At 42.1% G+C, this 142263-nt stretch overlaps 7 protein-coding genes and 1 non-coding gene across 14 annotated transcripts in view; 4 read left to right on the top strand and 4 right to left on the bottom strand.

Annotated features, from left to right (window-relative positions):
- Positions 1-376: 376 nt before the first annotated feature.
- Positions 377-53749, top strand: ATP2A2 (ATPase sarcoplasmic/endoplasmic reticulum Ca2+ transporting 2). Of its 2 annotated transcripts, XM_053669836.1 has the most exons (21): positions 380-1060; positions 1774-1791; positions 1875-1957; positions 13790-13894; positions 17879-18017; positions 33609-33689; positions 34727-34812; positions 35976-36440; positions 40160-40248; positions 40725-40827; positions 41598-41729; positions 43859-43981; positions 44081-44299; positions 44940-45275; positions 45508-45728; positions 46112-46314; positions 47724-47809; positions 48092-48225; positions 48879-48996; positions 49085-49205; positions 52933-53749. In XM_053669836.1, the coding sequence occupies exons 1-21, from the start codon at positions 943-945 to the stop codon at positions 52944-52946; spliced, it is 2994 nt and encodes a 997-aa protein (XP_053525811.1). In that variant the 5' UTR covers positions 380-942; the 3' UTR covers positions 52947-53749. The 2 variants fall into 2 exon arrangements, with proteins under 2 accessions (XP_037000550.1, XP_053525811.1); XM_037144655.2 differs by lacking the exon at positions 52933-53749 and having other exon boundaries at positions 377-1060; positions 49085-49879.
- A 658-nt stretch (positions 53750-54407) lies between these two features.
- On the bottom strand, positions 54408-85031 carry ANAPC7 (anaphase promoting complex subunit 7). Of its 4 annotated transcripts, XM_037144685.2 has the most exons (12): positions 84827-84913; positions 82605-82629; positions 81061-81247; positions 80213-80332; positions 76235-76346; positions 75774-75927; positions 74692-74834; positions 72873-72990; positions 71420-71616; positions 68682-68906; positions 67895-68045; positions 64706-66187 (listed from the first exon to the last, which is right to left on the bottom strand). In XM_037144685.2, the coding sequence occupies exons 3-12, from the start codon at positions 81145-81147 to the stop codon at positions 65998-66000; spliced, it is 1497 nt and encodes a 498-aa protein (XP_037000580.1). In that variant the 5' UTR covers positions 81148-81247; positions 82605-82629; positions 84827-84913; the 3' UTR covers positions 64706-65997. The 4 variants fall into 4 exon arrangements, with proteins under 4 accessions (XP_037000579.2, XP_037000580.1, XP_037000563.2 ...); XM_037144684.2 differs by lacking the exons at positions 64706-66187; positions 82605-82629 and adding an exon at positions 54408-54478 and having other exon boundaries at positions 84827-84966; XM_037144668.2 differs by lacking the exon at positions 82605-82629 and having other exon boundaries at positions 84827-85031.
- A 13592-nt stretch (positions 85032-98623) lies between these two features.
- Positions 98624-110217, bottom strand: ARPC3 (actin related protein 2/3 complex subunit 3). The gene is made up of 7 exons (XM_037144698.2): positions 110109-110217; positions 107984-108083; positions 103052-103128; positions 101005-101073; positions 99845-99971; positions 99424-99518; positions 98624-98934 (listed from the first exon to the last, which is right to left on the bottom strand). Exons 1-7 carry the CDS (start codon positions 110112-110114, stop codon positions 98872-98874), a joined length of 537 nt encoding a protein of 178 aa, XP_037000593.1. The 5' UTR covers positions 110115-110217; the 3' UTR covers positions 98624-98871.
- A 1103-nt stretch (positions 110218-111320) lies between these two features.
- GPN3 (GPN-loop GTPase 3) lies at positions 111321-120069 on the bottom strand. Of its 2 annotated transcripts, XM_037144709.2 has the most exons (8): positions 119820-120068; positions 117769-117877; positions 115524-115691; positions 114267-114391; positions 113406-113521; positions 113160-113256; positions 112527-112655; positions 111321-111925 (listed from the first exon to the last, which is right to left on the bottom strand). In XM_037144709.2, the coding sequence occupies exons 1-8, from the start codon at positions 119865-119867 to the stop codon at positions 111863-111865; spliced, it is 855 nt and encodes a 284-aa protein (XP_037000604.1). In that variant the 5' UTR covers positions 119868-120068; the 3' UTR covers positions 111321-111862. The 2 variants fall into 2 exon arrangements, with proteins under 2 accessions (XP_037000604.1, XP_053525748.1); XM_053669773.1 differs by lacking the exon at positions 117769-117877 and having other exon boundaries at positions 119820-120069.
- Positions 120070-120089: 20 nt separating this feature from the next.
- Positions 120090-128638, top strand: FAM216A (family with sequence similarity 216 member A). Of its 2 annotated transcripts, none has more exons than XM_037144718.2 (7): positions 120090-120726; positions 122247-122287; positions 124318-124439; positions 126152-126281; positions 126363-126540; positions 127066-127148; positions 128289-128638. In XM_037144718.2, the coding sequence occupies exons 1-7, from the start codon at positions 120635-120637 to the stop codon at positions 128402-128404; spliced, it is 762 nt and encodes a 253-aa protein (XP_037000613.2). In that variant the 5' UTR covers positions 120090-120634; the 3' UTR covers positions 128405-128638. The 2 variants fall into 2 exon arrangements, with proteins under 2 accessions (XP_037000613.2, XP_037000619.2); XM_037144724.2 differs by having other exon boundaries at positions 122247-122281.
- An 865-nt stretch (positions 128639-129503) lies between these two features.
- Positions 129504-137843, bottom strand: VPS29 (VPS29 retromer complex component). Its single transcript, XM_037144742.2, has 4 exons — positions 137761-137843; positions 132720-132911; positions 130232-130467; positions 129504-130001 (listed from the first exon to the last, which is right to left on the bottom strand). The coding sequence occupies exons 1-4, from the start codon at positions 137761-137763 to the stop codon at positions 129884-129886; spliced, it is 549 nt and encodes a 182-aa protein (XP_037000637.1). The 5' UTR covers positions 137764-137843; the 3' UTR covers positions 129504-129883.
- On the top strand, positions 134567-134697 carry LOC119048921 (small nucleolar RNA SNORA51). The gene has a single exon (XR_005082414.2). It is a non-coding gene; the product is annotated as a small nucleolar RNA SNORA51 (small nucleolar RNA).
- Positions 137844-138283: 440 nt separating the features above from the next.
- The window catches only part of RAD9B (RAD9 checkpoint clamp component B), a 20927-nt gene continuing 16947 nt past the window's right edge, over positions 138284-142263 (top strand). Inside the window, 5 exon segments of the mRNA XM_037144267.2 lie at positions 138284-138325; positions 138328-138385; positions 139870-139940; positions 141019-141168; positions 141379-141493. Of these exon segments, the coding sequence (XP_037000162.2) occupies positions 138284-138325; positions 138328-138385; positions 139870-139940; positions 141019-141168; positions 141379-141493 (436 nt within the window).

Consider the following 142263-nt stretch of genomic DNA (forward strand, 5'->3'; position numbering starts at 1 on the left):
GCCCGAGGCCGACCTTGAAGGGCAGGCAGGGCCCTTGGGGCAGCGAGCGCAGACAGCCCACTGTGAGCCCTCCACCACCCAGGATTCTAGTTCTTTGGGTAGGTGAAGCATAGAAAGCAGTACTGGCAGGGAGCGGACAGGACCGAAGCTCGCTCCGCACAGCGTACAGGACTAGCACCGGACCGGGCGGCCTGGATCCGGGTTCTGGGGGGCGGTGCGCGGAAGGGGGTGGGGCCTGCGTGGCAGCGTGGGCGCGAGCGCGCTGGCGGGAGGGAGCGGGGAGGAGGGGGCGGGGCCGCGCCTCCCGCGCCGCGCTGGGCGCTCTCGGCCAATGAGCTGCGTCCACATGCCGCGGCGGCGGCGAGAGGGGAGGTAGCGGCGGATAAATGCTATTAGAGCAGCCGCCGCGGAGCCGTCCCCGACGCCACCTCCTTGTCCTCCGCCGCAGTTTCCTCCGCCGCTGTCGGGGGTGCGGAGCTGAGGGAACAGGACGAGCGCACTGCGCACCACCCCGTCGGCTAGCTGCCCTCAGGGTTCCGCCAGGCGCCCCCTCCTCCAATCCGGGCGGGGCCGCGAATTACCTTAGGAGAGCGGGGAGGGGGCTAGGGGGCCGCGGCCTGTGGTGAGGACCAGCTGTTGAGGGCGAAGGAGGCCCTCTCTTCTGAGGAGGAGAGGGAAGGTCGCGAGCCCCCCGCCCCACCGCTCAGCTGAGCCAGGGGAGGGCACCGCGCCGAGGGCCAGGCAGCGAGAGGGGCGGTTGCCTTGAGGGAGGGGGCGCGGGGTGATTCAGCACCCCGCGAGGCGGAAGCGGCCGGAGAAGGAGGGGACGACGCCAGTCCGCGCCTGGGCTCCCGGGGTGGCACGAGCCCGCGGTCCGAGTGCGAGGCGGAGGCGAGGAGGCCGCGGGGACGGGGAGGCGAGGCCGGCCGGGCCCCCGCAGCCATGGAGAACGCGCACACAAAGACGGTGGAGGAGGTGCTGGGTCATTTCGGTGTCAACGAGAGTACGGGGCTGAGCCTGGAGCAGGTCAAGAAGCTCAAGGAGAGATGGGGCTCCAACGGTAGGTGGCCGGGGCTGCAGGGACCCCGCGCGGCGGGGCGCGGGCCCGAGAGCCAAGGAAGATGGCTGACCGGGCCCCACCTCGTGGGTCTCGGCTCCGCGCCCGCCGAGGGCCGCGGGCGGCTGGTTGAACCCCCGCGCCGGCCTCGAGGGAGAGGGGCTGCAGGTGCGGGGGCCGGGGCTGCACCTCCTGTCGACCTCCTCGCGGCTCGAGCCCTTGACCTTCCACGCACGCAGCCGGATCCACGGCTAGTCACCAGCAGCAGCCGGCCCGGCGGAGGGAGGGACGAGTCTCCTGCAGCTGGGTTGAGCCCTTCGAGACATTTTCTCTTCCCCAGCCGGTTTATGAGGCGTCGTAGTAATTGAGACCGCCTCTGACCGTTCTTGTACTACTGACAGCCACACATCTGGCAGAAGTGATGACATAGCTGAAATGACTCGTTGTTTCAGGATCCCTGTTTAGGTGGCGAGGAGATTTTACGCTTTGGGGTAGACCTAAGACCATTGGTTATAGCAAGTATTGCATATTTTCCTAGGGTACCATTTTAGTGTGGTTTTCAATAAAAATGGTTGCATGTATATATGTCTTCGTACGTCTTTCAAAGACAGTGATCATTTTTAGCAATTCCTCTTAGATAGTGCTAACATGTGATTGTTTTTTTCTTCCCCCTCTTCCTCTTGACATGCTGTCTGGCGAATTTCTACATTCTACAGAGTTACCTGCTGAAGAAGGTAAGGTTAAAATGCCCCCCCCCCGCCTTTGTGGGTTGATGTTAAGATGACATTTACAACGAATACGTTGTTGTTTCTAACAGGAAAAACCTTGCTGGAACTTGTGATTGAGCAGTTTGAAGACTTACTAGTTAGAATTTTATTGCTGGCAGCATGCATATCTTTTGTAAGTATAAAGCAATTCATTTTCTCTCTAAAAAAAAAAACGGGAATATTCCATAGATGAAAAACCAAGGAATAAATGAAGTCTGTTGGGTGAGAAGATCATATTTGGAGATTTAATCAGTGTCTCCATGAATTTTTTGAAATCCAGGTATTTTTAAATTACAGACAAAGCACTTGAAGCTGTTCGTGAACAGAAAATAAACGGATGCCTGACATGTACAGTGCGGTTAGAAATTATTCTCTAATGTGGCAAGGTCTTACAGGTTCTTGTGCTTTATCAGGTTTTAATCTCAAAAAGTTCTTTATTGGAAGATCTTTTCTCTTTGGGGTTCTTCTATTGTGTAAAATCATACTGAGATGATGTTGGGCTCTTTGTATAGTCTGTAAATAGAACTCAGAAAAGGAATATTCCAGTTGCTCTCCTGTCCTCGTAATGGCAAGGTGACAGTTGTTTCTGACAGTGACAAGAATGATGACGGTAGTGATGGCACCAATGTTGACCAAATTTGGTCACTGACCTTTAGGGTGGCATATTTATCTAATTTGGACCCTTGTCTTGAGTGACTCCTAGGTAGAGAGAACAAGGTTCAGTACAGTTGGTTCTAGATCTCTAAAAGAAAAAAAAACCCATCATATTTTTTCTTGTTCCGTATGTATGTGCTTACCCGCTTGAGTCCTGTATGGTTGCTAAGGAACTGGTGAAATGCAAAGAACTTGAGCAGAAGAAAGGGGGTGGGGGTTGGTGAAGATATTGCTAGGTTACTAACATTTTTTTCTATTCAATATTAATTTTTATTGCATTTTTTTTCTTGGGCAGCAAACTTGGTAGTTTTCCTAAAAATGGTCACGAATAGGACACAGATGTTCCTAAGCCTAAAAGCACGAGATGCTTTTTTTTTAACGTGTTTTATGCTTATAAAAAACTGCGATGGTGAGTAAATTCACCCAGTGCTGTACTCTCTTTAGTCTTCACAAAATTGACAAAGCTTCAGGGTTTCGCTTTTGTATGTTTGTATGTACGTGAGCCCCAGGGATTTACCTTAGTCTTTAAGACAGCCATACCACAGAGGGTCATTTTGAGAACTAAAAGAAAGTAGTGAACATTAATTTAGGTGAAGGGAAAAGTGGAATGAGGTGAACTTTTTTTTTTTTTTTTGGAGTAAATCTGTTCACACATTCTGCCATGGTTCTTTAATATATCACACCAGGTTAGCCAAGTGACGTGTAGCCATTAATCAGTCCTCTTTTCAATGGTTTTCATTGAAGAAAATTGAATGCTGAATCAAACTATTCAACATCCTGAATTAAATCATCCCTATCTCTTAGATGCCTGCTTAATTAATTTAACCCTTCAATCCCCACTGTCCCCCCAGTAAATAGCTACTGCTTTAACCAGTTAGGACGATAGGATAAAGGAGTAAATTTGTTTGGGTAACTAATTTCAGTATATTGGCATGGGCCAAAAGGTTATCTATTTGTGCCAGGGTAATATTTGTATTTAAGTTGGCTACCTAATTTTCAATAGTCTCAGCTTTGATAGTTATAATACTGGGGTTCAGTAAGGTCATCAGGGACCTCTTAGAAGTCAGTCAACTGGTGTTAACAAGCCAGAGGTAAAATACATTCTTCTTGAGTTTTTCTGCGTATGTAACTCAAGACACTGTTGTAACGTCAGTGGCATTATTTCCAGTAAACAAGCTGTTGACTATTTGGGTCATATAGTAGCTCTTGAGGGATCAGTTTGAGTGACTGTATTAACATTTTGAAAGTTGTTTTTGCTTTTTTTTTAAAGATTTTATTTATTTATCTTTAGAGGGGAAGAGAAGGAGAGAAATACCAATGTATGGTTGCCTCTTGTGGGTCCCCTGCTGGGAACTGGCCTTCGACCCAGGCATGTGCCCTGACTGGGAATCGAACCACAACCCTTTGGTTTGCAGGCCCGCGCTCAATCCACTGAGATACACCCTGTGGTTTGCAGGCCCGCGCTCAATCCACTGAGATACACCAGCCAGGGTGTATTAACATTTTGAAGTAATGATGCGTGTGATTTTTACCTTGAAGTAAGTTGTTTATAGTTCCTAGGCATTTTCAAGTGGGTTTTAAAATAAAGAATTTTGTTGTAAGGTAGCGTGTTGGGTTTTTACAGCGTTATAGAGCTGTTTTGAAATTGAAATTTAAGTTACCTTTGGGTAACTACTTGGCATTATTGCTCAAGAAATTAACTATGCTACATTTTTATTTTATGGGTTGCTATGCAAAAAAAAAGTGTTTAGGAAGTATTGTTACTTAATTTACTTTGATTTGTTTGATTGAGAAATTGCAGATATAAAACCTGTTTATTAATTTTCTTCACATGCAGTTGGCACTACTGCTACATCCTACTTGACCTTTCCCTTATTTCTTTATCTTTCAAAAGAGCACTGAGTGTTGTGGTGGTCAGTTTATTCCTATTTAATAGGAAAAACTGGTGGATTATTCATGTCCTTTTGGAGACGTGAACAGGTAGTTCTATATCTATGATAATCATTAGGTTTTCCTCAAGTTAAAAAGAAATACTAAGCTTTAGTGATTTATTTTAAATATCAAACTAGGTAGTAAACTGTTAACCATAGTTAATATTTTGCTGTGGCAGAAAGTAGGAAACTTAATGTTTTACACTTGTGACCTGTAGGGATAATTTAATTAACTTCTAATATTCATCAAAATGGTTTACTTTAAAGGTCACCTGGGTTGGAAGAGGTGAGCTATATATCTCCCATTGCATCTGAAATAACATTAGAAATTCCTTAATTTTAACATTTAGGACCTTCTATCCTTTCATTTTGTCTTTCTCTTATTTTTTGTCACGAACTCTTTGCCATTCATAGAACACATATGGTTGCTTATCTGGAATTCTCCTCCTCTCCTCTCTTTCACTGTTTCATTAGGTATTGGGTTGTCCAAAAAGTCCTTTTAATTTTTTCCGTAAAATTCTTCATTCTTTATTTTCACTAATAATTTTATTCACTTGGATACTTTGAGTATGTCAGCAGTCTCCTGACATATTGGCCTTTAGTGGGTAGAGGCCAGGGGTGCCCCTAAACATCTTCCAATGCGTAAAACAGCTGCATAGCAAAGGATTATTTGGTCATCGTGTCAGTAGTACCAAAAAACTTTGCAGATCATTTTTGATGAGTTTGATCAGTGACAGCACCTTCTCCCTGCGCTGCACAAATCTTGTTTTACTTTTTTTGAAATAATAAAGCATAATATGCCAAAAGTGTTATGTATCTTATTCCATTTTCAATATTAAAATGGTTGCACAGAAATTCTCAAATTTGGGTGTTTTTTTTTTATTGCACACTGGTATGACAGCTGTCACAATTCAATCTCACAAAATTGTTATTAAGTTGAAGATAGCTAAGCACTACTTACAGCTGTTGTACAGAAAGAACTAAATGAGCGTTTTTGCCAATCCAATATTTTTTTTAATACTTTTGGTACATGGCACAGACACCAGGGGAAGAGTATAAAACGAAATAGGAGAAGACTCCTACCTGGAACTGACATTCCAGTAGACACATAGTAAGTAAAACATGCCATTATAACAGTCTGTTGGATGCGATAGTGCTGTGAAGAGAAACGAAGTGAGGAGATAAATTTTCAAGTGGGGTGGTCAGGAGATGCCTCTAAGAAGGTGACACTTGAGAAGAGATGAGAAGGAAGTGAGCAGGAGGGCCACACATGCCGCCTGTGTCTGAATCATAAAGTCCTCTACCGTAACAATTTGCATTAAGTTTTTCTACCGTCCACCTCCATTTCCCCACCTCAGCTAGTTCGATCGACACTGAAATGTTAACAGAACTTTCTTAAACCACGGCATTTCTCAACTTTTTACTTACTTCTGAATAATTGTCTTTTCTTACTACTGGACTTTTTAGAGGGGTTCTTAATTGCTTTCAGAGCCTAGATTATTACCTTTTTTTTTTTAAGATTTTATTTATTGACCCTTAGAGGGGAAGGGAAGGGGAGAGGGAGAGAAATATCAACGTGTGGTTGCCTCTCGTGCGTCCCCTGCTGGGAACTGGCCTCAACCTAGGCAGGTGCCCTGACTGGGAATTGAACCGTGATCCTTTGGTTCACAGGCCCACGCTCAATCCACTGAGCTGCACCAGTCAGGGCAGATTATTACTTTTGATAAAACAAATACATATTTGGATGAGTTTGTGTTGGAAGCATTTTCAAAATATTTAAGGTCAGTAATTTTTGGTTTTCTCAGAACAATATATTTAAGAAGTGTTTGATATTTTATGTAGTGATTTGAAATTTTTTTCTGTGTTTTCTTTTAATTATTTTTTAAAAAGAGAGAAAACAGGCAGTTTACTGATTGGTTTAACTAACTTATTTAGAGCATTGCCTTAAAATGTTGTTTGAAAGGTGAAAGTATTGCCCTGGCTGGTGTGGCTCAGTGGATTGAGTGCTGGCCTATGGACCACGGGGTTGCTGGTTCAGTTCCTGGTTGGGGCACATATCTGGGTTGTGGTCCAGGTCCCTGAGTGGGGGTGTGTGGGAGGCAACCAGTTGATGTTTATCTTCCTTTCTTCCTCCTTTTCTCTCTCCAAAGGTAACTAAATGAAATCTTAAAAAAAAAGAAGAAAAAGAAAAAGTATGTGTAGTTGTTTGCCTTTTTCAAAAGATTATTGTCTCCAAATATTGAGGAGTGTTTTCACATAAGGTTTGTGTTGGCATCAGAAGAAAATGTTGTAGTCTGATTTATACTTTTTTCATTTTAAATTTTATTTGAATTTTTCTTAAACATTAGGACCTTCTATAATTAAAGTAGATTTGGTGAATACTCATACAGCAAATTCCTTCTTAAGTACATACTTATTTTTGGTGCTCAATACATTAAAGGGATTTTCCTTAGGAATGAAAAAAAAAAAAAACCTAGCTTTTACATGTTTGAGAAGACCTGAACAGTGGGGGTTTTTTGTTTTGTTTTTAATTTTTGAATTCTGAGAGTTGAATGAACTCAAAGAGTCTGGATGCTTTGCCAAAATAAATGATAAAGATTTATTCAAGGGTCTTAGGGTTTGAAAAGTGGAAATACAAGTAGACAATATTGAGAGTATTCTGAAGAAGAAAGAAAAGCTAAGAGTTCTTAGAGTAAAAAGGACATTCTTGAGAAGATTCAGTCCTGCCTTCTCAGCCTCTGCATTGGCATGACACGGTGATCCCCTGGGAGACAGGTGGTGTAGATAGTGGGTGTCGGACAACTCAGATACGCAAACGCCCTCCTTTCCTTAGTGGGTGATCAGGACTATCTGGAGGTTTGGTGTACATCCAGGCTTTGACAAAGGCCTGGAAAGTTAAAAAGTTAAAGTTCCTAGGCTAGTTAAAACAAGAATAAAACTCTTTCCTTATGCCTCAAGTTACTTGAGTGAGTTTAACAGTTTGATTATAGTGACTTCGTTTTATTTCTTTACCCTCTTCCTCATGGGCATAGTCTAGAAGTCTAGGAAGCTCATCAGAACAGGCGCAACTAAACAGCTTCATTGAGCTAAGAAGCAAGTTCTTAGGCACTTGTTTTTTAAACTAACAGTATTTTCAACACCAATAATGATAGTTAACATTTATTGTACCCTTATCAAAGCTTTAGATAATTAATTTTACTTACTCCCCCATGAACTCCTAAGGGAAGGTTTTACTACTATTTCCAGAACCGTAGAACCATCTCAAAATGGTCCCGATCCTGTTTTAAGATAGCTTTTTAGAGACAACAGTCAAAAACTGCGTAATTCATATTTTTTTACAAAAGGTTGTATTTATTTTTAGAGAGGGGAAGGGAGGGAGAGAAACATCGATGTGTGAGAGAAACATCTGTTGGTTGCCTCTTACATTCCCCCAACTGGGAACCTGGCCCATAACCCAAGCATGTGCCATGTCTGGGATTCAAACCTGTGACCTCTCAGTTCTCAGGCCGGTGCTCAATCCACTGAGCTACACCAGCTAGGGCCATATTTTTTTTATGGCTGGAAGAATTTTTGTTTTTTACCCCAGTAAATTGCCATAGCATTTATTTATAATACTTTTCTTCATTCTTGTGAAGTGTTTAATTTTTACTTTCTGTTCAAAAATTTTTTGATGTAAATTTCATTTATTGAACAAGTGAGAGTCCCCAAAGGCATGAGTGTACGAGGAGGAATGCAGACCCATGCCCTCTATCTCAAAAATGTGCTCATGATCTCTCATTTTCTTTTAATGGTCTCATTAAGAGCCCAGCATGTTACCCAACATGAAAGATAACTGATTCACAGTACCACAACTGTCTCCCAGCTTACACCAGCATGTGATTTTTTTTTAAATTTTTTTTATTGATTATGCTGTTACAGTTGTTCTATTCCCCCCTTCATCTTCATTCCCCTCCACCCTACCCCCTCCACCATTAACCCCCCTTTAGTTTATGACCATGTGTCTCAAGTCCTTTAGATTCTATATTTCCCATGCTATTCTTGTTCCCCCATCTATTTTCTATCTACTGTCTATGCTACTTATTTTCTGTACCTTCTCCCCCCATCTCCTCCTCCCACTCCCCTGTTGCTAATCCTCCTTGAGATCTTCATTTCTATGTCTCCACTCCTGATCTAGCTGTCCTCTTAGTTTGCTTTTGTTTTAGGTGTGGTTGTTAATAACTGAGTTTGTTGTCCTTTCACTGTTTCATGTTTCTTTAACTTCTTTTTCTTAGATAAATCCCTTTAACATTTCATATAATAAGGGCTTGGTGATAATGAACTCCTTGAATTTGATCTTATCTGAGAAGCACCTTATCTGTCCTTCCATTCTAAATGAAAGTTTTGCTGGATAGAGTAATCTTGGTTGTAGGTCTTTGGATTTCATGACTTGGAATATTTCTTTCCAGCCCCTTCTTGCCTGTAAGGTCTCTTTTGAGAAATCTGCTGACAGTCTGATGGGGACTCCTTTGTAGGTGACTGTCCCCTTAGCTCTTGCTGCTTCTAGGATTCTCTCCTTCATTTTAATCTTGGCTAATGTAATGATGATGTGCCTTGGTGTGTTCCTTCTTGGGTCCAACTTCTTTGGTACTCTCTGAGCTTCCTGGATTTCCTGGAAGTCTATTTCCTTTGCCAGATTGGGGAAATTCTCCTTTATTTGTTCAAATAAGTTTTCCACTGGTGGCTGTGCCTTTCCCCCTTCTGGTACCCCTATAATTCGGATGTTGGAGCATTTAAAGATGTCCTGGAGGTTCCTAAGACTCTCCTCATTTCTTTGAATTCTTGCTTCCTGACTCTTTTCTGTTTGGCCATTATTTGCTTTCTTCTGGTCCACTCCATTGATTTGAGTCCCAGTTTCCTTTTCATCGCTATTGGTGTCCTGTGCAATTCCATTCATTTCAGTTAGTTTCGCCTTCATATATTTGTCTAATTTGTGGCTATAATCAACCAGTTCTGTGAGGATCCTGATGACCAGTGTTTTAAACTGTGCGTCTGAGAGTTTTGCTATTTCTTCATCGCTTAGATCTATAGGCTCTGGGGCTTTGAGATCTTCTTGCGCCATTTTTGGTCTGTTCTGGCCCTTTAAGTGTGAGAAGCTGTGCCTTGGACTCCCAGGTCGCTGGGTTGTGACGCTGTATGTGGGGGCGTGGTCAGAGCAGGGAAATGGCGGCGCCCTCTACTGCCGCTTGCCACGGGAACCACCGGCCCGGTCCAACCGCCCACTCCCTCGCCTGTCCGCTTGTGCACAAATGGGCGACCACAGTCAACACACAGCACCGCTTCCCCGCTGTCTCCTTCGCGGTCGCTCGCCTGGTGGCTCGCTCGGTCGCTCACTAGGTCCAACCCTGTGCCTGGATTCCGTGCGTCTGGATTCCGCGCCTGAGTCCGTCTGACCAAGTCCTCCTGTGCAACCCCTCACCAGCCGCTGGTTTCGCCCCTTACCGGTCAGGCTGAAGAATTTGTTGTTAACGGACTTCCGAAAAGTTCAATTTTTCGTGTTCTGGCTGTGTTTTCTGTTGCTAATATTTAGTTGTCTCTAAACTTGGTTGTGTGAGAAGGCACGGCACATCCACCTATGCCTCCATCTTGGGGGAAGTCAGCATGTGATTTTTTTTTAACCTTGGATTAAAACTTACCTGTTCAACTCAGCCCTCCAGCATCTTTCTGCTCTCCTGTTAGAAGTTACTGTGCTATACAGAGATCAGTCTCATAGGTAACAGTTAGAAGACTTCATATCTTACCCTATTTAAACAGTTTAAACCATAGTTGAAACATTCATTAGCAAGTAGTTACTTTGAGTAGATTGGCAGGTTTGAAACGTTGAGCCTGCTGGATAATGTAAGCCCCAGAAGACATATAATGTTACTACTGTGTTTAAACAGCACAAAGCAAAAGGGAATGAACTCTTATGCCTAAAATTATACTGCAGTAGTCTTTTCTTCCACTTTCCTTTGATGCCGTTGATGTAGTTGTCTTTTTTGCTCTCAATGTGTAAGTTCATATACTGCCACTTAGAGTCATATATCTTAGAGGTTGTGTGAGGTTTTGTTTCATTCATTCATGCATCTAATTCAGTAAATATATAGTAAGCATCAACTGTGTATAAGATATCTTCTAGGTCCTGGGGGATACAACAGTGAACAAAAGGCAGTACAAACATCTTTTATGTTTAACTTACTCTCAGTAAAGATTTTTTTAAACATTTCCCCTTCCCCCTTCCCCTTGTATGAATACATCTTGTGTAACTTCTGGTAACCCATAATGAGAACTGGCTGTACTATTATGCTAATAAGGCATCTTGTATTTTGCTAATACTGTGTCACTCATCCAGTTTCACTCTCCTTTTCTCTGCCTTCTTCCTCATCTTACGGATCTTTCATTTGTCAGCACCACCTTCCCACTCCCACGAGAGGTTTTCTTTTTGGTACAGCACAGCCGGGAAGCACTGCACAATGTGCTTTGAACATGATTGACTGGACTGCTGCTTACCTTTTAATGAAAAGTGGTTGGTCTTCATTTTGGGCTGTAGCATTTAATTCTTAGGGTTATTTGTGGTTTCAAAATAGACATTTTTAAAAGTATTCAGGAAATTGTTGGTTGTCAATTTTTAATGGGTTCAGCACCATTCTTCTACCCTAAGGGATTTGCCCACTAGTTTCTTACCAGCACAAATTAGTATATCTGTAGAACTTTTAATAACTCTGAATGCCTGTGTTTTTACACAAACATTTAAAGCCATGCAGTGGACAGAAAGGCTGGTGCATTGTCAGATGAGGATTACGATATTGAAAATCCACCTGTGCGAGGGAACTACACATTTCTTGCAGAGCGGAGGTTTCCTCTGACAGTTCTGTCACTTCTTGCCTTCGTCGCTTCCTTCGCTCCAGCTGTTGGCAGATACTGCTCTAAGTTGGTTCCTCAGGTCTAGCTGCCAAAAAGGAAATTCATATCCGCTTTAACAAGGTGCGAGGCTTATCTTACAGTTGCTAATGCTTCACTGACCTTTTGGAAAGGTCCTAGTTACTCTTCAAGTCTAGCAGTGTTTCTCCCCCAAGAGCTAATTAAGTTTCTCATCTCTGATGTGCTGTCCTTGGCAAATATTTGGAAGGCCAGTATCAAAGCACCTGTGATCTTGCATCTATCAAAACTTAAAACTTTCTAAAGAGGTTTTCATTTTGGCATTAGGCCTGGTTTTAACACCAGGAATGCCCTGTTGAAAGCTTGAAGCAACATTTATATTCGTTCTGGTTTTCTGCCTGCCCTGGCTCACTAGCTGTCAGTGGTGATTGGCATCTATCAGGATCTGGTCCTGGTGTCTCCTGTTTTTTTTTTTTCCTGTGTATATTGATATTTTTTGTTAATTCATTGTTACCCTCTTTTACTTGGCAGAATTCATGTTGAGCTTTGCCTTAGCCATCTTTCTGCTTGTTTGCTGTTTGTGTAAAATCTCACTTTATAGCTCTGGCCAGGTGGTTCATTTGGTTAAAGCATCATCCTGATACCCCAAGGTTGAAGCAACCAATGAATACATAAGTAAGTGGAACAATAAATCCACGTCTCTTCTCTTTCCCTCCCTTCCCGTCTTTTTCTAAAAGTCAATTAAAAAATAAGGAAATGACCTGGCTGGTGTAGCTCAGTGGATTGAGCACGGGCCTGCGAAGCAGACAATCACGGTTCGATTCCCAGTCAGGGCACATTCCTGGGTTGCAGGCCAGTTCCCTGCAGGCCAATTCCCAGCAGGGGACGCACGAAAAGCAACCATACATGGATGTTTCTCTCCCTCTTTCCTTCCCTTTCCCTCTAAAAGATAAATAAATAAAATCTTAAAAAAAAAATAAGGAAATGTTTCCTGGTATATTTAAGAAGCTCACTGTATAATATTATACTAAGTACATAATCAGATGGCTTCTTTATTGCCCTAAATGATATCTGACAATATTAAAAGTATCAAAAATGGTGCTTTTATTGTTCACTAAATAGACCTTTTAAACAAAAGGTTTTATTGTGAAATACGCAAACATTTTAAAGCAATGTTAAAAAACAAAGGTAAATCTTAGCTTCTAGACTGAATCATTAGATATGTTTAACATCCTTTCTGGATTGGCAATTTTCTACAGAAATTGGTTAAAATTTTAACCTTATTTTAAGATTCATTGTGTTGGATTCTCTGTTAGGGTTGCTCAGTAATGAAGTACACCGTGGCTCTCTTGCAGCTTTTAAATCTCAATGAAGTGACGGTTGTGTGATCTAGAAGTTAATTCTCTGCTCATTTTTCTTGGGGCTATATTTTGTGTCCAGTTATACCATCTTAGACTGACATTATTTCTGAAATGTTGTGCTGCTAAGCTAGACGTCATTTGGACGGTGACCTTCAAAATACATTTCTGATAATGGGACAACCTTGCAGTAATTCTGAGACAGCCTTCAGTAATACCAATGAAAAGAAGTGAGGCATTAACAGTTAGTGATCAAGTTATTTTTATTACGAATTTATGCCGCAAGATATTATTTGGTATGACTGTTACCCAGATCAACAAAGTTGTTGGTGATTACAGGTTAAGTTTTATTTCTTCTGAGTATATACATATGAAATGAATAGTATTTACTTCCTTATAAATATTTCACTTGGATCTTTTTTTAAAAGATTTTATTTATCTTTAGAGGGAAAGGGAAGGAGAGAGGGAGAGAAATATCAATGTATGGTTGCCTCTTGTGTGTCCCCCGCTGGGAACTGGCCTGCAACCCAGGTATGTGCCCTGACTGGGAATTGAACCACGATCTTTTGGTTCACAGGCCCACACTCAATCCACCGAGCTACACCAGCCAGGGCTATTTGGATCTTTTAAAAAGATTTTACTTATTTACCTTTAGAGAGAGGGGAAGGGAGGAAGAAAGAGAGGAAGAGAAACATTAATGCTTGAGAGACACATCTGTCGGTCGCCTCTCACACACCCCTAACTGGGGACCTGGCCCACAACCGAGGCATGTGCTCTGACCCGGAATAAACCTGTGACCTTTTACTTCTCAGGCCCTCAGGATAGCGCTCAATTCGGTGCGCCACACCACCCAGGGCAGATTTTAAAATAGAGTTGTTACATAAGTAAATAAGTTTGTTCTTAAGGATATTTTTAAGAAGTTGTATAGTTTCTATTCTCAAGAAATATTTTGAACAAAACATAAGCTGGTCATTTATGTCATTGTATTATGCCACTATTTGTTTCCGGGGATGGTAAGAAAAGACACTTTGTGTGCCGTAATTCCTTTAGAGCCAGCCACTTTTGTTATAAAGTGGCACTAAGCCTAAAAACACATTACAGTTCTAACACGTGCCATTTCTCTTTTAGGTTTTGGCTTGGTTTGAAGAAGGCGAAGAGACAATTACAGCCTTTGTGGAGCCCTTTGTAATTTTACTTATATTAGTAGCCAATGCAATTGTGGGTGTATGGCAGGTAAGCAAATAATCCTGCATTGCTAAGTTTTAGTAATTTATGTGACTTAAACTGTGTTCATCTTTCTGTTGTCTGTTTTCCTGATGTCTTGACTAAAATACCTCTGGAACTTCTAGAATATGCATGTATTTTATGCATTAGTACAGCTCTCTCCTGCACACATACTTTTTGCTCATGGTTGCATGGAGTTAAGGGCAATGGATGAGACAAGCTACTTAAGAAAAACCAGAAAATTAAGAACCAGTATCTGTCTTTTTTATTTTTAAACAGAGGGGAAGGGAGGGAGAAAGAGAGGAAGAGAAACATCAATGTGTGGTTGCTTCTCACACGCCCCCTACTGTGGACCTGGCCTGCAACCCAGGCATGTGCCCTGACTGGGAATTGAACCCAGAACCCTTTGGTTCGCAGGCCTGCACTCAATCCACTGAGGCACACCAGCCACGGCCAGTATCTTTCTCTATATTTGCTTGTGGTTTCTTGTGAAAAACTTAATAAACTCAATGTCATTTTTATTCTCTTTGGATTTTTTTAAAATTAGGCAGTTAGCTAAAACTAAATTAAAAAATTTTATAAAAACAATATAAAAATTATTTAAATCTTAAATCATTTTCATAACAAAGTCCTAGCTCTTTTCCTTCAGTTATCCAACTCTTTCTTACTTCACAGAATGAAAACTAATTTTACTTCAGAAACAAAATGGGGTTTCTTCCTGTTCCCCAACCCTCCCAACTCACATAATTGTTCTTCTGCACATACCTAGTTTGAGGATTTTAACTTTCTTAGGACTGTTTGTTGATTTGTTCGATTTTTAAAAATTACATGTATTGTAGCCCTGGCTGGTATAGCTCAGTGACTTGAGCGCAGGCCTGTGAACTAAAGTATCGCTGGTTTGATTCCCAGTCAGGACACATGCCTGGGTTGCAGGCCAGGTCCCCAGTGTGGGGTGTGCTAGAGGCAACCACACACTGATGTTTCACTCTCTCTCTTCCTCCCTTCCCCATCTCTCTAAAATAAATAAGATCTTTAGAAAAATTACATGTATTTTTAACAGACTAACGCTAACACTTCAAATTCATTTTAAGCATTGATCTTTTAGGTTTTGGGTGGATACAGTCATTTTCTTGAGGACTAAGTAAAATAGAGTGCATCTGTTATTAAAGTGTAAACTTCTGATCTTACTAATAAACATGCTGATCTTTATGTGATGGGCTCATGTGGAAAGATGATGGCCTACATAGAAAATTTTAATTTTTCTAAATTCCTTATTTTTTTAATTGTTTATGTTTAAGTTTAAATGATCCTCTTATAAATAATCTAGGGAAAAGAAACACTACACAGCATTAATTGCCTTTCTCAAGCTAATTATATGTATTTTTTATTAAATAATTTATTCTAGTTATGTGGTAGATATTTCATGCACGTTCCCAGTTCATCTTCACAGTGATCTTATAAGGCAGATGATACTCCCATTTGACAGAGGTGACATTGAAGCTCATAGTGATTAAGGGACTTACCAAAGGCCTTACACATAGCACATAGGGTATCTGAAATTTGGATCCAGACCCAGGCTGAAAGGAAATCCAAAGTAAAACTTCACATCACTTTTTGCAGAACTTTTATATTTGTCTTAGTTAAGAAAAAGAATTAACATTTTTAGGTCTTAATTTCATTTACACAGAGTACACAGTGGTATGGGCAATACCGGAGGGTTATTGCATTCTGGAAGTAAGGAAAGTTACAATCCTAGTGTAAAGTAGTATTGGGAGGTCGGGGTAGGCACATATTTCTGCCCAGTGACATTAAGGAAGGCTTCTTAATGGAGGTGACACGCATTTGAAAACTATTGAGAAATAGTTTGGGTGGAGAGGGATTGGTATAAGCAGAAGGTACAAAGTGTGTTTGAGGAGTGACACTTAGATCAGTTTAGGTTTGAGCGGAAGAAGTGGGATTTGTAAAGTTCTAGAACAGAGAAGGTCTTCTAAGTTATCCTTCTATTTGTAGTAAGTTAGGTATATTTTCATTTCCTCAAATTGAACTGTTTTTGGTGGAACCTCTGTAAATCTATGATCGTAAGTTTCCCTTTCCGACCCCCTACACTCTAAATATTTCTTTTGATAATTTGAGTTGAGGCGAAGATTTTCTGAGTGATTTTTAATTGGCATCTTTGTTCTTGGTGTCTGAGATAATATATCTTTAAGTTTATTCTTCTAAGTTAAAATGTATCTGTGCTAGTTTTTAGTAGGAGCAAAACACAGTGCTCCTGGAATGTCTCCTTAACTTTGAGTGGTCCAGTTAAACTCTACCTGGCATGACCTTGATGGGGGGGGGGCAAAGGAAATAACTTCCACAACTCATAAATTTAGAGGGGAAATTTTTTTGTGGAAATACTAGTTTTGAATTTGATTTAACAAATTCTGACTGTAATCGAATTCTGAGCGTGGTGCTGTTTCTTTTATAATATGAGTAACATTTGAACTTAATCTGAAGGATCTTTTAGCACTGAGTAATCAATTAGGGTTAAGTATTCTAATGTCTGTTAATTATAAAGCAATAAGATATACTCATCCTTTAAGCAGATCCGGTATGGGATTGAAATAATGACTTTTCAAAATTTAAGGCTTCTTAACTTTTTCAGAGGCATACATAAAATGTGAGGCATGTATGCCGTTAGCCTTCAGTGTTGTGTCATCTAAATTCTTAGGTTTAAGGATTTTTCACAGTAGACCATAATTCTTACAGCAGGCTGTAGAAAATAAGATTGCATATGATTGAGAGCAAATTCTGTCCAAGTAAAGGTTAAATCGAAAAGCTTTAGATCAGAGGCCAAAATGTGAGAGAAATGAAAAGAATCCTTTGTCCATTGAGCTGCCTCACTTGGGCATGCACATTGTAGACGTGATCCTTAACCTCCAGGTGCTTATTCTTTCAAAGGAGGGAAGACAAATTTGACATACGAGGTTTTCTTTCTCTCCCTTCCTTTCTTCCCTCCCTCTCTTCCACTTTCCTGGAGCTTTTTTTCCCAACACGACTCATTTTGATTCTACATCTTTCATCTTGAAATTAGGAAAGAAAACCTGTGCGACTATAAGTCTTGATATGTTCATGTATAATAGTATGGGAAATACGGTGTATGACTGGCAGTACTTTGATGGGATCCAGCTGTTTATTGGGCTTTACTACTGGAGAGATTTCTTAAATTTGTGAGATGCAACACTTTTCTTAGATAATTTATCATTATTTTAAAAACATTTTATTTACTTATTTTTAGAGAGGGGATAAGGGAGGGAGAACGAGAGGGAGTGAAATGTCAGTGTGTGGTTCCCCACTGGGGACCTGGCCCACAGCCCAGGCATGTGCCCTGACTGGGAATCGAACTGGCAACCCTTTGATTCACAGCCCGCACTTAACCCACTGAGCTAAACCAGCCAGGACATGATTTTCTTAATTCATAATTCATGGCACTTACTTTGTGCCAAAACACAATCCAAGAATTTTGTATATATAGTTTGTAAATCCTTACAACCCTTAAGGTAGGTACTGTGAGTGTACTGATTTGGTAGGCAAGTAAACCTGTGTGTTATGTAGATTATCCACAGTCATGTAGCTGTTAAGTGGAGAAGTCTAGATCAAACTTAGGCTGTCAAACTACAGACTGTCACCTTTCCTGTGAGACAGGTATTTAAATGGTGTAGGTGTGTGTCTGGATGTGAGGCCCATGCTCTGATGTGCTTAGGCATGGTAGACGCATTTTCCCCATTATGGTTTTAATTCCCTTATCCTTCTTAGGGGGCTTATTTTTAATATAAACTCATAAGGGCCTAGTATTTGTTACCTTAAAATGTGAATTGTTTACTACAACTGTTGTTAATGTAGTACTTCTCCTGTGTCTTTTTAGATTAGAACTCTCTAAAATTTGATTTCTTAAGCTGGAAAGCAGTGATGGGCATGTGTCACTACTTTTACCCTCTGTTTCCTCTTTTACAGGAAAGAAATGCTGAAAATGCAATCGAAGCCCTTAAGGAGTACGAGCCTGAAATGGGCAAAGTGTACCGGCAGGACAGGAAGAGCGTACAGCGGATCAAAGCTAAAGACATCGTTCCTGGGGATATTGTAGAAGTTGCTGGTGAGCTTGTTGTTTTTATTTCATTCTAGATTGTGTGTCTGAATGCGTTCTTTTTCTCAAAGCTCATTATTAATAAGTGTTTAAAATTATGTACTGGTTTTCCTGGCTGATGTAGCTCAGTGGATTGAGCGCGGGACTGTGAACCAGACAATCGCAGTTCAATTCCCAGTCAGGGCACATGTCTGGTTTGCAGGCTGGTTCCCTGCAGGTCAGTTCCCAGCAGGGGACCCACGAAAGGCAACCATACATTGATATTTCTCTCCCTCTCTCCTTCCCTTCCCCTCTAAAAATAAAATAAATAAATAAATCTTTAAAAAAAATTATGTACCGGTTTTAGTGCCATCCAAACAAATCAGGTCTTCTATAAAATTTCAATGTTTTGGTACCTCCCTTTATGTTATTGATATATTTTTTAAAAAGATGTTTTTCAAGAATTTGTGCTTATCACTTTATAAATAAATAAATAAATAAATAAATAAATAAATAAATAAATAAATAAATAAAAAGAGGAGGGGGAGAGAGACAAACATCAGTTGGCTGCCTCTTGTGTGCCTCCAGCCAGGGACCCAGCCGAAACCCAGGCAGGTGTCCTGACTGGGGAATTGAACCAGTGACCTTTGCAGTTCACAGGCGGACCTTTGCAGTTCACTGAGCCATACCAGCCAGGGCTGTTTATTAGTTTTGGTACATTATAGCACACTATCGCTTATGAGATAATGATCTTAATTTGACAATTAGTTGTAGTGCAATTAGTTAGAATACTAATTAGTGGCTACCTAGTTTTTTATTTGGGTTCTTGGCTTCATTGTTAAGTCATACTTGAAACTATCTAACTAAGTTGATAGTTAAGGGTAATTTCATGACTCCAAGAGCTCTGATTGAAAATATTTCTACATTATACTGAGCCGAGGCTCTGTGGGCGGGCTTCACAGAATTCGTGAATCTACTGCAAGGCCAGAGCTTTCCGCAGATTGCAAAGGGGTCCTTTTCCTCATGGGGCTAGATCAGTACCATGTTTTCAGGGAGCCCAGAATACCCCTGGAACCAATCAGAACAGTCCAGTCTTCTGGTAGGAGAGTCATGACATTGGACTATTTAAATCATTATGATTTTTCCCACCTTTCTGAGCTCTGCATGCTTGTTACTTGGTTTCTTTTTTGTGAATTGTCTCAGTAATGCTTTTACACTGATTTGTGGGGAAGGTGTGCTTTGTCTTTATTGTCTTGTTTTAATAGGAGTTCAATGAGCTATATCTGTTGGTCTGTGCTGTGCAGTTTTGGCCTCTGAAAGGAAATCACCTTGTCATAGATAGTCTGTCATCCGTAATTTTTGTCATTCTTATTCCAGCAAAAAAATAGTGTTGCCTGTGTACCAGCATGTTGACTACTTAGGGCTGGAGAGTGTGTGTTAATGTAGCTTAGTAGTGTTAACAGAAGAACAACTTAGAATGGAATGTTTTGGTCATTGGTTTTAAAATTATATTTTGACATAATTACAGACCTTAAAGTTTCAGGAATAGTAAGAGTTACCTTTATAGCCTTTACTCAGATTCTCTAAATGTTAATATCTTATCATGTGTACATTATCATTTCAGTCTTACACGTATTTTTGTATGAACTATCTGAGAATTAGTTGCAGGCCCATTGCCCTTTTACTCCTAAATACTTGAGTGTTTTATTTTATAAAATCCAAGGGCATTCTCTTAACATGACTCCAGTACAATTAATTAAAATCAGGAAATTGACAAACACTCTTATCTAATATACAGTACTTACTCAGATTTTACCATTTGTTACAATGGATGTGAGTTGAGGAATTGTGGCATTAGTGTAGAAAACGGGTCAGAATGAGGAAGGCTGGAGGTGAGCTATTTTAATAGTGTGGGCAAGAAATAACAAACACAGTGGCACTAAGTAATGAGGGGGCCCTGTCTGGTGTAGCTCAGTGGGTTGAGTGTCGGCCTGTGAACCGTAAGGCTCCTGGTTGGATTCCCAATCAGGGCACCTGCCTGGGTTCCAGGCCAGGTCCCCAGTTGTGAGGGTGTGTGCAAGAGGCAACTGATTGATGCATCTCTGGCACATCAATGTTTCTCTCTTTTTTTTCTTACTTCTTTCCCCTCCCTCTGAAAATAAATAAAAATTTTTTAAAAGAATAATGAGGGGAAGATTTTGAGTTTATGAATAGTGGTTCTTAGGCAGGGGGGCATATCAGAATCATCAGGGATACTCTTTAAAAAGTTTTTACCAGTCTCAACCCAAAATATTAACTCTCAGTGTCTCTCTCTTGGCTTGGAATTGTAATTAGGTATAGGTTGAAAAGTGAGCCTCGGATTTAGATTCAAAGCAACAGATTTTGATAACTGAATGGATATGGGGGTAGAATGTAGACTCAAAGATACTGGGAGGATTTCTAGTTAGATGACTTGGGGGGGTGGTGCTAGTAACAAAGGAAGGGAAACATTGGCGGAAAATAGCTTGTCTTTTGCTATTTATTTATTTTAAAGATTTTATTTATTTGCTTTTAGAGAGAGGGGAGGAGAGGGAGAGAAACATCAATCGGTTGATTCTCGCACACTCTCAACTAGGGATCTGGCCCACAACCCAGACATGTGCCCTGACCAGGAATCAAACCGGCAGTCTTTCGGTTCGCAGGATGATGCCCCACTGGGCTACACCCATGAGGGTTATGATCTTGCTGAGCATGTAACAGCTCTCTGAAACTTGAAGTTAGAAGGATGGGGTAGGTTCAGATAATGTGAACATGCTTATTGCACAAACTGCTCTTCAGACCAGATGATCCAAAGTCCATGTGCATGCACTCACTGAAAGCTCAACTTAGTGTACAGATGTCGTAATAAACTCACGAGTGTTTTGCCATCCACCACTCTGTTCACATTTTACTGTTGAGGAAGCTGCAGTTAATTTGCTAAAGAATATACAGTAGACTTAGTAAATGTATACATAGCATGTGTATCAGTCATATTTCATGTTGTTAGAAGTCCCAAGTCACCATTTTTTTTTAGATTTTTTATTTATCTTTAGAGGGGAAGGAAAGGAGAGAGGGAGAGAAACATCAATGTATGGTTGCCTTTTGTGCGTCCCCTGCTGGGAACTGGCCTGCAGGGAACCAGGGAACCAGCCTGCAACCCAGGCATGTGCCCTGACTGGGAATCAAACCGCGATTGTTTGGTTCGCAGGCCCACGCTCAATCCACTGAGCTACACCAGCCAGGGCTACCATTTTTTTAAACAGATATTTCACTGGCTATAACATTCATTCTTTTGAAGTATACAGTTAAGTAGCTTTTAGTATTTTCAAAGTTGTGCAGTCATCATTACTGATTTCAGAACATTTTCATCCCTGAGAAAAGGAACCCCATGCCCACTAGTAGTCACTACCTCGTGCTCCTTCCCCAAGTCCCTTGGCAAGTGATTCCATTTATATGCAAGGTAAGCCACAGTTTACCTTGTTTTTATGGATTTACCTATTCCAGGCATTGCATATAAATGGAATCATGCAATATACAGCCTTCTAAGACTGGCTTTTTCCACTTAGTTTATTGTTTTCAGGGTTCATCCATGCTGTAGCATGCATCACATACAGTGATTTCATTCATGTGTATAATACATTCTGTTCCTTTTTATGGCTGAAGAGTATCCTGTTAGTTTGATGTGCCACATTTTCTTTACCCACTCATCAGTTCACAGACACCTGAGTTATTTCCCCATTATGGCTATTGTGAATAATGATGTTACTATAAACATTTATGTACATGTGTTTGTGCGAACATATGCTTTTACTCTCTTGGGTATATATCTAAGCATGGAATTGTGGGGCATTTAGCTCAATCATTCAGTTCTGTGAAACTATAGAAATGAATTTCAGTTCTAAATGTAGATCTAAATTATTTGTCAGTCAATGTCTTAACTGTCTATGTAGCCTGAGGGGATAAATGGCATGAATTGTGCTTTTAGACATGGTAACTTTTATAGTTTTATTTAAGTTAAGAAGTTAAATGTGTGTTCTCTAATGAATTGAAAAATCGGAGAATATGGTGAACTCTTGAAGATGAAAGGAAGTATGGAGCTGCTATTTTGATAGTTCCAGAAAGAGACCTTTTTGTGGTGATTTTTGGATGTAAGGATCATCTCCTAACTTTAGGTAACAAAGTTCTTCTCATGAGCTTTTGGAAGACATCTGTTAAGATGCTTCTGCTGAGCTTTCTGAAGGCTGGACTGGACTGGGCGGTGTTGTGAGTGGGAGATGTAGGGAGTTAAAGCAGTTAAATTGTAGATGTTGTTATACCAGCTAATGGTCTTTCCAAGGACACATTGTGTAAGCATGCATAGCAAATGATTAGGTAAACCTTAGAAGTATCTAGAATATTGGAGCCAAATAAAATTGATTTGACAAGTAAAAATATAAAGTTACCCATATTTCCATCTTCCGAAGCCACACTAATTTTAATTTATTAAAATTTTTTAAAATTAATTTTAGACAGGAACGGGGGGAAGAGGAGAGAGACATCAGTTTGTTGTTCCTCTTATTTATGATTCTTGCATGTGCTCTGACATAGGGTTGAACCCATAACCTTAGCATAGCAGGACAGCTCTCCAACCAACAGCGTTACCTGGCTAAACTAATTTTGTATTAGTGCCAGGAAAATATTTCTCTGAGTGAATGAAATTCACTCATAGCAGTAAAATTAGGTGTAATTTTTTTTGAGAAGTGGCTATCAGTGTTTTAAGCTTACTGTATTACCTGCTAATATTATCAAAGTAAACTAAGTTTATGATATCATAAAAGTCTTAAATTTAGAATTTTGGAGGTTTCAGCATATGCCTCAGGGACAGGGGTTATTTATTGACTTCTCAAGGCCACTGTTTTCAGGATTGTTTCAAACAGACTTCATGTATCTTGGTAACCCAGAGTTGACGAGTAATATCCTCAGATGACTCTGTCCTGTTGTATACTCTGGAGCGAATTGTATTTTAGGATTATGTAAGGGATAGAAATGGCACAATCTTAACATAAAATTGAAATTGCTTTAGCTTCTAAAGAAATAGATTTTATATTTCATAAAATGAAAACTAAACATTCAGCAACAGTGCCAGCAATTTCAGAATTTATTCAGTTAAAAAAAAGACATTCTATTTAAGGCAAGAAAAATTTTGCTTTTACTAGTCAACTTGCAATAATGAAATTTAGTAGCATTTATAAAGTGCTGTCCCCAAGCAGTTGAGGAAAAAGACAAAAGCTGTAAAATAGAAAGATGATTAATTCCTATAAGAACCTGAATTATTATCCTAATTCTGCACAGTAATGGACAAACTGAACTAACCTCTACTGAATTAAGTAATTGGAGCTTTCTGGCTGTAAATAATGTTTGATTCAGATTCTGTGGCCATATCATTTGTGGATTTCCTTTGCCTTTAGAAAAAAGGATTGGAGCATCCCGACTATACATTCAGCAGACACTCAATCCAAACCTGCCAGTCTCCCTAACACAAATATGGGGGAAGTCATTTCTCTTCTGTAGAGCAGAGGGAAAGGCAAACTGGGTTTGGGGGGTTTTAGTTTTTTTGTTTTTGTTTTTTGGCATAGGGCTGCAAGCAGTCTCTGTAGAAAAATCTTTTTTGTTTAAACAAGCCTTTAAAAATGTAAAAATCACTCTTAGCTAAAAGGCTGTTTTTGAAACAAACAAAAACAGGTCTTCAGATTTGGCCAGCTACTGTATTTTTTCGGACTATGAGACACATCCCTTGCGGGGGGGGGCGGCGCCCCAAATTTGGGAGGAAGTGGGTACGTCTTATAGTCCAAATGTAGCTTACCTGGCTTGCTGTGGGCCGGGGGGGGCAGTGGTGGGGTGGGGTCACAGCTTATTAAATATTTTACATTTTTCGCTTCAAAAATTTTTTTCCTATTTTCCTCCTCTAAAACCTAGGTGTGTCTTATGATCCTAAAAAGACGGTATTTAGAGCACTGTTTCTTTAACTTCATGTTCATGCACATTTTGTTCAAGTGCAGATTTTGATTTGTAAGTCTGGAGTGGGGCCTGAATATTCTGCATTTCTACCAAGCTCCCAGGTGGACCACATTTTGAGAAGCCACGTTTTAGAACAGTAGTTCTCAATTATTTCTAGATCACAGTTCCTTTGAGAATTAACGAAATCTATAGACGCTCTCCCAGGACACTCATTCAGAGTCTTCTCTGAAGTTTTAGGGGTTTCACTGCCTTTCTCCCCAGGATTCTACCTATTGATTTTTTAAAATAAAGTATACTATATGATCCCAACAATTCCACTTTTGAAAGAAACAGAAATCATTATCCTGAAGAGACGTGTCCCTTGCAGCATTATTTACAGTAGGCTGGACATGATAACCTCCTAAGAGTCTGCCGGGAAGTGAATGGGTGAAATACATGGGGTGTGTGTGTGTGGGGGGTGTGTGTGTACAGGGTGGGGCAAATGTAGATTTACAGTTGGGAGTACCCAAAACAGTTTATTCTTGTATTATAATTTATTATTGTATTATTTTCCATATGGACAACTGTAGGCCTATTTTTGCCCCACCTTGTATATAATGGAATATTATTCAGCCATAGAAAAAAGGGAAACCCTGCCATTTGCGACTACATGGATAGGCCTTGAGGGTATTTTGCCAAGTAAAATAAGTCAGACAGAGAAAGGAAAAGACTGTGACTGATCTTATATGTAGAATCTTAAAAAACCCCAGACCCATACAAACAGGTCAGACTGGTGGTTGCCAGGAGCAGGGGGGGTTAGAGGAAGGTGGTTAAAAGGTACAAAATTCCTCCCCGGCTGGTGTAGCTCAGTGGATTGAGTGCGGGCCTGCGAACCAAAAGATCACAGCTCGATTCCCAGCCAGGGCACATGCCTGGGTTGCAGGCCAGTTCCCAGCAGGGGATGCATGGGAGGCAACCATACATTGATATTTCTCTCCCTCTCTCCTTCCCTTCCCCTCTAAAGATAAATAAATAAAATCTTCAAAAAAAAGTACAAAATTCCAATGATAGGTATATTCTAGGAGTATAATGTACAGCATGATGACTATAGTTAGCAACATTATATTGTATATTCGAAAGGTGCTAAGGGTAGATCTTGAAAGTTCTTACCACAGGGGAAGAAATTGTAACTATGTGAGGTGATGGGTATTAATTGATTGCAGTATATAGTAAGTGCTCCGTGTCATCAGTAGGTTCTTGGACATCTCTACTTTGAGCAAATCGTCTGTAAGAAAATCAGTTTTACCATAGGCTTATTGATACAAGCAAGAGTTAAGTTCTGCAGCATATTTCTGTTTATAGAAACATCAAACTTTTAAGACAAGACCCAAAATACTTCTAATATGACACATTGAAATAAATGTGAACCATGCATACATGTGAGAAAGATTAATAAAAGTGGGTTATTTTCCCACCCACTCATTCCCGTTTAGGATCACAGGGTGGCTGGAACCTATTCTAGCAGCTCAGGGTGACGGGGGTCGGGGGGACCACTTTTCGGAGGCCCTTCCATCACAGGACACACTGATACCCACATCCTCTCAAACTGGGACAGTTTAGCCACACCAGTTCACCTAGTGCGCACACCTTCAGGTTGGGGGGGGGGCGGGAGTACTTGGAAGAAATCACTGCAGACCATCGGAGACTGTGCAGAGTCCACACAGTGGCCCCCGCCAGCAGTCGATTTTGTTTTTGATGTTATTCGAGGACCAGCTGTAATCATTTTGTAATGTATACATATATCAAATTATTATTTTGTATCCCTTAAACTTACACAATGTTATGTGTTGATTTTATATCTCAATAAAACTGGGAAGTGAAGTGTAGTTACTGTATTTTTTGGACCCATAATATGCACTTAGGTTTTAGAGGAAAATTGGAAAAAATTTTTGAAGCAGAAAATGTGGTAAAATACTTAATAACATAAATAACATAATATTCACCAATGTAAATGTAAACAGAACTCAGCAGCAGCATTAACAACCATTATTCCTCCCAAATGGCTGGGATGGGGGGGTGTCTTATAGTCTGAAAAATATGGTAAATAGTGTAACTGAGTATTGTTTGGGTAAGCAATTTACATAGTGTTGCTGGAGGAACATTGTTAAAGTAAATAGTATTTACCATTTCGAAAATGATACACATTGACTAGAGAAGCAGAAGCAAAGACGTAATCGCCAAATGAGATGGTGAACAGGTTTGTTCTCTTTTGCCCCCTCCCCCATATTTTTCACAGTGAGAAGGATGAGAGAACAGGGCTCATTAGAGATGTAGATGACAGAGAAATTATTATTCTAGTTGTTTCTGGAAGTTTATATCTGTTTTACAAACAGATGTAAATTCTTAATCTTTTATTTTAATTGTTGTTCAAGTACAGTTTTCTGCCTTTTACCCCATCCCAGCCTATCCCCCATTTCTCCCCCCTCCTTGTTATTGTGCATGTGTCCTTTATCCTTGTTCCTGCTAAATTCTTAATCTTAAGAACTTGTATATAAGCAGAAGAGCTGATGGTCGGAAACAGAGATCAGTGTGGATAGACTAGAATAAGAGTCTGAGACCTTCATTCAGCACCGTCAGGGTAGCTAAGACATTAAGAACCACGAGAAATGAGGAACTCGGGAAGGTCCCCCTGACCATGACACCATGATGGACCAGTTGATCTTGAAGCCTGACCTGAATTTCATGCCAGTGCTGTTTCCTAATTTCTTGTAATCTCCTCCTCTCCACTCCCCATGACTCAGTGGTAGTCACAGTACCAGTAAGTGCCAATCTTTTCATTCTTGCCACTGATTAAGATTTTGGAAAAATTAGAAGAAACCATGTGGTATATATATGGAACACATTCCCTAGGTATTATATAAAATCACCAAGATCCCCAGATTTGATAAGGTAAAAAATGTAAAGCAACTTTTACTTTGAAGATAACAAAAGAATTTTGAAAAATAAAGTGTTTGGTATTTACTGTTGCTCAGAAAAATACAATATTGAAAATCCAGGGGATGGGGGGAGAAAAAAAGGAAATATGGGGAAATGATACGGATACGAATTTAGTGGAAGTATACATTCATAGGGAAATTCTGCTCCTATGAATCTAGTCCAGAAATAATCTTCAGTGCACAAAGGTGTACACCATACAGCATTATGATAGCAAAAATCAGAACACGCGGGTGGCCATGGCAATGGTAACTGACAGATTAGTCTGTCAGGCTAGAAGAACACTGACCTTGATCAAGCAAGTTTGTTTTCTGTGTCTGGTCATTGTCTTGTGTAAACTGGGAAGGAAGGTCATCAGATTTTTAGAGTTAGGAAGATTAAGAGTGACCTGTAAGCCCACAGCAGTGCTTGGTACACAGTTCTCCAAATTTTAGTGGGTGTTATTACTATGCAGCCATTAAAAAAGAATGAGACAGGTATGTATATACTAATGTAAAAAAAATTGTGCATTCTATTAATTTAAACTCTTTACATTAGTATATACCGTGGCTACTATTTTAATGATGTTTTAATAAGTGTTATCCATAGAGAAAAGTCTAAAAGATAAATACTGTTAACAGTTTGATGTTTGTTTCTTTATTGCATGAGGGGAGTGATAGATGGGTTTTCACTTTGTAAAAGCATGCTTTATTTTGTAATAAAGACATGGCATTGCTGGGTATGCTCTATGTTGTATACTCAACAGCCTTGCTTAGTCATAGGTTGTTTCTACAGCATTGAATAAGGAGTTATTTTACACCTTAAGTAACTGGAAACTTGCCTGCTTGGGACCAGCTGTGCCATTTTTAGTCATTTTTATTATAAAATATCCCATATAGGGAGCTAATATATACTTGTCTGTTTTATACATTAGTTTTTCTCTTCGGAGCCACATAGAAGTCTGATTCTTGTTCCTATAATGGCTTGTTTGGTAGTCGCGGGTAAATTCATTATGCTTTATTTCAAAGTTAGTCTCAGCTCTTTTAGTTTCTCATGTAATTGTTTTCAAACCCTTTACTATTGTGATGGCTTTCTTTGGTGCCCAGACTTGAATGCACTTACATAAATGGAATCTGGTTGATATTCTAGGCACTTTCCTTCCGCTCCTACAGTCTAAGGATCCTTCTTTAGCAACCTGAATTGCCCTACCGGCTAAAATCTGAGTCTTCTCGTGCCCACTCTTTCTCCCTACATCGCTGCTTTTCTACAAGCATATATGTATTTTTGTTTTTAGTCTAAATATAGAATTTTAAGGGTTTCTTTTTTTAAAGGTTTATTTTATTTTTAGAGGGGGGGAGGGAGAAATAGAGGGAGAGAAACATCAGTGTATGGTTGCGTCTTGTGTGCCCTTACTGGGGACCTGGCCTGCAGCCCAGGCATGTGCCCTGACTGGGAATTGAACCAGCAACCCTTTGGTTTGCCAGTAGGTGCTCAATCCACTGAGCCACACCAGGCAGGACCATTGACAAATATTTTATTTGGCAGCCACTGTGTGCCAGCACAGTGCTGGGGGCCCGGGGATCAGTGGTGATGGAATGACAGCCTTCATGGAGCTTTTGGTCTACTGCGGAAGACGCACCAAACACGCAGTGTGGTGAGCGTTCAGAAAGGAAAGGACAGCTCTCGTTGAGGCCACATCGCAGGGGTTACCAACCTAACCTGGAAGTTCATGGAGCCCTTTGCTATTTGGGGGAGAAGAGGGTTTGTGAACACTCAGAACTCTGAGGGACTGAAGACCACTGTGGCTGATGCTTAGAGGGGAGGGAAGAGTGAGTGGTGAGAAGTAAGCAGCAGTGGGTCATGGAGGGTGTTAGGAACTGTGGTTAAGATACTGTTTAGCCAGGCACGGTGGCATGTGCCTGTAGTCGCAGCTACTGGGCAGTGGGGTGACTGAGCCCAGGAGTTCTGTGCCGATGGGTGCCCACACTAAGTTGGGCGTCGTGTTGTGACCTCCCAGGAGCGGGGCACCACCAGGTTCCCCCAGAAGGAGGTGAACTGGCCCAGTTCAGAAACAGAGTAAGTCAAGATACTAAACTTCATCTCAAGTCTAATAAGAAGAAGCTATTGAAAGATTTTAAACAAGTTCTAACTGGTGTGGCTCAGTGGGTTGGGCATCTTCCCGTAAACCAAAAGGTTGTCGGTTCAATTCCAGGTCAGGGCACATGCCAGGTTCCCAGTTGGGGGTGCAAGAGAGGCAACTGAACGATGTTGGCCCTCATACTCGACATTTCTTTGTTTCTCTCCCTCCTTTCCCCTCTCTAAAAATAAATAAAATCTTAAAAGGAGGAAATATTTTAAATAGGAGAATGGTGCCACGTTGCATTTTTTAAAAGATGAATCTTACATGGGTAGTATCCTCATAACCCCCACAAAAAAAACTAGATTGGGAACAAACTTAATACAGTATGGCAACTTGTCATGTTCCTTCCCTGCTTATGCTGAGGCCTGGAAATAGATTTAAGTAGGCAACTAGGGTTTCTCAAGTGAAGAATTTCATTCATTCTGTCTACAAAATTTATGACTGGAAACAGTGAAAATGGTTGAGTCATAGTTATATGTTTAAGTAATGTAGGGTAATTAGTTCTATTATGGCTTGCTTTTCCTGGGAGCCATTTAAACTAAAAAACAATAGTGGTATTTAGAAGACAATTTCTAATCTTACATATAGGTGGTTTTTTCCCCCCCCAGAAAAGATTTGAATAGCTTTGGTGGAATTTGCCCAGAAAATTAGAATTTTTTTTACAGACCTTGTTTATAACAAGGCCTTTTCTAATGATTTTAACCAGCATTATTTATTTATTTACATAGTTGTAAACAATGTTTAAGTATTGTGGCTTAAAAACACTCCTTTCTAGATTTTAAGGTGAAGAAAGCTTGTGTTCAGTTCTAAAATATGGCAAAGTAATAATTTCCTTTAACTTTTACTTGCATTCCTGGTAACCTGGCATAAAGTATATGTCGACGATTTTGTACAGAGTGGAAAAATCTCTATTGCAATAGCAGGTTGGAGATCTAAGGACTTAGGACCCAAGAGCTGAAGTTGAAGTGTCAAATATTAAACAAGTGGAAGATAGTTTATAAGACTTTATTCCTTTATTATACTGCTGAACCCAAGAGACAGGAGAAAAGTTTTGGAGGAAAAAATTGCCGAACCTCTCCTTGGCAGGAGTGGGAATTTTCCACTACCACTTGCCCTGGGGGCACCGACAGGCTCATCAGGGAAACAGCACTGGGTGTAGTCACTGCCTGCTCCTCACGCACAGAACCCTCCCTCCGTCTGAAACTCACAGGGGCCTGCGGACAGAGAGGAACTGTCCTAGTTTGAAAAGGATTCATTGACGCCTTACTTAGATGGATTGTTTACTTCCTTAGATAACCTGTTTCCTAATGGATTCAAACCTAAACCGACTCTTACAGAAACCTTGAAGCAGAGTCACACAGCAAGTTAAAGGAAGTTTTCCGTTAATTGAGGTTTCTTAGGCAAGAGTCCTTTTACCTCTCAACGTTAGTTTCTTGTCTAAAATGACATAGACTGGTCAAGATGATGTGAGGGTCTTTCTAAAATATGACAGGTTTTTATGACCATTTTGGATTTGTGCTTCGTTGGTACCTTTCCACAGAGAGATCGGTTTCTAACAGAATGAGAAATGTAAATAAAAACCATAAGGTAGTACCTTTTCCAAGTGTCGGGAGATTTTGGGTCTGGTCCTAGAGCTGGAGTACTTGGCACATGAAAAAAGCGAAGAGTAAAGGTGGTTCTGAACAAGTCTGTCACGGGATCTATGACCACAGTTATGCTCGGTTTGATTTGTTGTATTAATTTTTATTGTGTTTGGAAAACTTTTTAAAATGTGGATTCTTGGACTTCACCACGAAATGCATTGAACTAGACTCTTGAAAAATCAGGTCCTGAGATGATTCCGTAGTTTATAAAAGGCTCTCAGATCATCCTTTCTTTTAATCCCTAAGTAATTCTTCACCCCCCCCCCCCCCCCATTAGACTGGGCTTTGTAGGATGGAAGAAAAGTTGAGAAGTTGAGACCAATTTTTAAGGGCTTTCCAGGTCATTTGTTTCACTAGTGTTCAACATCTGAGTCATTCCTGTATATTTGGCTAATGATTAAATGTATATCAACACAATTTCTGTACAACAAAGAAAGCCTTCATGTAATTAAAAGGGACCTTTAGGGGATAAGTAGCCGATTTCTTTTTTTTTTTTTAAGATTTTATTTATTTATCTTTAGAGGGGAAGGGACAGAGAGAGGGAGAGAAACATCAATGTATGGTTGCCTTTTGTGCATCCCCTGCTGGGAACTGGCCTGCAGGGAACCAGCCTGCAACCCAGGCATGTGCCCTGACTGGGAATCGAACCGCGATTGTCTGGTTCGCAGGCCCGCCCTTAATCCACTGAGCTACACCAGTCAGGGCTTTTTTTTTTAATTTTAAATATTTTCTTTATTTATTTTTCGAGAGAGGGGAAGGGAAGGAGAAAGAGTGGGAGAGAAACATCAATGTGTGGTTGCTCTCATGTGTTCTCTAATGGGGACCTGGCCTGCAACCCAGGCATATGCCCTGACTGGGAATCGAACCGCGATACTCTGCTTCGCAGGCCCGCGCTCAGTCCACTGAGCTACACCAGCCAGGGCCCGATTTCTTTATAATGTAATTTTAATGCTGCATCTATATGGAGAATTATTCCACCTTAAACTAATAACCAATATGTTGACTGCATTACCCAGAAAAGAAATTTAACTTTGGTATTTTGCCTAAAAAGTACACATTCCATCCATTTCAAATTCTCTGTGTTTCTATTGAAATACAGCAAAATAAAGGCTGAGATACTACTTTGGGGTCCTGTTACAGTTTATCCTCAATATGAGTATCAGATTTTTCTGGCCTTAAATGTGGTAGGTGTATGAGAGTATGAGCTAGGACTTATATACACAGTTTTTTAAAAAGAAAAGGGGATTAAACGTTCAGCATGAAATGAAGATGTTCTGTTGCTGGTACGTGTGCAGCCGGTACAGCGCCAGAGGTGCGGGCGTGCGTGCGGGCCGGGCGGACCTCTGTGCCGCCTGAGTGGGCAGATAGGGCTGTTCTGCTCCTGTAGGATGGTGACGAAAATTGCCACAGACATCAAAGGAACATTTTCAAGTAAATTTTCCATTTAGGGTCATGTGCTCATCATTGAACTTGTATTCTTTTCATGTTCAGGGTCATGTGGGATAAAATTAATTATGACAACCAGAAATAATACAGCAAAAAAAAAATTTATGTTGGTTTAAAGTTTTCATCTTGGTCAGGCACTTTAGCTGTTGTAGGTCACTGAAGTTTGGAATATGGTTACTTTATTGTTGTATGAACAGCAGTAAATTAAAATGAAAGGTTATGGCTTATTCAGTCTGAATGTTGCTACTTGTTGCATAAGCATTTCCAGCAGTAGTTTTACCTGAACTTAATGCGTCCCTACAGTCCAATGCAAGGATGATCTGTGCCCCTTGAGATTATGTGCTGGCAGTTTTGGTGCTGCCTTGTGACCAGCCACAGTTCCCACTCAGGCCGTAGGGTGGTTTTATGAACCAGAGTTCAAAAAGCAAACATCTCTCCCTGGATTTAAAAGCTCGAAATGGTGTGCTCAGTGGGTTGGGCACTGTCCTGCAAACCAAAAGGGTTGCTGGTTGGATTCCTGGTCAGGGCACAAGCCTGGGTTGTGGGCCAGGTCCCCAGTTGGGGGTTTATGAGAGGCAACCGGTCGGTGTTTCTCTTGCACATGAATGTTTCTCTCCCTTTCTCCCCACTTCCCCTTTCTCCAAAAATAAACAAATAAAATCTTTAAAAATAAATATATAAAACCTCTGAAATGCAGAAAAACCAGAACTAAATTGAAGGTTTAACAAATGCAATAAATCTACCTCTTGGACAGAGGGCTATCTTGCCAGTTTATATATACCAAGTGACAGAGGTATATTCAGGGTGTGGAATAAATCTGGAAAATGAAGATTTGACTTAAAAATAACCGTATGTGCCCTGGCTGGTATGGCTCAGTGGATTGAGTACCAGCCTGCAAACCGAAAGGCTACTGGTTCAATTCCTGGTCAGGGCACGTGCCTGGGTTGTGAGCCAGGTCCACAGTTGAGGGTGTTAAGCAACCGATGGATATTTCTCTCCCTCCCTTTCTTCTTCCCTTCCCCCTCTCTAAAAATAGATAAATAAAATCTTTAAAAAAATAACCGTATGTAATTCTAGGAGAGACTGTACTTATTCTAAGTTTTTACTGTCTTTGTGTAAGACCAAAACTCCCTTAGTTGCCTTTCAGAAAGTCAAGGGAAGCTGGTGGGCATTTATTTTTAATCCAGTTAACTGCCTTGGTGCTGATGTGTACTCACTCAGGATTTTGAACACAGTGCTGGGCACGGTTCATCTTTTCCTTCCTGCGTAATTCATATCTTACACATCTGTCAGCAAGAAAGTTTTTATTACCCTGACGATAAGTTGATTATCTTGCTTATTTTAACAGATTTTTATATATTAGTGCTGTATATGGGCTTATTTATTTTCCTTAAAAAGCTGCCTTTTTTCTCCCCCATTAATTAGTTGGTGACAAAGTTCCTGCTGATATAAGGTTAACTTCCATCAAATCTACTACTCTAAGGGTTGACCAGTCAATTCTCACAGGTAAGAGTTACATGTTGGAAGGGCATTGAATTTCTGAAGCCTCTCTCAGATCCCATGCTAAGAGTCAGCTCTTGCCCCACTGTCCCTTTATCATACCCTGTCTTAATTCTAAGATATTTATTTCTTAAAGCTTTATCAATTAGACTTGCTAATATGTGGGGTTTAAAGGTATAATTTTAAAAAACTAAGTTGGCTTTCATCTCGTAAGGCCTCTGTTTATCTTTTATCAAAAATTAATTTTCACCAGAAATCACCATTACTTTTCTGTTTTTAAAAGGTCACTGATTCTTTCATTGGACAAATGCTCATCTCACATATAACATACTTTGCAGTAATCAGATGTACAATTAAGAAAACTTAGCACCCCCAAATTGTGAATGTTTTACAACCTGAAGTTCGCACAGATTTGCAATTGTTTAGAACATTTTCCCATTTTTGTTTAAAAAGGTGGACACTAGGGTGGAGGGTTCATATTAGCCAGAAGGAAGGTGGTTAGAAGATTAACTTAAACACAGTGCTAACCTGAATGAAATAGAAAATAAATACAAAATCCAAAGGTCATCAGGATTTATCTCATTTTCAGTTTTGAAAAGCAGCTGGTATCATAGCCATAGTGATACTAGTAATCTGGGTTCTGTATTTAGTTCTTTACAAGTAGTTCCCATTAGCAGCAATAAGGTGGGAGCTGATTAAACCACAGAATAAATGTATAGTTACAGTAATAAGGTAGAAAATGATACTTGAAAATACTCTAAATTTGGTTATTCCAGAAAATAAAGGTAATTGGCTAGAACTTTACTTGAAAATTAAGTTCCTTTATTTTGAAATTGTATGTATTTTAATTCTGATACTGCTCTGGAATTGGTTTATACTACTTTTACCGGTTTACCTCCTTTGAATGAATTGGGCCTTTTATCCTTTTACTTCTTAAAGCTTTATCAGTTAAGCTTTTTAGCTTGAGTGGGTGAGGGTTCCCAGGGTCTGGCGTACAGGTATCACAAAGATCTGACCATCCCTTCTGTGTCTCACCTGCTCAGGTGAGTCTGTCTCTGTCATCAAGCACACTGACCCTGTCCCTGACCCACGGGCTGTCAACCAAGACAAGAAGAACATGCTCTTTTCTGTAAGTACTTTATCAAATGAAAACAGTTTTTTGAGACATTCTCCGAGTTTTAAGTCTGTAGATGTTACTTTTTTCCCACTGCTTGCCTTCAGTGGTCAGACCTTAGAAAGTGTTGGCCATTGTTCTAAAGCGTAATCACAGTCTTCGTGGCCAGTGTCAGCCGTCAGAGAAAATCAGGAACTTTTAATGGTGGAATATGTGACCCAGATGTTTTTTTTTTGTTGTTTTAATTGGCAAGTTTTTGAGGATTAAAATAAAAAGATCAGGTCAGGCATCTTTAAACTCTTTATCTGTAAACATAGGAGAAAAGTAGGTTTATTAAGAAAAGCCTTAGCCTATAAAGGATGTTTTTAAAAATGGTGTGGATGATATCTGTATGAATTCACAATAAAAAGGTATGTTTAGAGAGAAAACAAATATAGCAAACCATTAATAATCAGTGAGTCTGGGTGAAAAGTCAAGTGGATGTGTACTGTACTATTTATTTAAGCTTTTCTGTTAATTTTTTCAAAATAAAAAGTTGGGAAATTTTTAGATTTTTGCTTGTTTGGAATTTGAAGTAATTCAAGTGGTGGGTTTTTGTGGGTTAGACTGGAAGCTTAAATACCCACAGTAAGTAAAGTACTGTTGAGTTACAATGGAAATGACGAAGCCGTATCATTCCAGCGCTGGGAACTGAGGTGCGGTGTGGAGAGAAGTCATATGCAAGTTCACTGAATTGGAATGCCAGTGCCTGAGTAGAGGTCCTCACGGTGGCCCATGGTGCTAGCTGTCCTCTTATTATAGGTGACCAAAAGTAGGGCCAGTTGAATCGAAGCCAGAGGTGGAGGATGCTTAGGGTTGAGAGCTCTGTGGAGTTTCAAAAAATCGAGAGTGCACAGGGGTGAGAGCCCTGCTCCAGTCCAGAGCTAGTCTGCATGCCAGGCTCAGTGTCATGAGTAGAGATCCAGGTGGGTCAGTGTAGAGCTGCTCCGGGGAGAGTAGGTACCACACAAGGTGGGCATCGGGGATAGAGGTGCCACACTGCCTGCACGAGTCACTGCTCATTATCAGAGTGGGGCGGCTGGTTCTCTAGTCAAGATCCATACGAGTCTGAGTTTACTAGTCAGTAGTTAAGTGGGTATGTGTTCATCCTGTAGTCAGTTCTCCTGTGTCTGTCGCAGGGTACAAACATTGCTGCTGGCAAAGCCATGGGAGTGGTGGTAGCAACTGGAGTTAACACTGAAATTGGCAAGATCCGGGATGAAATGGTGGCAACGGAACAGGAGAGAACACCCCTCCAGCAAAAACTAGATGAGTTTGGGGAACAGCTCTCCAAAGTTATCTCCCTTATATGCATCGCAGTCTGGATCATAAACATTGGGCACTTCAATGACCCAGTTCATGGAGGCTCCTGGATCAGAGGTGCTATTTACTACTTTAAAATTGCCGTGGCCCTGGCTGTAGCAGCCATTCCTGAAGGTCTGCCTGCTGTCATCACCACCTGCCTGGCCCTTGGAACTCGCAGAATGGCAAAGAAAAATGCCATTGTTCGAAGCCTCCCCTCTGTGGAAACCCTTGGGTGTACATCTGTTATCTGCTCGGACAAGACCGGTACACTTACAACGAACCAGATGTCAGCCTGCAGGGTGAGTGGGAGTGACCAGAGTCTTTCCTGTTGGTGTTTGTTTATTCCTCCTATGACTGGCCTCCTGCCACGAAAACCTTTGGTTTATCATTTGATACCTTTTCATGTGCTTTTAAAACAGATTGGCTTATATGAGCCCAAGGTGATCTCTAATACTTAGAGGAATTAGTCATTAAATTCCTAAAACTATTTCATGAAATAAAGGATACCTGGAGGATGTGCTTGTATTGAGGAGCTAACTGCAGGCAGCCTGTCGATGCTGGGGGGCTGCGCACCCTCAGTTCTCTGCTCCTCTGTCTCTGAGTGTGTGTGGAACAGACAAGTGTCAGAGTAAGGGTTCTACAGACAGCCGGTTCCCTTCCTACCTACTTAAAACTCTGACGGGTATTTCTATAACACAGGCAGTGATACACACTTTCTTGTTGAAAAGTAAATAGTTGCCTTTAACTTAGTTCTGTGTGTGTCATCCTTTCATAGGCTGTTTGACCATCACTTGGGGGTAAAATAAATTGTTCAAACCAGCTCTTACAAAAATGAAAACTAAGGAAATGTAATAATAATGATACAGCAAAATTAAGTTCTTTTGTATAATTTGATTCCCAGAAGTTTTACGTAAACAATTTTGTAGAAGTCAAAGTGTAATTTTCTAAAAGGTACACAGCTCGTGCAAATACTTAGCGGACCTATGTCAAAGATCCTGTCTGGCTTATTAATTAACAAGGGTGTCAGTAAGATGGTCAAACTGGTTATAAGAACATTTGTGGAAGTGTTCAAGATTAGAATAGAATTGCTCTATGTTGGATTACAAAAACTAGTTAATATTCTTCAGAGCAATAAAAAACTACTCTGTTATACCCTGGCTGAGTGGCTCAGTTGGTTGGAGTATCATCCAGTCCACCAGAAGGTTGCAAGTTCAGTTTCCCTGTCAGGGCACGTACTCAGGTTTTGGGTTTGATCCCCAGTCAGGGCACACATGGGAGGCAAGGGATCGGCGTTTCTCTCCCCCCTCCCCCCCTCCTCATTTCCCTCTCTCTCTCCTTTTCTTCTCCTCCTTTCTCTCACTCCAAAATTAATAAACATATCCTCAGGAGGATTTGAAAAAGCAAACCAAGTTATCTTTTCTATAGGATACAAATCCGCAACTTTACATAACATGAGCCCTTAATAGGGTGTGAAATACATTTTTCTAGAACACTAAATCTTTGCGTGGGCCTATTAAGTAATGCTTCTGAGGGACATTGAAAGGATGTGTGGTCAGTCTTCTTGGTCTTATCTTGAGATTTTGGAAAATGGTTTTCAGCATTGGAAGTTACTATTGTTTTTAGTAAAGTTAAACTTCCTGAATCTTTATTTTGCCTAATTTAAATTCATAATGATTTTTAGATACAAATACCCGTAACTCTTTATATAGTCCAAACCCAGATTTAAACTGAATTTGTGGGTGTCTGATAGAGACTGGGGTGTTCTGTCTCTCAAGTGGTAAGCTTCCGGTTTGCCATGGATTTTCCTAGTACGTGTAGTATTTGACCAAGCTAGTTAAGTCCTCATTCCTTGGAACCAGAAGATTTGGACAAATTGGCTAGAAGCTAGTTGGCGACTAAAAGCTGATTATTTTGAGGAGAGAAAGGGAATTTCATGTTACCTGGTTAGTATCCCCTAGCACACTGTTTAAATTTAGCCAAAAAGCTTTTAATTCCTTGTACTAGACCTTTCTATCTGTGAAAGTACACAGTCTGTGAGATTTTGACCTTTAAAAAAATCTAATTTCAAGGTTTTAGCAGCAAATCAGATTTCAAATTAAGAATAAAATAGATCCATAGTAATTTTTTCTTTTATTTTCTCCTAAATGGTTTGATATAAAATGTTTTCTTCCACTAAAGAAACAGCCTGCCTCTTTGTTCTGTCTTACCTCAGTCCAGAAAGCTGACACTGATCCCTATTCTATAGGTTTCTTGCAGTGGATTTGCATAACTGCCCTTGAACTAGGAACACTTGCACTGTGTGGTTCCTAAATGGTTTACTTGCTTATAATGTAAAATGCTGAAGGGCATTTATATTTACTTAACGTGCATTAGAAGTTTGAAAGTGTTAGAATATTTTGGACTCCAGTGTAGACTCAGAGTTTCGATTTTTATAAGCAGTATCCTTAAAGACATGGTGTGGTGTGTAGCAGTAACACTGCCAGCTTGCTTTGCTGCTGCTTAGTGCAGTTCCTTTGATTTTCACGTGACTTTGTTTGAATCATGGGCATCCTGCTCAAGAGGTTAGAAAACTAAGGCTCTGAGAAGCTGTGCCTTGTCTGAGGATCACACAACTTTGAATACAAAGGTTAAGTTGGATTTTCTTAATAGGAAGGATTGGTAGTTAGACTTGATCCTCTCTCTTTCACTCAGTAATTGTGTGACCTTGAGCACATCTTTCAACCAATCTGGCCTTTTTGTTACCTCTTCTGTAAAATGTCAGACATCTTTGGTAAGAAGCTTCTGACAAGCTTTCTTTTTTAGTTTATCTGTTAGAAAAAAATTGTAGGAGTTGGTGAATCGTGGTGCATGTGATCTTGGAAATGAATCTTTTCCTCCTTTGACACTCTGGTATATGTGTTGGAACTAGAGCCTTTTATCAGGGGTCGTGACTGTTTTAAACCAATTATATACTTTGATTTAAAAAAAACATTTTATATGTCTTACGGCATTAGTTCAGTTCCAAGGTTGTTTTAGTTCTTAGTATACTTTGGAAGTTTTAAAAGTACGTGCTGTGTAACAAGCAAATCTTGTGAGTCAAAAGGTGTTTTAAAATAAAGATGAGTTGATTCCCTTATTGAATATGAGTTGAGATGCTCTGAAAAGATGTTTTAAAAGCATAACATAAACTCTTACTTGAGTTTAAAATTCCTTATTGAAAAATGGTTTGGTCATATTCTCCATATTTCAAAGAGATTTTTGGCATGATCAAGTATGGTTGAATTATCACTTTATGTGTGGTCTTGATTCCTTCCTTCCTTCCTTCCTCACACAAATCTTAGTTTTCCCAACTGGGCTTCTGAATCATAATTAGAAAGCAAATTAAAAAAATCCATCTTCAAGAAACTAGCTTGTGTCACCTTACTACGCCATAAAAGTAGGAATTCTTTTCTGAGCTTGCTTCCATCTGTATTTTATTGTCTTGGTAACATCAGTTCATCCAGCTCTGTGAGCTCCTTGCTGTAACATGTGATTATGTGGCTTCATAGAAAATGAGCTACTGCCACAGTAAAAATAAGTGGAAAGGAGCAGAGAAGCAATTTGTCTTCCTTGACTCAGGGAATGTTGATGCAACTCTGAAGCCGAGTTCATTCTGCACAAGCTTTTACTCTTAGCTCTAAGGCAAGCCTACCTAGTACCACCTCAGCCAGCTATTGGAAATGTGGGGTCCTGAGCACTCCAGAGGACCCATAGTCCTCGTAACTCAGGTGTCAGGTAGGTTCTCTTCTGGGCCTCTGGTGCTGCTGCCGCTTAGTTACTCAGCGCCTCGGCGGTGCCGTTTCTCATACTGTTGTTAGGTGGGTGCGGGGGGCCACCTCAAAGGCCTCCAGTAGGAATTTTGGGGTGGTGCTTACACTGAGTTTCAGTGAACAAGTCTCATTGTTTTCTTAAATGAGAAAGGCTTTCTGTTTTAGCAAGAATTGTTTCATGTTCCCATAGCAGATTTTTTGAACCTTTTTAATACTTTTTTCTTCCGTAGATGTTCATTCTGGACAAAGTTGAAGGTGATACTTGTGCCCTGAATGAATTCACCATAACTGGGTCAACATATGCGCCTAGTGGGGAAGTGTGAGTAAACCCTCTTTATTGTTTAAAGGGTCTGCTATGCCAGTCTGGTGCTTGGACAGGTTTGTCGTGTGCCTAGAAATGCAAAGACAGCCTTCTGCATGTGACTCATGGCATCAGTTACTAGAGTAGAAAATTTTTGTGTACTTTGGAAGAAAAACACACGCTATAAGCTGGTGACCTTTTTCATCTTACTGAGCTCTTATTTGAAGCCTAAATTCTGAGTGGGGTTTCTGTTCTTTATTGATACCAGTGGTGGAGGAATTTCATGAGATAAGAATTTCTGGTGTTTATTGACTGATTGCTGATTTCAGAGACACATGTGGTTGTCTCCAGCATCAGACTTCTAAGAGCCATCATTCAGATTCTTTTGAATACTTGCCATTCTGTCGTCCACAAAATTCTATTTATATTTTAAAAAAATTAAAAGTCAACGGAGATGACCACACTGTGTTCTAAGAGTGTTTTCCTTTTGACAGGTATAAAGATGATAAACCAGTGAAATGTCATCAGTATGATGGTCTTGTAGAATTGGCAACAATTTGTGCTCTTTGTAATGACTCTGCTTTGGATTACAATGAGGTAAGTCTCCACAGAAATGAGAAGCAAGACCTGACTGTTCTCGTCTAGGGTGGGGTGGGTGGATGAAAACCCAGCCTTCCTTCCTCCCTTTGAAAGTAAGGGTTCCTGGTTTTTATTTCCCCTTTCCATTCAAGAGCCTGTCTTTATCGGAGTCTGCTGGACTAAGCCAAAGAGAGCTGAGAGACTTTCGTATGTCCTCTGCAGCCGAGCACTGTGGTCGCTTAACTAAGAGTGGACATGATGTTTCATCTGTTCATAGCTTGGTGCTAAAGTGAATACAACCAGGACAGAAAACGTTTCCTCAAAAGTATAGGGTATTGATCACAAGACGAGTAGCGTTATATCCTTGAGGACAAGCTGAGGCTTATAGGATTGTTTTCATGATGTTGAAGATAAAATAATAGAAAACTTAACCAAAAGAAAACCTTTTTTCCTTTCATTGTAAATACTAAGATAAGTCCTCTGGTTTCTGTCTAAAAGGCAGGCCAAGTCCTAGCAGAAACAGAATGTAAACTCTCTAGAGGACTGACCTGGGAGTCTAAATACTGTTTGAAACTTTATGAATTAATACTGTGATTGGTGGCTTCTTATAGTTCAGGGGAATAAGAAACCTAATTATTAGAATAAGACGAGACACACACCTGTGCTTTGAGTGAATTTTTAATGATCTGGATCATGGTTGTCCTCCTATGGAAAAGTCTTTATTTACGACAAGTTACTTGTTTATCACTTTTCCCTTTTTACACTTTCTATGTCTTTAACTAATACAGGCAAAGGGTGTGTATGAAAAAGTCGGAGAAGCTACAGAGACTGCTCTCACTTGCCTGGTAGAGAAGATGAATGTATTCGATACTGAATTGAAAGGTCTTTCTAAAATCGAACGAGCGAATGCCTGCAACTCGGTCAGTGTTAGAACTTGGTGTGTTGTTCATGCTGCCCATCACTCATGCCTCACATTCACTTTCTCACTACCTTGCCCTGCTAACTATCTACCTGATCTCCACACACGTGCAGTGTCTCCTTCCCCATATTCACTCTCAGGTAAAATGATCTGGCTTTCTATCTATCTGAAGAAAATAAAGGTAATCCATAGATTCCACATGCAGCCATCTTTGCCAGTAAGGTCCACCTCCTCCCGTGGTGCCGGGAGTGGACTGTCCTCACTCCTAGCAGAGGCCAGCTGCTCTTGTGCACTTGGCCCCATCCCCTCTCTCTTGCGTTATCAGTTTTCCATCTGCTAGAGCTTCTTCATCAGCACAGGAGACATCATAGTACGAACTCTGTCACAGAGCTTTCTTTCGACCTTATTTCCTCTTTTAGCACTGTAATTCTAATAGCACATTCAAAGTACATGAAGCAAAAACCGACAAAGATAAAAGTAAAAATAGACGAATCCATAAAGATACTTATTTTTAGAGAGAGGGAAAGGGAGGGAGGAAGGGAGAGAGAGAAACATCAATGTGTGGTTGCCTCTCATGTGCCCCCTACTGGGAACCTGGCCTGCAACCCGGGCATGTGACCTGACTGGGAATTGAATCAGCAACCTTTTTGTTGAAAGGCTCAATCCACTGAGCCACTCCAGCCAGGGCAGAGCTGGAAATTTTAATATACCTTTTTCAATAAGTGATAGAATAAGCAGATGAAAAATCAGTAAGGGTATGGAATATTTGAACTACATTAAATACACTTCACCTAATCCTTATTTCTGTTACGCTACTTGTAGTGTACACTTCAAATGCATAAGGAACATTCACCAGAATAAACCATATAGCTGGTCCCTGGAACAAGACTTAACAAATTATGCAAATGGTTGCTAACCACAATAAAATTAAACTAGAACTCAATAACAAAAAGATAATTAGCAAATTCCCCAAATATTCAAAGCTGGACAACCCTTTAAAATGACCCTTGGGCAAAAGAAGAAACCACAGTGGAAATGAGAAAACATTTTGAACAAAACAATATTGAAAACACACCACATGAAAACTGGAGGATGCAGGCAAAACAGTTTCAAGGTAAAGGTATGGCTTTAAGTGTACATGTTGGAAAAAGGTTAAAAATCAATGATATAAACCCCTCTCTGAAGAAAGTAGAAAACGAGCTATTACACAGGATCAGGAACCCATTATGAACAATTTATTTAGATAAATTTGACAAGTGTAGAATTGACAAATTCAGTAACACAACTTTCTAAATTGACACAAGAAAAATGGAACAATTTTATATCTGTTAAATTAACTATAATTCAAAATCTATCCCCACAAAAATTCTCAATGCCAAATTCTGTCAAACACTTAAAGAAAAAAAACAGTTCTGCATAGACTGTGAGAAAAAGGAGAATGAAACCCTTCTTGACTCCTTTGATAAGGCCAGGGGTGCCAAAACCTGACACGGATGTGACAAGAATAGGAAGTTACAAGCTAATATTTTTTTATATTAGAGATGTAAAGATTCTCAATACAACATTCTCAAATCTAGTAACATTAAAATTGTAACCTGTTGTATTCAAGCAGAATTACCCACAACTACAAGGTTAGCTTAACAAAGGTGAACTGGTGTGGTGGCAGTGGCGGAGGGTGCAAAGCCACATTGTCTGCCGCATCTGTTGTTGGTTGGTGACTAAATCCCTTAGCTTGAAGACAGCTTCATCGAAATTGAGGTATAGAATGATTCCAGACCTGTAACTACTCATCAAAGGGAAATAAGTAGCATTATGGAGCTTAAAGGTTGGGCATTGCCATGGCTGGTGTGGCTCAGTGGATTGAGCACTAGCCTGTAAACCAAAAAGTTGCTGGTTCGATTCCTAGTCAGGGCACAGGCCGGGCCCCCAGTTTGGGGTCTGCAAGCAGCAACTGTTCAATGTGTTTCTTGCACATGATGCTACTCTCCCTCTCTTCCCCCCTCTCCAAAAATAAACAAATGAAATCTTTTTTTTTTTTTAAGTGGAGTGTTAACTGTAATGACTACCACAAATAACAGCAGGACTGTGTAAGTGTCATCTAATAGTATCCCATGTATGTTCTATCCATAGGTCATTAAACAGTTGATGAAAAAAGAATTCACTCTAGAGTTTTCACGCGATAGAAAATCAATGTCAGTTTATTGTACACCAAACAAGCCAAGCCGGACATCAATGAGCAAAATGTTTGTGAAGGCAAGTACAGCAGGTTGCAGTTGAGATGTTCTTGCCAGAATTAGGATCCTGGATGAGCCGGTAAATATTATTGTTGATCTCCATCTGTAACATTTCCAGGGTGCTCCTGAAGGTGTCATTGACAGGTGCACCCACGTTCGGGTTGGAAGTACTAAAGTCCCTATGACCTCTGGAGTCAAACAGAAGATCATGTCTGTCATTCGGGAATGGGGTAGTGGCAGCGACACACTGCGATGCTTGGCTCTGGCTACTCACGACAACCCCCTGAGAAGAGAAGAAATGAACCTTGAGGACTCTGCCAACTTTATTAAATATGAGGTCAGCTAATGAAAAGTTTTTTCACCCACACCCTGCCCATTCATTGTGTTCAAACAGCACTCCTTTGGTAAAAGGTCATATGAGTCTTGCTTTTGCCAAGGGAGAGGTGTGGTTACTTATTTTTCTGCAGGCCAAATGCATCACCATTATAATTTAGGTTGCTCCTTCAAACATTCATAGTTAACAGTTTAATGATCTGTTATTTTCAAAGTAGACTGATCAGAACTTGAGCTAAACAAACTTGTAAAACCTATTTTGTAACATATCTCATGTAAATTAAGATATTTTAAAAATTGGGAATATTTTTGAAGCATTCATTAGTTATTGAAGGTCAGAGTGTCCGCGTTGGGAGACTCCAAAATGCTCTTCATTCTTCAGAATGTTTTATTGCCCTCACTTCAGAATATTATTGCCGTCAAAGTTAAAGAATGATTTGATAGTAAGAGTGTAGGAGTTTTGTTTCCTATTACTTGGAATTCTATCAAGTGTGTATATTAATCATAGATAAGACTCAAAAGTTACAGAATTTAGCATAAGAAAATACAGAAACCTTAGCTCTTAATGTGTAGCTAGCCCAGTTTCACACCAGGGGGAAAACCAGAACTTCCTGTTTTAAAATAAGGTGATTCTCTTGCTGCAGACCAATCTGACTTTTGTCGGCTGCGTGGGCATGCTGGATCCTCCGAGAATTGAAGTGGCCTCTTCTGTGAAGCTCTGCCGGCAAGCAGGCATCCGGGTCATCATGATCACTGGGGACAACAAGGGCACTGCTGTGGCCATCTGTCGCCGCATTGGCATCTTTGGGCAGGACGAGGATGTGACAGCAAAGGCTTTCACAGGTCGGGAGTTTGACGAGCTCAGTCCTTCAGCTCAGAGAGATGCCTGCTTGAATGCCCGCTGTTTCGCTCGAGTCGAACCTTCCCACAAGTCTAAAATTGTAGAATTTCTTCAGTCTTTTGATGAGATTACAGCTATGGTGAGTATCTTTGGACATGTACAAATTTTGACCTTTACTTTTTGTAGTAATAGCTCCCAGATTTGGAATTTCCTGGGTTTTGTCAGGATCTGGGCTGTTTCTGTAGGACTCTGTTACCAGTAGTTGGCTGTGAGTTGCATGTGAGGAAGATTCTAGAATAGGTTTAAAACCCGGGAGTGCCTGCTGGACCAGTCGCAGGGGAAGCACTTAGTGATGTCGGGTTCCCTTTCAGACGGGGGATGGTGTGAACGATGCTCCTGCTCTGAAGAAGGCCGAGATTGGCATCGCCATGGGTTCCGGCACCGCCGTGGCTAAAACCGCCTCCGAGATGGTCCTGGCCGACGACAACTTCTCCACCATTGTGGCCGCTGTGGAGGAAGGACGGGCAATATACAACAACATGAAGCAGTTCATCCGCTACCTCATCTCCTCGAATGTCGGGGAGGTTGTCTGGTAGGTCCCTGTGGCGAGTCTCTTGTATCCCTTTAACATCGGCTTGTGCTGACTAGTTTTCCACATTTGTTCTTCCTGTGGCAGTGGCTCTGGTCTCTATGCACCAGGCGGGAGGGAGGGCTGAGCAAGGAGGAGGAAGCCCTTGTGAAGGAGGAGGGCTGTCTGCAGCTGCCTTTGACATAGGAATGAGTTTAAATCAACCATATAAAGTAACAGAATTCTTGGCTTTCTGAAAGTTAACGGTAATTTGAAATTGGGTGTAAAGTTTCAGTTGCCAGAAATGTTATTTCAGGTATTCATTGTTGCTGTCCACCATGGTGATGCTCTTTGGATAGTGGCAAAAAGTAACTCGAAATCTCTCTTCTTTCCTTGGGGGGAAACAGTATTTTCCTGACAGCAGCCCTTGGATTTCCTGAGGCTCTAATTCCTGTCCAGCTGCTCTGGGTCAACCTGGTGACAGATGGCCTGCCTGCCACCGCGCTGGGGTTCAACCCCCCTGACCTGGACATCATGAATAAACCACCCCGGAACCCAAAGGAACCGCTCATCAGTGGGTGGCTCTTTTTCCGTTACCTGGCTATTGGCTGTGAGTAGTTTGTTTTTTGTTGTTGTTTTAATATTGTTGATTTAGAACCAAAATATATGTGGACCAGAATTTTGTATATTTATCTCTCGCAGGCACATTTTTCTTCTGCCTCTGTATTAGGATAGCAAAAAGTGGAGGCTGCCCTCTTACGGTTTAATGAGCTGTATACTGAGTTTACAGCAAAGTTACTCCTTGTTTTAGCATCCTCATCCTTGGACCTTTGTGAATGAGATTTTCAGATTTAATTCAGGGGCAGAGGGATACGGGGATGACTCAGGCTTCATATCACCAAGATATAAAATGAAGTTTTTTTCCCCGAGTGAGAACAGGACCCTGTGTGCTTATCAGCAGTAGACGGTAAAGGCGTGGAGCCCGGCCACAGGTCATACTCTTCCACAGTCATCACCTAGGAAACCTCATCCTCCTGCCCCAGGTGCTAGTTCTCTTCCCCGCTTCATAGGTTAGGAAGGGGAGCCCCAGCGAGGTTAAGTAACTTCCCTGGGGTTCCATGGAAAGGTGACTTACAACCCAAAAAGCACAGCCTAGCACAATGTGGGCAGGCTCTCAGCCAGTCAGTTCCCCTCCACCGTGAACAGCCGCTCACATGCCCTTCCGCAGGTGCTCTAGAAAACAAGTGACGGCATGCTGTACAGCCCTGTGTGCTGAATTTTGTCTTTCTGTATTTCTGTTTGTTGGCTAATTCCCACATCAGGACCATACCCCTGCCTTATCTCTGGGCAGCAGCTGCCTGCTGCTCCGTTGTAATAGCCAGGGTGTGTGCACTTTTATTCTTTTGGTGGCTGTTACTACCCAGGTAGAACATCCCCTTATTTTTGAGTCCCTGTGTTCCCCACTACCCCTTGTTGCGTCTTTGTAATAAGACGCAAATTCTAGATTCTAGATTAATTGACGGGGCGGGGGGTCGTGCGGAATCACCTTCAGGCATTGCTGTGTTGCTCAGTGTTCTGCACTAGCTGCTTTTCCTTATAAAGGTTCTGCCAAGCCTTTGATAGAGCAATAAATTAGTGTACAACTGATAGCATCAGCCTGTCTGAAAGACCACGGATGGTCCTGCCAAACAGCAAGGCTTTGTGTGGAGGACACATACCTGCAGCCTTTAATGTGTACTGGCCGCGGACTAAAGCAGGGCACTGCAAGGGTCCTACCAGTGCAGTAGGACTGACTCTTCACGAATTTCGGAGTGAAAGTTGCCTGGTTCTTCTGTACCGCAGACCCCTGTCCTTGCAGAAGCCCTCAGTCCAGCTGTTTTTGCACAGGCAGCTTAGTTACTGTTGACATGCCTCATTCATCTGTCCTGGGGAATAACAGTGGCCCACGGGGCAGGAGCTGCAGTGAGCACTGCAGGCTGCAGACCCCACATGTGTCAGTGTTGCGATGTTTATTCCCAGGTTATGTTGGTGCTGCTACTGTGGGTGCTGCCGCGTGGTGGTTCATTGCTGCTGATGGCGGTCCAAGAGTGTCCTTCTACCAGCTGGTATGTAAGCTGTCTTCCTTTCTATGCCTAGGTGCACGGTGTTGCAAGACCTCACCAACAAGGTTGTCCTTGAGCTTTCTGTGTTTTGGTTGGCTGTCAGGTAATCTTAAGGCTCGAACAATCTGCAGTTGTATCTAAGATTATTATGAAGGACTCAGCTTCTCTGGAAAATGGGGTGGGGGTCTTGTGTGGGTTTGTGTTCTGTGCTTAGTATGGAATTGGTGTGTGGACTTAAGACAATGTATTTGGCTAATCAGGAACTTTATTGGGTTTTTGCTGCAGAGTCATTTTCTACAATGTAAAGAGGACAACCCAGACTTTGAAGGAGTGGATTGTGCAATCTTTGAATCCCCGTACCCAATGACAATGGCACTCTCTGTTCTAGTAACCATAGAGATGTGCAACGCCCTGAACAGGTGAGTCTTCTCACCTGAGAGAAGTCTCAGTGAGTCTTCTTGGCAGGCTGGGCTGAAAGCTTCGACAGCCAGGGCACTGTGGGACTGCGTGTGTCGTGGTTGACTGAGGACCACAGGAAAGCTCTTCCTTTCCAAAAAGAAAGGAGATCAAACAGCACTGGCTTCTGAAGCATAAGCGTCATCATCTCCAGGAAGTTGTGGGCATGTTTAGCCACGTATTCCTTGACAGAAAGTGGAGGACAAAAAAAGGGACTTCAGTACCCCCGTATGCCAGTGCCCACGGGGAAGGAAGGAAGGAACTTTTTCCCTTTAGCATTGTGACAAGTGGTACCGACCAATTAAGCTAGTGACAAAAATGGAAGTTTCAAAAATAACCTAGGTGTCAAGGGCAAGCGAGCTGCTTTGAGCCCAGTGACATGGATTCTGCTGTGCTGAGGCCTAGATTTAAAATTGGAAGTTGCCCTATATCTGAACATTTTCCCCTGAATTTGCCTCAGTAGAAACTTTATCCAAGTAGAATTAGGTCAGTAGGTAATGCCAAGTTTGCTGCCACTTACGAAGCATAGTCCTGAGAAACAAGTCCTATTACTTGTGACACGTACCTTTTTGTTAGACCTGTTTTTGCGTACCTCTCCCCCCTTCGTGTTCTGCAGCTTGTCTGAAAACCAGTCCCTGCTGAGGATGCCCCCCTGGGAGAATATCTGGCTCGTGGGTTCCATCTGCCTGTCCATGTCACTGCACTTCCTGATCCTCTACGTGGAGCCCTTGCCAGTAAGCAGTGGGAGGGATGCGGGCTGGGGCCTGGCTGCCTTGCCAGCGAGTCTGGGAGCTTGACCAGGCTTCTCTGGGTTCCTTTCAGCTTATCTTCCAGATCACACCACTGAATTTGACCCAGTGGCTGATGGTGCTGAAAATCTCCTTGCCTGTGATTCTAATGGACGAGACACTCAAGTTTGTGGCCCGCAACTACCTGGAACCTGGTAAAGAGTGTGTGCAGCCTGCCACCAAATCCTGCTCGCTCTCGGCATGCACCGATGGGATTTCCTGGCCGTTTGTGCTGCTCATAATGCCCCTGGTGATCTGGGTGTATAGCACAGACACTAACTTTAGTGATATGTTCTGGTCTTGACTGACAGTTTTACATAAAGAAGATGTTTAACTTAATCAATTAATTTTTTATTGTTTAAAGCAACTGTCTTTCTGCTGAATTTTCACATGAACATATTGGCTGGTGAAGGAGGTTTCATACTCTAGATTTTGTTTTGCTTTTTCTGACTCCAGTGGGGCAAGATTTTCCTTTTTTATACACATAATTAAAGTGTCCATTGACATGTACAGAGAACTAACACTATTTTATGCAAATATTTTTTTGTAGATGAAAAAGCATGTACAGTGTTCTGTTTAATACTCATCCTTGTATAAAAAAAAAAGTTGAGCCAGCAGACATTGTCAGCAAATTAATTGGCAGCAGATTTTAGGAAATGAATGTGTGTGGTTTTTTCTAAAATGAAATAGCATGTATTGTGTCTTTTGCATGATCATCTGGATTTAATCTGAGATCACAGTCTGATTTTTATTCATAAGCCAATTTTTCTGCACTGGGCAGAGTACTGCTACCTCAGTCAGTATTTTTAGGTTTGCCACTCCCTCACCCCCCACCTTCACCCCCACCCCCTGGCCGCTCGGCTGCTTCTCCTTAGGGTTTCGATGGTTCTGTTTACATCAGTCTTAACCAGAGGTATGCCTGTTCTCTTGCTTGTGCAGAAAACATTGTTCCAGATTCAATTGACTGGGTTTCATATCCCCTCATGTAGCTTTTAAGGTTATTTATTTAAATGTCTAGTATATTTTATTGTAACAGACATTGTTTTGCCAACATTGCCTATTTCAGGGGCACTTCACAATCTAGTTTAAAAAAATAAAACATTTTAAATGGACAGAAAAATAACTGCCTTGTTTTTAACTCTTAAGTGGCTTAGCTTGAACTTATAGATGTGTTCAACTTAAGTTCTTAGCTCAGACCTTAGTTTTCACTGTGCTCAAGGGGAAGAAGGATCCTGTTCTGCTGCGTAGGTAGTTGTAGGAATTTTAGACTTTAATGTATAGACACTGTCACCTGTGACTCATGCAAGTCCCTGCTGGCCTGTGTAGCCTGGTGTAGAGAACATAAGGGCAAGTGTGTATGTGTGTGTGTGTGTGTGTGTGTGTTTTGTAAAATCTGTAAATAGCTCATGACCAAATGAACATATTGTATAGAACTATTTTTATTTGAATGTGGCACTAACCACCGCGGTCGTACTGTGAGGAATGTCTGCGCATGTTCCAGACCAGTCTCACCAGCCGTGTGTAAGTCATTAACAGTCCTGACTGTGGTGTTTCCCTCTGATGCCTTCCAACACCCATCACCTGATGTGAGTATCACTGGAATTCAGATGCGTTAGCCTGAGGTGACTGCCACCAGGGGAGCTCACGGTGTGGTGTCAGGCACTGCTGTGTTCCATGGCTGTCCCTGAGAGCAGCAGACTACCTGTGCACACCTGGGCTAGTTGGCTGCCTAAGACAGTGGCACAGATGTTGGGGAGGGCCAAGGGGAAGAGAAACTTGTTCTGATTTGGTCCTACTGACAGGCTGAGGGAGCTGCACCTTTGCTAGTGCTGATGAGGATTCACGAAAAGTTGTGAGTCTTTGTTACACAAAAAGTTTGATCTCTGTTAGCTGGAAGGACTCATCTCAGAACCTTGGTTCATTACAAAGCAAACAACTAGTGAAAGCAAGTAACCGAACCAGTGAACTCACGTATCCATAGGGTCTTCTTACATAGGCCACCTTTCTTCACCTTCTGGGTCACAGTTGAGACTTGTCTTCTCTCCCCAGGGTATGTTGAAGCACAGTTACTAGGGCACAGCTCTGTGTGGCCAGCAGCTCCCTCCCCAGCTGAGTGTTCTGGTGAAGGTCCTTGGGCCCTGGTTGCAGGCTCAGCCAGAGATGTGATGTCAGTGCTGGAAGTCTGGGGGACAGTTAATAGTATCAGGCAGGACAAGTGCTGTGGCCAAGATCAGAGGTCTGCGTGTAAGGAGGTGGAGGTGGACCATAGAGACTGAATGCAGAGTCCTGGCCTGGGTCGCTGAGGCTGCTCTGGGGGAATGAGGGGTTGGTTTGCTCTGCAGAGAACATGGGTAGTGGCGTAGGTTTTGCCAGGATTGGTTAGTTGTTTTTTCTTAGCATCATGAGGCGTAAAAAGAAATGAGCTGAGTGGATCAAACGCAAGGAGCGCATCTTGGCTACTCAAGTTAAAACAGGACAGAATGTTGTTGGGTAGTGTGCTATTCGGTGGAAACTGAACTAACCAAATAGTCACATTTTCCTGACTCAGTTCCTCTGCTCAGTGGCCTTTACAAAAACAAGCTGAATGCCGTGAGTTGCTCTAGGAGAGCAGCACAGCCCTGGGCTGGCGCTGCCTTGTGGTTTCTCAGCCTTGGCCCTGTCCAGCCCACGGAGGTGGTTAGGGCACCCACTTCCCTCAGGCCAGGCAGCTGGCAGTGGGGAACGCAGCCCCCAGCAGAGCGGAGTCCCTGTCTCTGCACCACTTCAGGCTTTGCCTCTGAAAAACAAGTCTGCGCAGGTGCCGCCTCAGTGGTTGTGTTGCTGTGGACACAGCCCTGGCCTCGGGTCTCCACCCAGCCCCCTCCTCACCAAGCAGGAAGGCACTGCTGACCTGCTCCTGTCACCGTCAGTAGCTGGATGGGGCGGCATCTTCCTCAGACTCCCCAGGCGGGTGTTGCCCTAGCAGCCCTTTCCCAGTGGGGGTTGGACTGTGTGCTGCCCCAGGCTCGCCTGGCCTCTCTCGTTCAGCTTTGCCAGGATTGGGCAAGCTCACACAGCCTTCCCCTCCCAGGGACACCCCTCCACAGCTCGCTCTGCCTTTCCAGGACAGGGAGTACTTTCTGTCGGGACAGCTGCATGAGCCCATGGACAAGCAGGGCCACTGCCAGCCCCACTCATAAGCAGCTGCTACCACAGAACCCTCAAAGTGGGGCCTCAGCCCCCTAGATGTCTGTGTGGTAGGCATCCCTCAGCAATATGAGGCCACGGGCGATAGTTCAGTGTCTGCCAAGCACCAATTCGAAGCCCAGAGCTTGCTGCACCTGCAGAGCTGAGGTGGCCTCTAATCTTTAAATTGAACCACCACATTCTGTCAAAGCCTGGCCCTCTGGCCTTCTTTCTTGGAAGGGAATGGCGATAAGTGGCCGAGGTACTAGGCAGGGCTGGGCCTGTGGCTCAGAGGCTGCCCCTGGCAGGACAGGGAGGAGGGAGCCGTAGGCCTGGCGCTGACTGCCACACTGCTCACTTCTGCTTCGTCTCCCCGCACTGCTAACCGAGACCTGTTCCTTCTTTTGCCCAGCTCGCTCCTGCTGCACCTGAAGTGACTAAGTGTCTGCCTGGTGGGATTCCCCTGAGAGCCAGGGGGTGGGGGACGTCACTTAGTAGCCAGGTGGTCTGTGTTGCTGAGCCAGTGCTTCTAGATGCTACTCTGTGTGGGCAGTGCCTCAGGGACAGTTTATCAGAAATGCAGGTCTTTCTTTGAATCTTAAAAGATCAAACCGAATGTTCCCTTTCATCTGTCACTACTACTTAGTCTTAAGTAGTTATTCTCGCAATTCCTCCCCATATTTCATAAAGCTGATTTCCTCTTTCTTTCCTTTTCAGCAATACTGGAGTAACCGCTTCCTAAGCCATTTTGCAGAAATGTAAGGGTGTTCGGTTGCGTGCATGTGCGTTTTTAGCAACACATCTACCAGCCCTCTGCATGATTGATGTTGGGAGGGAAAAGAAAAGTAGAAAAAGTCCCCAACTCCTTGTGTGTTATGTGGAGGAAATGTGTATTACCAATGGGGTTTTTAGCTTTTAAATTAAAATAATTACAAATGTACAATTTATCTTAATGAATCAGAAAACCTCTCCAGGGAATTTTGGTTTCTTTGCTGCAAGAAGAATGAGGTTCTGAAACCTTATCCAAGAACTTAGGCACCATCAGCCAAGTCTCTGTATTTCTCTGTGCAAAATGTCATAGCTTATAGAAATGTACAATATTCAATATTCAGTTGTAATGCATGCCTTCAGTTGTAAGTAGCCAGATTTCCCTATGGTGTCATTGAAACATGCTACTTTTTAATTGGCCCTGTACAGTTTTGCTTATTTATAAATTTTTTGAAAACACTACAGGTGTTGAATGGTTAAAATGTAGGTCTCCGGTTCATAACTTCAGTTATTTTTTGAGTGTGCAAACAGCTATTTTGCACTGTATTAAATGTAACTTATTTAATGAAATCAGAAGCAGTAGACAGATGTTGGTACAGTACAATTATTGTGATGCATTTATCTTAATATAAAATGCTAAAAGTCTATCACAACGCATGTTTGACTTTAGACTGTAAATAGAGATCAATTTATTTCTGTGCTGGTAACAAAAGCAGTGCACAGACATGGTCCATTTCAGGTAATAAATCTATTCTGCTTAAGTTCACAGTGTGGTGTTGCCTGTTTTGTTGGGGGTGGGGGGTGATGTGCACGAGGGCCTGCAGCTCTGAGCAATTGTGCCTTCATACGTTTGGAAGGAAGGGGTGACTTCTTGGACTTGACTTCCTGGCTAGGAAAGCAGAGGGCCTGCTCATGTGATGAGATTCATCAGGTGTCCTGGCCTGGCCCGGCCCTGCTGTCTCCCCCCAGGCCTGGGGAAGGCTGAGTGTGTCAGCAGTGGGGGCTTCAGGGATACTGGACGTGACTGAAAAGTCTGTAGCTTAGAGAGATGGTTCTACTACTGTTCAGATGCAAAATGTAAAATTCTGCTTTCCTATGGCTAATGTAGAAAATAGAACTGATGTAGTACTGAGGCAGGTCCTGAAATTCATGTATTTGATGGTCACTTATGGCTTATCTGCCAAAAGGTGGACATGAGTGGGGCTCTTCTCTATTTTCTAAAATCCCTAAGATAATTCTTTCATCGCTTAAAAAAACAGGGATGCAAGGATTGTTGGTTGATTCTTTAAACCTAAAAGGCCAGCCCTATCGACTCTACATACATGGAAAAATATTTAATAAAACTTAAAGAGTATCTATAACTCCCATTTTATAGCATGATGAAAACTAAGCCAAAAGTAATGAAACACCAGAACTACACTCACCGTCCACCACTGCCCACTACTTGGCACTGTTCCGAAGAGTCGTGGCCGTCAGAGAAGAGAAGGGGGAATGCCTAGGAGTAAACAGAAAGCATCGAGGGTCATTGGATCTCTGCAAACATCTGGTTCTTAGGAAAGTTTAATGATTATGGGGGGTGGGGGGTGACGACGAAAAGGGTACATAATTCCTATGTTAATGATACACGAAAATACCAGTAGACACTTGAATCAAACAGAAAGGTAGCATTTTGGCTTAGTAAGTAAAAGTTGGGTGGTTCATTATGCCAGTGGGCATCTTCAAAATGGAGATGGAGCCTTGGCTTGTGTGGCCCAGTGGATTGAGCACCTTGCCTGCGAACTGAAAGGTTGCCAGTCTGATTCCTGGTCAGGACATGTCCCTGGGTAGTAGGCCAGGTCCCCAAGGGGAAGCGTGTGAGAACCAACCAGTGTTTCCCTCCCTGGTTTGACCCTGCCAGCAAGTTAAAATCAATGAGGTATCATTTCATGCCCATCAACTGACCAAACAGTGGGACTTCTGATACCAAGGGTGTGGAAAGTGGGCCCTCCATTGCAGAACAAGTGGTGCCATCTGGTAAATTTGCAGGCACTGTTAGTATACAGCCCGGCAGGTCCACTCCTAGGTCTGCCTGAGAATTTCCCACACATGATGTTAATAAAAGTACTGGAGACAACCTAAATGACCAACAGCAGTAGCAGTAGGAAAACAGTTAAGTACATTTGAGGCCTGTTGAACTCACACTGCAGCAATGAAAATGAATAAACTGGAGGCACCAACAAGAGAAATCTCCCTGCACAGCGAGACCAAGGGCAGTGTACATCAAGTTCATAACATGCAAAACAGAACCACGTAATAGTCTCTCCTGTGGCCCGAGGGCCATTGCCCGTCTGTGCAAGAGCAGGTGTGCTAGAGTGTAAGTCAGTGCACAGCTTCCTTCATGAGAAAGTCCTGCTCGCACAAAAAAAGCTAAACTAAGCCGACAGTGGATTCACATTTGGGCACAGACTCCTCAGCTCCAAGTGGGCCAGTAGTAAACAGGTAAGAAGTTCAGACTTCCGCCACGATGGAGGCATAGGTGGATATGCCGTGCCTTCTCACACAACCAAATTTAGAGACAACTAAATATTAGCAACAGAAAACAGCCAGAACACAGAAAATTGAACTTTTCGGAAGTCCGTTAACAACAAATTCTTCAGCCTGACCGGTAAGGGGCAAAACCAGCAGCTGGTAACGGGATTGCACAGGAGGACTCGATCAGACGCACTCAGGCGCGCAGATCCCAGGCGCAGGGTTGGACCTAGTGAGCGACCAAGCGAGCCACCAGGTGAGCGACCTCGGGGGAGACAGCGGGGGAGCGGTGCTGCGTGTTGACTGTGGTCGCTCATTTGTGCGCGGGTGGACAGGCAAGGGAGTGGGCGGTTGGACCGGGCCCAGCGGGTCCCCGCGGCAAGCGGCAGTGGAGGGCACCGCCATTACCCTGCTCTGATCCCACCTCCACATACAGCGTCATAACCCAGCGACCCTGAGTGGCCCGGCCCAGGTGAACCACCTAAGGCACTGCTCCTCACCCAGCTGCACGAAACAGCAGAGGGAGCCGCCATTTCCCCGCTCTGACCACGCCCCCACATACAGCGTCACAACCCAGCGACCTGGGAGTCCAAGGCACCGCTTCTCACACTTAAAAGGCGCCAACAGACCAAAAATGTCGCAAGAAGATCTCAAAGCCCCAGAGCCCATAGATCTAAGCGATGAAGAAATAGCAAAACTCTCAGACGCACAGTTTAAAACACTGGTCATCAGGATCCTCACAGATCTGGTTGATTATAGCCACAAATTAGGCAAACATATGAAGGCGAAACTAACTGAAATGAATGGAATTGCACAGGACACCAATAGCGATGAAAAGGAAACTGGGACTCAAATCAATGGAGCGGACCAGAAGAAAGCAAATAATGGCCAAACAGAAAAGAGTCAAGAAGCAAGAATTCAAAGAAATGAGGAGAGTCTTAGGAACCTCCAGGACATCTTTAAACGCTCCAACATCCGAATTATAGGGGTACCAGAAGGGGGAAAGGCACAGCCACCAGTGGAAAACTTATTTGAACAAATAAAGGAGAATTTCCCCAATCTGGCAAAGGAAATAGACTTCCAGGAAATCCAGGAAGCTCAGAGAGTACCAAAGAAGTTGGACCCAAGAAGGAACACACCAAGGCACATCATAATTACATTAGCCAAGATTAAAATGAAGGAGAGAATCCTAGAAGCAGCAAGAGAGAAGGGGACAGTCACCTACAAAGGAGTCCCCATCAGACTGTCAGCGGATTTCTCAAAAGAGACCTTACAGGCAAGAAGGGGCTGGAAAGAGGTATTCCAAGTCATGAAATCCAAAGACCTACAACCAAGATTGCTCTATCCAGCAAAACTTTCATTTAGAATGGAAGGACAGATAAGGTGCTTCTCAGATAAGATCAAATTCAAGGAGTTCATCATCACCAAGCCCTTATTATATGAAATATTAAAGGGACTTATTGAAGAAAAAGAAGTTAAAGAAACATGAACAGTGAAAGGACAGCAAACTCACAGTTATTAACAACCACACCTAAAACAAAAGCAAACTAAAAGGACAGCTAGATCAGGAGTGGAAACATAGAAATGAAGATCTCAAGGAGGGTTAGCAAAAGGGGAGTGGGAGGAGGAGAAGGGGGGAGAAGGTATAGAAAATAAGTAGCATAGACAGTAGATAGAAAATAGAAGGGGGAGCAAGAATAGCATGGGAAATACAGAATCTAAAGGACTTGAGACACTTGGTCATAAACTAAAGGGGCGGTAATGGTGGGGATGGGGGGGTAGGGTGGAGGGGAATGAAAGGGGGGGATAGAACAACTGTAACAGCATAATCAATAAAATTTAAAAAAAATAAAGAAAAAAAATAAGTTAAAAAAAAAAAGTTCAAAGACACCAGGCATAAGGGAAGTGATAGGACAGTGCTTAGTTCAAAGGGGAAGGGAGGAGGGCAGGCGAGCTGGGCTGCACCTCTGTCAGTGAAGCTTGGGTGACAGTGTACGTAGGTGTTCATGGTGCCTGTTTGCACATCTGAGTTCTAAAAAGCAAACCAGGAAAGTGCTAGGAGGAAATGTGGAAGAAAAGCCTTCCCAGGCATGACACGAAATCCTGGAAGAAGAGCAATAAACTGACGACATAAAAAGGTAAAAATTCCAGAACTGAATATGCCTCTAGAGTTAGGAGAACAGATTTGCTCACAGATAATTAATTCCCTTCACATGATCGGCAAAGATGAAGGTTAGGATCCCGGTCTCTCTCCTCTTTGCAGTTGACACTAGGAAACAAGTACTCAGACTGGTGGTGAGACTATAAAGTGGCCCAATCTCTGGAGGGCAATTCGACAATATCTGTGATATTTTAAAATATCCATAACCTTTGGTCTGGCATTTTGGAGAAATCCTGACACCTGTTCACAAAAACCAAAATAATCCTGCAGTGCTGTTGTAGCCAAAGAATGGAAATGACCTGGATGCCCATCAGTAAGAAAGATGCTGAGTTAACAAAGAATATTGATACCATGGAATATTCCACAGTCCTCAAGAACAAGGGAGGTCTGTGCGAGGTGGCAGGGGATGATGTCTAACACACACCTGCCCCGTAAAATACTCACGGGCAGCGCAGTCTGTATAATAGTCTATCATTCATTCTTTTAAAAGATTTTATTATCTATTTTCAGAGAGAGGGAAAGAGAAGGAGAAAGAGGGAGAGAAACATCAGTGGGTGGTTGCCTCTCACACGTGCTGTAATGGGGTCCTGGCCCATAACCCAGGCATGTGCCCTGACTGGGAATCGAACCAGCAACCCTTTGGTTCGCAGCCTGCGCTCAATCCACTGAACCACACAAGCCAGGGCTGTCCATTTTTTTTTAAACTGGAGGAGGGTAACAGTCTCCAGCAGTGATGGCTGCTGGGAACACTGAAAACACCGTGACGCAGACAGCAGATGGCGGGAACCAGGTTTCCCACTGCTGGGGCGACCCACGCAGCAGTGAATGAAAGTTAAGACACCAGGGTAAACTCGTGCTTAGCTTGACATACACGGTTCCACACAGGACTATTCCTGGTTGTGTGCATGTGAACGTGCATTTCCTTGCACTCTCAACTGAGGGGCGAGAGGCGAAGACAGAGGCAATGAGCACTGAAAGGTCGCCCGTTCGATTCCCGGTCAGGGCACAGGGCTGGGTCACAGGCCAGGTCCCCAGGTTGGGGCGTGTGAGAGGCAACCCATTGTTTCCCTCTCACATCAGTGTTCCTCTCCCTTTCTTCCTCCCTTCCCCTCTCTCTGAAAATAAGTAAAAACCTTAAAAACCAAAAAAATAAAAATAAAAAGCAAGAATCCCAACAAATCACAAAGGAACAAAAACAATCAGCTCAGACTTAGTATAGTGAACTCAGAAAGCTAAATGCAAAGAGAAATCTTAAAGGCAGCAGAGGCAATAGGAAGGCATCACCGTTGAAGGAGTGACAGGTGTCACTGTTGACCTCACAGCGGGGGCCCAGGGACAGTAGAATGACAGCCTCAGGTGCTGAAAGAAATGACCAGCAATCTAGAAGCCCAAACCTGGATAGACAGTGTTTAAAGAACCCGGGTAAAATAAAGATATTTTCAGACAATTCTTCACTGGCAGACTCCCGCTGAAGGAAATTCTGGAAGGACACAGGAGTAAATAGTAGGGGTCACGTGAAGGCCTCAGCCAGGCAGGAGCAGGCAGAGGTCCTGGCTGGTGTCAGACCTAATCGCGTGGGTCTCACGTAACCAGAGGCAAAACTAACAAAGCCACAGAAGGAAAAAATGAAAGAAACCTAAAAAAGCAAACAGGATACTAGGAGATGCCAGAGCCAATGCCAAATGTAACGAATAACACCGTAAGAATTTATTAAATATGTTCTATTTCTGAAGGAGCGTGACCCGGACGGTCCCGTTGGGAAAAGCAGCCTATGTTTCTCACGTGAGTCCAGCTGCCGGAAGACACACAAACGTGTCCAGCAGGCAGCTGGGAAGTGTTGGGAAGTTGAAATTGGAAGGATGTCACAGGCGAAAGATGACCCAAAAATTAAAACACATTTTCCCTGGGCCAGAGGCCCATGAGGGAAGGACTGGGCCTGGCACCGAGAGGGGCTCAGGGCAAACCAGCTGCCCCAACGCCAAAGGGGGCCCAGTCCATAGCCCAGAAAGCAGATGTCATGACCTCAAAGGGATCGAGGTTTAGCCCTGGAAGCCACTCCCTTCCCACATGCCCACCCATGGCTGCAGAACTGACGTCCCCTCCACAAAACCCCCCATACCCGACAACTGGGAAAGGGGATCTAGGCTCTCCGAGTACAACCCTTTTCCACAGGAACATGGTGGCACAGACGGGCCAAGGGAGCTGCCCACAAGCACACGGCCGGGACAGGCCATCAACCTGGTGGCGGAGGGAGGCCCTCCCTCCGAGAGGCTCCGCCCTCCTAGTTGGGAGTCCTCCAAGGGGGCTCTGGGAAAAGCATGGAAACTCACAGAGGACACAAGCAGCCAGCACCACAGCCCCCAACACAATAGCCCTCATCAAACGCACTCGGCCCTAATGTGGACGAGATCTGACTTCAGTCCAAAGACACTCCCCAACCCAGAGCCAGCAAGGTCCGTGCTATGGGGGACGGGGCCACAGATCCCAAAGGGCCAAGAGAGCAAAGGCAGAATCCACTACAAGCTCAGGACGCCAGCAAGAGGCAACTGGGGAGCTCCTGGGTTTGCCCCTCAACCTGAAGCCAGGGGGACCTCCCTGGGTCGGCTGGAGGAGCGGGGGGAGCTGGGGGAGGCCACAGGGCAGCCCGGGCTTACAGATTCCCTGCAGGGAGAGGACCAGAAAAGATAAAAAAAAAAAAAAAAAAAAAAAAAAGATGTTTATACCCATTCACTCTGCAGTCTGCCACCCAGGAATTTACCCAAAAAAGGAAAAAGCTGTGAGCGCCAAGGTCACCGGGTTGTTTACACAGAGATGGACACTGGAGACTCTTCACTGGGCGGAGAGGGCTGCGTTCAGCAGCCTTTGAACCCACAGCCCGAGGAGCACAGACATGCGTCAGGGCGGCCACATGGCCCCTCACAGACTGCATAACTGTGTGGCAATCGCAGCGAGGAACACGCTAAAGGTGTGGGGCAAGAAACCCTGGGCAGATGAAAACAGCCGTGTCCAAGACTCAGTTGGCTCGTCTGTAAAATGGGGCCGATCCTACCCAGGCTTTGCGGGTGTGCGGCCAAGGACGTGGTAACACAGGCACAGGGTCTGCCTCCCGGCCAGGCCCAGATAAGCACCCACGGAACAGCGGCTCAGGCAAATCAAAGGAACGGAATCTTGACTGCATCTAAGGCTGGAAAAACACAGGAATGTCCTCCGGCACTCGGAAGTTCCACTACACGGAACTTGACCTCTGTGTGCCTTTGGAATGTTATGCCGGCCTATGCTTGTGGCACTGCAAACTGACCATCACACACACAGAACTGGAAACTGCCCACCAAAGCGGGCACATCACCGAACCTGAGCCATGCATCCGCAGAAGGGGTTGCCGTGACACTGTCAAGCAAACAAGCCAGAGCACACTGACACCCTGGGTGGGAGTGTCTGCGTATACACCTTCCACACACCTGTCATTAGGTGAAAGCTCAATACCATTTTCCTGAAGATATTACCATAAACTTCATTTGCTGATACAGGGACTCAGTACAGATTGGGGAGTAGATGTTTTAAATTTTATACCTCTGAATTTTTGTTAAACCACGTGTTCATTTTGCTAAGGAAAAAAAACCCCACAGGCCCCAAATGGCATCACTCATGCTAAAGGCCTGTGGTACCAAACCCAGGCTGCACACCGGTCTAACTGTGGTTTCAGCCTCTCCCAGAAACGTGATCTTAACCAGTCTGGAACTTTCCAGCTAAGCACCAATAATCTGTCCCATAGGACCCTCGACAGGCGTCTGCACAATAAAACCCTTCCCCTTTTCCTCCCCCAAGAAAGGTGTCACAGCCCCCAAATAATCCTTCCTGTTCTTTTGTCAATAGTCCCCTTATCCCCCTTTCTGCCTATAAAAACCTCCCAGTTTTGCCCTGGCTGGTGTAGCTCAGTGGATTGAGCACTGGCTTGTGAACCAGAGTCACTGGTTTGTTTCCTGGTCAGAGCACATGCCTGGGTTGCAGGCCAGGTCCCCAGTTGGGGGCACACGAGAGGCAACCACACACTGATGTTTCCCTCCCTCTCCCTCTAAAAATAAATAAAACAAAAATCTTAAAAAAAACAACAACAAAACTTTGCATTTGCTCCGCCAAGTGCCATCTGGTTGCTAGATGGGAGGTGGCCCAATTCATGAATCATTTAATAAAGCCAATCAGATCTTCAACTTACTGCTGAACTTTGTCTTTAACAGTTTATATAACATGTATCACAAATACTTGTGTTACCAGGGTTATTTGGATAGCAGGATTATCGGTCATTTCTTTACTGTTTTTAAGGTTTTCAAGTGTCTGTAACGAGACCTGCCATCCCACCCACCTGTAAGGCAGTTCCGTGGCATTAAGTGGGTTCACACGGTTGTGCTGCCGTCACCTGCCCCCCAGAACTTTCCCAACAGTCCAAATGGAAACTGTCCTACTGAACCCTAACTCCTCATTTACTCCCCCTCCTCCTCCCAGCCCCTACTTCACGTCTACAAATTTGACTCCTCTGGGGACCTCACGTAAGTGGAATCATACAGTATTTGTTCCTCTGTAGCCGGCTTATTTCACTCAGTAGAATGTCCTTAAGGTTCTCGCATGTTGTAGCATGTGCCAGGATTTCCTTCCTTGTTCAGACTGAATCACACCCTGGCTGACACCCGCTGGGGCGGCTCACTGGACTGAGCACCGGCCTATGAACCAAAAGGTCACTGATTCGATTCCTGGTCGGGGCATGTGCCTGGGTTTCGACCGGGTCCCCAGCTGCAGGTGTGTGATTGATGTTTCTCTACCTCTCCTCTAAAAATAAATATTAAAAAAAGACAGAATCACATTCCATTGCATGGGCTTGCCACATCTTGTTTATCCATTCATTCACCCGTCATCGGGTCCCTGGGATGTTTCCACCTTCATGAACAGTGTGTGGATCTGTTCAAGACCCTGCTTCAATCCCTTTGGGTACATACCCAGAAATGGAATCACTAGATCACAATTGTTTAAATTTTTAAAGAACTGCCAGACTTTTCCACAGTGGCCATTATCATTTTGCGTTCCCACCAGCAATGCACAAGGGTACTCTCTTTTTAAATTGTTTTCTTTTGATGGCTGCTAAGGAGACTGAGTTGTGAACTTCTGGCTTATTCCTGGTGTTGCTGGTACTGTGTGGTTTATGAAATATGTGGAGTGTTCTCCGCTGGCAGCCCCTGACACCTCCCACAGCCATCTGGGAAAACCCCACACACCTGGGCCCTGACTGGTGGGCAGCTCAGGTGCAGCCGGGCAAAGTCATTGGACAAGAGCCCACCCGTCATGCACCAAGGGGAGAGATGCTGACTGGTGCCCCTCCTGCTGCCCCTGGGTAGGGTGGCTGCTGAAGAAAGTGGAAAACCTCTCGAGGGCACTTACCTCTACAGGCCCTCCCAGTGCCAGGGATTCCCGACGGGCTGGGTAGGAGTGCTGTCCCCGGAGGCCAAGGTGAGGTGCTTGAGTCAGGCCTCACTGCCTGTCAGCAGAGAATGTGGTGCTGGCAACACGCAGCGCCTGCAGCCTTGGAGATGGCCAAGCAGGCCTGGGCACAGGCTCCGGAGACCTGGCTGTGGGAACAGTTCCCACCCACAGGCAGCACCTGAGGGGGCCCCACCAGGCCCTTGATGAGGTCAAGCCCGCAGATTCTGAGACCCTCAAACCCCCTTCGCTTAGGTTTCTTGCTATTTGGACCAAGAACACCTGTATCGAATAAGGAAGTCAGGGTGAGTTATCAAAGATGCAGACTCCTGGGCCCAGGCCTGGACTTGAATTAAGATTCGGTACTGGGCCTAGAAATCTGCATTGCTGAGAAGCACGCTCATTTGAGTAGATTCAGTAAATAGCTGGCCTCATTCTCTGAGGAATAATTCAGAGGCAGGGGAGTAACCCCCCAAACTGAGGCTGTCAGAGGGCTCTTGGCATCAGCCTTGCAGGGGTCACTTCTGCCAGGCACACAGAAGGGGTTCAGGACAAGAGAATGAAGAACCAAGCCGGAGAGGAGGGAGCACCCTTCCTTAGGACCCTGCTTCCCTGCTCAGGTGAGGGACCTCAAGGAGAAAAGGACAAGGCTCCAGACTTACTACCTACCAGGCTCCGATTACCCAGGGAAGGATTAGCAGTCTGCGATTCCGATGATGGTGATGATGCTCACAATGGGCATCGTGCTCAACTCCACACGGGCTTTATTCCATCCACAGGCCAGAGGGGCAGATGTAGACCCCAGGCCACGAAGCTAAACACCCAGCCTGCCCTGCAAGGCCAAGTGTGGGAAAGCTGGGACTTTTAGAACCCTGTTCATCTGATTCCACGCTTGTGCTACAAATAACTGTGGGGGAGGGGAGTGAGGGCGGGGGTGGGAAAATGATGAGCCAGTTAAAACATCCCCTCATGTGCAACTCCAGAAGGCACCTGGGTGGCCCTTCCTGACCAGGTTGCTTGCTCTCCTAGCAGGTGGTCCAGTGGCACAGTCACAGAGCAGGGCAGCCTGATTCTACCCCTGCTTCCTGGGGCCCCCTGCCCCCGGGAGGTTTTTATGAGAACAAGTGACAGTGGTACAACCAGTTGGGACCTCTAGCCCCCTCCAAGCCAAATTCCTCCCGTTCTTCAATGTGGAACACGAGTATTCTCAATCCTGTATCAGATACTCTAACAATATAGCTTCATTAGGCTCTTCCACCTGGAACCCATGGGGGTAGAAAGGCGGGAGGGGCAGGTGGGAGGGGCTGAGGGAGCTAGCCCTGGTGATGCTGGGATGCAGGGGCCGGGACTGGACAGGACACAGATTCAGGGGCTCCTGCAGAGCAGAGGGCCAACCCAGGACAGGGGAGAAAGATAAGGGTGCTGACGGAAGAAGGTGTGCACAGGGCCTGTGCTCAAAGGCACATCCCTGACCTGGAGGGAATCTCAGGGGTCACAGTGATGAGCCTGACAAGCAAACATAAGACCCAGAGGGTGGGGCTCTGCTCACTCCCGAGCCAGGGGAATGGCCAAGAAGTTGCACCCCTTCTCCCCGCGCTGACTGGTAAGTAATGCCTGCTCAGAGGCTGCTGAGGAAGGGCAGGAGGCTGCACCCCGAGTGAGCACTCAGGCCATGACCCCAACCTGCCTGGTGGACTCTTTAGAAACCGCTCTATCGAATGATGCTGCCCAGGCTTTGGTTCTCATACTGAAAGATCCTTTTAACAGTAACTTTCCGTGCGTTTAAAATTTCAATGATCAGATGTTCTGAGCTCCAAAACCACTATACATTTCCGCTGATTTTACACTTTAGAACTTTCCACTTACATCAAAAATCACATTTTGCACTACTTTTGACTAATTTTGTTTTAATGGGAATTTGGGATTAGGCCCTCTGATGACCCCACAGATGCCGAAACCAGACACTGCCCTTGCACTCAGGCCAGCCAGCCAGAAACAGCCCAAAATCTGGCCAAAGACTCTCCCCTCAAGACATTTACCAAAACACACAGATGGACGGACCAGCTCAGTGTTCCTGAGATTCCCAATCCTACCAGCTCCCCACACTCTGGGAAGAAAGGGAGACTACTTATGGCAAATGATTCTAGGGTTGTATCAATGCATTGTAATAAAAAAAATTGATAACGGGCTTCCATTCCGATCAACCCAACACCATTCCTGTACAAAAAAGTTTTATTTGTTAATTAACTCAGGTGCACCTCTGTTCATGCTCTAGGTCACACCTGTTTCTCAGATCCGGCCCGGGCTCATAGGCAAGTTACCAAATTAGCAAATAGGAAAACTGTTCTGCAAAATAGCAGCTGTCAGCTTAAGGCATTACTAACATTGCAGAAGGAAGCGAGGTTACCAGGAAGTTTGGACAGCCCAGGAGGATGATTTCTGGGACAGGAAACCCTCCCTCCTCCTTAAAAGGGCCGATCCATGCCGCTGTCCGACTCAGGAGATGGTACTCTGGCTCTGGGTGACCCATCCACAACATCACAGACAAAGCTCTGTCTATTCCTCGCATTCAGGTTTAGAAATTAGTTATATAAAAAGCACTCTGTCCCAGAAGTCACAGCACATCTGTGGGCCTCCCAGAGGGCTCGCTCGGTCCTCCCTGCCTGGAGCAGGGGAGGATGGAGATATATGGAAGGTGGGTTGGGCTCAGTTTAAAAAAACAAAGTCACTACTAGAAATATGGAGCCAGGGGCAGAAACCCCTGCTGCAATCACATGCTGAGTCATTGTCCTCCCAGAGAGCGGGCTCCTACGGTTCTTTCAGTCCACGGAAATGCTCGGAGCAGGGCAGGCCAGTGTGGCCACGAGCTGCCGCCTGCCTCACTGCATGCCGAACCACTGCTCCTGGTCAGCCCACTGGGCCGCCTCACTGTCGCTGCCCTCCAGGTCCCCTTCTTCCCCACTCCCTTCCATGTCGTCCACATCCTCCTCCTGAGTGGCATCCGTGGGACTCTCCTCCTTCTCCATCTTCTGCATCCCCTCTAGAGACTTCTGGTCATTGGGGTCCAAACTAGGGGACAACAAAACAAAGGAGAGGCCTGAATCTCTGCCTTGCTTCTTGCTGGCTGATGCGTCATCTCCCTGGCACGGCAGTGAAATGACCCCGTCACGGGAAACGGCTCACGCCTGGCCTCTCCGGACAACTCCAGTGCCACGGGTGGGGTCGAGGGGGTCCATCACTAGAAGTGAAAAAAGGTGTCTTGTCCTAATGTTTAGACTTCTCAATTTGTGGTTTTCTTCACTTACTTCTTAAACCTTTTCATACGTTTCCCCTAGTTTTGACAGAGGAAGCTACCAGGTAACACAAAACCATTAACAGAAAAATCCAAATGTAATTTCTTAACAGAATTGAGTTTTTAAGCTACAGAATTACAAAAAAAAACCAAAACAAAAAACTGATTTTTCTGTGAGTAAAACTGTTCCATGTTCTTACAATATAAACATTTACAGCATTCAGTGGTTAATCAAACCTGTCCTTACCATGGAATAGGTTTGTCAGCTCCTAGGTTAGCTCACAGGACCCAGAGCGACCCCCACCTGGCTTTGAGTGCAGCAGCTACAAGCCGTCACATGTGTAGAAGCCCCCGAAGTTCAAAAGCTCAAGAACGTTTATTTGCCTGGCTCCTCAGCAACCTCTCCTCTTTTCTTTGGGCCCATATCCCAGGCCAGCCGGCGACCAATCTCTATCAAATCCCGCCTCTAATGAAAATCTGGCATTTTATTTTCTTGCTTGCTTCTGGGCTTCCAAAAAGCAAACAAAACTCATGTGGGAACCCTGTTCCTCCTTACGTAACTGTAGACTGATTTGTATCATCTCCTCTTCTCTGAATCCTTCCATACAGCTCTCACCCACACCCAGGGCTCCCCACCCTCTGCACCCCCACCTTGCCTTCCAGAGCCTGCTATGAAAGCACTTAGCACGTGGTATCCATCAGTGTGCACGTCTGAGACTGAGCGCAACTGGAACTGTAGCATCCCGAATGGTTACGGAGATGCCAGGCGCAGGAGTGGTGCTCAACTGCTGAATGGGCAAATGGACGTGATCAGACTCAGTTAAAGGCAGGCCTTCACCAGAACCTTACACACACACAGACAACCCTCAAAGAAATCACTTCTGTATTAAGCAGTAAGAATACCACTATTTATTTAGTATTTACTAGGTACCAGGCGCAGTGCTAAGAGCTTTACATGGAATAATCATTTAATCCCCATTTAATCATTTAATATCTAATAACGTAGATAGATATAGACAAGGAAATTTGTTAGTAACTTGCCCAAGATAACAGGTGGTAAAGGGAGTATTCAAACTTCAGAGCTTAAGTTCTTAACCACTACAGTGGGTAGAAATATGGGAAAGTATGTACAACACTTTGATTTGAAAAAGCAGAATATAAAATATATACTACATATAATCCTATAAAAATATGTGTGTGTATGGTCCAGGCCAGGAAGGTGACCAACACAAACAAAAACAGGTGTTCAAGTGGTACGAGCTGGTTACGAGTAGCATGGTTCTTTAATGTCGTTAAGATACTTAAGAAGAAAACTGTCGAAGCTGTGAATTCACAAATTACTCTTCTAGCATTACTATCATGACTCCGTTTTCAGCCGCGGACACAATGTGTGTGTGTGTTTCTGGACTTCCTGTGACAGTTCCCTGCCTTCTCTACCCCTCATCAACACCCAACACCCCCCGCCCCGGAAGCTAAGTGCCTACCTTAGTGCTATACTATACTGGTCCATTGCTTCCTGATACTCATTGACAGCTACAAGGAAATCTCCCAGGATCCGATGCAGGACACAGTCACTCTGATTAGCTAGTGCATTCCTCAGCAAAGCAATTCCATCTTCGTATTTCTGTTCTCTGCCTGGGGGTTGGGGCGGGAAGAAAAACCCTCATTTTCCAACTTCACAACATTCTGAAAATACATTCCCATCTCAAGTCTGATACATAAAACCACAACACTGATCACAATCCAACAATCTATTTGTAGACATCCTCAAGAGATCAGTGGTGGGGCAGGAAGTGAGAACAAGCTCACCTGGATTCCTATGCCATTAGGAAATCCACAGTTTGGGCTCTGATTTTTTTTTAAAGGTACTATTAACCTAAGTTCAAACAAAAAGCCAGCATGCATTTTATTTGCCAAACTAGCCCAAACCTAGGGGTTCCTTGTAAATTGGAATAAACAAACATAAAATTCCAAACCAAGGGTAAAGGGAAATCGTAACAGAATCCAGATGGGTCTAGTCCAAACCAGATCAAAATTAGCTGAACAAGAATCAACCAAGTACAGCTCCAGGACAGCCAGTCACTGTCAGTCCAAGCCGGTCTAAGCCAGCTGCACTCAGCTGTGCTAACCCAATTCACCTGGGCTCAGACCTACTGCAGAAGAAACAAACACACTTGTCTGACCACCTGAAACCAGTTGGACTAGGAAGCCAACTGAGATCGGGTTTTATAAAATGAACGACGAACAAGGAAGTAAATGAAATACACTTACTAAGTAGTTCCGCTTTTTTCACCACAGCCTTAATGTAATCTGGCCTTTGGTTGAGGGCTTTATCTAACAAAGTTTTGGCTTTCTCCTGTGTTACTGGGTCTTCGAGACAAACGGTGGCTAAAAGGGTAAGGGTCTGTGCATTTGCTCCTAGAGTTTTGTAAACGTTGTTAGCCATCACCATTGCTTCACGAATACTGTTGGAGGCTAAGTAACATTCAATGAGACCTGAAATAAAATGCAGAAAGACCAACCACATTACCATTCCAAGCCATGCTTCCACTCTGCCTGCCTTCCCAATTACAAACCTTCCAAGTTTCAGACAAGGAGAAGGTCACAGAAAACTTTGGTGGTGAGATCAGACTGTAGGGTATGTTGATGGAATAACAGTAAGTGCTCCTCTCCAGAGCACTTTGCAGACATGGAAAAAGCCTGCACTACAAAGCCACCTTCAGTTAGTGAAGGAAACACACACACCTAAGTGACTGAAGTGCAGGCAGCCCAGCTGAATGCTAGAGGAACAAACATGACACTCATCATTAGCTGAAAAGTAACAAATGTTTCCAACAAAACCCAAGGTTCCTCTTAACAAGCTGTTAACCCCCAGCTGTGTTCTATCACCTTCAGTCCTAGACTAAGCTCCTACAGTCAAAGTGAATGTCCAGTTCTACAAACGAAAGGCCCTTGACAACAACCCAAGGAGAAAGGAAGACTTTTTCATTTGAAACGTAAGATTTGCTCAGGGCTTCCCTAAACTAGATGGCAAGCACTTATCAGACAGACCCAATATACTGAGAGTGGCAGCTCCCGCCTCCTTTCATACCAACAGCCAGACAGACGCCCTATGGGGACACTTCAAGTAGAGACGACTCTCAACTTCTCATACCAAGTTGAGGAGAACAGAGGAAGTACTTCTTGGCATAAAACCCTCATCAAAACAGAAAAACAGCTTAAACCCCAAACCCACACAATCCCTGGCAAATTTTCTCTGCATACTCCTCCACCCTAGCAGCATTTATAACATTTGTGCACATTCCACCACACACTATGGTTACTTAACCAGAAATTACCTGACTCTTATTTAAGGGTAATATGTTACGAGTCAGAATATGGTTGTTTGCAACTACTTATTGAGAAATCATACGTCCCTGCTACAGCTTCACTGGGACGTCCAAAGGAAATGGAAAAAAGGCACTTCAGAACGTCGGGGTCACAACCAGTAAGGGAAGCTGGCCTGGAGGTTGCCAGAAGCAGCAGAAGGCATAACTAGAGCCACCCTGATCCAATCTCCAGATGGTGGCTTGCGCGAAGGCAAACTGTGAAGCCTCATCAGCCAGCCGCCTGGGTAACTACCTTTGCCACCAACAACTCTAACCAGCCTATGTCCCAAGCACTGTGGTGGTGGAGCTATTCAATTGCACTGCTGGGTCCTAGTGAACCAGACACCCAGCAGAAATTAGCATGAGTAAAGCAGCTGGGAAATAGGAAAGTTACTATTTTAGGATTGGATTATGAATTTTACTCCAGTCCTGGCTGGTTTGACTCAGTGGTTCAGTGCCAGCATATGAACCAAAGGGTTGCCGGTTCGATTCCCAGTCTGGGCACATGCCTGGGTTGTCGGCCAGGTCCCCCCAGTAGGGAACATGTGAGAGGCAATCACACACTGATGTTCCTCACCCTCTCTTCCTACCTCCCTTCCCCTCTCTAAAAAATAAATAAAATCTTAAAACAAAAACAAAACAATTTTATTTGAAACCAAAAGCTTGGTTTGCTGGGGTTTCTTTAAGAAGAAAGCCACAATAGGCATAACTCTCTGGCTATCTAAGCAGATTTGTTCTTCGCCCCAACTTCCAGGTTTTATTTTTCAAAATTGAACTCATCTTCCTGTTAACAGCAAATCACCCCTAGATTCTTCATGTTTTATTTTTGAATTCTTATAAAAAATGCTTTGGAGGAACTGCATCTTGTCAGCTCTATTTTAAAGTCTGTGACTGAATCATCCAGCACTGCTGAAGCTGGCGCAGCTCCTTTGAACCACAGGGTCAGCTCACAGGAACCTGAAATAGTTTGTAACGAACGAAGTTTGACCCCGACTGTGCCTGCTCTGGGGGCCACAGCGGACCGGCCGGTTCCCACCACCAGCACCACTGTATGAATACGAAGCGACCCTTTAGGTAATACTTCTAGCCCAAAGTAAGGCAACTGTGAACAAGAATAAAGACATAAAAAAATAACCAAGTGATTCAACACAGAGAGGTTCAACTCAGTGCCAGCACAGAGAGATTCGCATTGAGTTGGCCACGGTTGAGAAACCAAAAAGAAGAAAACAAACAAAACCCCCAAAAAAACAACCCTAACTACTACTCACTCACCAAAAACCAGGGGAAAAAAAGAATGAGAAAATGGAGTCTGAAAGTATAGAGTGAAAAATCCAGCGGAGTGGAAAATCCAGCGAAAGCTCTAAAGAAATTTAAAATGCCTAATGCAGTGATTCCCAAACTGGCCTGAAGATTAGCATTACCTGGGATCTTCAGAAATATTGATGCCTGCCTGCCTCCCACCCCCAAATATTCTGACTGAAATGGTATCAGAGTGAACCAGCACCAGATTTTCAGAAACTCCCCCCCAGCGGACTCCAAAAGCACAACAAAGTGTGGGAACTGTCAGCCTAACAAAACCTCCCGTCTGGGTGCTGTGGCCACGCCTACAGGTTCACACTGTCACCCATAATTTTACTTTACCTTCGTAACAGTCTAGGCGACAAGGCGCAAGCCGTATAGCCTCTCGAAAGTGGATTATTGCTTCTTGGACTCTGCCCATGTTTCTGAGTGCTGCTCCCTTAAGCAACAAAGCTTGAACACTATTGCTGTTCAGCTGAATGGCCTTGGCTCCTAAATAGAGGGCACGAGAGTAGCGTTTACTGTAGAAGCTATGGCACCTGGAGGAGAAAACAACCAAGAGTTTCTGAGTGACCGCGGGCATTCCACGTTTTACTGAACTTTGCTGCTCTTCACAGAGGTCGTGTTTTTGCAAATTGAAGGCAAGAACCTCCACCAACAAAAATATTATGCCTTGCTTTATTGCGGAGGTTGGACCTGAATCCACGGTATCTCCGAGGTAGGCCTGTGTAAAGAGACTTCATCCAAAAATTAAAACAGAAGACTTTCTACATAATCATTACAAACCAAACTTAACCTAAGATACTGGGTTGGCAAAAAAATCCATATGATTTTTTCCATCAAATAAAAGACACATTTTTCATTTTCACCAGTAACTTTATTGACTAGGATATTTTGAGAGTGTCAGCTATCTCCTGTGTGGTAGAACACTGACTGTTCTCAATGTCTTGATTTGCTCGCTATCAACTTCACCTGGTCACTTAACAGTGGCGTACCGTATAATGAGCAATCTCCAGCACGAAACTTTGCAAACCACTTTGACTTGTTCAGTCAGTCACAGCACCTTCCCCACACATGGCACAAATCTTTTTTTGTGTTTTGCTTGCATTTTTACCTTTCTTGAAATAATAAACTATAATATGCCAAAAATGTTGCGTATTTCCTTCCATCTTCAATATTAAAATGGCTACACAAAAATTCACCAATTTTGGTAAGTTTTTTTTTAAATACACGCTGATATAACAGCTGTTACAATACAGTCTAACAGAACTGTTTCGAATGAAGGTAAAGACAACTAAGTGCTACTAGGGCCATCTCATGGAAAAAACCAAGTGAACTTTTTGGCCCACCCAATATTAGTGAGAAGAAACCAGAACAAAAAAAACCAACCTACTAAGTATTTATTTTGATATAGGAGAAAATTATGGAAAAGAACCTGATGACCTGGATAGGTTATTAGATTGGACACATTCAGAGAATTTATAAAGCCAGGTCAATAACAAAGGAGCAACTCCTAGCCTGTTCACTGACCGCTTCCCATGAGTAAGCGCTGAGCACAATGCGCTCATGATCTCAATTAACACCCACCCCACGAGGCAGGGGTATGATCCTTATTTTCCAAAGGAGAAAAGAGATTGAGAGGTAGATCATGTGTCCAAAGTCAAAGATCATGACTTGAATCCAAGTCTGACTATCTCTTAAACTTGTGTTTTCAAACTATATCCTATTCGAGAAAAAACAAAATTTCCTCAGGAAATTTTGAAAACTGGGGAGAAAAGGGAGTGCATAAACATACCCAGAGACCACCCAGGGTTCTGCATGTTGATCAGAAATATTGAAAAGGCGGCAGCCAAGATTCTCCACATCCTCCAGCCGCCCTTCCCGTGCCAGGAGGTAGCCATATATATCCATTCCTAGAAAGGAAGAGGCTCTTTAAATGAAGCAGCAAGGCCTTTGTAGAGGAGAAGCAGCACCCTCAGAGCCCACACCGAGGCCCCAGCTCCTTCAGGGTCTGAGCCCTTTCCCTCATCAAGAGCTCCCTCCATCAACATTCAGTTTCCAACAAAATGACTTATAAAAAGACAAAACACATCCAAAACTTTAAAAAAGCAAAGAAGGTCCTACCTCACAATTGGAAAGCCTTTAATTTTCAGAAACTGTCTGTCCCTACACCCTGTGGCATGATATGCAGCTATCCTAACTCACAACCAGAAAGGACCAAAAACGGTATCAACTGAGTTCTCTCTCCCAAGAGGTGTAGGCACAGTCAGGAATACACAATGAATATGCCAGTTAGTCTTGGAAAAATGTTAGCCTTCTCCAGAAAAAGCATCTAGTTCTGGAGTCTAGTTCATGTAAGATCATCCCCCCCATTTTGTTCTTACTCATGTTGTAAGAACATGAGTAAGGGTCCAAAAAGGGCCCCTTGCTTCCTGTCACCCATCTCTCATCACCATTCCCCTCCACTCCTTGCGAAGATTACTGCAACACTCCCTGCCAGCCCCCAACTCTGCTCTGAGCTTCCAGCTCTAAACTGACTACTACCAGACCAGTATTTCTAAAACACCATTTTCATCACGGGCATGGGTAGCTTGGAGAAAAGATAAGCACTGAGCAAGAGGGAGTCCTTGAATAAACAAATTCGTCTTTCTAAATGTGCTTCCTCCTCCCCCTGCTCTGTCATTCTAGTGGCTACAAGACTTTACTGTAAGAAGGTCATGCTCATGGCCTTTTGGGGGACTTTACAAGCAGACTTCAGCCCATCTACTTGACCTTATTTCCCACTACTATTCCTGAGCACACACTTTTCACTTACTGCCAAGTCACCCAATAGCCCTCCTTCAGAAGTCCCCGTGGCTACCCCTTCAGCTGCAATCTTATTTGAGATCAATAATTGTATTTGTTATTCACTCCTAATTACTTCAATTACCTTATCCCTTTCTTTTTATTCACTTATTCCTTTTTAATTACAATAGGGACACAGTAAAGCTAAACTCCCTAAAAGGATATCATGGCTCTGGGTATGCCATCCAAATTCTCAGCCAGGCACATCATAAATCTATAAACCATAAAAAGAGGCTGTGACTCCTAAAAAAAAAAGCTAAATAATGATCTGTGGTGAGATGACTCTTGAATGAGCAAAAACAACTGCTCAAATGGAACTACCCAAGTGTTCGAGTGTTAGAGACTTGTGCCAAGTGTTAGAGACTTGTGCCAAGGCCTATAAAAAGGTAAAAGGCCACTGTAATACATTTTATAAACCATTTCCCTGAAAAACGACATCAGAAGATCATCCTAGCCCTGGCTGGTGTAGCTCAGTGGATTGAGCGCGGGCCTGAGAACCAGACAATCGCGGTTCGATTCCCAGTCAGGGCACATACTGGGGTTGCAGGCCAGTTCCCTGCAGGCCAGTTCCCAGCAGGGGATGCACAAAAGGCAACCATACATTGATGTTTCTCTCCCTCTCTCCCTCCCTTCCCCTCTAAAGATAAATAAATAAATAAATAAATTTAAAAAAAAGCCTTAAAAAAAAAAAGATCATCCTACATTTTCTCCCTATCTTCTCTGACCTGCCTCTCTATAGCCACTGCCACTGTGCCCCAAGAATTACTTACCTTTTATCAGATAAGGATCCAACATCTGTGCTTGTTCAAATTTGAGGACAGAGTTTTTATTGTCTCCAGCTCTGAAGTACAGGTCTGCTAAGCTCCCCAGTAGATCCACGTTATCACGCAACAACGACTTTTTCTCTAGTGAACTTTAAGATATTAAACATTGAACCTTAAAATGTTATGAATCCTTTTAGTTGTTAAATCTGGGTAACAAGCATATAGGTACCATTTTATTTTGTTTATGTATAAAATTTTTCATAAGAAAAAAACATTAAAACAAACTGTGTGTAGTCCTGGCCTAGTAGCTCAGCTGGTTAGTGTCCCAATACACCAAGGCTGTAGGTTTGATCCTACAGGACACATACAAGACTCAACCAATGAATGAATAAATAAATGGAACACAAACAGATGTTTCTTCTCTCTCCCTTCCTATCTTCCTCTAAAATCAACCAACAAAACTTTTTTAGAAAACTGTATACACTGGACTGTCTTATTCTGAGCTTATCATTTTTTAAAAAGTCATAGTAAGATAGTAAATATACAAAGTAAAACAGACATCTCTTGTTCCCTAGACAGAACTTTCTGGTTGCAGTTTTTCAGTGGACAAACACATATGGTGTTAAATGTAATGTCATTCACAAGTGACAGCTACTTACTACTCAACCAAATGACTGTATAACACAAACCCCAGTCTGTTGTTCTTGGACCCGACCTGACTAAAATAAAAAGAAAATCCCATCCTAGACACGCAACCCAGAACAGATACTGCAATAAATTATGCTTCTGGGGCTGTGCAAAAAGGTGTCTTCCAGGTTTAAGCAAGACACACTAAAGCACTCTGCTTTGCAAGGGTTATTATTCTGCAAGTACAGAGCTAAACTCAGTCCAAGTTTACATTCAACAGGTGCTCAGCAGAGACATTACATTTGGGACCATTCAGTACATAACAGACTGACAAAACCCAGGGCAGCTGGCTGCAACACCAAGAGATAAGCATCTAATTTTTTTGCTTTGCTAATTTAGCTACATCAGACCTCCTCACAAAGGGCCTTGAGAATATACTGAATTGATTCTGTGGCTCTCACCAGATGGTATTGATTGCTCTCGAGTTGTCCCCAGTATGCACAAAAGCATATGCTTTGATCCACACAGAGAGCCAATCCAAGTTAGGCACAGTCTGGATCACGTTCATTGTCATCGACGCCACCTCTGCACCTTTTACAGAGAGAGACAGCAAACCTAATCCAACAGAAAGCAGGAGATAGAAGGTGAGACATGGCATCGCTCTTCAAGTAGCAACAGATTACCCTTTCCATGGGCTATAAGGTAACCCATTCTTTCCCTATTCAAATCAAGATGGTTATGACAGAACAAACAATTTAATATTTCTTGATCAGTGAAATCCATGATAATGGTAATCTATTATATCACTCTCTAGAGGTAAAACTTTTTAGAAAACAAAGCTATTCTAATGTACAGCCAGGACTGAGAACTACTACCTCCCGGAGTGAACACTTCATAAACACAGGCAGAGAAGGATCCGTACCAAGAATAGCATCGAGGGCCAACGGACACTGCCTCAGCACTTCCTTGTAGCTGGTGACTGAAGGGCGCTCCTGACCAGCCTTCTTGTACAAGTTTGCCAGCATCATGTTTATCTGTAATAAATAAAAACAGAAGACAATTAAGATTAAGAGTATATTGCGAAGAAAATATTTCACCATCAATTTAAGCCCTAAATTTTATTGCCAGCTACTACTTTACTTTCTACCAGAAAATCTACCCACAGCCCCATGAAAATAAACAAAGGCCAACCCCATCTTCAAATCAAACAAAAAATTACTACCTCTGTATTTCCTATGTCCCCCATTTCTAAAAGGAAAATCAAATTCCTTTCACTTGCCCAACCGAAAGGTCCAATAATATTTGGACCAAAGATGCTGCCTCTGGAAATGGGAGTAACACTCATCTGAGAAATGTTACAGAATTCTAATTACCTTGATTCTTTCTTGATCTTGATACAGACAACAGACTACCTTAGAAGTGCTCAAGTTAAGCCCTGGCTGATGTAGCTCAGTGGATTGAGCACGGGCCTGTGAACCAGATAACCGCGGTTCGATTCCCAGGCAGGGCACATGCCTGGGTTGCAGACCAGTTCCCTGCAGGCCAGTTCCCAGCAGGGGACGCACGAAAGGCAACCATACATTGATGTTTCTCTCCCTCTCTCTGTCCCTTCCCCTCTAAAGATAAATAAATAAAATATTTTAAAAAAAAAAAGATAAACACTGATAAAAAAAAAAAGAAGTGCTCAAGTTTACATATTTTAAGTGCAATTAACATCAAGGTATAGAAAGTGACGAATTCTTAACATGGTTAGTTAGGAAAGATCAGATGAATTTTCCCCCAAAAGGAAATGACAGATACAAAAGTACATTACTTGGCTTCTCTCTGACAGTCTAGCAGCCAGACTTTAGCCTTTCTAATGCTGACAGCTTTGATCAATAGGCACTAACTTATCCAAGTTATGCTACAAAAATCAAACTTTAACTGACCTTTACAGGCAACAATGATCCAGACATAGTTACACTATTTAAGTGGCATAATTCAAATATGTAACTCTGTAAAACTCTATAAAAATAATCCTTCCAAAAATGCAACAGGGAAAATTTTGAGAAAAATCTAAAATTTCCAACGAATACAGGAGTTAAAGGAAAGGTATAAATGATCTTAAAAGTCCAAAGAGAAAAACACAATATTTCAATTTAAAATTAATAGATCATAATACAACACAGAGGTTGCCAGATCATTAACCTAAGGAAGCAGTCAACATGAAGGCACAAAAGAAAAAAAAAGCCAACCCTAATTTAGTCTCATCAATTCTCTGTAGCTTTGTACACGAGATTTTACTCAAAAGAGTGGCTCTGAAGATGAAGAACACCTGTTCCAATTATAGACTTAGAGTGTATAAAACAATCTAGTATGGCGTTAATCCATGCTGATTCAAACAATGAAATAATGAAATATCAGAAATAAAACTATTTTTTATTTGGCCTCAGATTTTTCCATTTTAGGCTATATTGAAAATGCAAAAGAAGATACTTAAAGAAAAACTTCAGTATCTTTGCCAAAAGTTAAAAGAACCCCCCCCCTCCCTTCCCCTCTAAAGATAAATAAATAAAAAAAATCTTTAAAAAAAAAAAAAAGAGTATAAGGTTTAAATTTAAGAACCTTTATTGACTGCTTGTTATCAACCATCCTGAGTGATGGACCAACAAATATTAAAATTCCCCTTAAACCACCTGTCACTACAAAAGGATGAGTTTTGAGTACTACCTAGTGAGAAAGTCCATTCTTTTTAAAACACTTACTTGGGAACATCACAAAGCCACATTCCACCAGTCATAAACACAGACAGTCATAATTTTCTAAAAACTGAGTGAGAAATTGTATGTTGGTATGTTTATATTCTCAACAGCTGAAGATTTACCAAGATAAAATAATCTCACACTGGAATTTTCCTTTAAAATGTGAAAGAATGTATGGCCATGTTTCTCACACGTTAACAGAGGTTCATTTAGATATATTTTGACTCACTTCCTTGTCCTTTACACAGACTGAGAAGCCAGTTAACTCCCTAATGGACAAGAAAGAAAAACTGTAAATATCATGTTCGAGGCATATATCTGTTTGCTCCTGGCTACCACAGCTCCACAGAATGAAAGAACATTAACTCCAAGTAAATGCAGATTCCTGCAGTCCCCCGTAAATGACGGCAGTAAACACCAAAGTGCTGGACACCACAAAACTGACTTCGTCATTACCCACTGTTCCTAACCCCCTTCAAGTCAATGAAGAGAAAATAATGGTGCATTTCCAATAAGATAATGAAGAGGTATAATTCAAATTTGACAATCAAAACAACATCTTCCAAAAGGAAGGTATTCTCTCTTTTTTTAACTTTTTGGAAGATTTTACTTATTTATTTTTAGAGAGGGGGAGGGAGGGAGAAAGAGGGAGAGAAACATCAATGTGCGGTTGCCTCTCCCATGCCCCCTACTGGGGACCTGGCCCACAACCCAGGCGTGTGCCCTGACTGGGAATCCAAGCAGCACCCATTTGATTCACAGTCCAGTGCTCAACCACTGAGCCACACCAGCCAGGACAGAAGGTATTCCTCATATATACAAAAAATTATTTTGGGGGTATTACAGTCTTTCATAGGGCACCAGAACAGAGTTCAATATATAAACATTCCAGCTTACTATGAGACAAGGACAGTCTATAATACACTTCCAAATGTTAATAGCAACCATGATAAAACATACTGCGGGAATAGCTTAATATAAAAACTCAGAAAATCATAAATACACCCTCAATTTGAAGAGATACTTAAGCACATTCGCATCAAGTTTGATTATTTTTACTTTGAAAACTCAGCAATGTTTAGGTGAAAAAACACTAACTAAATACACTAGGTCCTCATTGCTTATATTCCTTTTTTTTTTTTTTAAGGGCAGAAGGATGAATACAGACATCTGACAGACAAAATCCCTCATTGTTAAGCACAAGACAGAAGTTTTTCAATGAAGAAAGATAGGTAATATGAGAGTACACGGTAAAATATTAAATACTGGTGTGAATTCAATACTAAGAACAAGGATTTGCAGTGTTCTTCTAAACTATACACAAAAACAAAACTAATCAAAGATGCCCAATATAACACTCCTTACAGAATAGTTCTTTAAAAAAATAAAGTTCAGCCCTGACTGGTGTGGCTCAGTGGACTGAAAGTCAGCCTATAAACCATAGGGTCACCAGTTCAATTCCCAGTCAGGGCACATGCCTGAGTTGTGGGCCAGGTGCTCAGTGGGGGGCGTGCAAGAGGCAACCACACATTGACGTTTCTCTACCTCTCTTTCTCCCTTCTCCACTCTAAAAAATAAAATAAATAAAGCCATGTAAAAATATACATAAATAAACAAACAAATAAATACCATTCAGATTGGTGACTCACTTAAGTAGAAACTACCCACAGCTTATATGCCCAAAACTCAGACAAGGTACCATATCTCTCTATTTTAGTTGAAGGTATTCAAGCTACTATAACATGTTGACAAATCAAATGCAAATATATATCCCACATACAAGTTAAGTCCAAAGGGATCTTGTAGACTTGATTTTGGAAATGAAGGGATTAATAAAACCACTCATCATCAATTGTGTGCATCTGCAGGATGCAAAAAATGAGGTTCTAAAACAGATTGTTGTCTCCTGGAAGTATACTGCAAATCATTCTTTTCTACAGTAAGAAAAACCTAAGAATAGGCACTTGCAGTATTCTCCAGCTATCACTTTCATCAGCTGAATTTTCAGGGTCTCATAAGATCACTATTCTACCCCTCTGAAGCCCTAACCCCATTAACAAGGGAGCAAAGTGAAAATTAGAGGCAAGAATGAAATGACAGAGAAAACATGGAGAAGAGGGGTGGAAGGAATGGGGAGTTAAAATGATTTAACAACTCACTTTGGGAGTTCTCTGTCTTGAAGGGATCCCGTCAAGTATAGCAATGGCATCTTTATCTTGCTTTAGCATTGTGTAACACTCTGCCATCTTGTACTTCACTTCAATTTCAGATGGAAGACACTACAAGGGAATGAAAACATCTCTTCAAAATACTCAAGTACGGGAATTCAGCACATACACCTCCATCTTGTTTTTCACTTAATAATTCCATCATATTCAAACTTATGGCTATAATTTAACTAGATCTACCTAATGAACACTTTTGCTTTATTTCTTGCCATTATAAACAATGCTGCAATAAGGAGCCTTTGGTATATATCCTGTAAATCTTTTGTGAGTCTACTATTATATTAATTTCTAGAAATGGGATGGCTCTGTCAAATGATGAAATTACAATCCCTCCTTCATTTAATTATTAAGCAGCTATAAAAAATGGACAGGAATTCTTACATTTCCCATATACTTCCCTAGGTACTCACAGTTGTAACATTGAAGTTCCATTTTATAATGCTAATGACAATTGTACTGTCATTAGCATTATAAAAAAAATTTAGGTTTTGAATTTTTTAATGAAAGGAATAATGCATGACTCTGCTTATAACCCAGGTAATTCACAGTTAATTCCATTTTTAGATTCATCCACAGTGAATTTTGCTTTAAGCCCTTAATGTTTGGTTCAATGCATTCTTTCATCTAAGTGATTTTTTACCTTTGTTTCTCCAGTTAAGTCCCCTTTAAAATTACATTTTATTTTACCATTTTCTACATCTAATCTGCAGTCTTGTAAATTCTTTCAGTCTTTCGCTCCCACCGCCCCTCTACCCCCCATTGCACTTATCTACAATTACCTGACTCTGTGGAGTGGATGCAGAATTTCCAGTTGAAGGTCTCACTTTTGAAGTTTTACTTAAGGCTTTCTTCTGCTGCAAAGCCATGGTGTACTTACTCACGGCATTCCGATATTCCTTATCATGAAAGAGAGCATCTGCATGATACACCAAAAGCTGGTACTTCTGAGATGGGGAGAATAACTCACTAGAAAACAAAGAAAGGATATCCCTTACATGGGCTGTTTTGAAATATTAGAAAATACACGCCTGCCCTCAGTGTCTCCTCTTAGTGTCCGAGCTGAGCACAAAACCTTATGCAATGACAGTTTACGAGAAAGTAAATGTACCTTAAGTGCAAGTTCCTAAAATTAGAGGCATGAGAGTCGTACTCTATGCTATGTGGTCAACACATCTAGGAAACTGCCTTAAATCCTTGTTTTAATGTGTTTCCTTTACTCACTATAAAAGCAATGATACTTGTAAATCTGTAGAGGTATACAAAGAGAAATATCCCTTTTCTTCCCCTTCTTTAACCCAAGCCTTCTTAATTTAACAGTCTGACAGATATCCATACTCCCTTACATTAACATCCATTTTTAGGGTAAGACAAAGAACAATCACAATGACTTAACCAGTATTACCAAAGAAGGGATGAAAACTCAGAAAAGAGAAACTTCACCACTTGAATCCTTTTAAGGAAAGTGCTGAACGAAAAGGTTTGTAGAACTGAACACTCTTCAGATATTGAAGAAAACAGGAATAGTGAAACGTGGAAATATGGGAATAGGATAGGGTAAGCAAATAGGATAAGAGGATTAGCCTTATTTGATAAAGTCTTTTTTTCCCTTCAATTTTATATACAAAAGCAAATTTTACTAGCACTAGAAGAATTTCCATCTCCTGGAGTCTCAGGAGTTTAAGGACAGTATAAGGAAACCAACGTTCCAAAACTTTCTCTAACTGTGAATGTTGCTCACAAGCATTTTAAATGCCTATAAGCTGGCTACCATTCTTAATAGGAAACTCATATTTTTAATCTCCAATCCCACTCCTCCTTCCCAAATTAAAAAGTTTACATGTTTTTCTTTGACAGGTGAAAGCTATAAATGCTTAAAATGAAAGAATAATCAAAGAACTCTGTGGACAGTTAATTTCTTTAGATCAGTGGTTGCCAGGGACTGGGAAGGTGAGACTGATGAGTGACAACAGACAGATACGGCGTTTCTCTCCCTGGTAACGATGTATTGGAATAGACAGTGGTGATGTCTATTCCAACTCTGTGTATGTTTAAAACCAAAGACACAGGTTATTTTAAAAGGGTGAATTTCATGGTATGTTAATTTTATCTTAATAAAAATTAATTTCTTTAAAAAAGGAAAGTTTAAACACAGGATATAGTTTTAAAAAAATTCCAAGGACCGTAAAGTTGAAAGGTAAAGTCCAAATAGTTAAGATCTCTTCCAACACTGAGATTCTATGTATTTAATGAGAAATAAGATTTGATAGAAAATGTTACTATACTCTAAAAGCATTCAGATATTTCTATATTGTAACACACATACCTACTTACGCATGCAGAAGTTATATCTGGAATGAAACAGGAGAAACTGTTAATAGTCGTTTGCCTCTAGAGAAGGGAAATGGTGTGGTGAGGTTCAAGACTCAGGGACACTTATCTGAAAATCCTTTCTGCTCTGCTTGAATTATTTCACTGTGTTATACTGCCAATGCAGTAAGAAATTCTAAAATATAAATAACAAAGGTCAGAATTTAAATGTCTCCTAAAGCTAGGAAACTGCCAGTTTAACCTACTATGAAGAAGTCCAACTCTGGCTGGTGTAGCTCAGTGGATTGAGCACCAGCCTGCAAACCAAGGGGTTGCTGGTTCCATTCCCGGTCAGGACATGTGCCTGGGATGAAGGCCGGTCCCCAGTACGGAGTGTATGAGAGACTACCACACATTAATGCTTCTCTCCCTCTTTCTCCCTCCTTTCTCTTCTAAAAAAGTAAAATTTTTTAAATAAAAAAAAAAGTTCAGAGGATCAAACTGCTTCCAGCTATCTTTGTAACAGCTTCAAGAGCCCAGAACAATGACTAACTGGTACATAAATACCCAGTGGTGGAAACTGCCTTGACAAATCACTCAGAACCAATGAACGGCTCCAGAATAAACAGAGAAGGCTGACAGAGACCAGGGCTCCTCCCTGTCAACACTAAGTGGATGGTGGCAAAATGATGGGTTGCTCCGAGTGAGGTCCAAAAGCATAAAACCGGGAGCAGTAGCTGCACTGCAGGCACTTAAGGGGCCTTTCTGTTCTGCCCTAGAGAACTTCAAGAGCAGACCACATGCGGATGGGTCCACTCTGAGAAGATGATTCCACTGTTGTTATCATTTAGAGGCAGTAGGCAGTGGTAGGTCAGCATGGAGACCATCAAGTCCAAGGACCAAAACCCAGACATCGTGACTCCTCCCCTCACTAAACATGTGAACTCCAACAGGGCTATTTGCCTCCTGAAGGTTGTATGCACTTCTTTAGCACATTCAACACATGTGTGAGTGATTCTGTACCAGGCACTGGGCTGACTGCATTAGGAGGGGGTAGTGATGCAGAATATGGATCCTAAAACTTCCTCTTTCTTTTCAGAAGGAAAAAACCTGTAAGTACGTGTAGTGATGGATGTTAACTAAATTTATTGTGCTGATCACTTTCACAATATGTAAATACTGAACCATTACGTTGTACTCCTGAAACTAATTAATGTTACATGTCAATTATACCTCCATTTTTAAAAATAAGGTGATGGAGAACGTCAAACAGGACAAAGTGATAGAAGAGTGAGAAGAAGGAACAATTTTGATGAGCAAGGAAGAGGAAGAGTTCTCCAGAAGGACATCTGAGTTGAAACCTGCCTAAGGCGGCAGATCTGGTATGAGAACTCGAAGCAGAACTGCAAAAGCCCGGAGGGGACAACGAGCTTGGTGTTTTCCAGTGTCCGAAGGTGGCGACAGGGAGGCTGGAGGACGATGAGCAGAGTATGAGATTAAATCTGGGAGAAAGGAGTTTGGCCCCCTTGGCCGTGGGAAGGAACTTTAATTTCAGCACAGTGGAGAAATTTAAGGAAGGGGAGCGACATGCACTAAAGGTTGGAAAGAGCCCCGCCCCTCTTCCCTCGTTCAGACTCAAGAAAGGGCACTTCTGAAAACGTGAAAGGGGGCCCTTGCCAGTCCTCGCATAGGCGCTTCTCACACCCAACCCGGGGGTTGCAGTTTTGGGGGTTTGCCGAGGCGAGGAAGCGAACCCTCCTAATACACTCAAGGGGAAACATCCATCTCGGATGCGCGACAAAGGCGACTGGGTCTCGGAACTCTGGTGGGGGAGACGGTGTTCTTCGAAAGGCGCTGGAAGAGAGCAATCGGCCCAGCGAAGTGACAGTCGCTAAGCCTGGCGACAGGTACCTCAGGAAACCCTACGCTCCCAACTTGCGGGAAACCCTGGCCGGGATCGTCCTCTAGAGCCTTCGCCTTCCATTTCTTGAAGCCACTGGCGCCGCTCGACACGTTCCCCGCAGGGACCTCATCTCAGCGCCGGGCATAACGCAGGGACCCAGTGAACTCAACTTGTGTTCCTAAGTCGGCTGCGCACGACGGGGCCCCACTGACCCCGGGGCCCAAGCGGAAGCCTGCGGTCGCTCCTTCCCGCCTATCCCCAGGCCCCCTCAGCCCCCGCTCCCGAACAGGCTCCGCTTTCTCCTCAGCCCCAGGCCGCTCCCCGCCTCAACTCACGGGTTGTTATTACTCATTGTAAGTAACAAGCTGCTCAGGAGCCGCACGTTGGAGTGCAGCCCTGCGGCTGCCATGTCTCGCACGTGGTCTATCACATTCATCCTGCCCGGCAAAGCCGCGGGGAGCGGCGACAGCGGCACGAAAAGCCGGTAGGAGATCCTGAGAGAAGACTCCAAAATGGCGGTTTCGCAGGGGTCCATCGGGACCACATGTGGCCCCGCCCCCAGGAAAATAGGCAACTACTGAAGTGCCTGGATAAAAACCTCCATTCCCACCACCTCAACCCGGCGGTGAAATGATTTGGTTTCGGGTCTCCTTTTGTTTGCTTTAGCAAAAGCCACACCATCATTGTAAGGCGCACACTTTATTGAGGACTTACAATGCAACGGGGACAAAAATACATGCTCAATCGAAATGAGTCTGGGGGTCGTGTCTCTCAGAAACTAATAAAATGCATGAACATTTATCATAAATAAAAGTGAGTATACTGGGTTATGTATGGTGGCATCCCTAGCAGCTGTATTTAAATATTTTAATCAGGCGCCTGGGGAAGTCCTGCTTCTACGGTCACGCATGCGCACCACCCTCAAAGCCACGCCCCCTCTTCAAAGCTATTGTGCGTGCCTGCTGGAGCCAGTCTTCGTTCACCCTTTAGTTAAAATTCCTTGGTTATGAAAGGGTCACTTTTGCCCTGTGAAAGGACTGACTAGCTCAGAGTGAATAAAGGCTAGGTTGAGTCTGAGCCGTCCTAATATGTGTTGTTTTAATTTCCAGTTCCCTAATGGACATGATGAATATCCTCTCATATGCCTAGTCTATATCTCTTACCTTCTTTGGTGAGATTTCTGTTCTGAGCTTTTTCTGACTTTTCAGTCGGGACGCGTTCTTCCTGTTCAGTTTTAAAAGTTCTTTGTACATTTTGAATAACAAGTTTTGTTTTGTTTTTAATCACATACATGTTTTGCAAATATTTCCTACGTCTGTGCCTCGTCATATTCTCTTGGGCACCTCTCTTTTACCAAAAAACAGAACACACACAAAAAAACCCCACCATTTTCAGTAATAATCCTGCAGTGATGGTCAACAATGGCCAGAAAAATAGAACAGAGAGTGAAAATATTATTTTATTAAATTTCAACTAAATAATGAGGTGAGTACAATTTTAATTAAATAAAACTGATTATTAAAATATAAAAAGGTAATGGAATCATACCTTTTAATTACATTAATATGTTTAAGAAAGATTTTTATCCTATATATTGGATTAACAAGAAATGAATAAACCCTGGCGGGAGTGGCTCAGTGGATTGAGTGCTGGCCTGCAAACTGAAAAGGTTGCTGGTTGGATTCCTAGTCAGGGCATGTGCCTGGGTTGCAGGACAGGTCCCCAGTTGGGGGCATATGAGAGGCAATCCATTGTTGTATCCTTCACACATCAGTGTTCTTTCTTGCTTCCTTCCCCTCTCTAAAAGAAATAAAATCTTTTTTAAAAATAAAGAGAAAATGAATAATATAGTGTCTGGTTTGGTTCCTTAACTTTTGCTAGTTTGCTAATAAAGTGTCAAAACATTGTTCAATTAGCACTATAAACAGTTTTGTCGATTGTGGGAGCACTGCCTTGGTGTGCCATGAAAAGACCTGGAAGGAACTTTTAAATGCACTGAAAGAAGCCAATCGCTAAAGGCTACACACCGTGTAGTTCCAACTATATGACATTCTAGAAAAGAAAAAACAGGAAAAAAAAAATCAGTGGTTGCCAGGGCTTGGTGGGGCAGATTGGGGAGGGGGAGGAATAAGTGGAGCATAGATTTCTATAGCAGTGAAACTATGCGACACTAGAATAGTGTACATGTTATTATATATTTGTCAAAACTCATAGGATGGGGACTTCCGCCAAGATGGAGAAGTAGGTGGAGGGTCCACCTCGCCTCTGTGCACAACCAAATCTAAGAACAACTATTTTTAACAGCAGTCACAACCAAGCTATACGGAAAATCAACAATACGGAGTCCAAAGGACAACCAGATACTCGGCTGGAACGGTACAAGGAGCGAGACCAGAAGCGGAGCAGGTTAGCCAAAAAAATTCCCGGGGCGGCAGTGCGCGGCGCGCGCAGGCGGCAACCGAGGGCTGATCGCCAGTGAGCTGGCTGCGGAGCGCATAGGGAAGAGGCGCGGTGGGTCGGTCGGTCGCGCGCAATTACGTGCGGAGAAACCAGTGAGAAGGGAAAACCCGAAGCGCGGTGCAGCAGGCTCGCAAAATTAGGATCGGATAAGCAAGCCCGAGGCGTTTGTGTGTGTGACTGGATGCTCTGGGCTAGCGGAGAGGAACGCCATTGCTCCTTCTCTGACCCCGCCCCCCCACACAGCGTCACAAACCAGCGACCTGGGTCGCCCCGTCCTGGTAAACAACTAAGGCTTCGCTCCGCTCACTTAACAGCGCGAACAGACCAAAAATGGCTCTAGAACAACTCAGAGCCCCAGAACCGATAGACCTAAGTGATGAAGAAATAGCCAGTCTTTCAGATGCACAGTTCAAAACACTGGTTATAAAGATCCTTACAGAACTGGTTGACTTTAGCCACAAATTAGAGAAACATATGGAAGCTAAATTAATTGAAATGAATGGGGATACAAAAGATTCCAATAATAATGGAAAGAAAATTGGGACTCAAATCAAGGGAGAGAACCAGACGGAAGAAAAAAATGATAAAACAGAAAGGAATGAAGAAATAAGAATTCAGAAAAATGAGGAGAAGATTAGGAACCTCCAGGACATCTTTAAACGTTCCAACATCCGAATTATAGGGGTACCAGAAGGGGGAAAGGCACAACCACCAGTTGAAAAATTATTTGAACAAATAATAAAGGAGAATTTCCCCAAGATGGCAAAGGAAATAGACTTCCGAGAAATCCAGGAAGCTCAGAGAGTCCCAAAGAAGTTGGACCCAAGAAGGAACACACCAAGGCACATCATAATTACATTAGCCAAGATTAAAATGAAGGAGAGAATCCTAGAAGCAGCAAGAGCTAAGGGGACAGTCACCTACAAAGGAGTTCCCATCAGACTGTCAGCTGATTTCTCAAAAGAGACCTTACAGGCAAGAAGGGGCTGGACAGAGGTATTCCAAGTCATGAAATCCAAAGACCTACAACCAAGATTGCTCTACCCAGCAAAACTTTCATTTAGAATGGAAGGACAGATAAAGTGCTTCTCAGATAAGACCAAATTCAAGGAGTTCATCATCACCAAACCCTTACTATATGAAATGTTAAAGGGACTTACCTAAGAAAAAGAAGATAAAAAAGATGAACAGTGAAAGGACAGCAAACTCACAGTTATTAAGAACCACACCTAAAACAAAAGCAAACTAAGAGGATAGCTAGATCAGGAGCAGAACCATAGAAATGAAGATCACATGGAGGGTTGTAGCAAAGGGGAGTGGGAGGAGGGGAAGGGGGAGAAAGGTACAGAAAATAAGTAGTACAGACAGTAGATAGAAAATAGATAGGGGGGAGGGTAAGAATAGTAGGGGAAATACAGAATCTAAAGAATTTGAGACACATGTTCATGAACTAAAGGGGGAAATGGTGGGGGGGGGGTATGCAGGGTGGAGGGGAGGGGAGGGGGGAATAGAGCAAATGTAATGGCATAATCAATAAAAAAATAATTAAAAAAAAAAAAACTCATAGGATGTACAACAAACTGTGGGCTTCAGCTGGGAACGATGTGTCAATGCAGGCTCATCAGAGAGACGCAGGGGGCATGTGGGTACATGGGAACTCTCTACTTCCCATTTAATCTCGCTATGAACCTATAATTGCTCTAAAAAAGAAGTGAATAGAGGTATGTGTATATAAAAGCTGACCTGCTCTGGGTGCCAATACATGCTCGATGCACCCCTGCATCTAACACTTAGAACACCGTCTGCCACACTGTAAAACACCATAAATAGTGCCACTGTGCTTTTTTCTACTTCTGAAATATTTAGTAGTTAAAACCACATCGGATAATAGTCAAAAGGTGGGAACAATTCAAATGTTCACCAACTGATGGCTACATAAACCAAATGTGGTATCTCCCTACAGCGTAATCTGATTTAACAAAAAATTAAAAGAACAAACTGATGATAACGACATAGAAGGATCTCAAAAATACCATGCTAAAAATGAAATCATGCTATGTGAAAGAAACCAGACAGGAAAAAAAATCACATAATCTTTGACTATACTTATATGAAATGCCCAGAAAGGAGGAACTGATAGCAACAGAAGACTCATGGTTCTTGGTAATAAGGGGAGGAATGGGGGTGATTGCAACTGAGCAGGAGGGACATTTTGGAGGGTGATGGGTATATTCTAAAATTGGATTGTGATGACTGCTGCTCAGCTTTGTAGATTTACTAAGAAATTACTGAGTTGCACACTTAAAATGGGTGATTTTAACTTATGTAAATTATACCTCAATGAAACCATTAAAAAATGAACACATCTATAAGCCACATGACAGTGAATCACCAACTTACCTTTCCACACTACACTGTAAATGCCGAATATTAATATAATTAGGTCCCTATCTGAACTGACATCTTATTACAAAGGCACATATCCATTGGTCCTGGAATAAACCAACATTCATAGACTCGAGCAACATTTTTAGTTGAAATGGCCATACCGCCCCCTAAAAAGTGATTTCTTTCCCCTCTAATCCCTCGATTTTCTGAATAGGAATTACAGTTGGACAATTAGGTTGATAACTAATGATCTCACTGCATTGTACATCTCTCCTTCACCATATTCAAATCTGTGCTTGTTACCTTTTCTCATCTCTGTAAACCTTGTTTCATAAGATGGGTAGAGTGGGTAAGATACTTCTTCGAATTCCTGAGAGTCCTACACCCACTGGATGACAGGAAACTCACAAAGCAGGTGTCCTATCAGTCTTGCTAACCATTCTGTGCTCTGTGCCTGGTACATAGTAGGTACTCAATAAATATTTGATAGTGGATGAATGAGAAGCATGAGTTAATGACCTCACACATAATTCATTTAAATAAAAGGTTTACGATATTAGACTTCCAGCCAAGATGGAGGCATAGGAAGACACACTATGCCTCCTCGCACAACCAAATGGACAACAATTTAAAAACAAAAAAACAACCAGAACTGACAGAAAACCAAACTGTATAGAAGTCCGACAACCAAGGAGTTAAAGAAGACACATCCATCTAGACCAGTAGGAGGGGCGGAGATAGGCAGCCAGGCAGAGAGGACTTGCAAGGTACAAGGTGGCGGCTGGTGGATTGTGCAGCAGGAAGTGTAAGGCTGCAGCTGGTTGGCAAGGCAGCAGCTGGAGGACTGGGCGGTCCCACATTTGCATGCAGATAAACTGGGAGAAACAACTGGGGAGCAGGACGGACCACACCACCCAGGGCCCCAGTGCCAGGAAATAAAGCCTCAAACCACCAACTGAAAACGCCTGTGGCAGTTGAGGCAGCAGCAGGAGAAACTCCTAGCCTCACAGGAGAGTTCGTTGGAGAGACCCACAGGGTCCTAGAATGTATACAAGCCCACCCACGCAGGAATCCCCACCAGAAGGGCCCACTTTGCTTGTGGGTAGCGGCAGAAGGGACTGAAACCCAGCAGAGAGCCGAGCAAGTGCCACTGTTCCCACTTGGACCCTGCCCCCACACGCAACATCCCAAAGCAGCAAATGTGTTGCCCCACCCTAGTGAACACCTAAGGCTCCACCCCTCACTATGTAACAGGCCCATCAAGACACACACACACAAACAATGGCCCAGATAAAAGAACAGAACAAAGCTCCAGAAAAAATACAACTAAGTGATGAAAACATAGCCAACCTATCAGATGCACAGTTCAAGACACTGGTAATCAGGATGCTCACAGAATTGGTTGAATTTGGTCACAAATCAGATGAAAAAATGAAGGCTACACTAAAGTGAAATAAGGAAAAATGTACAGGGAACCAATAATGATGGGAAGGAAACTGGGACTCAAATCAATGGTGTGGACCAGAAGGAAGAAAGGAACGTCCAACCAGAAAAGAATGAAGAAACAAGAATTCAAAAAAATGAGGAGAGGCTCAGGAACCTCTGGGACATCTTTAAGTTCCAACATCTGAATTATAGGGGTACCAGAAGGAGAAGAGGAAGAGCAACAAGTGGAAAAGTCATCTGAACAAATAATAAAGGAGAACTCCCCCATTCTGGTAAAGGAAATAGACTTCAAGGAAGTCCAGGAAGCTCAGAGAATCCCAAACAAGTTGGACCCAAGAAGGAACACACCAAAGCACATCATAATTACATTACCCAAGATGAAAGATAAAGAGAGAATCTTAAAAGCAGCAAGAGAAAAGGAGACAGTTACCTAAAAAGGAGTGCCCATGAGACTCAGCTGATTTCTCAAAAGAGACCTTACAGGCAAGAAGGGGCTGGAAAGAAGTATTCCAAGTCATGAAAGGCAAGGACCTATATCCAAGATTCTCTATCCAAGAGAGCTCTATCCAGCAAAGCTTTCATTTAGAATGGAAGGGCAGATAAAGTGCTTCTCATATAAGGTCAAGTTAAAGGAGTTCATCATCAGCAAGCCCTTAGTATATGAAATGCTAAAGGGATTTAATCTATGAAAAAGAAGATAAAAAATATGAACAGTAAAATGACAGCAAACTCACAATTATTAACAACCACACCTAAAACAAAAACAAAAGCAAACTAAGCAAACAACTAGAACAGGAACAGAACCACAGAAATGGAGATCCCATGGAGGGCTATCAACAGGGGAGGGGGAGAGTGGGAGGGAGGGAAAGGTACAAAGAATAAGTAGCATAGATGGTGGGTAGAAAATAGAAAGGGGGAGGGTAAGAGTAGTATAGGAAATGTAGAAGCCAAAGAACTTATATGCGTGACCCATGGACATGAACTAAAGGGGGGGTGTACAGGGTGGAGGGGAGTGAATGGGGGAAAATGGGACAACTATAATAGCATAATAAAATATACTAATATATACAATAGGCCCTGGCTGGTGTAGCTCAGTGGATTGAGCATGGGCCTGCGAACCAGACAATCGTGGTTCGATTCCCAGTCAGGGCACATACCGGGGTTGCAGGCCGGTTCCCTGCAGGCCAGTTCCCAGCAGGGGCTGCACAAAAGGCAACCATACATTGATGTTTCTCTCCCTCTCTCCTTCCCTTCCCCTCTAAAGATAAATAAATAAAATCTTAAAAAATAAATAAATAAAAATAAAATAAATATATACAATAAAAATTTTAAAGATATTAATTATATGTAAAAATGCTTAATAATTCATGAAACACCATATGAACATAAAAAATCATTATTATGAGACACTCATTGATAACCAGTTTCTTCTCCTCTCCTTCCAGCTTCTTCACTGTACTTTCATTCAACATAGATTTATTATGCACCCACTGTGTGCCTCAAATTGTTCTAGACCACAGGGATACAGCAGAGAGCAAAACAAACAAAACTGCATGTTCTAATGGAGCTCCCATCCTAATGAGGAAAGATAAATAATATTGTAAAAACAAATAGTATATCAGAAAGTAATAACACATACTAAAGTATTTATGAAAGAAAAATGTCTAGGATTTATTTTATTTTTTAAAGATTTTATTTATTTTTATAGACAGAGGGAAAGAAGGGAGAAAGAGAGGGAGTGAAACATCAATGTGTGGTTGCCTCTTGTGCACTCCCTACTGGGGGGGACCTGGCTTGCATCCCAGGCATGTGCCCTGCCTGGAAATCGAACCAGCAACCTTTGGTTTGCAGGCCCATGCTTAATCCACTGAGCCACACCAGCCAGGGCTATTTTTGTAATTTATTGATTTTAGAAAGAGGAAGAGAGAAAGAAACATCAATTTATTGTTCTACTTACTTATGCGTTCATTGTTTGATTCTTGTATGTGCCTTCACCAGGGATTGAATTCACAACCTTAATGTAGCAGAACAGTGCCCTAACCAACTGAGCTACCTAGACAGGGCCATAAATTACTTTAAAACACCTGGTGTTAGGTGGGTATTCGACTAACAGAAGATCACTTTGTAAGTTATATGTCTGTTGTGCAGGGAAGGAAGAAATGAGGGTTATCTATCAGGTGGTGGAAGTAGAAAGAGGTTTTTGTTTTTTTAAGGGGAGTGAAGTAACACATTTATATGCTAATGAGAATGAAGGAGAACACATTACTGGTTACATGGCAGGAGAGAAGTTGATCATCTCCGTAAAAAAATTGAGCTAAAACACACCTGCAGGACTGATAAACTTCCAGAAAGAGTATATGAAGCAAATTATTTATAGAGAAAAACACAGAGGCAAAGGAGAATCCACCTTTTCCGGAAATCTTTCTACAGTTCTCTTTAAAATCAATTACCCCAAAGTAGAATGGATTCCACGGTTAGGTTCCAGTAACCTGATGTAGATCAGGTCATCCCGATTTGAATGTCACTTAAAGGACAGGTGGAGCCATAAACTGACCTGGGGCACACGAGATGTGTCCAGGGGACAGGACAAGACCTCTTTCTCATGGACCCATCTTCTAAAATTATCATGTTGGAACTAGACGGGACTTTAGAAATGAGCTCACTTTCCTTCTTCCTTTGATGAATGAGGAAATTGAGGCCCCTAATTGACATGAGTAGACAGACACACAGCTTGCTCTGAACCTTTTGGTCAGCCACTTAACAGATGCAGAATGACTCGGACAGCGTGGGGTGTTGAAGCAGGTACCTTAGAAGAACATTTATTAATGTAAAAGTTCTGCTCTACTTAAGTTCATTTCTAAATGTCTAGCAGCCTCCTAAGAATGAAAATCTTTCCCAGCTGCATTAGACATTTTTCTTAGATTTGTCTTTTGTACCAGGGGAAGAACACAACACTTGTAAATTGCTCTAAAGGAAACATTACTTAACATCCCTTAAGTGTCTCCTGGCAGTGATAGCCTTCCTGTGAGTGGAAAGGAACTTCAGGACAAAGAATTTGCCAGAACAACTGGAGGGAATACATGTGGCCATCTTTCCAAACGATTTTTCCTCTTTTCAGTAAATGTGGCTGCCAAGACAACCTATTCTGGAGTTCTAAGATGTCCAGCTTGGCATTCTGTTCACGAGCTGGTCTCAGGAGGAAGGCTAGGAACTCACTCATTCACACACAAATGCAAAAGCAAGAGGGCTTGCCCCAGAGGTCAAATGCCAAAAAATAAAGCTTCCTGGAGATTTAAATACTAGTAACAACTCCAAGAAGATCCTTTCTCTGAGTTCCACGTTTTACTGGTGAACTTCTTATGTTAACTCCTTAGACTGATTCTTCCGTTTGTGTCAGGGATCAGATTCTATCTTCTAATTCCACTAGAACCTCCTTTCTCAAGTCTGTGCTTCTCTCCCAGATCTTTCATGTACACTTGAATTTGCATGCTGGGTATCATGCCAGCTATCAGCTGCTCCCTGAAAGTCAGTGTGCTTCAGAATTAAACTGTTCTCCTGATCCCCTTCCATAGGGCTCCAAGCCCGACCACCTGTTTCCGGTTTGCCCAGGATAATCCAGTTTATGTCTGCTGTCCCAGAATTAATCATAGCATACTCTTCAATGCTCAAGAATTTGGATGGCAAATCACATCGTCACCCAAGCTACTTCCATCAAAGCCATCGGAATTTCCATTCCAAGTCAGCTAGACTCAAAACCGCTAAACCTAACTCAGCTGCTAAATCCAATGCAGTGGAATCTCCCTGTAGAATGCCCCTCAATAAATCTCATTTTTACATTCCCAGTAACACTCACTAAGCCCTTATTTTGGGACCACTAATAATTCAGACTTCTTGGCATCCCTCCCTCTCCTTTTAAGCTCTCAAAATCTTCATTCAATCAATATATATTGGGTGCCTCCAGCATGCACCTCACTGTCCCAGGCGTTGGGGCTCCAATGATGCATGACCGACCACCGTGTAAGAAACTCTTAAATGGCAATCAGCCAGATAGTGATTCAGGGAGAAGTCTTAAGGTGTCTTGTGATAAAATGGCAAATATTTTTTTTAAAGTACTGTGAGAAGCAGAAACTGGGACAGATACTTGTACACCAGAGTTCATTACAGTGTTATTCACTAAGGCCAAAGGGCAGAAACAACCCATAGACAGATGAATAGTTGAATAAATGTGGTACATCCATGTAATGGAATATTACTCACCAGAAAAAGCAATGAAGTTCTCATACATGTTACAACATGGAGGAACCCTTAAAACACACTAAGCAAAAGAAGCCAATCACAAGAGTACAAATAATTGTATGATTCTCCTTCTATGAAGTATCTAGAAATCCAGACAAAAAGTAAATTAGAGGTTATGGGGGGTAAGGGGACGGGGAATGGAGAGATACTGCTTTATGGGTAGTTTGTTTGGAGTGACAAAAAAGACTTGGAATTAGATAATGGTGATGACTGAGCATTACAAATGTAATTAATGTCCGTAAATTGTTAAAATGAAAAATTTTGTTATAAAAATTAATAATGTCATAGACTAAAAAATATTGACTTGTACACTTTACATTGGCTGGGTAATGGGTTGTTTACAGTGTCATCCTAACACACCACGGTTGTTGGTTCGATCCCCAATCAGGGCACATACAAGAATCAGCTAATGAATGAATGCATAAATAAATGGAACAAATCGATGTTTCCTAATCTCTCTCTCTCTCCCTCTCTAAAAATCAATAACATTTTTTTTAAAAAAAAGCCCTTGAGAACCAAGTGCAGGGACTGTGGAATGGAGCAGAAGTGATGGATGAGAACAGGGGTGGGTAGACGAGGAACGGTGCCCGAGTGCGGACCATCTGTCCAGTCCTTTGTGCTGCTAATAAAATAGTTTAAACTTCTAAGCCTGACCCTTGCTCTGAAAAACGTGGGGCATTACCTCCTGCTAGGAAAGTTTCTTCCCCATCAGATCCTTTGCCCTGTGGTTTCCCGCATGCAGGCTCGATCGTGGCACACAGCTGGCTTGATTTACCCCTTTCCCACGTAGCCTAACTTGGCTCCCTTGTTCTGGTGACTCAGTTAGTTCACGTGCCACCTTCACTAATCTTTTCCAACCGACCTCAGCAGTTAACAGCCCTCTCTCTGGGCTTCTACAGCACCGGGCAGTCATGTCAGTGTTCCCGTGTGTCTCAGTTTCTATCTGGAGGGACAGATTTCTCATCAGATGGTTGAGGTCCTGGACATCAGAGTTCACATCGACATTTCTTGAACATCCTTTCAATGGCGAGCACAGCAGAAGGAATGGAGCAATCTCCTGATCTTGTTGCCTGAATGTGTTACTAGAAGTAGCAATGGAGCAAAGTGACCATCTTATAATGGCTGAGAGGGCCAGCCCTGAATTCGGAAAGACTCGGCTTAAACGGTCATTTCTGCCAAATTCCAGTTGTGTGATAGAATATTATCAATATATCATTTATATTAATTATATTATTAAAGCAAGTTATTATCTCATTTCTGAAGGCCTTGGCTTCTTCACCTGGAAGAGGGGATAGTACTTGCATCTGCCACGAAGGTTCTCGCAAGGGTTAAATAGGTCGAACAATGTGAAGTGTTAGCACACGGCCAGGCCGCCTACAAACCAGAGCTGCAGCGCTACACCGAAGTGGAAAGTCACGACTGACGTTTTATCTCAAAAATCAACACAGAACAGATGCAGCCCTAATGTTAGACTCTCCCAATGGAATGGTCTTCCAAACTTTTGTAAACAAAATGAAGGGAGAAACAAACCAAATGGCTTTTGGACACAGTTCCAAACTTTTTACTGAAGTCTTCAGTACTAGCAATTGTGGAGAAAAGGAAAATGCAAAATAAAACAATTCTCATAAATCTTGTTTTGAGTATTTCTATGTACTGTAATCTTTCAACACATGACAGTAATGGGTGGAATATTATAACGGTAAATATAATATTTACCATTATAATGGATGGTTAAGGAAAAAGAGCAAGGTGACTGTTACCCTCAGTCTGTTTTGGGCTAATAAAATTTTTTCTAGAATTTGATTTCCCACCTATGAAAAGCTTTTTGCCCTGGTTATAAAAATAGCATGTATCTGAGTGAATTACAGTGTGCATGACCCAGCCCATACAAGTCCCTGTAACCATTCCTGCCTCAAGAATATCACTGTTAAGAGTATGATGTACATGCTCAGTTTTTCCCAGAGTACGTACAATTAAATAAACAAGGGTGGGATCAGATTAAATACTGCCCTCAATGTTTTTTTCTAGTAAGGCATCTTTCCATGACATGACAGATAAAGCCCCCCCTTTTTTAATGGCTGCATATTTCATTTTGGGGATGTACCATAACTTACTTATCCAATTCTCTATTTAAAAATGACCACATTATTTCCAAGTGAGTGTGTACGTGTGTGTTTCAGCATTCAACAATGCTTGCACTGGAATGGCTGGACCAGAAAGAACGAGCATTTAAAAATGTTACACCATTTAAAAAAGATAAACCCCAAAACAAATCAAAATAAGTGTTCTAGTTCTTACTACTAAATTGCTTTCCCTAAAAAGGTGTACCTGGTAACAATTTTCTTTTAATGTCAGTATTGTGCGGAATAAAGCTGTACTTTTAAATCCATTATGTTATACTTCTTGTGTAATCTGTTTTAAATCCTTTGGAAATTGTTCTCTTGGGTGCATTAAAAAGAGAGAACAAAACACCTACATTTCACCGGAAATGTCTTACAAGCCAAGCTCTGGCTCTTACTATCCGTGCTCCCCCTACTGTCATTAATGGAACAGGGACCACACAGTTGGTTTCTATCACAAAGGCTCCACATTTTTTTTTAAAAAGCACGTTTGTTAAAAACAAACCTTTGCCCTGGCTGGTGTAGCTCAGTGGATTGAGTGCAGGCCTGCAAACCAGACAATCGAGGTTCGATTCCCAGTCAGGACACATGCCTGGGTTGCAGGCCAGTTCCCAGCGGGGGATACACAAGAGGCAACCACACACTGATATTTCTCTTCCTCTCTCCTTCCCTTCCCCTCTAAAGATAAATTTAAAAAATCTCTTAAAAAAAATACCAAACCAACCTTTAATCTTTATGAATCACTGTGGCTTTTTTACTTCCTTTCCGACATGTCTCTCAGAGCCTGTAACAGAAGCTCAACCCAAACACCCGGAATCTGATTTGAGGTATTACGAAACAAAAACAACCCAAAAAACACTCTTGCTTTCAAGACTGTCTTTCTTGTATGTACAGTATGTTTGGTGTTTTTTTTAATCCTCACCCAAGGACATGCTTATTGATTTTAGAGAGAGGAAGGAAGGGAGAGAGAATCATTGATTGGCTGCCTCTTGTACACGTCACTGAACCCTCAAGCTAGGCTTGTGCCCTGACGGGGAAGTGAACCTGCAACCTTTTGGTTTATGGGACACCGTTCCAAACCACTGACCCACACCAGCCAGGCATACAAAGTACATTTTGACAGAGTCATACTCTTGACTATGTGAAATGTGATACTTAGGTCATAATTCAGATCATCAGTGGACAGATACTCCAGAGCATTTAACTGATACGTTAAAATTACACATTAACCCATAAGGCCAAAATGGCAACACTTGCCTTGACCGAGCATCAGGGTAAACTCCAGTTTTGATCAGTGGCAATGGCTCCTAAACTTTGTGCATATACTAAAAATCGCTGAATTGTACTCTTTAAAAGGGTGAATGCTATCTCTTTAAAATTTTTTAATGCATGCCAAAGATAAGCAATAACGTTTTCCTGACATAAAATGTTAGAAATTTCTTTATTATTACTTATTAAGCACCAGCTTAATACTGCAGAAAATTTCAACTCACCCTTTGACAACTCATTCTTCCCTCCCCCCAAAATGCCTGATAATAAGCTTTTCAAGTAAAGACATGTTCTCTTTTCTCTTCTGTATAAAACTTTATGAAATAAAGGCAAAGAATTGTGTACATCTTGCTGTAAAATGCAGCCCTCGGCTGTGGATACAGTGTCTGCCCAGGCTCCCTTCACTGTCCAGGTCCTGAAAGACTCTTGTTCATGAACTGTCTCTTCACAAAGCAAGTCCACCACTAACAAGAGGGGACAAAAGAGAATGAACAGTGGCAGTCAAATCACAATGCAAGTTCAAGGTTAAGGACAGAATATGAATTTGCTTAAAACAAAATTTAATATTAGCCTGGAAGCCCTTATGTTCTACAGACTCCTTGAAAGCACATGCAAAATTTTCTTTCTTCTTTTTGTTGACTTAAAAGTTACTCAAAATTACAAGGACAAGATACATGTAATACATTCAAGATATCTCAAGCAAAACACGTTCTGTAGGGTTTTCAGTGCCTTGACATTAGAACAACCAACCCAAATTTTTTATATATGCAATCATTATTCACTGTGATTCAGTGAGTTCCTACTACGTGCAAGGCACACACCCAAAAGTTTAGCAACACTGCAACACAGAAACTAACAGTGTTCTTGCAATGAAAGACCTTAGTGCATTTCATTTAATGGAAACTATAGGATGCGAGATGATCTATCGACTGAATAGGCAAAGAGGGTCTTACCTTGCTGGGTTTATCATTCTGAGGGTCAAAAACTTTCTCACAAAGCCGCAGTCCAGTCTCTTGCCTTAGCTGCTGTAAATAGGCCCTCATCACTTCTAAAAGAAGGCGCAGGTGGAACAATACAAAGAAAGTATCTTTGAGAATGCATCGCGAATGTGCTTGTTGTTGATCTGGACACTGACCTTTGCAATGTACCTCTACACATGCGAACAGGGTGAGAAATGGGAACGACAGTCCAAGGGGTCTCTACATGTCGTACTGTTCCCAAGGATCTTGTGTGACAGTGGCTAGTAAGACAGTATGTGTGCTAATGATTCCATTCTCAACTATATACCGGTCAAGGCAAGAAGAGCAGGGGGGCAATACAGCGAATGGAGAAAACCTTATGCCACATAAAGAGAAGTAGAGACACTGTTCTTACCGTCTTCCTGTTTGTTGGCAGGTTTGGCATAAATTGCATTAAGTGGAAAACCAGGCTCTCCAGGAATGGGAAAATTAGTGATTCCCAGTGTATACATTTCTTTCTCACCTTGGCTTTTGGAATTGCACTAGAAAAAAAAATTATATATACACGTTATTTTACAGGGAAAAGGAAAATAATTTCCAATTTGCAATTTTTTAGTCCAAGCCAGCTATGGGCTGGGGTTAGTGTTTTTAATGACCTTTTGTAATCTGGTGAAGCCTGTGGGTCCCTTCTCAGAATAATGTTTTTCAATGAATCAAATAAAATACACAGAATTACAAAAAAAAACCAATTATAGTGAAATAGAATAATTATAATATTAAAAAACCAAATTTATGATAGTCATACACATGCTTCTTTTTTTTTAATTATCTTTTTTTTTTAAAGATTTTATTCATTTATCTTTAGAGGGGAATGGAAGGAGAGAGGGAAGTATCAATATATGGTTGCCTCTCGTGGGTCCCCTGCTGGGAACTGGCCTGCAACCCAGGCATGTGCCCCGACTGGGAATCGAACCGCGATCATCTGGTTCGCAGGCCCGTGCTCAATCCACTGAGCTACACCAGCCAGGGCATGCTTCTTTATTCATACACTAAATATAAGATCTTGCAGTGATCAAAATAACTATAATTCTGAAGTAGTAATAAGTGTAAACGAAGTTGCAAAAATCTTCCACTCTAAATGCAACGTGAAATGCCGTGATTTCCACTGGAGGAAAAGTCACAGGTACTGCTAATACAACCGTGGGTTCTTGTCCACGTTAATAATGAAAGTACTAAATTTCAGTTAGAGGTTGGTGAAAAGAAAGATGGAATCTTTTCCCTCTCAAGTTCACGGACCCTTGAATTCTACTCTTGGATTCCAAGTTAAGAATCTCTGACCAAAGGCTGAAAAGGAATATTCTGCTCAAGACTTCTGTCTTGGGAAAGTACACGCAAAGCCTTGCCCTCTGATTAGCTAACGGCACTGTAGGTTCAGATATCTACATTCAGATTTTTGTCTTGAGTCCATGCTCTAAGTCAGAGGAGGTATTTTCTACTTGCCCTTAAAGTCTCACCAAGTCCAAGTATCCACTAGTAATTTGTTTTCCCGATAGATGATCACCCAAGTTTAATTACCTTTTGGAGCTTCTTCAGACACTCAGAAATGTAGAGCGTTATGTATATCAAGGTTCTATCAGCTTCATTCTACGGGGTGGAAAAACAAGACTTACAAACAGTCCTGAACAAAACACAACTACTATGTTCAATAAATGAATTCAACCTTTGTCTTTTACTTATCAACTGAAAACTACAAAAAGTGCTGTTACTGTAGCATCAAAAACTGCCCTTCTCCAAATGCAATCTTCTCCGGCCCCATGCTGTCTGCCCTGGGCTGCGTGGCTGCTCCTGCTGTCCTCAGCTCCTCTGGCTGCTGGGTTCCCCAGGAGCGGGGCCAGCAGCCCCTCATTCTGTGTGGGAGGCAATGTTCCCAAAGCTGCCGGGGAAACCTGAGGTGCACCATATGGTTGGCTGATTTTTAAAAACCCTTTCACTTCAGGATCTCTGCCGAGAACAGAAACGTTCATGACTCTAAAAGAGGAAGCAATTATTTCTCCGGTGACTTGTTTTTGAAGCACTCCATAAGCCCAACACTTAACCTAACCAAAAGGAAAATGTGGAAAAGGAGAATGGGTGTTGATTGAATGCGGCATGTACTTCAGGTCAAATTTTACAGATTTATAGTTTGAAAAAACAAGCTACCCATTACCCTATGTTTCAGATCATTTGATAGTCAAGAGAGAATGAAAATGGCAGAATTATAATATTCATTTACACCTATTACAAACACAACACTTGGACCATGCATTAGATCCAGAAAATACTCTGCTAAAATCAGAGAAAGTTTAGACTATAATTTGCAGACCAAGAGTCGACAAATACAGATTTCAAACCCTGTTTGATTCCAAAAGGTCCAAGTTTGGCAAGAAGTTCCATATTCTAGAATGTTAACCGTAAAATGTGTTGACTTTTCTTGTAACTTGCTCACAGCAGGAGCTCTGAAACCTTTTTCCACTTCCCCATCTCCTCCTCCACCACCTTCCCCGCGGCCTCATTTCTACCAAGGACTAAGAGAAGGGGGAAAGGGTGCCGGAAGGAGGGATCACGGTCACTGAAGTTTCTTTATTTCACCATTTCTGGTCCAGGACACAGAAGTATATAAAAAAGCAGCATGACACATAGGATTTCCAATTTTGGACCAGCACATAGTAGGTGCTTAATTAATGTTTTTTTTCCCCCCATTATTAAAGAGACAGCAGTTTTTTTTTAAAGATTTTATTTATTTATCTTTAGAGGGGAAGGGAAGGAGAGAGGGAGAGAAACATCAATGTATGGTCGCCTTTTGTGTGTCCCCTGCTGGGAACTGGCCTGCAGGGAACCAGCCTGCAACCCAGGAATGTGCCCTGACTGGGAATCGAACCGCGATTGTCTGGTTCGCAGGCCCGCGCTCAATCCACTGAGCTACACCAGCCAGGGCCTGCTTAATTAATGTTGAGTAAAGAAAAAAGGACCAGATAATAAATATTTCAGGCCTTGTAGCCTGTACGGTTTTAATCACAACTACTCAGTTTGGCTGTTGGGGTGTGAAAGCCTCCACAGGCAATCTGTACACAAACTGTGTGGCTGTATTCCAACCAAACTTTGGTTACAAGAAGAGGTGATGGGGCTCTGGCTGGTGTAGCTCACTGGATTGAGCACAGGCCTTCGAACCAAAAAATTGCGGTTTGATTCCCAGTCAGGGCACACGGCTGGGTTGCAGACCAGTTCCCAGCAGGGGATGCATGAGAGGCAACCATACACTGATATTTCTCTCCCTCTCTCCTTCCGTTCTCCTCTAAAGATAAATAAATGAAATCTTAAAAAAGAAGAAGAAGAAGAAAAAGAAGAAGAAGAAGAGGTGATGGGCCAGATTTGGCCTTGTGGCTGTTGTCTGGCAACCTGGTGCAGACTTTGGAGGGAAAAAGTGAGAAATAAATATTGATGTGGAGTCTCACATTAAGTACTGTTCTGGATTTTTAAAAGCATACGATCTCATTTCACTTACTCCTCAGAGCAACCCTGACTGCCAACCTGGATGTCTCCTCCGTCAGAAAATTAATTAAATATTAAAAGCTCTGTACTTTACCTTAATCTCATAGTTTTTGAAGAAGACATTGGCCTTGAAGTAATAGATGGCTTCATCCACAATATCTGTATCTTTTGCTAAGGAGAACACAAGGGGAGGGGGCAGAGAACATTAGCTTAATGCAAAGCACAACAGCTATAAAAGCTATAAATAAAAAAAGTATCTAAGAGTTTTGGAGTTAAAGGAATGAGACTACTGAAATATGTCTTTAGAAACAATTTCTATCACTGCTGGTAGGATTGCAGACTGGTACAACCATTATGGAAAACAGTATGGAATTTTCTCAGAAAAATAAAAATCGACCTGTCTTTTGACCCAGCAATTCCACTGCTAGGATTATATCTTAAGAACCCTAAAACATCAATTTCAAAGAACCTATGCACCACAATGTTCATAGCAGCACAATTTACAATAGCCAAGAGTCGGAAGCAACCTAGGTGTCCGTCAGTAAATGAATGGATCAAAAAATTGTGGTACATATACACAATGGAATTCTATGCAGCAGAGAGAAAGAAGGAGCTACTACCCTTTGCAACAACATGGACGGAACTGGAAAGCATTATGCTAGTGAAATAAGCCAGGGGTTGAAAGACAAATACCATATGATCTCACCTTTAACAGGAAGCTAAACAACAAAACAAACAAGCAAGCAAAATAAAAACAAAGACACTGAAATAGAGAACAAGGGGACAGTGACCAGAGAGGAGAGGGGAGGGAATTTAAGGGGAAAAAAGGGGAGGGATTTAGAGGAACAAGTATAAAGGACACAGGGACAATAACTAAGGGGGGTGGAAATGGGAGGGAGGTGGGGTGCATGGGGGAGGGGTGGGCTGAGAAGGGAGAAACAGACAGAAAACTGTACTTGAAAAATAACTAAATAAAATTTTTAAAAAAGAAACAATTTCTAAAACAGTAAGTACATGATTTATTCTTGTATTGGATTGACGAAAAAGTTCATTTGTTTTTTTCCACACAATGGGCTCTAGTAGTGCCATTGTTGTCTTTAACTTCATTTGAAACAATTCTGTTAGATTGTATTGTGACAGCCGACACATTGGTGTGCACTTAAAAAAAATCACCCTGGCTGGTGTAGCTCAGTGGATTGAGCGCAGGCCTGCGAACCAGACAACCTCGGTTCGATTCCCAGTCAGGGCACATTCCTGAGTTGCAGGCCAGTTCCCTGCAGGCCAATTCCCAGCAGGGGACGCAGGAAAGGCAACCATACATTGATGTTTCTCTCCCTCTCTCCTTCCCTTCCTCTCTAAAGATAAATAAATAAATAAATAAATAAATAAAACTTAAAAAAAAAAAAAATCTATCAAGCCCTGGCTGCTGTGGCTCAGTGGACTGACTGCAGGCCCAAGAACTGAAAGGTTGTTAGTTCGATTCCCAGTCAGGGCACAGGTATGGATTGCAGGCCTGTACGCATCAAGCTTTCTCTTCCTCTCCTTCCCTTCCCCTCTTTCTAAAAATAATTAATCTAAAAAAAAAACCCACTTATCAAAATGAGTGAATTTTTGTACAGCAATTTAGTATTGAAGATGGAACAAGATACGCAACATTTTCAGTGTAGTACATTTTATTATTTCAAGAAAGGTAAAAACGCAACTGAAATACACACAAAAAGATTTACACAGTGTACGGAGAAGGTCCTGTGACTACTGAATGTGCCAAAAGTGGTTTTTGAAGCTTCTTGGTACTACTGACACTTTAACCAAATAACTCTTTGCTATGGGGCCGTCTGATGCACCGGAAGGTATTTAGCGGCGCTGCTGGCCTCTACCCACTAGAAGAAGCCAACAGTGGGAGACAGCTGACATACTCAAAATATCCAAATTGATAAAGTTACTGGTGAAAATAAAAACGTGTCTTTTATTTTATGGAAAAAACCATACAGGCTTTTTGACCAACCCAATGGCTTTATTATTTTTATGAAAATTATACATACTCAGTAGAAAAATTATTTAATCAATACCAAAATATCTTCAATTGTCATTCCAATCTCACCCCTCCAAAAAAACTACTATTCACGTTTGATGAATATCATTCCAGACATCTCCTAATGCGTTTACATGAGACACAGACTAAACTTTGACAAAATGATTTAAAAAGTATTCAATATAATTTTACTTGAATTTACATATTATAGTTTCAGAGAAAACTCTCAACTATCATTTTGGAACCCACTGGCGTACTCATCCATAACTTTGTTTATAAAAACTATGACTTCAAATATATTTATACAAGCTGTTCTAGGTGGCTAGAGGCTGAAAAAAGCCAGAAATACTGTTGTGACAAAGATAGATCCCATTACACAATTTCTTTGGCAATTTTCTCCTTTTTTTATTTAAAAAAGGTCACAATCCCAGGGTCTTGGTATCCGGCAGCTGGTCTCGGCAACACAGAGGCAGTTATTCATGTTTCTCGTCCGTCACTGCCATCCCTCTCACACCGCAGACATGCACAGCAATTTCTTTGCCACCCCTGCTCATGCCTCTGCTACAGAATTTCAGCGGAATCTGAACTCTAGACTAGTGTTCCCTGCGATCTATTTTCTTATCTGCAAAGGAGAAACTTCTTCAAAGGACTCAACAGTGATTACAAAAACCAGTTTGTTCTTTCTTTCTTTTCTTTTCTAAATTAATTTTTTATGATCAGTCATCCTCAACATTTTTTCAGCTATCACTCCTTGTACTACCAAGAATAAAAGAAACTTCTGGTACATTCTAATTCTGGCCTCATTTTTTAAATTTAATCTTTTTTCTTCATTTTTAATATATTTTATTGATTATGCCATTACAGTTGTTCTATTTCCCCCCTTCATTCCCCTCCACCCTGCACACCCCCTCCCCCACCATTCCCCCCTTTAGTTTATGACCACGTGTCTCAAGTTCTTTAGATTCTATATTTCCTATACTATTCTTACCCTCCCCCCTATCTATTTTCTACGTACCATCCATGCTACTTATTTTCTGTACCTTCTCCCCCCTTCTCCTTCTCCCACTCCCCTGTTGCTAACCCTCCATGTGATCTTCATTTCTATGTTCTTTCAAATGTTGCCATAGGTGTGCATGTGGTGAGGAAACTGCAGGATTCAGAATCTAGAAGGGTGTTTGGCACATAAAAGGGGTTCAAAAGGTATTTGTTGGAGGCCAATAAATGGATTACTGCCAACAGTTATACAGCCCCCAGCCTAGGCTTACGCTTTTCTGTAATTCCAGTTCCTTTCTAATCCAGTCTCCTGGGGGAAGAGTAACAGGTCATTCTTTGTCTGTAGAAACCCTCAAAGAATTGTAAAGGTGCTGATTAGGTTACTCTGTGGCCAAGTACATCTTCTGATACACCATCTGGTATCCTGCAAAGATCTGCAAAGGGTTCTTCCCAACGAATCTGAGCCAACATCAACTCTTATTTTTTTTTTTTTTTAAAGATTTTATTTATTTATCTTTAGAGGGGAAAGGAAGGAGAGAGGGAGAGAACTGGCCTGCAACCCAGGCATATGCCCTGACTGGGAATCGAACCGTGGTTGCTTGGTTCCCAGGCCCGTGCTCAATCCACCGAGCTACACCAGCCAGGGCAATTTTTTTTCTTCGCACTGTGATTCTTTCGCATCATTTGTCTTCCTTTTGGTCTGTCCCCTCCACCCCCATCTGTTCCTTTCTCTTCATCCCAGAATCAAAAAAAGACTGTGGTGACTCACCAGATTTATTAGGTTTCAGCTGGTGTTGAAAACAAAATTAAATTTAAAAAGGCCAAGTCAAACTGCCTGGCAGAGGGATGGAGATGGCCTCGGCACCAAATTGGTAATTAAAACCGTGACCTTGGAGACCATGAATGGAACTCGGTGCAGCCCCTTTCCGGAGGCAGGGAAACCATGTCCAACATGATACGAAGTACACCGTTGGCAGAGTACCTCAGAATGTGTTGGAAGAGTCTCAGACAGTGTCTGAAAAGAATGGAGCTTTCTGAACAGTTAAAAAAAAAAAAAGGCTCTGAAAGAGAAAATGAGTACCAAGAAAGAAAGCAAAGATGTAAAATTCAGTATTAGTAGTGTTACATAGGATGCTTAAGATTTAAGATGAAGGTAGTATTGCTAAAAGTGAGGCTCCTGCCCTGGCCGGGTGCCTCGGTTGGTTGGAGCGTCATCCTGTACACCAAGGGGTTCTGGGTTCCATCCCTAGTCAGGGAGTGTGCAGAAGGCAACCAATATGTTTCTCTCTCCACTGAAGTTTTTCTCCCTCTCCCTTCCTCTCTCTCTAATAATGAAAAAAATCCTTGGGTAAAAATTTTAAAAAATTTAAATGAAGCTCCTGAAGAATGGATAAAGGAAGTAGATTTAGATGGGCAAGAGGTTAACATATGTTTTGTTTTTTCCCAGCTTGATAACAGAGAAGGGGTGGGGACATGGCCTCCACAGAAGGAGTAGCATTAGTTTGTCAGTACCGACGGTGATGACAGAAAAGTGTCAAAAATTTTTTTAAAGATTTTATTTATTTTCAGAGAAAGGGGAATGGAGGAATAAAGGGAAAAACATCAATGTGCGAGAGAAACATCAATTGGCTGCCTTTTGCAGGCCCCTAAATGGGGACCTGACCCACAGTCCTGATGGGAATGGCGTCCCTCGACCTTTCAGTTTGTGGGACAAGGCTCAACCCACTGTGCCACACCAGTCGGGGCCAGTGTCAAGCACGTTTTCTCTCACCCCTCAACAAAATATCCTGGAGAAATTAACAGCATTAAGTTTCCTATTAGATGCCACAGATACCCAAGCCCTTGAAAGGTCGAAAAAGCAATTATCTACTAAGCAAAGAGACATAGAAAATATAAGAGGCAGAAGACTGAGCTACAAATTTCCCTGACTTGATCATGTCAGAGGGTTGCTAGATGTTTCATACCAAAACCTGAAAATAATGGAAAGGGGTTTAGACTTACTCTCTCTAGGGGCGGGTCCTTTGAACTGGCTTCTGATCGGCAACAGGGCCATGTTTCCAATGAGTTTGGTGTCAGGGTCCATGAGAGAAGAGTGGTAAGCCTGTAGTAGCAAGCCAGGCAAGGGCCCCAAAGCAGAAAAGAACAAATGTCAACGGCACAGACAAGTACATTTCTCTAAAGGAATAAGAGTACCCACCCAAAATCAACTAGGGGACATGGCAAAAGGGATGGTGGCAGCCATGTGCAGGCTGGCTCTTACTGGCTCATGGCAACCAACAATTAAATTTTTAGGAATTAAAAAAAGTTTGAGCCAAGCTGGTTGTTGAATACAACCAGTATTAAAAATTAAATTATAGACATTTGCAATCAATTATGTTAAAAACAAAAGTAGTAAAGACTCAAAATTCATTATTTTCTTTTTTACTATTGTCTATGATCTTCAAGTTATGTATGTCTTCTGTATTTTTATGGCAGAAATACTATATAATGGGGCGCTACCGTGCATCTCCGCCGTGCTCAGTGACGTCACACTGGTAACTGGTGGAAGTACTGGCACGACAGAGGCAGGCAAACACCATATAAACCGGGACCCACCCATCAGCCATTGTTAAGCCAGAGCCCAAGCACTGGATTTTCCATTCTGCCACTTCCTGACTTTACATCTTAGACATCACTTTTCTTACCTTGTTTCCAAATTTGTAAAATGAGGATATATATCCTGCTTTCAGTGGGCTGGTGGGAGTTAGAGGATGAGGGGGGAAAGTCACATTTATGAAAGTAATTTGTGTATGATTCCTAGCTCTGCCTTTTGCAAAATGCCTGGCTTTTTGTAAGACAACGTGGGCCCCATTCATATAATCATTCATTCACCAAACGATTACTTAGCACCTAAGGGCAAGGCATGGTGATCTAAAGGTAGGCAAGACCAGTATGGTCTTTACCCCTGAAGAACTTTCGGGCTAATGGAGAAGACAGGTATCAGTAAGTAATGAAAGTCCAGGGTGCTCTATGCCCAGTTGGAATGAGCGCAGGGTTGCAGAGTCAATGGGTCAATGTGGGGGTTAAATGGGATAATTTATATAAAACATGTAGCTCGTGGCCTGCCTGGCACACATCAGGTGTCACGTGGTAGCTATGGGACACATAATGTATGTACCTGTAACCATGGCTTGCACCTTTTATCACAGCCTCCACCCTCCCCTTCACCAGCTACCGTCTTGTTTCCCCATCTGTTTCCTTCATAGCATGTCATTATCAGAAATCACCTCCTTTATTTAATTTACATTTACATGTTGATTGTCTGCCTCCCCATTAGAATGTAAACTCCTTAGGAGCAGGGACTTGCTGGCTGTATTCACTGCTCTAACAGTGCTTAGCATGCAGGAGGTGCTCAGTAACGTCTGTTGTTTGAATAATCGCATGTTGTTAAACGTCCTTTTTCCTATTCTGCAAAATGGAGGCCGACCATGATGATGGTAAATGTACCCCGCAAGCTGGCTGTCAGAAATTAAGAGAAAGCAGACCACCACCAATTTTACTCCTACTCTGATGCACAATAAAATAGAAACATTTGGAAACCAGGCGCAAACCTTGAGCCTGCCCTGGGGGCCCTAAACCCAGGGGCTATGGGGTGGCCGTCACTGCGGGGGTGACAGGGGAGGAAGTGGAGTCGCCCTGATGACCAGAAGCGGAAGGGGCCTGCCCCCCTGGGGCGGTGGAGGAAGTGGGACTTCAGAAAAATGAAAAAGCCGGACCCTCGACTTGAAAAATGAAAAATAAAAAGCGCGGCCTTTGGCTTCGCGGCTCTACCGAGGCTTTGGGGACCCAGTCGGAGTCAGAGGGTGCAGAAAAGGCAAAGATGGGGTCGGAACTGGAGAGAAGGGGCCGGAAGGGCCCTGTGACAGCCTCTTCTGCACGCCCACTCTAGACTGTCCTGCTGCTCCCCTGGCCCCTGTGGCTGTCACACCGGCCTCCCAATCCTACAAGAACCGGCCCCCTCCCCTCTTCCCTTCTCTGGACCTTGCTTCCTCTTGACCACCTTGGCCCGCTTCTCTCAGCGCACGCATTTCTCGCCGCTCTCCCCAATTCTCGCCGTCACAACATACCCCTGACTCGGACTCCTTACCGGCATCCTTGCGGCCCCCGAGTTTCAACCCAGATGAGTAGGATCAGGTTGGAGAGAAGCGCTTCCGGTCTGGCAGCTTGGGTGGGGTAGGAGGAAGTGAGCCGGGGGAGGAGGGTGAGGGAAGAGCGCTTCCGGCCTGTTCCACCACTGGCTGCTGCGGCTGCGCGAACCGAAAGGGCACCAGGGGGCGCGCCAGCACTAGCTAGGGACTGCATCGCGCGTGCGCGAGGCGTGCAGCGGGCAATGGGTCCTGGGGTTACAAAACCGCTAGATTTTCTGGGGTCACACTATTTTAAATTCAGTTCTACTTTATCCTGATAGCTAATTTGCCCTTCCCTCTTACGATTCTTTTACTTAGTTAACTTTTGATGTTTATCTTCCCATTCATGTGAATGTCAAAAAGACAGGAATTTTTGTCTGTTTCGTTCACTACTGTGTCCTGGGGTCTTAAACAATGATGGTACAGGGTAAGTTTCAATAAACATTTGCAAAGTGAATGCACTCAACCCACTGGTTTTTAAAATGGGGTGAAGATAGCACACTGAGAAGGGATTTGTGCATTCCTCTGTACTGCAGTTCTTTGTGCAATGAAGAAAATGGACTGTGGGTTTGAATTCCGGCTCCAACACTTACTGGCTGTGTAATTTGGGGGTAGTTAATGAACCTCTCTGCACCAGTTGCCTCACATGGAAATGGAGATGACAGTACTTAATTCAGTTTTGTGAGGATGCATGAATTGCATGTATAACAGGCTTAGAATTTACCAGCCTAGAACATCTGAGGCTCAGGAATTTTTAATGTAATACTAGATTTGCTGCCTTAGGCCATTTCTTCTGCCAGTCCCTTTGACTGGAATACTTTGCTCCATGTTCGACAACTTTCTTATTTACGTTTCTGGCCAAACAGCACTTTATAGGAGTCTTCTTTGACAATAAAGTAGCCAAAGTAGCCTATCACTCTTCCTTTCATTACGGTTTCTTCTTCCCATTCCTGTATCAGAGGCTTCCTTGTTTATGGTTAATTTCCAGGGCCCAGCAGGTCAGCTCCATGAGAATAAGGTTTTGTCTGTCCTGCGTGCTCCCATTTTATCCCCAGTGCCTGACACCCACCAGTAAACTGAATCACGCCAGGCTCTCCCTACATGGGAAAATTCACTAATTTGAAAATTTGCCCTGGCTGAGTGTTTCAAATTCTGAGTGGAGCACAAGAGCATAATAAAAAGTTAGTGCTGTTTATTTTACTTATATACATATATCTTAAAACATAGTAATGTTTCACTTTTTAATTATACAAACATTTGCAACATAGGAAAATTGAAAGACAAATAAATAATGGTCTTATTTATATCCTTACAGAGTTTCACCTATAGACACACACAGGTATATTTTGTTACAATAATTCCTGCCCCTGGGAAAAAAACCCTTGAAATATAACAAAAGCCAAACAGAAAAAAATAAAGGTAGCCTGTTCTTAACTACCACAGGCACTAATTGACATTATATACAAATCCATGTGCATTCATTTCAATTTCAACCTTTAAAATCTAAATTGATGCTGTAAAGGATTCTACTTTAAACAGCAGCAGTTTCAGAATAACTAAGAACTTGATTCAGGTGTGTTGCCAATAAAGCGCCAACTATTACTTTTTTCATCAAAATAAGCAGCTTTCTAGTATTACATCCTTTGAGAAAAATGTTTTGCTGGTTCAGCCACAAACTCTTCACATGTATTAGTCACTTTTTAAAATAAATTCTTTATTCTTTCTGGTGCTCTTGAAAATATTCATCAAACATAGAAGACGACTCATCTTCATGTTCCTAACACAAAGGAAACAAAACAGAAAATACATTGATTTCCCCTTAGTTAGACCTAGTACACGTTTATGTGTTTTTCAGGTAATGTTCTGTAAGGAACTAACACCCCAGCACCAGCTCTGGGTGGTGCTCACAGGTTAACAGTTAACAATAACGAAAGGCACAACTGATAGATGATCTCCAGGTATGTGATCAGTGAGAGGGCTTATATCTCATTAGAAGCATTTATTACATGAGCTTACACTCACTCTGATTCTCAACTGATTTGCTGTGCCGGTGCTCCCCCAGACAACTATCATTCGTCTTTTCACTGACATACGTGAGGGCAGCCCGAGTTCAAGTGGATTTCACCTCTTCTTTGCACCTACCCCAAGCTCTGAGTACAAAGAGGCACAATTCAGTAACAGTGCCTCAGTAAAAGGTGGAGTCCAACTGACAGTGCTCTTGGAGCTCAGGTGTCAATCTGAGAGCTCACCCAGGAAAGCCCAGGTTATGGGCAGCACTAGGACAGAACTTAATGTGAGTTCATGGGATTATGCAGGAGACCAAGAAATGCTGGCATACATTTTTACCAAAAGCCAATGAACACCCTAAATCTAATTACCTTTGGTTCTTTAAATTCCAAGTCTTCTCCATACTGAATGGCAAAATCAATATGCTGTAGCACAATGTTCATGCTTTCTTCATCCGACTGATCGTACGGCAGAAACCGAACCATGCTGTAGTCGTCAATCTGTGAATTGGGGATTTCGGAGAGGGTCGTGACGAAATTATGCAAAAACACAATTTTTAACTGAACATTTGAGTTTTATAACCACTTATAATGATTAAACCATTTGTGGTGGGGGGATAGTAATAGACATACACAGAACAGAAAATCAATATTCATTTTTTTCTGATCTGACTTACGAGAACACTCAACTTACTACTTAACTAGATCCTGTTTCATAGGGATTTCTCTGAATTCAACCACCCCTGGAAATTTCAACAGGGCGCGGACAGTTTTGAATTCCCAAGATGGTTTGAAATAATGGACATTTCGGTTACTTTACTGGCGGTTGCCAATGACTGTTCCTAAATTAACCTGCTGACTGGCCAGCCCACAGCCTCTCACCACCATCTCCCCATTGCAAGGGAACAGGGTGGACTGTGTTTTCCATAATGGTGGTCGCTGACTGGACACTGGTGAACACCTGACCAGATCATTAAAAAAAAAATCACAAAACAATAAGCTTACCAGTCCACATATAGCTTTAGTCAATTTTTTGAATTTTTTGCTTCTTAAGTCAGTTGTAGAATCCTCTAATAAAGAATACATGTCTGGATCCAGAAACCTTTAAAAGTGAGAAAGAGACTGATGAATAAAATGAAAAATAAACCAGGAAACTAGATTTACAGGTGCACAGAACCTCACATGTAAATAAGGCTTAGAAGGTACACCTCTGCAATTCAGATCTGATGATAATGGGAGGCGTGAACTTACTTCTCAATTTCCTTCTTAGCTTTCTTACTCAACAGGTCCATTTTCGTCATGATGTTAACTTGTGGAATTTCTAGAGAGATCATAGCACTCAGAGCTGCCAAGATGCCAGAAATAAACTAAAGGAGGAGACAGGAAAGGGAAGATGAAATGGACTAGTGCCAACAAAATCCCCTGGTCTCTGCACGAGAGGGGCTTCTGCTCCTCTCAGAGCACAACTGGCTTAAGTAAAAAATGCTCATCCTAAAGAACAGATAGTCCAACAATCAGCTGGCTGACCCTTGGTTTCCAGACGTGAGGAGAAAAAAAGATGTAAATATAATATCTGGGGATCACAAATCTCAGTTTAGATGGCACTTTTAACCTTCTTTCCCATCAAAAATTCCTTAAGAGTTACTAATGAGAAAAAAGTTTTAGATAGTTCATAGCCCTGCCCGGGTAGCTCGGTTGGTTACAGCATTGTCTCAATGTGTCAAGGTTGCGGGTTTGATCCCTGGGGATCACACCAGAATCAACCAATGAATGCATAAATAAGTGAGACAACAAATTGATGTTTTTTTCCCTCTCTCTCTTCTTTCTAAAAATCAGTAAGTTAAAAAAAGTTAGTTTGTTCATAAACTAGACAAATGATCCCTTAGAAAATTAAAAGCATATATAATGTGCACCCTGGTAAGTAGTTCTCCAAAATCTATGTATCAAAATTTACCATTTCAGTTAAAAATATGTTAGAGTAACTCAATAGTAAGGGTTACTACATAACTCTAGAGTTCAGTTTGTGAAATGTCCAGAACTGCACAATGAGTAAAGGACTGTCATCTGCTTGTACCCACGACTGAAATATCGACAACAGATTAATCCTCAAACCTTGAACGACTCCACCATAAACTGGGAATCAACCAGGAAAACCCCACAGACTCGGAACTCCCACTGTTCCAGTTGCTGGACCAGCTGTTTCATCACAGGCAGGTGCGTATACAACTCAATCTGACCTACGGAAAGATCATCACAAGACTGTTACAATCAGGAAATACACTAAATCATCAAATTACAGGAAAAAATATTTCCCCCCAAAATGGTTTTAAAAATATATATTCTATTTTAAGGAGTCTTACAGCCTCTTGACTCAATCACAAGATCGTGAGGTTCATCACACTTTAGCTTTCGCCCATCAAAGCAAGTGCTTCAAAGGTGTGTATAGTGTGGGAATACTGGTCAAGCTGTACACTCGATATCTGCACTTTTCTGTGGGTGGGTGTGTGTTCAGTTAAAAGAAAAGGGCCCCTGACTGGTGTGGCTCAGTGGGTTGGGTGTGGTCCTGCAAAGCAAAAAGTCATCAGTTGGATTCCCGGTCAGGATACGTGCCTGGGAATACATGGGGCCAGGTCCTAATTTGGGGGCATATGAGAGGTAACCAATGTTTCTCTCACACATCGATGTCCCTCTCTCTTTCCCCATCCTTCCCCCTCTCTCTAAAAATAAATAAATAAAATCTAAATAAAAGTAAAGAGAAAAAGTAAGAGCCACAAATGATCGAAGCTAGGTTAAATTCAAGTCTAAAATTCACGTGATTATCTGTCCCCTACCAGCCTCACTTCCCAAGTTTCCCCTTTGTGCACTGTGTGCTTCAGCCACACTGGCCTTTTTGGTGCCTCAAACCTACGTCTTCCTTCCTGCCCCTGGGCCTGCAACATGCTGTGACTGCTGCCTGGACCACAGTGTCCCTCCCCTTCACCCTATGGCACAGCTTACAGGCCACCAGACCAGAAGCCTCCCTTAACCTCCCCGCTGCATGATGGGCTATCTACTCCTGTGGGGCACTTGTCACCAATGAATATTAAATAATCATTTGGTGACTTTTGTTTATACTGTCCAGCACTGACACTTGACTGTGAGCTCCTTGAGGGCATAGATCCTGGTTGCCTGGCTCTCTATGGCATTCCCAGGGCACAAAGTTAAGTATGCAATAAACTCAATGAATGAGTAAGAGCCAATGCGTAAGAGCTTTGTACCTTACTGCAGGGTATATAGCTTAGAGCTACGAAGGCTCACTCCACTTTCCCTCGCTGGGGACAGAACCAGCATGACATCAAGGCAAATGACACCTTCAAATTTCTGACCTACCTGGACAGTCAAAAAGGATGTAGTCGTCCTCTACATGGCCAAGACAGCTCTCCAGCCAGTCAAAATTATTGGCAAAGTACTCCATGCAAAATACCAGTCCTCCATTGGGACCGAACCGCAGAGAATCATCCTCCATGACGTCATCCACTTCGATCAGTTCCCGGATATCTGAAAAAGAGGCAGGACCCACAACAGAGGAGTGTCCATTTGAAAACTGTTATCCTCACTGGTGATAATGAACAATTATAGAAAAACTCAAACGTATGACGTTATTTCTATACATGGCTATTCACTACAGTAGTGCCCGTGGGAACTGATTAAGTTATCACACAGCCAGACCACAGAATCTCTCGCAGCCACGAAAAGGAAAAGCTCTTAAGCACTTGATTCACGATACAACCTCCCAGGTACACCACCATTCAGTGAAAAGTGTTAAGAACTCTGTAAGAATGTCATCGCTTGTGTTTAAAAACAAGAGAAAGACTCACGATATATACACAGTAATGCACGTTTTGATTTTGTACACAGATTCTTTATGGAAAGGCACCCCGGAGAGAGGCAACTGACTGCCTCCTGGGAGGAGAGCCGACTGCTGGGACACAAGAGCTGCAAAGGAGACTGCCTCTTTTGTACCTTTTGCATTTTGAGCCATGTAAACATGTAATACCTCTTGTATAACAAGTAAAACAAAACCAAACCAAGAGAACCAATTATTACTTCTTAACATGAAGAACCTAGGGAAGCTACTTAACCTTCCTATGCCAACAGCTCCAGGTCCCCAACTTCCCGGCTGCATCTGACATAACCAACCACCAACGCTTTCTTGAAACATTCTCTCCTCCTGGCTTTTGTGATGCAACATTCTCCTGACTTTTAATTATTTTAAAGGTGGTAGTTTATTTTTAGAGAGAGGGGAAGAAAGGGGAGAAACATCAATGTGAGAGAGAAGCATCCATTGGTTGCCTCTCACACGCTCCCAAATGGGGACCTGGGAATTGAACCAGCCACCTTTCAGTGCACATGTCAGTGCTCAATCCACTCGGCCACACCAGCCAGGGCTTTCCTGACTTTTTTTGCTACTTTACTGACTCTACCTCCTTTACCCAACCTTTGAAGATTAGACGACTTCAAGGCTTGGTCTTGGGTTAAGTATACCACGTCCCAACGTGATCTCAACCAGTCCTGCTCCATCTCTATACTGCTGGCCCTCAAATTTGTATCTTCACGTCTGACCTCATCCCTGAATCCCAAACTATCACATCTAATTAGCTCCCTGATATTGCCTCTTGATATCAGACACCTGAAACTTAGTAAGTGCAAAGAAAACTGCCCCAAACCTAAACCACCAGCTCCTACTCATTTCTTTCTTTCACTCAATATGCTTTTTTTTTAAAGATTTTATTTATCTTTAGAGGGGGACGAGCGAGGGGGAGAAACATCAATGTATGGTTGCCTCTAGTGCATCCGCTGCTGGGAACGGGCCTGCAGAGAACCAGCTTGCAACCCAGGCACGTGCCCTGACTGGAAATGGAACCGCGATCCTCTGGTTCGCAGACTTGCGCTCAATTCACTGAGCTAGACCAGCCAGGGCTTCAACATGCTTTTTCTGGAATACCCTTTCCCATCTCTAGGCTACTTAGTGACCTTCATGTCCCCTCATCTCGGAAGGCCTTCCCCCAGCCTGGTGAGCACATTACCACCTTCAGGTCTGGGCCCAACGCCATCCCTGCCTACACCGCCGTAAGAGATCTCCCCCAGTTACTCCCTCTCCTCAGCCGACAGGCAGTCCTTATCACAATCTGTAAATGGTTGACGGTTGCTTATCTCCCCCTAAAATGTACTAAAAGGCACATGAAGACAGGTATAGTTATGCCTTGTTTCACAGACATCTGAATGAATATATTAAAAGAATTTTAAAAAATCATTTAGGTGGCCAACTTGGAGTATGAGCAGCAGTAAACCAGACTCACAGGCACGGCACCAAGCATGAAAGGGGCAGAAGGGAAGGGAGAGGAAGGCATCTACTTACTTTTGCTTTATACATAAGAGAACGAGAAAGGATACTGTCACACACATCAACAAAAACTGATGTCATTAAATGACATGTGAACTCATGCTGTTCACCGTGAAACCAGGGGACCAGATGTAATAATTCCTTAGCTTCTGCGCTGAGCGGCCAGCACCCTGTGCCTCCTCACCCCCTTATTTTCCCTGCGGGAGCGGGAAGGCTCTGCCTAGGACTCACCAGCCATTACGGAGTAGTTGAAGTGTTCTGCTGCAGGATCAAGGTTCACGACTTGAACCGACCGGTTGAGGGCTTCACAGTGCTGGACCATGGTGGCACAGTAGGTGCTCTGCAATGTCACAAGGCACAAGGGGTCAGGGCAACAGCACTGTTTGTTACCTCTTGCAACCCCAGAATGACTCTCTGTACCCCTCAGGCAGTGTCCAGTAAGGACAAAACTAGGCCCTCCTCAGCCAAGAGAATGAATGAAAACAGAAAAGGCACTGATTTGGGAGTCAAGACGCCTGACTGGCTATGGATCCAGACTAGCTCGGACTCAGGGGTAACTTTGGGACACGGGTTCTTCACTCTGCCCCTCAATTTCCTTATCTCTATCTGCGTTGACCTCCATGACCAATGAGGCTCCTTACCGCCCTCCCATGCAACAAGCAAAATTAAAGAGAATATTTCCAGTTACATACTGCAGCACCTAACACATGGAGTCTCCACTAGGACTTGCACTGCCCAAACAAAGCTATAGGCAGGGTGATCAGAGATGGTGTCTCTGAGGAGGGGATGCTGGAGCAGAGGAATGGGAATGTGCTTGCCAAGCCAGAGAAAGAACATTCCAAGGTGAGAGAACACTGAGATCGATAAACAGCACAGAGGTGGCTGTGGATTCGCAACTTTTGGTTGAGAGAATCCTTTATCACTGGTGATCACACTGTGTTAAAACCTCTAGGCTACTTGTCTTCTCTCCCCCTTCTATGTAAAGATAGGGACGTGTTGTATTCAGTTTTGTAGATCTAGGGACTAGCATAGTACCTGGTACAAAATAAATGCTTGGTAATTATTTCTCACTGACTGACTCAATGTTTGATTCCAAACTCCACACAAGAGTACAGATGTTTGTGTGCTCTGTTTAACAACATAGTCCTCAGGGCCCAGAACAGTGCTTGGCACAAGGATCAGGCTCAGTGAGATTTTCTGACAGCTCAGCATCAAAAATTTATAGAAAGATACTTTCTAACATGATCAGTCTAAAAAAGCAATCTAGAATACAAAAATAACCTCTATCTTGCTTTCTCATCAGTGCTTTACACATACATGTTGGGTAGGCAAGTGCCTTATCACAGCTACACGTATGTATAGCTCCTGCACCCAGTTTAGGGCAAACCTCAGAACAATGTGTTAATTTAAAGACTGAAGCCACACAGCACTCCCACAGACTTGAGTGTTTTCCACACTCCAGTTATTTGACCATATCTTCACCATTTCTGCCACATTTGAACACCTCTTATATTATTCCCTTAATATTTGTTTACAAGCAAAAATTGTGTCCCTCTTGTAAACACAAAACCAGTTGTTCGGACTTCGTGTCCGAACACGAAGGTAACCATGAAATTGAATGCAACTTCACAACTCTTTTTGTTCTAGGTAAGTATACTGTAAATGCTTGTCAAAAGCTCTGAGGCTAAGATCTGAAAAGAACTGGAGATTTAAATAAGTGTCGAAGAAACACAAGCATCAAGCCAACAATTTCACCTCATTGTAAACTGAAAGACAATCGAGAAGGGAGTAACTTTTCCAATAAGTGGTTCAACGTACATTAATGTCAGGCCCATGCACCTCGCTTCAAATACCAGAAGTCTATGTTTCAAAGTCTGAGAAACAGTGATTAACGAGACCCCTGGCAGCTAGACAGGGCCGGATTCGGTAATTAAACAAAACTGGATTCCAGACGCCATTTAACTAGCTGTGATCCTGGGCAAAGAACCCACGTCTCCTTTATCTGTAAAATGGAAATAACAGGGCTTATTTTCAGACGGTTGTTGTGAAAATAAATGAGGCGTTCAGTGCGGTATGTAGGGGATGTATACAACGGACATTATCAACTATCATTACTCCCTTTCAAAACAACAGGAGCTTGAAGCTCAGGCTTCTGCAGCTCAGGCTGCAGAAACGAGCTGCCCAGCGTCTCGAGGTTCCGAGCCTCAGCAGCTCCGTAGGATCCGAGCCCCCGGCTTCCCATGAACTCCGATGTTTCCCTCCTTTTTCTGCCAAATCCTCACCTTCCCGCTGCCTGCCGGGCCCATGACCAGCTGGGCATACCGAGGCATGTCCGCGTTCCCAGGGCCGCACGCAGCACATTCACTACCGCGAGACAGACGGCCAAGCTCCCTCCAGCCTTCGCGGGACGACTCGAGTTCCGGAAACACGAAGTACGGACCAATCACAATCCAAACTCCGTCTTGGTATTCTGTTCAACCCACCCCTCCGACTACGGAGCATCCCGCAGGTCAAATCGTGTGTAAACGCGTTCTGAAAAAAAAGCCCGGAAGAGAAGGGAAGTTGAACGCGTACACGGAAATATTAACAGCTGGCGGAAGCCGGCCGTTAAGAGACCCGCGAAGCCTCCTTATTTTGGTGATAACTGTTAACAGATAATACCCAGCATTCCTGCGCCGGGTGCTTTGGTCTTTGGTTTGCGCACTGATGTTTGACCCACATAGTGACACTCAAGATTTGCAGTCTGGAATACTGTGGAAGGCACTTCCTGTTTAAGGGAGCATGTATATTTTCTTTCCTTGACGCATCTGTTCCACAAAAACAGTCAACAGTTTAGTAGTTGACTGTTCCGCGAACGCGCAGTCAATTAAACAACCTCCTCCCCTCTCCCAATTTAATTCCGGGATCGTGAATCTGCCCTCCCAGCTCTCTCGAACCTATTCCGGCGGTGTCCGGTGCGCACCGGAGGGGGCTAGAATCTGGCGCCCGCCTCTTCACCCCCTAGATCACCCGATCTGACGCACACGTGCTAATCCTGGCGGGAAAGAAGGGAAAGATTTACTCGCACACAGCTCGCAATCGCTGCACCCAGGACGAGATGCCCGGCCAGGGTCCGGAGTCCGCCGGGTCGGACTGCTGCTCTCCCGCAGAGCCACCTGCAGTGGCTGGGAGGGAGAGCTGTGACAGCGGGTGAGGCTGTGGGGCCCTAACGGTAGGGGGGACGACTACCTGCCCCGGGGGTGCCTTGCACCTGGTAGGGGAGTGGTCGGGAGGTGGCTGCTTAAAGCGACAGGTTCCCTCTGCACTGAAGCGAGAGGCGGGGGAGAACCTCTGTTGTGGTTAATACGGAAGCCAACTCATTGTTTAAGGGAAGAGCTTCAGAGGAGGAGCGTTTGTGGCAGTGAGTAGGCGGTGACGGCGACAGTCACCCGAATACATCTTTCTGCCCCGAGGGGGCGCTGCGAAACCTGCTGGAAAAATTGCGGTCTGGCCACCAGACCTCTACATAAACCCTGGTTAGGGAGACCGGGAGACTGCCATAGAGTCCCCTGCTCAGCCGAGGGCTAACAAGTGGATAAATCAGTTCCCTGAGTGTGACATTACCCACCTTTATGTCAAGTGAGGATTCATAACCGTCAATGAAACATGACTATGGAGATTAGAGACACTTGATCTTGACATTTTCTTCATACAGAAGTTTCTTTCTTCATAAGCCTACTTTATTTTGAGCAGGTTTTTACTATTATTTCCCGGATGCGGAAGACAATTAGTTGCTGAAGTCACTGCAGAAGGCAGTGCCTCCTCTTCCCTCTCATCAGTTGTTCCCGAGCTGTTCCTCTCCGGTTCACCTCATAGCCATGGCTCCGGCTGCGCTCATGGCCTTTTTTTTTTTTTTTTTTTTTTTTAGATATATGGTCTTGTGTTTCTTTTCTGTTCATCACAGTGCTTAGTGAAGTGCAGGATCCTAGTATATTAGGAGATAAATGAACTCTTGCTCATTGGATAGATTGAAGGAGGCAGGAAGGAAGGATGTGTTAATTTGAGTAAGGAAAAAGAAACTGTACAAAATTAGAAATATGCTAAACTAAGTTAGTTCTAGTACACCTTAATTACATATAATAAATTACAAGATAGTCTTTTCCATAGCCAAATTACTTCTTTAAAAGCAAAGACAGCAAGAACATATTCTGGATAGCACAGAAGCCCAAACTACTTTATTGAAATCAGTGTAGGAACTACAGTAGGTTAGGAGGATATAAAAGTAAGACCAAACCTGTTCAATATGTTTAATATGGTAAAAAACCTCAGATAACTCACTTTGAATAAGTCTGGAGCCATTAGGACATAACCAGAATTATAGGAGAAAATTTGCCAAACATTCTTTCTGATGAAAAATATAAAGCATATGCAATGCTGTTCTTTTTTCATTTAAAATAATTTTTAATGCTTATAAAGCTGTCAGTTATTACCTATTATTTACATTCTTCTTTCTTTCTTTCTTTTTCTTTCTTTCTTCTTCCTTCCTTCCTCCTTCCTCCCTTCCTTCCTTCCTTCCTTCCTTCCTTCCTTCCTTCCTTCTTTCTTTCTTTCTTTCTTTCTTTCCTTCTTTCTTTCTTTCTTTCTTTCTTTCTTTCTTTCTTTCTTTCTTTCTTTCTTTCTTTCTTTCTTTCTTTCTTTCTTTCTTTCTCTCTCTCTTTCTTTTTTAACAGATCAGCTGGGCATTCTTATTACCAGAATTCCAAAGGTACTGGTGAGTAGAGCATCATAAAGCAGATAATATTTATAAATAACATGGTTCAGAGAAGCCAATTTTGCTGTAACTACTCACACAATGGAGTTTTAAAAATAGGTGTTATTAGTATCCCTTGGTGAACTTAGTCTTCAAGATTGTTCAGAGAACAATCAGCAGATTCTTTGTCTCTCTTTAAGATATCTTACATCAAGCAATTTAAAAACAATATTTCAAAATACCAATGAATCTGAGAACTGTTTATAACTGATTTTGGTTGAGAAGCACAGAGGACAACCTGGGGTTTATATACAAACTGACAGAAAAACTTTTAATTGAACAACTTCAGAGAATGTAAAATATTTCTCAGTGCTGCTGTTTCCCTCTCTCTTGGAGTGAAGGATAGAGCTGCTGAAGTTAAGGGGGTTAGACCAGGCTATGATATGCATCTCAGAAATATTTATTATCAAGGGCATCAAAGATGTATTTCTAGATAATTAGCCCACATTTATGACTTGAAAAAGAATTTTAAAAAGTAAACTTTTGAAATCTTCAGTTGATATTCACTTTATTGTAGTTTCTGAATTATGATTTAAGAGCCATAATACCAATTTCCACCTGATTTTCTATTTGTTGGCAAACTAGTTAGCAATATCTGATTTGCCCAAATCTTAAAGAAATAACTAAATTTTAAGTTTAATATGTAAAATCATAGTGGCCTTTGTTGTCAATAATATTGAAACAAAACTGTGCTTAATTAATTTACTTTACTAAGTAAAAGCTTTTCATTTAAAGTCTGTTTTGCCAGCTTTATCTGTAGTGGCCCGAAACTGGAAACAGCCCTGTAGAAACATCTACGGGTAGAAGTAGAATCAAATTGTGGTTTATACGTACGTGCAATGGAATATAACCCAACAATAAACATGAACTATCATTATACTCCCATGGATGGATTTCAAACTAATTTTGTTGAGCTAAAAAGCCAAACCAGATAAAACACCAACATATACTGTACATTTCCATTTGTGTCAAACTCAAGAAAATGCGAACTAATTTATAGTGATGGCACATCAATTGTGGGAGGGGTGGGGAGAAGGGAAGTGTTACAAAGAGTTATTTCCTGATTAAATTTTGCCAGATATGGCCTTCCCCCTAATTGCTACTGAAGTTTAGACCCTCAATTAAGTTACTGGTCTCAGTGTGTCTGAAACGGAAAACTAGTTCCCATTCTTCTGGGAAGATGTCTCAACTTTCATTTTTATTGAAAGATTATCCTTTCAATCAGCCCACATCAGCATTTAAAACAATGTGATAACTGAAATTATGTAAAAATAGTTTTGATAAATTTCTGCAGAGCTCTTTATTTTAACACTGTATGTCATTAAAGGGATTAAATTGGTATAATTCTATCTTGATATAATACAGAGTAGAATTTTTTTTATAACTCTTTTTTTAAGATTTTATTTATTTATCTTTAGAGGGGAAGGGAAGGAGAGAGAGAGAGAAACATCAATGTATGGTTGCCTTTCATGCATCCCCTGCTGGGAACTGGCCTGCAGGGAACCGGCCTGCAACCCCTATATGTGCCCTGACTGGGAATCGAACCACGATTGTCTGGTTCGCAGGCCCGTGCTCAATCCACTGAGCTACACCAGCCAGGGCAGAGTAGAATTTTTAAACTAAATACTAAAGTTAAGTGAATGATAAAATTTTGTTATAACTCTTTAAAGTGCAAATCCTGCATGTATATTCCTGTTTAGTATGATCTGACAGACAATAAACTAAAAAAAAAAAACACATGAGTTTGCATCTCAGCTGAATTCAAAGTAAATGTAGTCCATATATAATGATAAATATACAGTAAGTATATTTATACATATCTTAGAGTTTTGAGCTTTACAACCAAATGGCATAGCATATAGTCTCTTCATATTTAACAGTGATTCATGCCACTGCCCCAGAATAATTGACACATGTAAATACACAGAACTTAATTATTTGTTGAACGGATCTTTCTCATGAAAGTCACACAATAATGTCCTTACCTACAGATGGAATCAAAGATGGACACAAAATGAACTCTCACATAGTCAAGCTACAAGAGTTATGGAAAACTCCTCAAACTCAGACAATTCACATTCCTAAGTCAACTACAGATGTGTCCTTTCTAAAGGTATGCTAACTACCCACCAGTACTTCATTTAAATACCAATTGTGTTTGTATTGAGAGCTGAACTTTCTTTTTAAAAAGATTATATTTATTTTTAGAGTGAGAGGAAGGGAGGGAGAAAGAAAGGGAGAGAAACATCAATCATGTGTGTCCCCAGGGACTGAACCGGGCAACCCAGGCATGTGCCCTGACCCATAATCCAACTGCCAGTCTTGCGTTTTGCCCCAATGCCCAACCCACTGAGCCACACCTGTCAGGGCAGGGCTGAACTTTTTGTTGAATATAAGCTATGTAGAGCAGTGATTTTGAACCTTTTTCATCTCATGGCACACACAAACTAATTACTAAAATTCTGCAGCACATCAAAAAATATACTTTTCGCCAATCTAACAAAAAAATAAGTATAATTTTGATTCATTCCCACCAGATGGCTATTGCTTTTCTGGCTGTGGTCAGTTTTTTATTTGGCAATCTAAGGGAAAAGAGGCCAGTGCCCCTGACTACGTCGTTGGGTATTGCATGTTTTAAATACTCTAGTGGCACACTGAAAATTGCTGACTTAGAGGGTAAGGCACTGCAGAAGACTAGGTGCACCCAGCATACTGTATAGGAATCCATATGTAACTGTTGGGTAAACCCATGAATGAATGAATCATTATAGATTCCTTATCATAACAATAAGGGATTTATGATACTTCAGATCTGATGTATCCATACCCCAAGCATAAAGATGCTTGAGGAAAGTTCCACTCTAGAGATGGAAACCAGACCTCATAAAGATTTTGTTCGAGGACTACAAAATTAGAAGCAAGCAAGTAAATGGCAGTAAGCCTTTAACACAACTGTTGTCCTCTGTTACCCATTAAAAACCGTACGTAGCTGCCAGAGTGTCCTCTTCAGAGCCACACAAAATGAAGGGGGCTTACTAAAGATTTGTACCAACTGGTAAAGATTTTTCTGGCCAACAGTTTGAATTTTCCCTGGATTATTACCCATCCTGTGTGTCCTGTAAGTCCTGTTTGTGTATATATATATATTGTTTGCATATATGCATATGGAGTGGAATCTCGCATTTTAGGCAAGTGTTAACCTCTAAAATCAGCAAGTACAGTGACGATCTTAGTGGAAATTACTTATATCAGAGACCGTCAGACTATCCTGCAGTCTGTCCAATACAGTTTTCCTTCTGGTGCTAGAAGAGACTGTTCCTTCAGAAAAACCAAGAGTAACTGGGTTGCTTTTATATTCTACATTACATGGAAGGTGAGATGCCCACACTCACAGAGAGCCACACGGAATCAAGACTCACTGACTTGGAGTGGTGAGCTCACAGTACACTATACAGATGATGTATGATAGAATTGTACACCTGAAACCTATATAATTTTACTAACCAATGTCATCACCATAAATTCAGTTTTTAAAAAAGATGCATCACGCACACGAAAGGCTCACTGACAAAATAGCAGATTCACATTTTCCTTATTCTTCTAGGGCAGTAGTTCTCAAACCTTGCAGGGCATGTGAATCCCTTAAATGGAAATGGCAAGCAGAGTTACTTGTACTGTTTAAATGGCCATTTCTTTCTTTCTCTTTTTGGCCAAATTAACATAATTGAATTTGCTTAATGTACAACAAAAATGTACAGATGTACAACTCTGTTGGACATTCGTCCTTTCAGATGAAAACCTTCATAAGTCTTGCTCTTCTTTCAGCATCCAGACCTTGCCAAATGCCAGAAGCATTACCTGCGCAGCATCACTAAGATCTGTAACGTGAACAACCTGAGGGTGTTGATGAAGAGGCAGTACGTGCATATGGTCCAACACAACTCTCAAAAGCCAGGCAGGTGCACCTGCCGTTAGTTTCTGACTAGTTGTCACAAGAGATGAGAGGGTCTTCTAACGGAGGTCATTTGTATGACAGGTGTCCTCACTCATCACGGGAGCCGCCTCAGTTCCCATCACTCACAGAGGCAGCATTACCTCTGTACCACATGGCGACACCAGCTGGACAGAGAGGACTCAGGGCCTTCCAACACTGCAGCTGCCCCTGCACCTGCAAAACAGCATTCCCTGTGGCGACCAGTGAGAAACAAAGGAGGGTCTGTTTCCTGTTGTTTAAAAGGAGGAAAATACCTAATTTTATTTGGAGGGTAGCTCAATGGTATCAAAGCTTGTGATCCCTATTATGTTCACTTGCTGAGTTCAGAATAGGTTGGACAAAAAGCCCAAAGGGTATCTTATAGTCACTTGACTGAGCTGACTGGGGTATGCCGCATCTTTTAGAACTTATTTTGTGGAATTATCAACATTTCTTGACCAGCTGGAGATATGGAAGACTGCCCTTTGCAGTGATTCCCACTGAAATTCAAATACAAACACTTCCAAAAGCAGAAGCATATGGTTGCTTCCACACAGGGGAATTCTGTAAACAAAAAAGAGAGGAAAAAGAAGTCTAATTATTCAACCTGCACAATAGTTAGCCTTGCATTTCAGGAGAATCTGGGGGCTGAACAGGTCTCTGGTGATGCTGGCAGCCTAATAAAGAGAATTGGTGTGGTCTTCCACATGTATTAGGCAGCTGTTCACTTTGCAGGTTCCAATTAAGATGCTTCTCTTTCTTATAGACTAAAAACTGGACATATGTCTAAAACACGATATAAGTCACTGAAGATTTTTAGAAAAACAGGAAGACTGTTCATGCAATCAGGTAAATGTGTAATTAAAAAGTGCATTTTTAAACATCTTATGCTTAAAAATACTAACCCAATTTAGATTCATTTTTATTACAGAAGACGTTGAAAATTTAGAATGCGATTTGCCTTTATTGCTCCAAACAAAATTAAACATGAAATATATTTCTTCTCTCATTTAAAAGAACACATTGCTCAGAGGAGTAAGATTCAAGGTATTTATAATTTCTAAATAAAGATATAATAGCAAGGTCAGAGACTTAACAGAACATTTCTTGAAACCCAGATTCACAAAAACATGACTTTTTCAAGCCATAGCACTTCTTTTATGAAGTAGTGTCATTTTTGGATGGACAACATATTTTATGTAGCATCAACTAAGGTACGAAGGGCTGATACCACTGATACCATTGTAATATTCAACAAACCAGCGGAGGTGCAAGCCAAGCAGGTGCCAGAGCAACTCAGACCAACCCAGGGTCAGGAAGGATCCACATAAAGGACCTGCCTGCCGCCATCACAGAATACCACAAAATGGAAAAGAAAGGAGGAAGGACCAAATGCTCAGAAGATTTCCTCAGAATTGATAAAGTGGAAAGAACAAAGTGGAAGTAACATTCTAGTTACCACTGCAGTGAGTAGGGAAGGGGATAGGAAATGGGGAGGTCAGGCCTTCTGAACTGGTACCTGGTTGCTACGAGACAGCACCACTCAGCTCTGCTCCGAATGCCATCATGGGCCTATCAAAGAAGTGAGGGAAATGGCAGGGCTGAAGGTGAGTCTGGTTCCAAAAAGAATAAAGGAAGCCCCAGGTAGGGGAAAGGTCCCTGTGGTCCCCAAGAGAGGTGAGAAGGAAATGAAAAAACATGGAGAATGCTGAAACTAACTTCCCTCTAACCAGGATTGCAAAAAGCAAAGGGAAAATAGGACTTAGAGAACTTGCTGTATAATAACTTGGCTGGAATACAATACTGAGTATCTTATTTTAAAAAGTAAGATTTGGGGGAAGGGGGTGTTACTAAGTTTTGAAAATTATAGGCAATCTGTTTTTGCTAAATGTTTATCAAGGTAGGTCATTTTGAAGGTTGCTCTTATATACAAATTTCAATGTTCAGGATAAAATAATTTTGTTTCCAACTCTTTTTTGTTGTCTTCAGTTTCTGCAAATGATTTTGAATCATACATGAATGAAGAAAAAAAGGAAGATTTACTAAGTAAGTGTATGCAGTCAATGTCAATTGAAGAACGGGGAGAAAATCTGATGCTAACTTGACCTTGTCTTGTGTATTGAAATGCCAAAGGTAGGGGTGGGGATTGGAATTGCATCCTCCCTCTACATTTAGGATATTGTTGTTATACACCATTAAGTCATTAAATAATTTTAGTTTGTTCAGAAACTTTTATAGCAATGTAATTGGTTTGATATAGTTCTGTGTTCCAATGATATTTGTGTAATAGAGTCTATGTGTAATAATGCTTTTATTTCTAGCTTGATACAATTAAAAATTTTGACACATAAACGGAATTATTTTTTCTTTAAATCTGACAAATACGTCAAATAATTCTTTTTCTGTTTACAATACGTCCTAAAACATCAACACTGGAATATCTGACAAGTATTTTCTTGAATGGGTTGAGGAAAACTCTTGAAATATTCTAATACAGCATAGCATTTAATAGAGGTAACAGCCTGGCTTGCAAAGAAGATGCTTAATAAACATTTGCTGCTTGAATACAACTTAAAAATGGAAATTTTAATTTGCCCTTTGCCCTATTTTATGAAAATTGCCACCGAAACACCTGGCCTCTCACACTAGAGAACAGATGTAATAATGAGAGGATTCTTTGCATTATTCTTCCCTCCTAAACATTAGTGTTCAAAAGAGTTTTTTTGTTCAAACTTGAAAAGTAGGAATAGGGAAGTTTTTAAAATGTTATTTACTTATTTTTAGAGAGAGGGGAAGGGAAGGACAAAGTGAGGAAGAGAAACAATGTAGAGAGATGCCTCTTGCACACCCCCAACTGGGGACCCGGCCGGACACCCTGGCACGGGCCCTGACTGGGAATCAAACCAGCAACCTTTTGGTTTACAGGCTGGCCCTCAACCCACTGAGCCACACCAGCCAGGGCAGGACGAGGGCAATTTAAAGCAGCCGTCTGAAGAATCTCTGCTGATTTACTCTGTCCCTATGGTACCTTATTTGGAAAGTGAACTCCGAGTTCAGCGTTATGATTCAGGATGTTGTAAGAAACAAGAACGCTCTGAAAGGGCATCTCGTCCATCCCATCACTTCAATCCTTGTCCACAGTTGCATCTGATCTCTCATTTTCATGGTTTTTAAAATGCAAAACAAGAAAGTGTGTCAAGAAAGTGTAACTGAAAGGTAACTTTATTCCTGGAGAAGAGAAAAATGTATACAGGAAAAGTCCAGATTCTTTTTCCTCATGCACTACTTTTGTAATAAAGTCCTAAATATCAACTTTGAAGATATTTACAAGGATAAATTTTTCTTAACATGTGACCATTTACTGTGTGGTGGACATTTTTTCATAGAAATCATATACTTAAACTAAATAAAATTCTGAATAGTTTACAAGAAGCTTAGAACATCGTATTAACAGAAGACGATGTATTTTACTGCAAAATATTATAAAAGGGATACAATTTTGTGGCTCTTAAATGTTTAATTACTTTTGATTTGAACAGGGGAATTAAAAAAAAGAAAAAACAAAAATCAAGACAGGCCTGGCTTTACGATTTTTTGTATTCGATTCGTTCTACTTTCACATCATCTCCAATGAGCTGATACACATAAGTGACAACTGTTGAAGCCTGGATATCCATCAGCACAAATGAAGGAATAATGTTTCTGGAAGAAAATATAAATAATGTCAGTGTTGTACACTAGAAAGCAGTAGCACTGTAAATTTCAATTTAAGATGACAATTTGGATTCCAGGAGAAATCTGGTTGTTACATATTAAAAATAATAATCACCAAAAAGGCTATAATTATTTAAATGGTTGCATGTTTAATGCAATCACACGTGAAATTATTAAATTTATAACCCCCCCAAATTCCCAAATGACATACTACGTACGTTTCCAAGGCATTATACGCTCCAGTGGCAGAACCTGGGTTTATGTAGAATTTATTCTCATGCTCAAATGCTTCAAATTTGTGTGTGTGTCCTGAGATAAGAATGTCCACATCAAACTGCCTCTGCAGCAGGGCTAAGCTGGCCATATCGCCCCATGGAATAACTTGATGTCCGTGGATCAGGCCAATCTTGAACTGCCCGACAGTCACAACTTTCTGTTCTGGATAATTCAGATTCTAAAGTACAAAATTGATGTAAGGAAAATAAGTTTTAGAGATACCAGTGTTCAAAAATCCTGCCTTTATTTATTTTTTAAAAGCCCCACCTGAGGATATGTTTACTGATTTCAGAGATAGAGGGAGAGAGAGAAACATCGTGAGAGAGGAATGGGGATCAGATGCTTCCCATACATACCATGACTGGGGATTGAACCCACAGCATAGGCATGCGCCCGAACTAGGATCGAACCCACAACCTCTTGGTATATGGGATGATGTTCCAACTAACTGAGCCACCAGACCAGGGCAGACAAACAAACAAACAAACAAATAAACCTGCTTTTAAATATTTTATCTCATGGATTTTTTGGTCCACGACCAACATATTGATTAAATATCTGATTTCTTCTCAGTCTCTAAGGCTGTAACTATGCTCAAAACATATCTGGAATTTCCATGCAGTCTCTTCTTGTGTTTATTTTTATAGCATACAGATTACTTTGAGCACGCTGCAGAAAATGATTAGTCCCCCAAATTTGGAGTTCCTCTACCTAAGAATCCTGGGCATATGACCTGTAAGCTACGGTGAGTTTAAATGACACTGCAGGTTTTAACAGTTATATAGATGGCTGAAAAATGAAGATAGTTAAAACACATAGTACTTAGTATGGATCACAAATTATTCTAAGGGCTTTATAAATGTCAACCTACCAAATACTGACAAACAATCCTAAGGGGTAGGTTCTATTCTGACCCCCATTTCATGGATGGAAAAAAACTGAGGCCTGGTTAAAACTGAGGTTAAAATAACCTGAGGTTAACAACCATTACCAAGTTGTTAAGCCAAGATCTAAACTCTGGTACATGATTCCAGGGTCTGTAACTTTAGCAAATTTATAGCAAAAATTTGAGTTCTTGGTACTGAAACTGTCTTGAGCATAACACAAACAGAACCCCTATTGTTTTTAACAAAGCAGACCTATATTCTCATAACTGACAAGAAGTTTGCCCCTTCCCTTCTCATTCCCTTATCTTTCACCTCTGTGCCACGTCTAATTTACTCAAACTTCTTAAAATCCACTGGGAAAAACAACCCAAAACCAACACTATGGTCATTCAGTTTGGTATAAAGGACCCCCATTAAAAAGTACCAATGAAGTTAAATAATTATGAAAATGCTTGTATTTCCAGGAATCCTACATAAATGTTTATGCTAGAATCATATTGATCATTCTAAATTATACAATGTTAGTACTGGCAGGGGTCTTAGAAGTCATCTATTCCAGTCGCATTTACATAGAATGAAACTAGGGCCAGAAAGGACATAACCTGCCTAAATTTTCCTTCTAATTAATGGGTAAAGTTGGACCCCCAAAACTGTTTATTTTAAATCAGGTTTATTGAGATATAACTTACATACAGTCAAACTGTTCTTTTTAAAGTGTCCAGTTCAAGGGGTTTTGACAAATGCATACAGTCACGTCAGCACCACCACAATGAAGATCTAGAACAGTTCTATGACCTCAACACTTCCTCATAGCCCTTTAGTTAACACTTCTGACAGAGCCACGGTGGGGTTTTCTACAGATTAGTGAGCTGATCTTCATGTTAAAAAGGTCATCTAATTGCTCCTTGGAGAACAAACTGTGGAGGGAGGAAGGGCAGAGTCAGGAAGCTGGAATACAAGAAAGTGACATAGTGCTTGGAACAGAGTAGTATAGGTGGTGGTGAAAAGTTCCTAACAAAAAATTTATAAACTGAATGATTGTAGTATAAAAAATAGTGACAAAACCACTTTACTCTGTGTTGATTTAGTTAGAACAAGTATCTAATATGTTTATCAAGCAATCTGAAATCAGTGATTTTCAAACAGGAAGGGGTATGTGTAGTAATTTTACATTTGGAAAATAAAAAAGGATCTTTAACAGTTGAGAAAAATTTGTGGAGCAATTTTTTCTGCAATTTTTTTTTGAGAAAAATTTTACTCCATAAAATCAAGAAAAGAAAATAATGGGCCTGGCTGTGGTGGCTCAGTGGATTGAGCACTGGGCCTGTGAACTGAAAGGTCACCAGTTTGATTCCTGGTTAGGATACATGGCTGGGCTGTGGGCCAGGTGTCCAGTTGGGGACCTGCAAGAGACAACTGATGTTTCTTTTCCCCTCTTTCTCCCTTCCTTCCCCTCTCTCTAAAAATAAATAAAATTTTCAAAAAAAAAAAAAGAATGGAAGAAAGAAAAGGAAATACTGGGAAGGAAAGGGAAATACATCACCTCATCGAAGTCTCCTCTCACAATATGAACATCCCCGGCCAGAGTCTTGAGATAGTCATAGCTCTCTTTGGTGCAAAGATTCCCCGTGCAGAGTATGTGCTGAATCTTCCCTGGTACCAGCAGTTTTTTGAACTTCGCGGGCAAACTGTTGCACCGGTGTGGGATGTGCAGGTCTCCTAATACCAACACCAACTTGAAAGTGTCAAGGTGAGACAAAGTGTAATGTTAAGCATGATGTCAAAACAAGATACTTTCTTCTAGTAACTCCCATTTTAAACTGAACTAATCAGAGATTCCAGAACACGAAAGAGCGGAAGTTATTCATACAATTCCTTATCATGACCATTTAGACGAACACACATATCACATATATAATGATGTATTCTGTTCTAAATCAATCTTTTTAAATTTGAGCACAAATAAATATACCACACAATATGTATCATTCTTTTTACCAAGAATAAAGTCAAGCTTTCTAAAGAGATTTATTTACAGACCTATAAATTATACTAAATAACAAAATTACAAAATGACAATATATTGCTAGGCCCTATGGAATTTAGAATTTTTGAAGATTGATCCGTTAATTCATATTTCTGCACTTATAATGTAAAATAACATGTATTGATTCCAGGGACATTAATAAAGAGAACTGTTAGAAATGTAATGACAGAGAAAAAGTTAATTTTATACTTTATGTTTACTAGACTGATAAGTATTTTAAGGAACAATAGCCAAAATTTACCATATTTGCTACTTAAAACTATTAGTTCTATATTATAGAAGAATAAAAACAGCCTATGCTTCAAAAAGTTTCAATAGGGCAACTGTATGCTTTTGAATTATAATCTTTGTCTCTTTCTTTCATTATTAGAAATCCTCACTGTCATATATTGTCTACATGAAATTGCTTACGTACTCTGTTTAATTTCCAAACTTAAAATAACATTTTCACAATCTGTCATGTGCATTAGAGCATTAAAAAAGAGGTCAGTTAAACAAGTGATGAATTTAGCAGGAGGAACATAGTCTCGGATGATAAAAATTCTTAATCCTGTAAAATTTTAATTTTTGAGATTTTACATGTAAACATTTTTTCAGTTATTTAACAGATATTGTCAAAAAGGTCATTTAAAAATAATATCTGCTCTCTTGCCATGCTGGTGTGGCTCAGTGGATTGAGTGTGGGTCTGTGAAACGAAGAGTCACAGGTTCACTTCCCATTCAGGGCACGTGCCTGGGTGGTGGTTGGGACCCCCAGATGGGGGCATGCAAGGGGCACTTGATCAATGTATCTCTCACACTTGACTCTTCTCACCCTCCCTCTCCCCCTTCCCATCTCTCTAAAACTAAATAAATAAAATATTTTTAAAAAATCTGCCCTGACCAGTGTGGCTCAATTGGTTGGGCATCAGTCCACAAAGCAAGAGGCAGCTGGTTTGATTCCTGGTCAGAGCACATGCCTAGGTTTCAGGTTAGGTCCCTGTCAGGGTTCATATGAGGGGCAACCAATCAATGTTTCTCTCACATGATGTTTCTCACCCTCTCCTTCTCCCTCTAAAAATAAATAAATAAAATCTTAAAAAAATAAAAATAAAAATCTGCCCTCCAAAGGACAACGATCAATTTCTTCATGTTGATAAGTATAAGCACCCTCATTCTATGACAGCATGTTTCCCCACACAGACGTCCCATTCATAAATGTATGTGCCCTTTAACTGCTTTTTAAAAAGGCACGACTATTCCCTAATGTCAAAGAAAACATTAAATATTGAAAATAAAATAGAGCAGAAAATGGTGTTGTCACCACCGACTTTGTAAATTGAAATTAATAAAAAACAAAATGTGGCCTCTCGGTGCTTACCACAGGCTGTGTTCTCACAAGGCCTGCCCAGAAAGGGGGCAGAGCAAACTCACCCCGTATACACCTCAGCCCAGGCCTCTGCCCGGTCTGTATTGTGCGTGAGGGGGGACATGAGGGGAAAAAATGTGTGAAATTCAAATAATTATTAAACTAAGCTTGACTGATCTGGCAACAAATATCAAAGTGATACAGAGGAAAGGAACTGTTATCAGGAAGTAGAGTAACTGCAGTAAAATTAACGCATTTTAAAATAAATTGTTAAACAAGGTTCCTCTTTATAAAGAGTAGTTTTAGTTGGCATTTGCTTAATGACTTAATATGGTTTCAATCCAGATGGATAAAACATTTGTAAAACTAAAAACCACCATGAAGTTTCCACCTTCATTGGTAATCAATACAAAAGTACCTGGAGACAGAACAATCTTCGTCTTTAGAGGGGGATCCCTTCAAATATGGATTGAAGTACATAGTTAATGTGGAAAGCTGGTATTTGAGAAAAAGGTAAAAAGTACATTTCTTTATTAAAAAAAAGAATAACCTCAAACTCACAAAAGGGTACATATCTGTATCAGGTTAAAAATGTTTGGGGCTAAAAATAAATGAGCTGTTCAATCTTAATGAACCAGAAAGAGCATTAGTAAGACATGCTACTTTATAATGATTGACAACCTAAATTCTCCAGTGTGCTGTGGATTATGCCCATGTGCCTAGACTATCAACATTCTAAAAATACATAACTGTATGAATGACCACACAGCAATTATTTCAGATTAGTAAAGATCCTAACTAGGACTCTGGTTTCCTACAGGTGACAAAGTAATAGGGGAATAGTGTCACAAAACAAGTGTCATACTTTAAGGAGTGCCCTTGCCCAAATTCCACACTTTGACAATTTAGGTTAGACATAGCTTTTAAGAGAGCAAAAGATTCTGGAAATGGCAGTCTTGTTAAATTCAAACAAAGAACCAACCCAATCAAAGCATAGGAATTTGGTTATTTCCTATTTGACTAAGTATAAAAGGGTGAAAATCCCAGTAATCAGACACCCAACCACCATTATTAGGAGGAGCTAAGAGAAGAAACTTACTCTGTGCCCAGCCTTAGTGGAATGAAGAAGTTGATTGCAGACAGGGGGAATGGAAAAAAAAAAAGGGGTGAAACATGACCAATGTTAAAAGAAAGCAACAAAAAGAAACAAACCAAAAAAAAGAACACAAAAAAACTTATATCAAATGAATATGCAAACAATTGTTAATGATTTCGGAGTGTTATGAAAGAAAATGTTAAAAATCAGCTTTGCTCAAAATACCAAAAGAACCATTTGCTGTATTTTAAACATGACACATACACGCATGCACACACACTTTTAATAAATTTTGCCCTGTCGATTTTTTTCCCTAAACTTATTCTCCACATTGATCCCTTTCATTTTCCTGTTTTGTTTAGAATTATATAAGACAATGCAGAGAATTCAGCAGTCATGGCTTAAATGAAAGCTAATATTTTCCAGATTCTTATGGCTTATTTATTCCTCCAGTATATTGATTTTAATTATCTTATGTTAAAAATTCTAGTTGTAAAATTATGCTGCAGTTAGGTGATTATTTTGAATACACAATCTAACACAACACTACAAATATCAAGAAATGAAGTCACCAACCAAAGATGAAATAAACAAACACATTTCTCCAGATGCAAATGGACCTTCCCCACACAGAAGTTTGCTGCCTACAGACTCTTGGATACTACTAAGCATTAAATGTTTCTAGTCTCCTTTGCCAAATAAAATGCTCTTAATTATAAAAGAATCAGCTAATGCTAAATTTTGCCCAGTTCTTTTTGACATGAAAAGTGATATGCCAGTATAACTACCCTCAAAAAATGTTCACCTCTCCAAAAAAAAAAAAAGTAACTTCAAAGACATGTTGGGAAATTCCTTCTTCTCCCAGGGCTTACTGTCTCAAAATTACTGTAAAGTGAAATGCTCTAAACTGGAGTCTATTTATAAGCAAAAATCAAAAGTGAGATGAAAGCTTTCTACATTATATGCAGAAGCATATACCATAAATCTTTGTGACGTCTATCAGCCACCGCAAAGGCTATGTTTGTCATAGACTTGTGATAATCTTAAAAATTTAATGGACACCCGTCAGAAGTTAAAGTTCCTTTACAGTTAAGCCTCATCAACACAAATACCAAGATAGTCAGAGCTCCTTTGGAAACTGTTCTCAACTTTTTAAGGGCTCAAGGGCACCTCTGAACACCGATTCCAGCTATGAGCCCTCGCCAGTAGCAGCTCCCGGAGTTTCTCTGCAGGAAGGTCTCAGGCATAGCAACCTATTGCGAGGAGAGGGTGACGGCCGGGCTCGTGGCAGGCGGGGCCAATCTGATGAATGAACGAAGTAAAGCTCCTCAAACTACTCCGTTAGCGCCAACACTGGCCCTTTTATCTAGGAAACGGTACATATTCTCAAAAAATTCAAAACAATTTCAAGGAGTTTACAGACTACTAAGGGACCCCACTCTAAAGGGTCGCAGCATCCTAGGTAAACCAGTAGTTCCAACAATTCGAAGAGCCAAAAATGCAGTCTTTTTGAGAACATACTACCACAGTGCACTGGCAGCTGCACGTTGTTGCAGGGGCAAAAGGGATCGTTTTAATCCTTTCCTTAGGTGCCAAACTACATTGGTTGAGGGATCCTGCTCGCTACTTCCCGTTTTGAATCTGAGAAGCCAGATTTCGCCAACTGGGGGATGGTAACCCGTACACCCGAACCAGCGGGAGGTGCCTTTTGCGGGGAAGAAGTAGGGAAACGTCTGGAAACGCAGGGGAACCGTTTTCTCGGGGACAGTCGAAGCACAGAGCCAAAGGCCTTTCCCGGCTCCGGCATGTGGGTCTTGTGACAGGACTAGCAGCAGTGAGGGGCCTCTTCCCCCCCCAACACGTCCTCTGGCCTCTGGGACTGGGGTGCCAGGCCAGAGCCGGCTGCACTCAGAAGTGGCCGCTCCCATATCTCCCTTCCCTCCCCCAGGGCCTTCCCCCGGGCCAGGCCCAGGCCGCATCCGTCCAGGCCTCCAGGATCGCCCAAGCCGTCGCCCAGACACTCCCAGAGGCTCCCTACGACGCAGCCCCCCGGCGAAGAGCCAGGCCTCGGTCGCCGCAGCTGCCATCCTCACCATCCTGTCACTGGGCTCCGCTCAGCTACCACAACCGCCACAGCCCTCTTCCTCTGACTCCTCGACGACCCGCCCACCTCGTCCACAACCAATAGAGAATGAGGACTGGGGAGACGGCTCTACGGTGGCCCGTATAGGCCTTCCCCCGCTGTAAAGCGAAGCTGCTTTGGGGGAAAGAGTGGAAGTGGCGGGGCGGGGTGAGATCTCGTAGCTTCTGCGAGCTTGGACCACATCCGGGAACCCTGGGCGTCGAGTTGAGGCGCACTTTGTGACCCTGCTTGTTAGGGCCTGCAGCCATGCTGAAGTGCGGGATGAACGGCAGTCAGGTTAAAGGTGGAGCAGTGTTTTTTCCTAGCTAGGGACAAAAAGGGAAAGCCTGAAGTTCATGGGGGAGTTCCACCATCCGCATACTTCTTCCCAGTTGCCTTTATGCATAAGGGCTGGGGACACCAAAGTCTCCTCAGAGCCAGCGCGCACCGCCCCCCCCCCCCCCCCCACGGTCCGGTTAGCTTCTGAGGGGAGGATGAACGCCCACGTGCTTCGATTTATGCGCAATATTTATATTTTCGTGGGTGTCTAGGAAATGAAGTTGCGCCACCGCGCGTCAAAATTGGGAAGATACAGCGTGGGGTGGACTTGGGGGAAGAGTAATGCTTGGACAGCTAAAGTATTTTAGTGTCATGGGAAAAACACAAAGCAGGTTTTTATTTTAGTCCCACCATTTTTAAATCTACGACCTGACACGAGGCACTGAATCACGCTGCGGCTCGGGTTTCTTCCTCAGTCGGGTGATAAGTAGAGCAGCGCTCTGTCGTAGGGATGAAATGGAAATGCGTGTAAAGAGCTCCATAAGTGGGAATGTACAGGAACGATGGTTATCCACGGTACTTGAAACACGTACAAGACTCCAGAAAGTCTGCCTTTAGAAACGCAGGGGCTTCTTACAGATGGAAACACAAAACGATCAACTTGTGTTGGGGGCTGGCTTCCCGGGCGCTGAGGACGGCTTTGTATCCCTCGATTCATAATAAGCGGTTATTTGTATGATTGTTTGATCTGGTTGGACCGGAAGCGCTGCGAGGGCGCCATCTCTCCCTGCCTCGTTCATCACGCTATCCCCCCATCGCCGCGCTTGGAACCTAGTAGATTCTCAATAAATACTCGTTGGCTGGATGAAAGGCCTGCCTTAGGCAGCTCCGCGGAAAAAGGAGTGAAATTGAAAGGAGTGAAAAAAAGGACATTGCCTCTACCTTTTTGTTTTTCCTTTTGGTCTCAGTTTTTGAGGCCCACACCCCCAACTTCCACATTTAAAATTCATGAGCATCATAATCTGATGTTCTGGAATGACTTTTTCCTTTTTCTACTTTTCCATAGATGGATACGGCCATCCATTTTTACTGCAGCAGACTAGACCGTATCTGTTTGCTACATGGTTTTTTTTTTTTTTACTTCTTCATAACTCATAAGAACTTGAAAGTGCCATACCAGATCAGACGGGGACTTCACCCAGCCCTCGCCTCTGTTTCTGAAAGGACATCTAAGGGTGTTTGGGGGAAGATCCGACACCTTCCATACGACCCTCCCACATCGGAGGTGCATCGTGCGTGCCTCCAATTTCTCTCTCACTAGCTTTGACTTTGCCACCAAATTATTAGAGCCCTTCAAACCAACCTCTCCATTTCTTGTTTTTACATTTTTTTCCTCCGGGTCGAGGGCGGGGTGGGGGAAGGATACAAGTTTTAAAATACGTTAATACGAAAACTGTACTTGAGTAACATTTAAAATAAAATGAAATAAAATTTAAAAAATACATTAGTGCAGAAATTGGCTTGCCATGGTAGCTCCACGCCACACTGCAAACAAACAGAAAGGAAGAATTCTGTTGCCCCTTATCATTTCATTACACTCATTCTTTGAATTTATTGAGCTCTTACTATGAACCTGGCATTTTGCCAAGGGTATTATCACTGTTTTTCTAACAATTTGCAGTACTAGTCTATAAACACTGTTCTTTATGAATTTAAGTCCTGTGAATGCTGAAGTAATCTTGGGATTTGCTTTTATTGTTCGAGAGAACGAATGTGACAGCAACTTTCTTTTTCTTTGTAGTATTTGGGAAAGCAATCCAAGCTCTATCACGAGTTAGCGACGAGCTGTGGCTAGACCCGTCTGAGAAAGGTGTAAGTGAGAAAGTTAATTCAGACACCATCTTTTAACACAAAAGAGGGTTTAAGTTTCTGGTCTAGATCGTACGTTAATTAGGAAATCCAAAAATTGTAACTATCCCTTTCACTGTTTGTCCTGATGGCACATATCTGAATACCTTTAAAGCAGCAATTTTCAACCTTTTTCATCTCATGGCACACATAACCTAATTACTAAAATTTTGTGGCACAACAAAAAATATATTTTTTTGCTGATCTGACCAAAAAAATAGGTATAATTTTGATTCATTCACACCAAACAGCTACTCTTGTGTTGGCTGCTGTCATTTTTTTTTATTTGACAATCTAAGGAAAAAGAAGTTGGTGCCCCTGAATATCAAATACTGCATGTTTTAAAAATTCTTGCGGCACACTGGTTGAAATTGCTGATTTAACAAAGCATAGTAAACTTTAAAATCATGCAGATAAACACAATTGATTTAAATCAAAAGTCACAAATTGGTGGCCAAGAGGCTAGATAGGGCTTGCAGAAGTGTTTTATGTGGATTGCACTGTTTTTTTTAAAGAACTGAAATAATCTCTAACAGTTAAAAATTGGGAGAGTTCACCAAAAAATCTGATTTCTTGCTTCTCTTGAAAATTCAGAAAAGGTCTGACAGTTTGGAGCTTTTATACCCAAGCGGAAGTAGTTGGCTGACACAGTTTCTCTCCTTAGACAAGGCTAGAGATCATTTTGCTGCGTTCTTTTTTTACTCCCTTTTATATTGCCTTCTGTCCCTTTGTGCGTTAAAATTAAGGACCCTGTAGGCATTTGCAAATTTACGATTTCAACATGCAAGATTTAATACCTATATGTATTCAATATAGATGTGGAGACATACATGTATGCATATGCAGACTCCATACACACTGAACGAATGCAGTCCATATAATATATATGATAATTCATATGGAGAGTATAGACATATAATGTAGTTATCATCTGATAGCATTGAGTTCATTTAATTGCTATGTGAAACAAATATCATTTTTAATTAATTATTTAAAGAAATTTTATTTTTCCCCCTAAATAGTTATTATTGTATTTTCCCAGCTTGCTTTAAGATCTGTGAATTCTTGTCGGTCAGCATATGGATGTGTCCTCTTCTCTCCTGTGTTTTTCCAAAGCTACCAATGGTCAGCCGCAGTGGAAACGAAAGATAGAAACACAGTATCAAATTTAAATTGCAAATTGGGAATGAAGGTAAATATAAGTGGCCCTGGTTTTCTCTTCTACTGTGGAAATGTTCAGTATATTCGACATAAAATCTATTCTATACTTAATACTTGGTTTAATGGCATGCAGGACAAATTCATTCATTTATAAATATACATACTCTTTTGTGTTAGTTTGTTAAACATATGAAACTACCATACTGAGTATGTGCTGTTCTATAATCTGTTTGCATTACAGTCACTTTTGCCCATCTTTAGATGTCCGAATTCCCTCGAAAGAAATGTAGAGATGTGCAAAATATTCACCAGATCTGATAAGTGCAAAGTAGTTATTCAATTCTTCTGCAGATATGGTAGGTATAATTAAAACTAGTTTAAATGTATTGTGTTTTTGTTAATACTTTTTAAGTTTATAGTATTCAAACCATGTGCAATAAAACAGGAGTCCTCATTGCATTATTGCTTAGAATTTGTGTAGTTTTGTGGAAAGTTGTAAGTACCTGGAAAGTATTATCTTACTTGTCTTTGAAGAAGTATTGTGAGATGATTAGTAGCATTTCCTTTTTATACTTGTCAGTGACACAAGCTTTACTTGCATACAAACCAATTTTTTATTTTTTAAAAAGATTTTATTTATTTTTAGAGAGAGGAAAAGAGGAGAGAGGGAGAGAAATGTCAATGCATGGTTGCCTGTCATGAGCCCCCCACCCAGGACCTGGCCCACAACCCAGGCATGTGCCCTGACTGGGAATTGAACCTGCAGTCTTTTGGTTTGCAGGCCTGTGCTCGATCCACTGAGCCACACCAGCCAGGGCACGAACCAATTTTTAAAAATCCATTTGCATTTAACCAATTGGTTGTTCTCAAATTAACTAGCTGCTTGATATTCTGTAAGAGTGCCTTGGTAATGGTGTTCCTTGGTAAGAAAGACAAGAATAATTCCCTGTAGGAGGCAGATAGTATTAGATCCAGGGCTGAAAGAAGTGTGGTAACTGGCCCAAGGTCATAGAAGTAGTAAATTACAGAGCCTGGGTTAGAGTCCTGCCCCTCAATACTAGGAGCCAAAACCTTCATTCATTCTCTCTGCCTCCCAACTTCGCAGTCCTTATTCAGATGTTGTACT

The sequence above is a fragment of the Artibeus jamaicensis genome, unplaced genomic scaffold (assembly GCF_021234435.1).
Source record: "Artibeus jamaicensis isolate MK-2021 breed Jamaican fruit bat unplaced genomic scaffold, CSHL_Jam_final contig_525, whole genome shotgun sequence".
In the NCBI taxonomy this organism is placed as follows: domain Eukaryota; kingdom Metazoa; phylum Chordata; class Mammalia; order Chiroptera; family Phyllostomidae; genus Artibeus; species Artibeus jamaicensis.

Coding starts and splice junctions, on each gene's coding strand:
- VPS29 (XM_037144742.2), bottom strand. Junction 130,468..132,719: donor TGAGAGGAGACTTCGATGAG/GTGATGTATTTC, acceptor TTTGTACTTTAG/AATCTGAATTATCCAGAACA. Junction 130,002..130,231: donor GCGTATAATGCCTTGGAAAC/GTACGTAGTATG, acceptor ATTTTCTTCCAG/AAACATTATTCCTTCATTTG.
- GPN3 (XM_037144709.2), bottom strand. CDS start 119,867: ATGCCTCGGTATGCCCAGCTGGTCATGGGCCCGGCAGGCAGCGGGAAG. Junction 117,878..119,819: donor GCCCGGCAGGCAGCGGGAAG/GTGAGGATTTGG, acceptor GTGACATTGCAG/AGCACCTACTGTGCCACCAT. Junction 113,522..114,266: donor TTATGGTGGAGTCGTTCAAG/GTTTGAGGATTA, acceptor CTCCTCCTTTAG/TTTATTTCTGGCATCTTGGC.
- FAM216A (XM_037144718.2), top strand. CDS start 120,635: ATGCCCGGCCAGGGTCCGGAGTCCGCCGGGTCGGACTGCTGCTCTCCC. Junction 124,440..126,151: donor CAGATGTGTCCTTTCTAAAG/GTATGCTAACTA, acceptor CTCTTCTTTCAG/CATCCAGACCTTGCCAAATG. Junction 126,541..127,065: donor CCAGTGAGAAACAAAGGAGG/GTCTGTTTCCTG, acceptor TCTTTCTTATAG/ACTAAAAACTGGACATATGT.
- ATP2A2 (XM_037144655.2), top strand. CDS start 943: ATGGAGAACGCGCACACAAAGACGGTGGAGGAGGTGCTGGGTCATTTC. Junction 40,828..41,597: donor CTGCTTTGGATTACAATGAG/GTAAGTCTCCAC, acceptor TAACTAATACAG/GCAAAGGGTGTGTATGAAAA. Junction 48,226..48,878: donor ATGTGCAACGCCCTGAACAG/GTGAGTCTTCTC, acceptor CGTGTTCTGCAG/CTTGTCTGAAAACCAGTCCC.
- ANAPC7 (XM_037144668.2), bottom strand. CDS start 85,026: ATGGACCCCTGCGAAACCGCCATTTTGGAGTCTTCTCTCAGGATCTCC. Junction 68,046..68,681: donor GAAAAAAGCGGAACTACTTA/GTAAGTGTATTT, acceptor CCCAACCCCCAG/GCAGAGAACAGAAATACGAA. Junction 66,188..67,894: donor CAGTATAGTATAGCACTAAG/GTAGGCACTTAG, acceptor GTTGTCCCCTAG/TTTGGACCCCAATGACCAGA.
- ARPC3 (XM_037144698.2), bottom strand. Junction 103,129..107,983: donor AGGACCCGCCCCTAGAGAGA/GTAAGTCTAAAC, acceptor TGTTCTCCTTAG/CAAAAGATACAGATATTGTG. Junction 98,935..99,423: donor AGAATGATAAACCCAGCAAG/GTAAGACCCTCT, acceptor CCCTCTTGTTAG/TGGTGGACTTGCTTTGTGAA.